Source organism: Ovis aries, chromosome 21 (genome assembly GCF_016772045.2).
Source record: "Ovis aries strain OAR_USU_Benz2616 breed Rambouillet chromosome 21, ARS-UI_Ramb_v3.0, whole genome shotgun sequence".
NCBI classification, from domain to species: domain Eukaryota; kingdom Metazoa; phylum Chordata; class Mammalia; order Artiodactyla; family Bovidae; genus Ovis; species Ovis aries.
In genome coordinates, this window is record NC_056074.1 from 39,406,692 (window position 1) to 39,541,830 (window position 135,139).

At 55.9% G+C, this 135,139-nt stretch overlaps 7 protein-coding genes and 1 long non-coding RNA gene across 46 annotated transcripts in view; 1 reads left to right on the plus strand and 7 right to left on the minus strand.

Annotated features, from left to right (window-relative positions):
• Positions 1–13,352: 13,352 nt before the first annotated feature.
• On the minus strand, positions 13,353–28,120 carry RASGRP2 (RAS guanyl releasing protein 2). Of its 7 annotated transcripts, none has more exons than XM_042238091.2 (18): positions 27,993–28,120; positions 27,691–27,731; positions 26,021–26,162; positions 25,281–25,383; positions 24,673–24,735; positions 24,215–24,346; positions 23,298–23,448; positions 22,948–23,121; positions 22,670–22,786; positions 20,931–21,212; positions 19,893–19,970; positions 19,571–19,693; positions 19,122–19,237; positions 15,683–15,824; positions 15,379–15,415; positions 14,690–14,866; positions 13,740–13,804; positions 13,353–13,573 (listed from the first exon to the last, which is right to left on the minus strand). In XM_042238091.2, the coding sequence occupies exons 3-17, from the start codon at positions 26,091–26,093 to the stop codon at positions 13,746–13,748; spliced, it is 1,827 nt and encodes a 608-aa protein (XP_042094025.1). In that variant the 5' UTR covers positions 26,094–26,162; positions 27,691–27,731; positions 27,993–28,120; the 3' UTR covers positions 13,353–13,573; positions 13,740–13,745. The 7 variants fall into 7 exon arrangements, with proteins under 7 accessions (XP_042094025.1, XP_042094024.1, XP_042094021.1 ...); XM_042238090.2 differs by adding an exon at positions 26,334–26,477 and having other exon boundaries at positions 27,259–28,086; XM_042238087.2 differs by adding an exon at positions 26,334–26,477 and having other exon boundaries at positions 25,281–25,387; positions 26,847–28,086.
• Positions 28,121–29,607: 1,487 nt separating this feature from the next.
• On the minus strand, positions 29,608–41,474 carry PYGM (glycogen phosphorylase, muscle associated). The gene is made up of 20 exons (NM_001009192.2): positions 41,163–41,474; positions 39,997–40,098; positions 39,831–39,909; positions 39,643–39,746; positions 39,133–39,264; positions 37,555–37,666; positions 37,387–37,469; positions 36,827–36,970; positions 36,418–36,510; positions 36,025–36,171; positions 35,727–35,890; positions 35,305–35,419; positions 34,668–34,769; positions 34,179–34,326; positions 33,840–33,898; positions 33,572–33,713; positions 32,922–33,129; positions 30,418–30,552; positions 30,141–30,207; positions 29,608–30,027 (listed from the first exon to the last, which is right to left on the minus strand). The coding sequence occupies exons 1-20, from the start codon at positions 41,403–41,405 to the stop codon at positions 29,878–29,880; spliced, it is 2,529 nt and encodes an 842-aa protein (NP_001009192.1). The 5' UTR covers positions 41,406–41,474; the 3' UTR covers positions 29,608–29,877.
• Positions 41,475–46,750: 5,276 nt separating this feature from the next.
• On the minus strand, positions 46,751–60,606 carry SF1 (splicing factor 1). Of its 10 annotated transcripts, none has more exons than XM_027959736.2 (14): positions 60,196–60,606; positions 58,367–58,495; positions 55,648–55,723; positions 52,472–52,624; positions 52,183–52,272; positions 51,458–51,641; positions 51,254–51,369; positions 51,047–51,154; positions 50,181–50,361; positions 49,651–49,924; positions 49,303–49,362; positions 49,008–49,187; positions 48,091–48,295; positions 46,751–47,658 (listed from the first exon to the last, which is right to left on the minus strand). In XM_027959736.2, exons 1-14 carry the CDS (start codon positions 60,224–60,226, stop codon positions 47,529–47,531), a joined length of 1,917 nt encoding a protein of 638 aa, XP_027815537.1. In that variant the 5' UTR covers positions 60,227–60,606; the 3' UTR covers positions 46,751–47,528. The 10 variants fall into 10 exon arrangements, with proteins under 10 accessions (XP_027815537.1, XP_042093635.1, XP_042093636.1 ...); XM_042237701.1 differs by having other exon boundaries at positions 59,818–60,606; XM_042237702.1 differs by having other exon boundaries at positions 46,751–48,295; positions 49,651–49,903.
• LOC105604110 (uncharacterized) lies at positions 60,544–64,721 on the plus strand. The gene is made up of 2 exons (XR_001023537.5): positions 60,544–62,591; positions 64,408–64,721. It is a non-coding gene; the product is annotated as an uncharacterized LOC105604110 (long non-coding RNA).
• A 1,655-nt stretch (positions 64,722–66,376) lies between these two features.
• On the minus strand, positions 66,377–84,867 carry MAP4K2 (mitogen-activated protein kinase kinase kinase kinase 2). 10 transcript variants are annotated; one of them, XM_027959733.2, is made up of 33 exons: positions 84,738–84,867; positions 84,535–84,592; positions 84,208–84,298; positions 84,057–84,121; positions 83,693–83,748; positions 83,319–83,366; positions 83,190–83,232; positions 82,730–82,802; positions 82,518–82,649; positions 82,381–82,443; positions 81,953–82,034; positions 81,753–81,860; positions 81,234–81,312; positions 80,893–80,951; positions 80,084–80,127; positions 79,964–80,002; positions 79,839–79,872; positions 79,630–79,735; positions 79,462–79,550; positions 79,345–79,386; positions 79,161–79,245; positions 78,988–79,067; positions 78,848–78,908; positions 78,647–78,764; positions 74,616–74,674; positions 74,410–74,513; positions 74,144–74,321; positions 73,383–73,451; positions 73,204–73,290; positions 72,891–72,961; positions 72,569–72,624; positions 67,029–67,124; positions 66,377–66,562 (listed from the first exon to the last, which is right to left on the minus strand). In XM_027959733.2, exons 1-32 carry the CDS (start codon positions 84,831–84,833, stop codon positions 67,055–67,057), a joined length of 2,445 nt encoding a protein of 814 aa, XP_027815534.1. In that variant the 5' UTR covers positions 84,834–84,867; the 3' UTR covers positions 66,377–66,562; positions 67,029–67,054. The 10 variants fall into 10 exon arrangements, with proteins under 10 accessions (XP_027815534.1, XP_027815533.1, XP_042093630.1 ...); XM_027959732.2 differs by having other exon boundaries at positions 66,377–66,609; XM_042237696.1 differs by having other exon boundaries at positions 67,024–67,124.
• A 948-nt stretch (positions 84,868–85,815) lies between these two features.
• Positions 85,816–91,522, minus strand: MEN1 (menin 1). Of its 4 annotated transcripts, none has more exons than XM_015103170.4 (10): positions 91,473–91,522; positions 90,615–91,075; positions 89,478–89,686; positions 89,151–89,279; positions 88,830–88,870; positions 88,669–88,756; positions 87,858–87,994; positions 87,308–87,443; positions 86,692–86,856; positions 85,816–86,491 (listed from the first exon to the last, which is right to left on the minus strand). In XM_015103170.4, coding segments are annotated over exons 1-10 (1,848 nt in total). In that variant the 5' UTR covers positions 91,475–91,522; the 3' UTR covers positions 85,816–86,011. The 4 variants fall into 4 exon arrangements, with proteins under 4 accessions (XP_014958656.2, XP_027815277.1, XP_042093637.1 ...); XM_027959476.3 differs by having other exon boundaries at positions 91,461–91,522; XM_042237703.2 differs by having other exon boundaries at positions 91,371–91,522.
• A 10,605-nt stretch (positions 91,523–102,127) lies between these two features.
• CDC42BPG (CDC42 binding protein kinase gamma) lies at positions 102,128–120,703 on the minus strand. Of its 12 annotated transcripts, XM_042238266.2 has the most exons (38): positions 120,359–120,703; positions 117,761–117,852; positions 117,588–117,671; positions 117,154–117,249; positions 116,577–116,725; positions 115,986–116,079; positions 115,560–115,760; positions 115,190–115,435; positions 114,753–114,832; positions 113,835–113,932; positions 113,667–113,747; positions 113,272–113,363; positions 112,992–113,171; positions 112,476–112,571; positions 112,208–112,332; positions 112,057–112,129; positions 111,746–111,852; positions 111,545–111,659; positions 111,185–111,333; positions 111,016–111,104; positions 110,653–110,705; positions 110,485–110,565; positions 110,322–110,381; positions 109,947–110,052; positions 109,555–109,688; positions 109,326–109,465; positions 109,144–109,225; positions 108,809–108,862; positions 108,339–108,555; positions 107,403–107,465; positions 106,683–107,282; positions 105,558–105,655; positions 105,242–105,326; positions 105,016–105,136; positions 104,772–104,892; positions 104,522–104,645; positions 104,315–104,400; positions 102,128–103,364 (listed from the first exon to the last, which is right to left on the minus strand). In XM_042238266.2, exons 1-38 carry the CDS (start codon positions 120,516–120,518, stop codon positions 103,308–103,310), a joined length of 4,689 nt encoding a protein of 1,562 aa, XP_042094200.1. In that variant the 5' UTR covers positions 120,519–120,703; the 3' UTR covers positions 102,128–103,307. The 12 variants fall into 12 exon arrangements, with proteins under 12 accessions (XP_042094200.1, XP_042094197.1, XP_027815300.1 ...); XM_042238263.2 differs by having other exon boundaries at positions 104,315–104,645; positions 112,485–112,571; XM_027959499.3 differs by lacking the exon at positions 108,809–108,862 and having other exon boundaries at positions 112,479–112,571.
• A 6,164-nt stretch (positions 120,704–126,867) lies between these two features.
• Positions 126,868–135,139, minus strand: part of EHD1 (EH domain containing 1) — a 32,824-nt gene continuing 24,552 nt past the window's right edge. The window contains exons 4-6 of the mRNA XM_012102104.5: positions 131,815–132,227; positions 129,253–129,417; positions 126,868–128,817 (exon numbers count right to left, since the gene is read on the minus strand). Coding sequence (XP_011957494.2) covers positions 128,293–128,817; positions 129,253–129,417; positions 131,815–132,227 — 1,103 coding nt within the window. The 3' untranslated portion in view covers positions 126,868–128,292. The remainder of the gene's footprint in view (positions 128,818–129,252; positions 129,418–131,814; positions 132,228–135,139) is intronic.

Genomic DNA, 135,139 nt, shown 5'->3' on the forward strand with positions numbered 1-135,139 from the left:
TCCCCTTTCACACTAGCGAGAGACCAACTGTTTCCCTTTAGAACTGGAGGAGCCACCTTGACCTGAAGAGGGTCTCGCCACCAGCATGGGAACACTCGGGACCCAGCACTTGGGGGTGGGGTGGGGGGAGAAGGAACGGAGATAACACCCTCTAGGGGCATCATCAAGGGTTTAAGATGCAGACAGGTAGGGAGGTAACACCTTAGAGTCCAGGAGGAGCCCCTTCCAGATGCCCTCACCCTCGCCTCTTATCAGGACCAGGGCCAGCTCCTGTGGATGAGGCCTAGAGACTCCTCCAGCTGCTGACCACAGCCCCTTCCTCTTTGAGCTACCCAACCTCTGTGTATGGTCCCACCACCTGCCATGGGCTCTCTCTCATCAGTTCCTGATGCTGGATAATGAAGTTGCTAAATAATTCATTGGGATTAATTAAATGCCAATTCGTCGATGGTATCCCTGGGTAACCTGGCTGGGAAGGAGGCAAGGGACAGAAGCCAGCCAGGACCCAGACTTCCAGGCCCCAAGCCCTCTCCTTCCATACAAGGACTCAGGCACCTGATTCTGTGTCTACAATTCCCCCAAAACCACAATCACCCCCTTTCTGGGCCCCAACACCCTGCTCGCCAGCCCTGGTCCTTCCTGAACCTAAATGTCTGTCACCCTCAAGCTCCAGCTCCCAGGCTTCAGCCTGGGACATAGGCTGATACTTGGGCCTTCATTTCACCCCTGGGTTCCAGGCTCCTACCCATCCAGGGCTGGGGGAGCCACCAGGAGGCAGACAGCCTCATTTGCATAAAATTGCCTTTCTGAAATGATTACCCTTGTAACTGGCTGTCAGAGAGCAATTTATACCCCACAACGGGGAGGGGAATTTGCATCTCGTTAAACTCCGAGTCGTAATTATTTATATCCAACAACCCTCCTGAATATTGCATTGATTTTATTTTGGGGAGGGAGGAAGGGAAAGAGGTGGGGTGAAGCCTGAGAAAGAAACAGAGAAGGGCCAGAGTTTAGGAAGAGGCAGGGAAAGATTGAAGGGGAGGGGGGAGAGGAAGCAAAGAAATCACATGAAAGAGAAGAATAATGGATGAGAGAGAAGGCCTGATGGGGAGAAAAAAAGAGTGAGAAGAGAAAATTAAATTCCAAATTCCGACAGCATTTATCAATGCCCTGGATGCTGAGCAGTTTTACAAATGTCATTTTACTTAATCAGTCTGGGAGGTCCCATTATTCCCATTAACCACTGGGGAATCCCACATATTAAAGTCTGGGGACTTGCCCAAGGTCGCACAGCAAGTCAGTGGGGAACTGGGACTTAGATCCATGTGTCTCTGACTCCAGCATGACAAAGGGCAGGGCAGCCACAGGTGTAGTTCAGAGAGGTGTGAGCCAAAAGAAGAGAAGAAGGATCCTTGGAGAGAGAGAAGGTTGGATGGATGTGCTTCCTCCCTCCATGGGAGGAAGCTAGGAGTATGAAGGGAGAGAGAAAGCTAAGGCCCCCCTAAAAAGCCAGGTGAAGGGTGAGCAGAGAGTTGGGGGACAGGATGGTTGGGATGATATGTATGCAGAAAGAAGATGAGGCAGAGATGGCCTCAAGTGGCTGGCAGTAGAGTTTGAGGAGCCACCTCCAAGAGACCCTCAAATCCAGCTCTCAGATCCTTCCATCTGGCTCCTTCTGACTCCCTCCTCCCCAACCCTACAGACTCCAAGAGGGTCTCAAGAGTCCTGCCCCAGCCCACCTCCAAGGGCTGCCCCTTCCCAGGCAAGAAGGGAGGCAGTCCAGGCAGGCAACACCCTCTCTCTCCAAACACTGTCGCTAGTTATATATAGCTTTGCCACTGCCTCTCCTCATTGGGTAATAGAGATAATTAACATGCGCGGGCTAATTAGCCAATCAAATTAAATGCAGCACCTGCTCCCAGCCTGATTGACGCCCTTACCCCCCCCCCAACACACACACACACATACACCCTCACCCCAGCCCAGGGCAGGGGAAAGGGACCCTCAGGCTTGGGGAAGGGAAAGACCAAACCCCCTTTTCTTCAGAAGGAGCAGCCAGAGACCCCTCAGCAGAGGCGCAGCTCCAAACTCCAGAGAGTGGCATCCTCACGCCCTCCCCAACCTCCCCCACCCAGGGTCTCAGTCCGGCCTGGCCTCTCTCCCAGCCCCCACCCCCACTTCCGGACACTATTTTGGGGAAGGAATTAATTAGCTATCGATTTCTGCTGGCAGAAGGAATAGGATTTCGTGCTGCTGTCCAATCTGCCTCGGCTGCGGGGATAAGGGAGGGGATTCGTTCCCCGGCCCCGCCCCCCAACCCAGTGCCTGTCTGCTCACATCCCCCACGCTCTGCAGAGCGGCAGAGGGGTCCCTGCTGACAGAGGCTAAGGACAGGGTCTCCCTATTTCAGGAAGTTAGCGGAGGACAGGAAGTGAAGGATGGCGGAGGAGGCCTCCAGAGGCTGGAAGGCAGCCGCCTGGGTCCTAAAAATCAGAGGAATGTTACCTGTTTGGGGGATGGAAGCGGCAGTGGCCGGAGAAGGCAATGGCAACCCACTCCAGTACTCTTGCCCGGAAAATCCCATGGGCAGAGGAGCCTGGTAGGCTGCAGTCCATGGGGTCGATAAAGAGTCGGACACGACTGAGTGACTTCACTTTCACTTTTCACTTTCTTGCATTGGAGAAGGAAATGGCAGCCCACTCCAGTGTTCTTGCCTGGAGAATCCCAGGGACGGGGGAGCCCGGTGGGCTGCCGCCTGTGGGGTCACACAGTCGGACACGACTGAAGCGACTTAGCAGCAGCAGCAGCAGCAGCAGCAGCAGGGGTGGTGGCAAAGTGGGTAAGAGTCCAGGGGATGACTCTAAAGGTCTTTGTGTGCCCAGATGTGGAGGGAGAGTGTGGCAATGGAGCGGGTGCTGTGGGCAGGCAGGTGCCTGGCAGCAGCTGTGGGGGCAGATCCCGGGCTTCTGCGGTGCCCCAGGGAGGAGCTGGGGCAGGGGCTGGGCCTGCGGCCCCTCAAGGCTCATTACTCATTCTTCCCACAGCCCGCAGCTCTGCAGCACCGGCCAGCCTGGCTCAGTGCCGGGGCACAGGGGCTGCAGGGCTGGCCGGGAGGAAGCCCCCACCCTCCCTGTGTCCTCTCTCCAGAGAACACTGGGGCAGCTTCAGGCTTGCAAGGCAAAGATAACCCCAAGAGAAGCGTGAGCTAAGCGGACACCTGAGTCCTTCCACCCCACCCCACCCTAGAGTACCTGATGCTCTTCACCACCCCTGTCCCCTCCCTTCAGCCTCCTCCAGTCCAGGACCAAGCTTCTGCCTCCAACCCACCCTTCCTCCCTGACACAGGGGCTTCCTGCTAACCTAGGATACCCCGTCCTTCTTCAACTCCTGGCATGCAGCTCTCCTCCCTATGGGCCAGGGCCAGGGCCTTGCGCACCTACATCAAGTAAACAATCCCTGGAGTTGAGCCCAGCCCCTCCCCCACACTCATACCTTGCAGTGGAAGCCCCGCCCCCGCCCCGGCACCCTCAGTGTCCAGGCTCTGCTCCCCAAGATCGATGCTTCTCCAGTGCCCACTGCCAGAGCGGAGACACTGGCCGGAGCAGCCTTGGGATATCCTGCCTGCTGAGTGACATCAGTGTATCGTACACCACTAGCCACTGCTGGCCCAGGGCCACTGCTCCTCCAGGGAACAGACCTCTCCCCTGCCATCTGGGATTCTGCCCCCCAGTCAGCTCCCTAGCACCCCCTACCCACGGATGGACTCTGCAACCTTGAGTCAGTGGTGATGGGAGCTAGACAGGGTGGGGGTGGGTTGACTCAGCGACTCTCAGGACCTCAGCCCACTCTCAGCCCCACAGAATCCTGTCCCACGGATTCTTTCTGGGCCCTGACAGCCTCCTCCTCATCTTCCCATGACCAGACCAGTGCCAGCATAGCATCTGGGCTGTGACTCTGAGGCTTTCCACTGTGCATCAAGTGCCAGGCTGGACCACCATAGCATTGTCTTATATATCCTCCCGTGCTAGGAGGTAGTTTGTTTACCCCAGGCTTATAAACAGGGACCCTGAGCTTCAAATGATGGATTCATTTCCCCAAGCTCAAGAGCAGATGAGGGGGTCAGCTGGCTCCAACACCTGTGGCCTTTCTTCTACCCTGCACCGGCCACAGGCCACAGGGCGGTGTCAGGCTCAGAGAGCTCACCCTTCTCTGACCTGACCTTCGCTGGGGCCCTGCCCTCTTCAGACAACCCAGACTCTGAGTCTGCCCCAGGGGGGGCCAAAAGACACAGACCGCAGAGCTCGTAGAGTTCATCCTTCAAGTCCCAGAGAGAAGCAACCATAGCCCGAGGGCCATGAAGAAGAGCAAGACTAAAATCAAGGTTGCTGGACTTCCATTCTAGACGCTTCCCATGTACCCATATTCCACTCCTGGGCTTTCCAGTCTGACCAAAGTCCTCCACCCCCACACCACCAGCACCAACTGAATGAACGGATGTGAATTTCAGGGTTAGATTGTACCCACTCCAGCAGAGCCCCTGTCTAGAGATCTTCTCCCGGCATCCACTCAGCCCCTTCTCTGATGTCTACACCACCCCCCCCCACACACACACACACAACACACACACACACACACCTCCAGCCATGGGAATGCCAGCCTCTCTCTGGCTCTCCTCTCCTCAAGCCAGCTCTCTCTCGCGCCAGCTGGGAGTGTGACAGCAGGGGCCTCCCCCAGGCATCAGGGAGGAAGAGCTGGGTTTGCACACATTCTGGTGGCCCCAGAAGGCAGCCTGTGGACAGGTGGGAGAGTGTGTGTTATGGGGAGGGAATTTTTGGCTCAAGCGAAAGAGAAACTTGCCGGCAATCTAGAGCAGCCAACAGTGGAGTAGGCTGCCTCCGGTCAGGGGGAGGGGTGAGTTCCCCATCTGTGGAGGTGTGTGAGCTGAGGAAGGGTGACTAAGGCTCAGAGATGTTCAGCAGGGGGCTCCTGAATCACAGGGGAGGGGGCATCAGACAGCTCGAGCTCTGAGGGCCCTTTCAGTGGCAGAAGGTGTATTTTGAAGGGTCCTCTCTCCTCCCTAAAACCTCAGGCAGGATCAGTAAGCAAAGAATAAGTCCTACCCCCTCTTCCTGCTCCCTCCTTCCAGCTCTGATGACCTAGAAGTGACAAGGGAAGACCTCCGGCAAGTCCATGTTCAGACACATCTTGGCAGGGGGCAAAAGCAAAACCGAGAAAGTGCAGGGATCAGAGGCGCTGACTCAGGAGCCTGGGTTCATGCCGGCTCTACTCCCTTCCAGCTGTGCAACCTCGGACAAGTTGCTTAGCTTCTCGGGGCCTCAGTTGCCTTATGTGTAAAATAGAGATTTTAGTAGTGTTTTCAAAAGTGAATTGATATATGTAAAGCACTTGAAACAGTGCCTAGTAGAGACTAACGTGGAGAAGTATGTGTTGTATTAATAATCACTTTAAAACCCCATCTCAGCATTTTACAGTGTGCAAAACTCCATGTGTTTCTTGTTTCCTTCGAGTCTCACCGTAGCGGGATGAGAGAAGTAAGCAAGGCAGACCTTATAACTGTCCCCCTTTTGCAAATGGGGAAACTGACACTCAGAGAAGAGAAGGGCCTCTGAGTGGCCATCTCTATGGGACAGGATTCTGCGGGCGAAGAGAGGGTGGAGATCCTGAGAGCAGTTGAGTCACCCCCACCCCCACCTCCCAGCTCCCATCCCCACTGGCTCAAGGCTGCAGTCCACCTGTGGGTAGTGAGTGCTGGGGCGCTGACCAAAGGCAGACTCCACAAGGTCACACAGCTTGTCAGGGCAGAGCTGGGACTAGGATTTTGCCCCCTGGGCCCTTCCCCACACTTCCGGGCACTTCTTCCTACCTAGGAAGGTGGGAAAGAGATGAATGGGTCTGGAGATTAGCAGAGGTCCCAGAGCAGCACGGCTGGGAGTGGGTGGGTGTGTGTGAGGGTCCCCCTGAGCAGGTGTTCATGTACACGGAGAGAAGCCTACAAGGGCCTGGGCACCAGAGTGGCAGCTCACGATGTGCATGACGAGGCAGTTGCCAGGTGTGTGGGTCTGAGGAGATGGGTGGGCTGGGCACTGAGGTGCAAATGAATGACTCGATGCACTGGGGGCCAGAACGAGGGAGTTCGAGGTAGGCAGTGAAAGGCGTGAGCTCACCCCCATGCCCACCCCATGCTGTGCACAGCTGAGGGATGATGCCCCGGGTGGGTACATCCCAGCAATTCAGAGGGGACAGATGGCTTCCAGGGGTGGCCTTGTGAGTAAGCAGGAGGTGCCTGGGAACGTTCCTAACAGTGCCCATGACAGGCGTATGTGCGCACGTGGAAGGTCGTGATGAACATGGAAGTAGCTGCCATTTACTGGGGGCAGGACAAACACATCAGACAAAGTTCACAGAGTGCTTAACACAGAGCCAGGCTCATGGCAGGGACAGTGTGCCTACTCCAAAACCTGGGCGATACCACGGGTTCAATTCCAGGCCACCACAATAAAGCGAATATTGCAATAAAGGAAGTCACACAAATTTTCTGTTTCCCAGTCACACTGTTCGGTAGCCTATGATCCTGTAGTCCCATGTGTGACAGCATCGTGTCTAAAAAAGCAATGTACATACCTTCATTTTAAAATACTTTATTGCTAAAATACACTAACCATCATCTGACAATGAAGGGTTGGCACAAACCTTCACTTTGTAAAAAACAGAATTATCTGTGAAGTGCAATAAAACAAAGAATGCCTGTGAATACAGCCATTGTTATTATTATTGTCATCATGATCATCCGGCCTACTCCTTGAAAGAACCCCATGAGGTAGGTGGGGACCCCCCATTTTACAGATGAGGAAACTGAGGCTCACAGAGGGGCAGAGCTGAGTCCAGGCAGCCTCTCTCTGACTCTACCCCACCGTGGCGGCAACAGAGAGGGCTCTGGAAGGAGCGAGGATGGACTAGGTGCTGTGCACGCGCCAGACTGCTGAATGAGCCTCTGAGGGCTGCAGCCCTGCAGGTGTGGACAGGCCCAGGCCAGGGGCCGCCCGGGCGGAGGAGCGGCCGGGCAGGTGGAGCGGGCTCTGTCAGGTGCGGTGTCCCTGTGGGGGCTGAGAACGAATGGACAGTTTGGCACTATGCTGGGGTAGGGCCCCCACGCGTGAGGATTAGTGCTAGGGGCGGGGAGCCCAGAAATGGGAAGGTTCTGAGGAAGACAGGTGTGGCTGAGCACCGGGTCAGACCTAAAGGGGCTGTGGTCATGCGCATGAAAGCCTGGGGCAAAGTGCTTAGGACACAGAAGAGAACGGTGCTTAATGATGGGGTGGGGGGGGGGCGGGCTCTGTGAGGAGAGGGTGTGTCTCAGGGAGTGAGGGTCTGTTGGAAGAGTACAGGTGCGCCTGTACGAATCTGAGGTGGTGCCTGGTTGGACAGAGCGGGGGCTGTGTGCATCTGAGGGAGAGAGCTGACAGCGGGGCACTGAGGCTCTGGGGGCACGTGGGGGCCCTGAGGGTGTCACAGCAGAGCAGGGCACCCGGGGGAGGTCTCTGAGGCAGGCAGCGAGGTGGCTGCTGCTCTGGGCGGGGAGTGTAGGCGGTGTGCTGCTGGGAGGTGTATTGTATACGCAGGTGTATGTGCCTGTGTAGGTGTGTGTCTGGGTGGGTGTCACCGAGCATACGTATCCGTGTCAAGCTGTCTGTGTCACTGGCAAGGGCAGGCAGGAGAGGGTAGCTGGATAGAGACTGGAGGCCTGGAGGGGACAGAGATCCCCGCCATCCCCTCTCGAACCCAGCCCCCTCCTCTCAGGAACTCAGAATGTGGACTCAGCCCAGGTTGAGAAGCCAGCAGAGGCCTGGGCTCCTGGAGAGAAATCCCCAGCCATGCTGTGACCACCCGCCTGGCCTCTGCCTGCCGGTCAGTCCTGCCCACCCCTGTGGATCTGAGGCCACGATGGATCTGAGAACACCTCCTCTAGCAGGAATGAAGGAACCTCCCCAGCCAGACCCTTCTCCCCCAGCCCCTAGAAAGATCCAGCCCAGCCTCAGATTCCAGCATTCCTGGAGGCAGGAGGAGCTAGGGACCTGAGTGGCCAAAGCCCCACGAAACAGACAGCCTTACGGTGAACAGATCAGCCGACCTCCCTCCTCTCTTTCCTCCTCTCTCCTCCTTCTCTCTTCCTACTTCTCTGGCAGAAGATAGACAGTGCAAGGCCCAGGAGTCTACCCTGCCCCAAAAGGAACACCTAGACACTGGCAACGTGGACAAGAGGGAGGGGCAGAAATGAATGACCCCACCCCCCAGCACAGAAAAAGCCAGAAGTGTTTGGAAGCCTCGAGGCAGTCAAGAGGACTGACTGGAGACCTGAGACCCACACCCTAAGACGGATTTCATCACTCCCAGTCTGGACAGCTTCCCCCTTCACCTCCAGGCACCAAGGAAGAGTCCCCTCCCAGCCCTTGCTGGTTCAACGAGGCACTGAATTCCTTCACCTAGGACTCAGGTGGGGCTGGAGGGTAGAGACGACAACAGCCCCCCAAAGCCAGTTTTGCCTCCAAGGGCCCATCAAGGCTTCAAGGGCTCACACCCCAGCCCAAAGAACCCAGAGCAGAGAGATGGCTCCTTGACTGGGGAGGAGGCTGGGAGGAGAGGAATGGTCCCCTCCTCTTTGGGGGTGGGGAGCAAGCCCAGGGCCCTGCAGCTTCCTCTCCCTGCAGCACTCTCTGCCCATAACCCTGTCGCCGCCCCCAGCGCCTTCCCACCCTGGCACAGCCCCCTCCTACTGCTTTCCCAGGCTCCCCCTCTCATCATCCCCAACCTTCCCCCGCAAGCTTCCGCTTCTATCCCTCAGGCCCCCCATCTTTCCCGGCTCTCCACCAGCACATACCCATCTCTGCCTGGAGCACCTTGGCCCCTTCCCCTCTGGTCCCTCCCAATAACCTCCTCTCCCCTTGGCTCCCATCCCCCAGGAAAGCCTGGTCCTCCGTGGTGCCCCCGAGTATGGAGCTCTTGGCCTGGCCCTGTGCTCCCTGTCTTTCCACTTCTCTCCTTTCCCCTCCCCAGCCCCCTCTCCACCCCCCAAGCCCAGTTCCTCGCTGATGTCTCTCCTGCAGACCCTTCAGAGCACAACAGCTCCCCATTCCCTCTGGAGAAGCACTGCTTCCAGCCCTTGGGGCTAGCAGAGGCTGGGGACCCCCGCTTCAGAGCCTCCCTCACAAGCCCTCCGGATGCACCTCCTTCTCGCCTCATTCCTTCTTCAGTGACCATCCCTCCCACCCCGCTCCATTCACCCCAGCTCGGGGCCAGTGCCCCTTCCACAGGGAGCATCCTATCCCCAACCCCCCCGCCCCCAGCCGCTTAGCCGCCTCGCTGTCACCCAGCCAGCCCTCTCAGCGCGGCAGCGCCCCCGCCCCCCAATCCATCCTTCCTGCCTCCCCCGCCCCTCCAATCGTTCCCCTCCCCCGATCGGCTCCCGCCCCCCGCCCGTCTCCGCCGCAGCCCCCCCTCACCCCGTACCTGGTTCTGGGGGCGCCAGGAGGAGGGTGGGGATCAGAACCCCGGGGCCGCCCCGTCTCCGGCGGTTGGCAGAACCAGGGCCAGCAGCGTCGGCCGCCTCGCGCCTCTCTCGCTCCCCGCCACGTCCCCGCCCGCCTGCTGGTCCACCCGCCCAGCCGCGGTGCCGCTCAGAGGAGGATGCTCCGCGAGTCAGGGCGGCTGCTCCCGCCGCCGCATCCCTGCAACACCGACTGACGGCAGCATCAGCACCAGTGCCCGCCCCCCGGGCGCGCGCATTGGATCACGCCGCGCTAACGGACGAGCGGCGCAGCCAATGCGAAGGCGCAGAGGCCGCCGATGCCCGCCGCTGCTCCACAGGCCCACCTCCTTCCCCGGCGAGGAACCCAGGCGTTCCAGTCTCAGGGTATCCGAGTTCTTTCCCGCTTCTCGAGGTCCTTAGCCCTGGCGCCTGGGCCCCGAAACCGAGCAGACATCCGAAACCAGCCCCAATGACTTTTCCGGAAACCCAGTCGCCCTAGCCTCTTGCCCTGGGGTCCCGCACCCCCCGGCCGGCTGGACCGCGTGGCAGCTCCCGGGGCTGGGGCGAGTCGAAGGGGAAGCCGTGGGCCCAGACTTCGGGCACCGAGGGAGCAGGACCTGCGCGGGGCCCGGGCCGCAGCGCCCTCTGCTGGCCACGCCTAATGTCGGGCCCGGGTTGCCCGGAGCCTAAGGAAACGAGACCCCGCCCGCGCCTGTAAGGTGCCTTTCCCAGCCCTTGCCTGGCTTCTGCCTCTTACTGCCCAAGGGCTCCCTGGCTGCCCCTAGAAGTGAGGAGGGAAGGTTTTTCCTGGGAAAAGGACAGAGGCGCGGTGGGGGAGGGAAAGGCAGAGATGGGGGCGGGGTAGATCTAGGGGCTTAGAGTTTCACAGCCCTGCCTCATGGGAATCCCAGAGTTTGAAGCCTGATTCCCAGTCCTGCCTAGAGCTCTGGACTAGCAGCAGGTTGAGGGGCAGGGCTGTGGATGCACACAGCCTGGAGCACTGAAGGGAAGCTGGCAGGAGCTCCCTTCAACCAGAACTCTGAACCAGAAGTTTCAGAGTGAATGTGGTGCTGGAGTGAAGGTTTTCCCCGTGAGGGCGTCAGCATCACTGCACGGCTATGAATGTGGAAGAAGGGGCCCCTCACTCATTCAGCCAGCCCAAGGTGGGCCCTGGCACCAACCTGTGTACCACAAAGTCGGACGCTGGGTTTCTGAATGAGGCGGAGTGTGTGTGTGAGCGTGTGTGTGTGTGTGAGTGTGTGTGTGTGAGTGTGTGTGTGTGAGTGTGTGTGTGTGTGAGTGTGTGTGTGTGTGTGTGTGTGTGTGTGTGACCATTCTGCCCGCTCACTCCATGACCCTGATTTCTGTTGCAGGGTCTGTGATCTGCACAGCCAGTGGTAGGTGGCACTTCCTTAGCCAGAGGCTACACGCAAGAACACTCACATTCGACCACTATTGCAAGCACGAGCACTCGGAGGCATGCTCATGGCCATCCACACCTATCCATGTGTGTATAGGCATTCCCAAAGGAACACACAGGGACACCTACAGAAATGCCTCCCCCACCATGGTACAACACCCACAGGAAACACATGCTTGCTCAAGAACATACACAAACTTGTGCACACAGGGGCCTGGGGCAAGTGCATGCCTAGGGGAACAGGTGTACACAGAGGACCTTCCCGCGAGGTCGTCCTGGCGCCTGAGGCACTTTGCACAGAGTGGTCAATTACTGAGTAGATGTATGGGGACCCACAGCCCCTCAAGAGAGCTCTCTCCCCAGCCTGTGAGGGGATGAGAGGGGGGACCCAGGCCATAGGACCCTAGGGCTTGGAAAGAGAGATCCCTGAGCCAGGTTCCAGACTTGGAGGGCCTCCACTGACCTTGGACAGACCCTCAGGATGGCCTCCACCAAGCCCACTAGCTGAGCCAGAGAATGGGAACTGCTGAGTCAGGGCCAGTGGACGTGAAATTGCCTCTCTGTCCCCAGAACCTACTGCCCTGCCCATCCCCTCACTGCCGCTTTCCCTGCAGCCTACACACATACACACACACACACACACCACATATAACACACACAGACTCCAGGGCATAGATGGGCAAACAGGTGCAGTGACTCACAAAGACTCTCAAACCCTTATGGATGAGTGTGTGAAGGGGTGGGGGGAGATGTAAGAGTGAGCACTTACACACTCTGTGTGGTCACACACACCCCCCTCGGTTCCCTGGGCCACCCTTCCCCACCAAGGGCAGGAAAGGTCACCTGGCAGCTGCTGTGCCTCCCTGCCCCTCCCCCAGTTACAATGATGTCTCTCCCCACCCAGGTCCGAGGTTCAGACTGCTAGATGTAGTTGGGGCCCACCGCATCCAGACACCTCTGCCCAGTAGGCACCCACCCAATGTGGCCCTTCTCCCACGCACAGTCCAATGAGGACACACGGTGGAGGGGAATGCCGCAAACACAGCGTGCGTGCCTGTGCACACACATGCACACACACACACAACGGGAAGCTCGTCCACCGAGTTCACACGGACAACCACAAAAAGGCAGTTGCGTGTCACACTCTCCCAGCCGGAGCCGACCTGGGCACCCCTATGCGTACACACACACTGGCAGAGGACGGCTGGGGTTGGGGGGCCGCAGGGAGGGGCGCCGACCAGGCTGCAGGATGGAGGCAGCGCGGGAGGCTGCGCAGGGAGCGAGCTGCTCTTCACAGCACAATCGCCAGTCTGTTGTTATAGCAACTCAGCCCCCAAATCGTGAAACGGATATTACAGCCTCGAGAGGGGGAAGGGCGGGAGGGGGCTGAGGACAGAAGGAGGGGCAGTGTGGGGTGGGGGGGAGTACCCAACAGGTGGCCAAGCTGCAGCTGAGAACAGGGTGGTAGGAGGAGGTACCCCAGGTGAGGAACAGGCCAGGGGTGTGGGGTCTCAAAGGCAAAGATGGGCTTGGGATCAAGGAACTTTGAGGGAGGGGACTGAGGCCACTGGCAGGTCCTCGGATACTGCCTGTGGTAGCTAGGTGCCTCCACCCCCAGGACACCCTGCAGTTGCTGTAGGACAAGCCTCAGCTCGGTGGGGGGGGGGGCCGGGGGAGGTAGCCCCCATTCTCAGATGGCTGTCTAGAGTCTCCTGACCCCAGGGGCAGCCTGACCCAGCTTCAGGACCTTTGGGAGACCCCCCCAGCCCCACCTTCTCACCCAGACCAGCCTTCAAAGTGGCCTTAGCCTTCCTCAGGCAGCGGTGACACCCCCCAGACCTCCATCATGCTGCAGACTTGGGAGGGAAGAGCTGGGTTAGGAGAGGCAGCCAGAGGCTGAGAGCAGGATCAATATGCATGGGAAGTCACTGTCCTTCCGGCTGGCAGCACCAGGCCAGGAGGGTGCAAGCCCAAGGAGTGCAGCCCCAGCTGCCCCTTCCCTCACAGCCCGCACTCGGGGTGGCCCTGTCCCTCTCATGATTCTCTGTAGTGAGCTCCCCACTGCTGGAAGTATTCAAGCAATGCCACCTGTTTCAGCTTCAGACTGAAGGCTGTGGTTCTACATGACCACCAGGCTCAGCAATTCTACTTTCAAGTCTTAGTCCCCCAAGATTCCGGACTCGAGATTCTAGACCCTCCCCAAACTCCCTGCTCTGAGGTTTCCTGGTCCTAAGGGTCTATCCCCCAGAATTCTAGTCTCCCCAAGATTCCAGCACATGAGATTCCCGATCTCCCAAGATTCTCTGACTACAGCGTTTTAGACTCCACAGTTCTAGTCCCTGTGATTTACAGACCCCTACCCCCCACGAGGATTCTAGGCGCTGATGGTCCAGGTTAATTACACGGGCCTTTTTATTCCATCTGGAAAGTACAAATATTCACAAGAGTCTGTACAATCTTAGGGACACCAGTCCTGGCCCTGCCCTCAGCCACATGCTACCCTCATGCCCCTCCCCCCAGCCCCAGCCTGCTGCCTCAGCACCCCAGGCTCCCTGCTCTGGTCCAAGTCTTTTCTCCAAGGCAGGCATGAGTGCTTCATCCAGTCACAGCTGGGAAGAGAAAAGCAGAGGTTGTAAGGAAGAGCCCCCTCGCCCCCCAAAAATGTTTGAGTCCGCCTAGCCTGGGTCATTTGGTCAGAGCACCCTCCCCCTCTTCCCCCGCACATTGCCCCAGCCCTGAGTGGGGAGGTTCTGGGCAGGCTACAGGGGGGCTTACCGTCAATTACAAGTGGATGTCAAACACGCCGTCCTCCACCGTCTGAACCTCCTCCTCTCGGATCTCTGCAGGGAGGGGGGTTACAGGACCAACTCCTGGGCCCCTGTGCCCTGAGCAGCCCTTCCCCCCTCATCGAAGGCACCCTGCCCCATCCCAGAAGCAGAACCATCCACTGGAAATCAATTCACTGAATGACTAAACAACCCCAATTTTTGAAGCTCTTTTTCTAAGTTTTCAGTTTGCCACAGCTTTTTCACAGCCACAGATTTATCGGTGCAGGTGGCTTAACATCAATTTTGTGTGTGTCTCACATTTTAGACCCCAGCACTGCTGGAAGGCTTGAAGCAAATGGTTTTATCTTTTCTATTTTGGGGAACTTATGCCGTGTGCCTGCCTCTATTTTTGAAGACTCATGCCAATTTTAACGGTTGTGGTCAACTACCTTACACCCCAGTTTAACATGGTTTGTTCAGAGTGTTCTCAGCAAAATAATCATTTGAGGAACTGTCATTCAGAAAACTGACCTATAACCACCAATGACTCCAAGAGAGCTGCTGGGAGATTTGGGGGCAATGGACTTTTCTCAGAATAGCCTCCAAAATAGCCAAAAAGGGAAATACAGGCAAATGGCTTAAAAAATTCCTTCTCCAAGCCCATTGTCAATCCCCCTAACAAAATAGAGTGCAAATGGAATCTTAAAGTCTCTTTCCCTTTTACTCTGTTTTTATTTATGAGTCTCTGCCCTCATCAGCCTCAAAGTATTGAGGGCTCCCTGGTTACCTCCTGGCACCCTTATCTGTCCAGCCCTCCTCTATCACCTCCCTCAAATAAGACAATTACAAACTCTGGAATGGTTTCTACCCTAGAAAAGTTTCCATACTTTGCCACCATGGGCCTGCCTCCCTCTCTCCCTCCCTCCACAGGCCAGTACAGAAAGGGACCCCTCTTACCTGGAGGCCGGGAGCCTCGTCTGCCAGGGCGGGGCAGGGAGAAGCTGAAGGCGCGATGGTGGGTGTGTGTGGGTGAGGGAGAGGGTGCAGACCCCTCCAGACTCATACTTTGGGCCCGGCGCCGGCACTCAACTGACAGACGATCCTTGCACTGCTTGTGGCAGTTCACACCACAGGCTGGGGAGGCAGATGGGCAGCCCAGCCAGATCCACTGGTCAGACCACCCCTCATCCCATTCTGCAGGCCTGCACTTCTCCCCGGGTCCCTTTGCTCCTAAGCAGCTGCCCCACCAAAACAAGAGCTTTCTTCATCCTCCTTGCCAGTCTGTGCCCTCTCCAAAGCTCCCGATTTCTGGGCAGCTGCCTCACCAAAATAAAAACCCTGGGGGTTTTTTTGTTTTTTTTTTTTGTTTGTTTGTTTGTTTTTTGGCCACTCTGCAAAGGACGTGAGATCCTACTTCCCTGATTAGAGATGGAACCTGTGTCCCCTGCAGTGGAAGCAGAATCTTAACCCCTGGACCACCAGGGAAGTCCCAATCAAACCAAGTTGAAGGCTACCCCCTTCACATCAATCAGCATGCCTCTCTGGCTCTAAGGTACTTTACTCCTTGACAATTGCCCCACCAAAATAAGACTCTCCATCCAGATAGTAACTCTTTCCCCCAAAGCAGCCCAGCAACTCCATCTCACCTCGGCATTTGAGACCCTGCTTGTAGATGCCCAGGATCTGAAATAGAGGAGGGGGATGTGGTAGGGGGGAGCAGTTTAGAGGGCATGACTCTTCTTCCTTTCTATGGACAGGAACTGGAATTGACCCCTTCTGGACCCTTAGGCCCCTCAGGGTTTGGTTCAGACCAGCAAGAGGAGAAGCAGGAGGAATTAAGGTTCGCCTGGACTTAGGAGGCTTCGGCAGGGGGGCGGGGCCAGGAGGGAGGGCGGGGCGGGGATGGGACCCGGCTGGTGCTGTTGCCGGGTGGCTTGGGCGGGGGCTCACCAGGGCCTTGCAGTGGCGGCAGGCGACCGGGCGCAAGGAGTTGCTCTCGTGGAAGTTGTGTACGAAGCCCATGCGGCCGCCCAGCATAGAGCTGGAGCGCAGGAAGTAGGAGACCATCTCCTCCTTGCTGATGCAGCCGTCCCTGTCCGGGGAAGTCGAGGGCCTCAGCTCCGGGGCGGGGGCGGGGGAGGTGCTCAGTGGGACCACCCACCACCAGCTTAACCCAGCCTACTGGGAAAAGCCCTACCAAATTAAAGGTCATCGTGGGACTCCTGACTTTATACCTTCCGTGCGGGAAAGAGAAAGAGAGCCAGACTTGAAGTCCGGCAGACATAGCAGCAGCTTCTAACTAGTTGTGTGGTCTTGGGCTAGTCACTTGCCCTGGGTTTCCTCCCTGGAAAAATGGGGGTCATAATTCCTGCCTACCCACTTCACAGAGCTGGTGTGTAAACTAAAATTGCTCTGCACTTTCCCGTGGGCTTATCAGCTTCTGTTTCCCAAAGTGAGCCCTATGGAACACCGGTTGGGATTCCTGAGAGTCAGGAACTCTCTGATGAGTTTGGGGAACAGGTAAAATTGGAAAAAGCTGCACCTGTCTCACTCCTGCGAATCCTCCAGACAGGTAATCTGGGGCTTCCCACAGAGCCCTCTTTTCATCTATTCAGGTATTTTAGGGAAAGAGTGAGCACTGTGTTCTGGAGATAGAACTCAGTTCTAATTTGGGCTCTATTTATCTGTGTGACTTCTTCCCTGTGCCTCGATTTCCTCTTCAATAAATGGGGACGATGATAGTTCCTGCATCTCAGAGGGGTTTGGGTAAGAGTTGAATGAGATAGGCACACGAAGCATTGACAACAGTGTCTGTAAAGGCTAATAGGTGCCAGGCCACTGGGAGCTATTTCCGTCAGAGGTGACCTTTATCAGAACCTCCTGCCTATTAGTATTTGGGTGGTCCGGGTGGTCCTTCAAATCAGTGGCACATTGGGACAACTGACCATCTCAAAAATATAAACTTAGGCTCCTATCTCATACTGTGCATGAAGACTAAATTCCCGCTAAACTGAAGACAATGTAAGAAAATAAAATTCTCAAAGTATCTGAACAGGTCTAAGAGAAGTATTTTGTCCTCTGGAGGGGATAATAGCCCTTCTACACGTAACACAAATCCGAGAAGCCATAAAGGAAAAGACTGACATATTGAGCACACATTTTTTAAAAATTTTATATGGAAAAGGACAACATGAACGACAGACTGCGAAAAAATATTTTGCAAACATATTCAACACCAAGGGTTAATATCCATTAACAGAGAAATCAATGAGAAAGACTCACAAACCCAGTGGAATAATGGACAAAGACCATGAACAGGCAATTAACAGAAGAAACAGAAGTGGCCAGTAAACATAGGAAGGTATCCTACCCCCACTAATATTAAAGAAATGCAAATATAACCAAGACACCGTTTGCCAATTAGACTGACAAAATTATAAAGCTTATTATAGCATCCACTGTTGGCAAGGAAGTTGAGAAATGGGCTCTTGTTCACTGCTGATGGGGGTGCAAGCTGGCACAACCTTGCCTGAGGTCACTTTGGCAGTCTCTCTCCTAATTTAGAATGTGCATATCTTTTGATCCAATTATCCCACTTCTAGGAATTTCTCCTACAGAAATAGTGGCCCGAGTGCATCAGTACAATGTTCACAGCAGCACAGCGGATATTAATAGCGAAAAACTGGGAACAGTCTACATGTCCATCAGCAGGAGAATGGGGAGGCAGATGATGGCCCCACCACCCAGTGTAACACTCTGCAGCTGTTCTAAAGAATGAGGTAGTTCTGCCTGAATCGGCCTGGAAAGATGTCCATGATGAGGGTTTAAGTGGAAAACAAAAGTAAAAAAGAAAAAACACAAAGCGTGTGATTCTTTCAAGACAGTGATTTAAAAACGAAAACAAACAAACAAAAAAACCCCTGAGAACGCTACTGCCACAAAAACCTAGAAGCTAGTTTAACTATATGCAAAACTGTTTTAAATGCACAGGTGAGTTTGCAAGAAATGGAAACTCCCAAGTTCCAGAAACAGCGATCTTCAAGTTGAGGCAGTGAGATGGGCCCTGATGGTACAGCTGCCCCAGGAGCCAGGTGCTGGGTTTGGATACCTGCCTGGGATCTGCAGGAGGAGGAGTTAGGGCTGAGATGCCTGCGTGAAGCTGGCGCCTTGAACATCTCCAAGGGCTGTGCTGTGCTTAGTCGCTCAGTCATGTCTGACTCTTTGTGACCCCATGGACTGTAGCCCACCAGGCTCCTCTATCCATGGGGCTTCTCCAGGCAAGAATACTGGAGTAGGTTGCCATGCCCTCCTCCAGGGGAATCTTCCCAACCCAGGGATAGAACCCAGGTCTCCCGCATTGCAAGCAGATTCTGAGTCACCAGGGAAGCCCCTGCAAGGGCTGCACCCACCCTAAAAAGTGTGGCCTGCAAAAAAAAAAAAGCCACCCCACCCAGGGAGGTGGTAGGGAACTGTTTTCAACTGAGAAAACTGTCTTCAACTATTGTTCTCAACTCTGGGAAGAGAAACGAAGTAACTATAATGCATGCTACTGGTAGAACCAGACTTATACCATAATCCCTCTTGCCTATGAAACAGACACAAACAAATTCTCTTATCAATTTGCACCATGCATGGGAAACATTGGGAAGGTACAGGCATTGCCACACCAGTAATTTTGCTAACATAGTTACTACTGACAACCTCTTAAGTGGGAAAGGAGGAAGGGAATTTTCGCTTCTTACCTTACACATTTCATTCACTATATATCTATTTTACTACTTGGATTTTTTTTTTAACCATGGATTTTTATAATACGAAAAAAGGCACAGCTTTTTGAAATCTGGATAACATTAAAAAGTCAACTTGGGATGCACTATAAATTTTGATTGGAATTTTGTTTGCTCGCCAAAACAGGGGTGCGAACACGGTTTCAGGGGGACACGTATAACCTACTTCAGGGAACCAGCTGTTTGTCCAAATTGTTGGCATGTGAATTGGTGATAAGCAAGTGGGTGCTGCAAGTTACAGGCCTTTCTTATCTATTCATTAAGACATGCTACCCAGGAGTTCAGCTTGCCCATACTTTTTCTCGGCTGTGAGCCCCACAAATAAAGTGATGTTTATGTAGCAAGAGTCCCCAGGAGGCCACAGTCTTTGCAAGATTCAGGTGGAGATGCCCCCTACCCTCCGGCTCATCGGTCTGAATAAGCGAAGCAACCCTGAGCCTCTGCAGCTGGCAGCCTCCCAGAAAAAAAGAGCCCCTCCCCACATGGGTGGCTTCCCCTGCCAATATCATCTGGTTCAATGGCCTCATCCTTCTCAGGAGGAAGCTAAAACCCAAGGGGAAATGAACCTGCCTTCCCTCTGCCCCTGCCCCCAGGCCTCTCACTGGTTCTGGTCGAGGTCCCCAAAGGCGCTGAGATAAGGAAAATTCCCACGGATGATCTGGAACTCCTCCTGTGAGATGTGGCCGTCCCCATCGACGTCAAAGTTCCGGAACACAGACTGAAGTACACAGAGGGACATGTGGGGGGGCAGGGAGGGTTAAAGGGGCCTTGGCCCCATCCTGCTCACACTCCCAGTCTGAGTTAGGAAGCCTGGGCATCTAAGAGGTGGGCAGCTGTCTCTCTTCCCCACCACCTCCCTTCTCCATACCCCCATCCCAAGCCCATCCATCAGCTGCACCCCGTGCCTTCTGTTAACCGAGCATTGGCCCCTGAGCCCGGCACTGGTGGTGGCTCCCAGGGCAGTGCCCTGGTCAAAGCAGCCTTGACTGACCACTACGGACCTGTCCCCCGTGTCCCACAGGCTCCAGAGCTGGTGGTGCTGGAGTCTCACCTCCACCATCTTCTCAATGTGCTCCACCATGATCGCCTGATCCAGCTTGGGTTTGGCAGCCGAGGTCCACTCCTCTAGCACTGGGGGCCGGGGAGGCGGCGTGCAGGTAGTTGGGCTGGTTGGCTGTGGAAATGGTCAAAGCTGAGCAAGGGCCAGAGGTGAGGGAGCCCAGGGCCCAGTGGAGGAGGGAGGGGGCAAGCTCTGGGCACAAGGAAGCCTGCCCAACAAGCAGGATGGGTGAGGTGGCCTCTAAGCATGGGAGGGCCGAAGGGAGGGAGGAAGAGGATGGGCTAAGTGGGTATGCAGTGGCTCTCGCCCTCACCGAGGACTTGGAGCGCGGTTCCCGCTGCAGGGACAGCTGATAGAGCTCATCCTCTGTCTGATATTGATCCAAAGACACCTGGGGGAAAAAAAAGACTAATTCAAAGACACCTGGGACACACCAGTCTGATCACACCCACTGGCCTGTGCTGCTCCCAGGAGCCCAACGCCCAGAACCCAGACCTCCAGGTCTATCTGAGGGTCACAGCCCAGCCCCGAGCCTGGCCCAGAAGCAAGACTGAGGACCAAGGCCAGCTTAGAACACACCCCAGCAACCACACGCCAGCCCAGCACACAGCCCAGAACCCAGAGCTTGGCCCCAGACCTTGAAGACAACACACTGCTAAGATCTCAGCCAGGAATTCAGGTCACAACCCAGCTGAGAGCTCTGAAATCCCCCCTCCCAACACAGCACCCAACCCAGCAACCAGATTCCAGCTTAGATTTCAATTCCTCAGTCCAGCCCAGAGCCCAGAAACAGGTTCAGACTTCACACCAAACTGTCAAACCTGAGCTCTGGCCCAGTGATTAGAACCTAGTCCAGATGTGGACTAGAACCCAACTCCTACCCCAGAGCTCAAGTCCAAGACCAAGCCTAGAACTTCAGAGCTCAGGGCCTTGTTTAAGAGCCAGCCCTGGGGAATTCCCTGGTGGTCCAGTGGTTAAGACTTCACATTTTCTCTGCTGAGAGTGCGGGTTCAATCCCTGGGCAGGGAACTAAGATCCCACAAGATGTGTGAGGCAGCCGAAAAGTAAAAGCAAAATAAAAGCCACCCCTCTACCCGGAACCCAGAGTTTAATCCCAAAAGTTGACCGTAACCCACTGCTAGGAACTCAACCCAGAGCTCAGGCCCAGCCTCAAGCCCTCACGCCCAGCTTCAAGCCCTCACGCCAGCCTCAGGGGTCCACAACCCCAACCAGAGCTTGGAACTCCCCTCCAAGGTCACCCCAACCAGGGGGACCAGGCTGGCTCTCGGCTCTGCGACCAGAAGTGAGAACCCAAGGCCAAGCCCGCGGGACCAGGGGCCCGGCCCCTCACCGTCAGCAGGCTCAGCAGGTCAGGGTTGGCCTGCACCGGGGGCCGGAGGCTGGTCACCATGGCCAGCTCCTCCAGGATGCTGAAGAGCTGCTTCATCTTGGCCCCGTTGAGTCGGGTCCGGGCGGGGTCCAGCCAATCCGGCAGCGCCAGCTGCAGGGCCACCAGGTCCTTGAGGTGAACACCCAGGATGGGGAAGCGGAAACCCACGCAGGCCGCCAGCCGGCGCCGGTAGTTGCCATAGTTGCCAGTGGCCGCCACTAGTTCCGTCAGACCTTCCCAGAGCTGGGGGGCAAAGGGCAGAGAGTCACATACACACACACACACCACATCCACATAGCATGTCACAGGCTCAACTCTCCTTTCCCTGCCCAGCCCTGGAGACGTGGGAGAGCCTGAGCAGTCAGAGCCAGGGATGGGCAAAAGGCCAAAAGCCTCCCTCCTGTCCCCCAAGGCTGACTCCCTCAGCCCCTGGCAGTCAGAGTTCATAGGTCATGAGTCCAAAGGGGCACCCACTACCAAATAACACACCTCTCCAGCAGTCACAGGCACAGACTATCAACATTTAATAGAGGAAACTGAGGCTCGCGGAGGCAGAGTAGCGCAGGACAAAGATTTCCAAGAACGTACTTAGCGGAGTCATTCCTAACAGCCCAAACTGGAAAGACCTCAAGTGTTCAACAGTGGAGGAGATACACAAATCGAGTGGACAAAAATATTATACGGCAATGGAGACGAATGAACAACTGCTGCGCAAAGCAGAACGTATGAAAGAAGGAGGAAATAACATACACAACACGATTTCATTTATAAGAAGCTCAAAAACAGACAACAAAATACCCACATGGTTTTGAGAAGCATACACAGGTGGTAAAGCCTTCAAGAAAAGTAAAGTTGGGGAGTCCCCAGTGGCCCAGTGGTTATGACTTTGCCCTTCCACTGCAGGGAGCACGGGGTGGGGAACTAAGATCCCACAGGCTCTGCTGTGTCGCCAAAATAAATAAGTAAATATTCTTTAAAAGAAAAGGAGGTCATCATCCTTAGGAAGGTCATGGCGTTGGTTACCTCTGATGAGGAGGGAGTTATGCTCTAAGGGCTGGGAGCTTCAGGGGCTGGCAATGTTCTACTTCTTGACCTATCTTCTTTCTAGTTTTTTTTAAACTGTGAAGGCTTCCCTGATAGCTTAGTTGGTAAAGAAAATGCCTACAGTGCAGGAGACCCTGGTTCGGGAAGATCCCCTAGAGAAGGGATAAGTTACCCACTTCAGTATTCTTGGTCTTCCCTTGCGGCTCAGCTTTGATCCCTGAGTCAGGAAGATCCCCTGGAGAGGGATCTGTACACTTGTTTTATAGACTTGTCTGTATGTATGGCACCAGATATGTTTTTTTTTACAATACAATAGGAACTTCCCAGTGGTCCAGTGATTAAGACTCTGGGCTTCCACTTCAGGGGGCACAGGATCAATCCGTGGTCAGGGAGGTAAGATCCCACATGCTGCACAGCATGGCCAGTAAAATAAAGTAAGCAGGAGAAGAGAAAAGCATGAGCTTTGAAGTTCAGCACATCCGTGAGCCTCCTCTCTCTGCCAGCTTTCATTGTACAGCCTGGGAAAGGGCCAAACCCCCAGCCTCAGTTTCCTCATTTATCAGATGAAGAGGGAGTGACCAGTGCCCCGCTGGGCTGGGAGTTCTCACGAGGCCAGCCCTGGGAAGGCTATGCCCTGACCCCAGGGTCTCAGGCACCTTGATGGTCTCCGGGCTCACGTGGCTGTGGGTCTCCTTGAGGCGGGAGATGGAGCTGTGGCTCAGGCCCCCGACCACTGCCATCAGCGTGTTGAAATTCTGCAGCTGCAGGAGTTCCTGGGGGATAAATGGGGAGAAAGGAGACAGTGAGTCATTGAGTGGGCCCAGAATTTGGCCCAGCTTTTCTGGAGAAGATCTGGCAGTGGGTTAGGGGAAAGGAGGGACTCGGCCCTACAGGGGCGACTGGGGGAGTTGGGGGGCGGGGGAGGGGTGGGCACCTCTGCCACGTGGACGAAGTGTGTGATGACCACCGCCCGCTGAGGGGCTGTGGGTTTGCTGAGAACCATCAGCTGCACCCACTGCGAGACACTGTTGAAGAGGGAGATGAATCGCTCCAGGACGGGGTTGTCCACCGTGCAGCCATGAGTCACGAAACTGTGATAGTCCTGGAACTGGGGGCGCAGGGCCTTCAGCACCCAGTGGCGCCCCAACTCACCAATGGCTGCTCCTCCCCCTCCAGCTGCCCTTTGGTAGTTACCCTGTAGGCCTAGATCCCGCCCTGCAACCCCATCCCTCCTGGCACCCCCTTCCCCAGCCCACATCCGACTCCTGACTGAAAGCCCCGCACCAGAATCTTGCAGAAGGAGCGATATTCCAAGTAGGTGAGATGTGCCGCCAGCTCCAAGGGCTCCAGGTGGTCAAACAGCAGGGACATCTTGCGCTTCTTCTGTTCCACGGGGTTCCGCTGGGTCACCTGCCGCTTCCACTTGTAGGTGGGGCTGGGGGGTGGGACAGGGGCAGTGAGTCCTTTGCCGGAGATGCCCCAGCCCTCGTTGCCCCACACTCATGCCACTCAAGTTCACTGCAAGACACTGGGCAGGACACCGATGTCTCCCGTACTAGCAAAAAACTCCTGCCATCTTCCCCCCCCCACGTCATGCCCTCCACACAGATTTATGGAAGACCTAACTCTGCGCCAAGCACTGTGCCAGGCACTGGGGTTGTAGAGGTAAGCAAGACACAGTTCCTGCCCGTGAGGAACTCACATTCTACGGGGAGACAGACACAGAGGAATAGGACACAGCTGGGCGTGAGTGCAGAGGTCTTTGCGCCAGGGGTCTGCCCAAAGCGCCACCAAGAACAGAGGCGGCAACAACAAATTCGGCCCTGGAAGAGCCCACAGACACGCCACACTTGTCTTGATAACATGGAGGTGGCCAGGGAACATGAACAAAGTGCCACAGTGGGCATGGATGCAGGGGCTGTGGAAGGGTGAGGGGGCTCTGGGGGCTGCAGGAGGAGGCACTTGGTGGGGGCGGGGCGCTATGGAAGATGCAGCGGGAATGCTAAACAGGCCTGAGACTCTGAAAGGCCTTAACCCCCAGCCGAGGCATTCTGAAGAAGACAGGGGGAGCCACAGGAAGTTTCCCAGCAAGAGCAACATGACCCTCACACCCCTGCATTCAACGAACCGTTTATTAAGAGCAAATGGTGCGGGATGCTAAGCGCCCCTCCCAGCCCCGCGAGCACCCCCACCCCACGCACACGTTCTCGATGTCGATGAGGCTGCTGTGCCGCCGATTCCCTTCTTGGTCTAGCAGAGCCTTCAGCTCCTTGATCTGCTCAGCAAGCTCAGGATTCAAGTCAAACTCCGCTGGGAATGCTGAGATCCAGTACCTGGTGGAGGTTCAGAGTCACCCGGGGCAGCCCTTCCCCCACCTCCCCTAGGATGGCCGTTCCCCCAAAGAGGGGGAGAGGGCCTCAGACTGTGATCCCCCTCACCCAACTCTTTCCTTCCCCACCCTCATTGGGCAGATCAGAAAATGGGGACCGGACAGAGTCAGGAAGGGGCAAGCCTGCGGCAGCACACCCACCATGGACAGAGCCTGGTTCAAACCCACATGACCAGCTCCCAGAACATGCTATTTCTACTCTTTCAGGCCAGTCAGAATCCTAAGGGAGGGGAGCAGAGGAGGGGCCAGAGCCCCAAGAGGAAGACTCACCTGACCAAGTGGCATGTTTTCACCTGCAGCGAGCTGGAGTTGTCCTTCCGGGATTGTTGGTAGGTGAAGGAGAGTTAAGGAAAACAAGGATGGAGGCTTACTCTAGAAAAGGAGGCAGGGGATGGGACCTGAGCCCCACAGGGAGGCAGAGGGCGGGGCCTGGTTCCAGCAGAAATCTGAGGGATGGTGTCTGGCGTGGGGCAGGGCCTAAGCTCTGGAAAGGGGCCCAAGGCAGAGGTGAGCTGTGAGCCTTGGGAGGGCAGCTGGGTAGAATGGGGGTCAGGCTGGGAGCAGGACCTGGGTTCTGGAAGAGAAGCAAGAGGCGGGACCTGGGCTGGGAGTAGGGACCGGTCTTAGGCTGTGGGGAAGAGACAGCAAGGCTAAGGTTAGGGAGAGGGGGCGGGGCCTTAGTTCTAAGGGGAGGGAAGGGGCGGGGCTTTGGGCCCAGCAGAAGCCTGGGCCCAGCAGAAGCCTGGGCCCAACCTGAATCCTATGACCTGGGGGCAGCCCACGTCTAGTAGCAAGGCCCATCCTCTGCCCGGGCTGGGCAGCGGGGCTCGCTTACAGACTCGGACTGCAGGGCCCTTGGAGAAGTCGGCGAAGGATATATGTGGAGCAGTTTGGCCGCCAGCTGAGAGGAAGGGATGTACCAGGGGTGCATCATAAGGAACATGCGCACCAGCTGCGGGTCCCGCACCTTCCCGGAGTCATCTAACTCCGAGGGGCCAAAGAGAAGCGGGTTGACACTTCGTCTCGAGGCTGTGGTCTCTACAGGTCCCTACCCTGCAGCCTGCTGGATGTGGCTCCCGGCCGCCTCCTGATTTCCCAGGGCTCCGAAACCAGGAGGCGGATTATAAAGAAAAAGTGGGGTGGAAGGGGGGATAAAGGCAGGTTCCGAGGAACCGGGGGATAGGAGCAGTCTGAGCCGGGCCTGAGTCCGGAGGGGAGCCAGCTGGGGCGGAAGGAGCCTGGGTTCCTCGGGGTCAAGAATCCAGAGGTCATTTCCTGAGTGCTTAGGGAAGGGGCACCCCTTCACCACCCCACCACATCAGCCGGAAACAGCTCCCAGGCCGAGATAGCGAGTTCCTCCGGATCCCCCGGGGAGACAGATAATTCTCCTTAAGTGTTAGAGTCCGGGGACCCCGCCATCCCTCCCTTCAAAGCCGGCATACTAGGGAAGGATAACATTTTCTCTTTCTGCAGCATGTGGACCTCTCCGCCCTGCGATGAAGGGGAGATTTTCGCTAAAGAGACTGCAGGATGCAGGCTGGGTGGGTCCATGGCCGAGATCTGCCCAGGGAGGCAGGGGTCCCGGCTCAGGCTGGGTGTGTCCTCCCGTGCCACTCACCAAAGGCTTCGATGCAACCACGGAGCAGCTCCTCCACCGTGCAGCCCTTGTCCAGGTCCAGGGTGCCCGCCATGGCCGCCGGCGCGGGTAGGCTCTGCCGATCTGCGCTCCGGGAGCCTCCCACAGGGCTCGGACCGGACCCCTGTCCCGAGAGAGGCAGAGCCGGAGTCTGCGGAGGCGCGGGCCGGCGGAGCGGCCCCGAGGGTAGAAACGGGGCGGGGCGGGCACGCCCCCTGCTGGGCAGGGGCGGAGTCGTTCCCCCCGCGGCCACGCCCCGGGGTTAAACGGTCTGGCCCGGGATGGTGCAACCCACCAGTTGGGAAATGAACTGGCCAAGAAGCTTCCGGCCCACCCTGAGAGCCGCGGGAGGGCCGAGGGACTCCCAGGGGATGGTCGGTGTCCCAGTCGCCCTCTCTGTAGGCCCTCTCTTCTCCTCACGTCCTCTCCCCAGAGGCACCTGCAGCACCCCGCAGCTCAGTTCTGCGCCCCCTCCCGCTTCCCTCCCTCCACAGCCTCCCTTCCCCCGCAGGGTTATTTTGGGAACCCAGAGCCTGAGGGGACCTCAGAGGAATTTCTCCCTGGGATGAGAAGGGGGGAGGAACCCAGGCGTCCTGCCCGCGTCGCCCCCTCCCGGGCTCCCGGGAAGAGGAGGCGGGGCTGCGGCAGCCCCCAGGGGCCTGCCCTCGGGGAGGCGGGCTGGGCTGGAGAGGAACATTCCTGGGAGCGAGGGGTGGGGGTGGGGGAAGAGGGGCGGAGGGGGGAGCCCCTGCGGCCCGGAGGCATCAGCGGGAAGCCTGGGCCTGGGAACCGCGCGCTCCCGAGCCACCTCCTCCGTGAAGGCCCCAAGGGTCCTGGCTCAGCCGTTCCGCAGGCCCTCTTCATCCCCAGCCTCTGACGCAGGCCCCCCGTACTGCACAGTCGAACTGGGGGCACACACAGGCAGTCCACACTCGGGCAGAGTGGGGTGCCCAGAAGGGGGCGCTAGCGCCATGGAGGGTGGAGTGCCCCTGTTGGACTCTACCAGCAACTCCAGTCACGGGCGGGGATTTACGCACCCAGGCGCAGACACACTCACTCCACACCCCAGGCCAGGGACCCACATCGGGGTGCAAGAATATGCCTGAGGTTCCCCCAAACAGCCGGGCCTCAGGCAATCACTTCCCATCCTCTCTCTCACTCACCCAGTGGCACCCCACACCCCCGCACACCTGAACGAAGGAACCCGCGGGCACACATACCCGTAGTCCGCTACCCCAGAAAGCAAACCCGTTGAAGGGGCTGGCTTCCGGCCTTGCTGCTCACTAGACCAGACCAGCCTGGAGTTCCGAGGCCACTGACATCCGCACACGTGTGCGCACACGCAAGACTGCACCTACACGCATGTACACTCCCACACATGCACACGCCCGGTGGGTGCGCTCACACGCCCACTCCAACCCCCGCCCCCTTCATCTGCGATCCAGGGCCGGCCCTGCGGCCCCAACGACCTGACAGCCCTCGCCCCGGGACACTGGCAAAGCCTTGCCCCACACAAGGCCCCCGCCCATAGAATACTCCCCCGAGCAGGGGGTGAGGAGCGGCGGGGCTTCTCTATGGAGTTCTCCGGTAGACTTTTCCTAGGAGCCACCCAGAGGCATCCCGCCGGTTCGGCCGCTTCCTCCCTATGTGACCTTGAGAGTTACTCGGCCTCTCGGAGCCTCGGTTTTCTCATCTGTCAAATGGGGGGTTCGCCGAGGACGGTCCCGCTGAGACGTGGCTAGGAAGACCCGGGTGCGCCGCGGACGCCGCCCCCTCCCGCGGTTGTCCAGGGGGCTTTGGATCTCTCGGTTAGGTCCCTCCCATCCCCGACCCGGGCTACAGACTCCCCACCGACCAACACACCCGCCGCCCCCAGCCCTTCTGCGCCGCCCTCGGGGGCCCCTAGGGGCCGGGCCTCCTCTGCCCAGCGCCCCGCCCGCGCCCGCTCACTCACACTTGGGACCCCGCGGCAAGGAGCCCGCACCCGGCCCGGCAGGCGCCACCTCCGTGCGCTCCCGCCCGCCGACCTCGCTGCGGCTGCGGCTCCCGCCCGCTCTCCGCGCCGCGGCCGGGCTCCCCACCGCCCCGCCCCCGCGCCGCGGCCGCCCCCTCCCCTCTCCTCCCCGCCCCAGCGCCGGGCTCCGCACCGCCGGCTGCGCCTCCCCCATCGGGGGCTCCCTCTCGCCCCGCACGCGGCGGCCCCTGCGGCAGCTTAACCCCTCCCCTGCCGCGCCGCCCGGGAGGCCAGGGCCGCGGGCGGGGTGGGGGTGGGGGGCTGCGCCACGAGCCGTGCCAAGGGTGGGAGAGCGGAGGTCAGGCGGCGCGGGACGCGGAGGGGGGAACTAAACCAAGGGTCCTCTCTCCCCACCCCAGACACCCCCTGCCCCCCGCCCTGCCTGGTGTCGGGCAGAGGAAGCCGGGAGGGGCAGGAAGCGGACTGCGGTGGGGAAGGGGCGCCCCGCCCAGACCCCGGCCCGGGTTCCTGTTTTCGAGACAAACCGTTCCCACGGGGCTCACCCGGCCCGGGGCCGGGCGTCTTCCTGCGGGCAGCGGGGGACCTGGCAGAGACGGGGGCGTGGGCGCAGCGGGTCGTTGTGATAGCCTGGGGGAGGGGCTAGGACAAGGTGGGAGCATTTAAGAGTGAGGGGTTTGTGAGGAAGAATGAAAACGCGGCGATGGGGAGAAGGGGCCTCGGGTTCTGAGGATGTTGGGGGGAGCTCCCGTTCACACAGGAGGGACTGGGGCTCCGGAAGCCTGGCTCCGCATGGGGCCAGATGAAAAGGGGCGGCTGCAAGAGACGGTGGGTTCTTGCAGCTAGAAAACTGGAGCCTGGAGGCCTGGCTCCAGAGAAGCACATGGGAGGGGTAGCCGCAGGCGGTTGGGGTCCCCACAAGCCGGGCCGAAGGGAACCGGTAACCATTTCCGGCAGTTCAGGTTCAAACACACTCGCTGTGAAACCACGGGCCCCAAACAAATCTCTGAGACTTGCCCCTCCCTGCTACCGGGCTGGGGAGGCGGGACCTCCCCCACAACTCAATCTTGGTAATATGGGACCTAGAAGCAGGCCCTTTCGGGACCCCAAGTGAGGAGGGGCAACGTCGGCGCAGCCTAATCGGCCCCCGCCGGAACACTCCCCTTGCTTTGGACCTAGCGTAGCCACCTGCTTAGAGACCCTTAAACGCCGCAGTGGGGCGGGGCTAAGGCGGAGTCAAGAAGGCGCCAACCACGCGGGGACTCCTCCCCCTCTTGAGCCCCGCCCCCGACAGCGTGGATCTTGCTTGCAGGAGGCCTCAGCTTAAGGCCCTGCTCCGGTCCCGGGTGGGCCCCACCCGGGCGGACGCCACGCCCCCGGCCAGCCTCGCGGGCCGCTGACCTAGTATGGACACAGCACTGGGAGGAGAGGCGTGCAGGGTGACGCCTGGAAGCGGGCAGGAGAGTCCCGGGCCCCACCCCCACAGGCCGCCCCCCTTTTGAGGGGATGCACCTGCCGCGGCTGGGGCTAAGGCACGGTGATTGCGCAGCTGCTGTGCTGCCCAGAGCTAAAAATATTTCCCAGCAGAGAGGGGAGTAAGGAGGCTCCCCAGGAGAATCAATTTATTGGGGAGTGGGTGTGGTTGGTCAAACCCATAGACAGGAGGGGCTGGGGAGCCCGAGGACAGCGTGGGAGCAGTGTCCTTCGTCACGCTGAACACTGGGAGCTCGAGGATGATGGGAAATGGGGGTTCCAAGGAGAGGGCTAGAGATCTAACTCCAGTACCCCACCCTCTGGACGAAGAGCTGGAGCTGGCCCAAGGGACTGCAAACAGACTCAGGGGCAGGTTTGGGTCTAGTCTAGAGGCTCAGATCTTCTCATCCGGGGCCGGCATGCGCTGGCGGGTCGGCTCCACGCCCCAGATCTCCCTGGCGTACTGGGCAATGGTGCGGTCACTGGAGAACTTGCCAGAGGTAGCTATGTTCCGGATCACCATCCGCGTCCACTCTCTCGGGTTCTAGAGGCCACAAGGAAGCTCTGGGTTTGCTCTGAGGGTGGGATCCCCACCTTCCACCTCATCCCAACCAGGGCCACCAAAGCCCTGCCAACCCCTGGCCCAGGACCTCTCACCTTGTACAGGGCACTGACTCTCTCCTGGCATTTAACGTACTCTTCATAATCTGCAAAGACTTTAAACCTGGAGGGGAATGGAGAAGTGGGAAAGTCTCCTGGGGTCAAGGGCCAAGCCCATCCTGTCCTATTGGATTCCTGAGGACCTAGACAGTGATACTGCTTCCAAAGGAATGTGGTTGCAACTGCCCTGAAGCCCTGTCCAGCCTCTCCACAGCTCCTGAGCCCTGTTCAGCCCTGCAACCCCACGTACGCGGGCCCTGGCCCGCCAGCTCACCGGTCATGGTGCATGAGCATGTTGACAATGTCCTTGAATAGGTCAGGCTGTTTGGGAGAGAAGAAGCCACTGCTCAGCTGGTCAATGATGTGCCGAAGCTCAGGAATCCGGTCATAATACTCCTGGGCGTTGTACCTGTGGGGGAAGAGCCATAGTTAGCACCCTGGAAAGGGGTTCCTGGCTCCTCCTCCAGCAAATATCCAGGAAGTTCCAAGCCCCAGGGTGAAAACTCAGGTCCAGCCTGCTACTGTCCTCCCTATAGCTGCCGACTCGCTCTGGAAGTCCTTCCGCTCTTCTACCCACACGCCACCACTGTCTCCCAGCAGGTCTGTTTCCTCCATAAATAGCTTTTCTTCCCCACCATCCTAAGTCCATCCCTGGCCTCACTTTCAGGCTCCAGGAGGAGCCAACAGGTACATCCTGAGGAACATCCTTAAACTCAAACTGTCCAGCCATGTTCATCACTGTCCTGGCACCAACTTTCCTCCCCTAGGGTAGGAACTACTTCCTACCCAACAACTTCCTGGGGTAGCACAATCACTCCCCGAGCCACCCAGGTTCAAATCTATCCAGACCAGTTTTGTCTCCTTCCTTCCCCTCTTCCAACCAGAAGCCATGGCCTCCTCCTCAACAGTGTCCCTAACCCCCATCCCTAGCACTGGCCTGCTATAGGGGACTCCTCCTGCCATCTGGTGCCAGCCCCCACACTGGTTCCCCAACTGGACATTCCTCCCTCCAGTCGAGCCTCATCCTGCAGCCAAAGGTGTCTGTTTGGAGTCTAGTTCTGAACATGCTGGACTTCACTCAAAACATTTCACATTTCCCTCCTATCCAAAAGACCCAGTCTGAACTTTCTAGTCAAGCCCCACAGGAGAAATTCCTCTCAATATTTAGTACCTGCTCTTGTAAGCTGAGTGTAAACTGGTACCAACTTTCTGGGAAACGATTTGACAATGTGTATCAGGGGCTTTAAGAATGCATACTTTTCTGACTCAGAAATATCCCCTTCTAATAATTATCTTGGGCTTCCCCAGTGACTCAGCAGTTAAGAATCCGTGTGCAATGAGAGAGACACAGGAGACAAGGGTTTGATCCTTGAGTTGGGAAGATCCCCTGGAGAAGGGCATGGCAACTCACTCCAGTATTCTTGCCTAGAGAATCCCATGGAAAGAGGAACCTGGCAGGCTATAGTCTATAAGGTCACAAAGAATCGGATGTGACTGAATTGCCTTAGCATATAGCAAGCACAATAATTATATTTAGGAAATTATTAGAGATGTGGACATCAGTGTAAAAGATTGGTCATCAAAGGGACATTTATACTAATAAACGAGGAAAATCAACCTTCACATCCAACTACATGGAATTAGTTAAATAAGTATGGCATTTCCATAGGATGGAATGCTATACAAACATTTAAAATATTTGAAAGACTATTTAGTGACTTAGAAAATGCTTCTCCAATGTTAAGATAACAGGATTCAATATTGTACATATATTATTTCCAACTTTTAAAAACTACACAGGGACTTCCCTCATGGTTCACTGGTTGACTCCATGCTCCCAATGCCGGGGGCACTGGTTCTACCCCTGGTCAGGGAATTAAGATCCCACATGCAGCACAGTGCAGCCAAAAAATTCATTAAAATTTTAAAAAACTACATATATATATATATATACACACATATAAATATGTGAAGAAAAAGAGAACTGTGACTTTAAATCTGGGGGATGAGATTATAAAAGACAGTTTTCTTCTCTGTAGCTTTGTATTTTTCCAATTAATGAGCATGGACTGCTTCTATGCTAAGAAAAGAATCATATTTTAAAATAAAATGTCAAAAATGTAATGCCAGGAAGATTGTCTCTGAAGATCTGCATTTCTGACCACAAACCCAGGTTTAACTACCATACTCATGTTTCCCTTTTTGCTATGACTGCCAGGGAGCTGAGAATTTCATTTTACTCCCAATTCCAGAAATGATATTATTTCTGTGGGTTGATATTATTTCCTCTTCCTTTTCCTTCAGCTCTGTGTTACTTCTGTCTCTTCTCATTTCATTGATCTTATTTGTTACGCTACCTCAAAAGTTTTCAGACTTCTGATGGGCCGTTAACTAGGACTTTGTGCAGGGACTTCCCTGGTGGTCCAGAGGTTAAGAATCCACCCTGCAATGGCGGGGACGTGGGTTTGATCCCTGGTTGGGCAATAAAGATCCCACAAGCCTCAGAGCAACACAACTAGAGAGTCTAGAGAGTTCGTGCGCTGCAACAGAAGATCCCACATGACATGATGCAACCAAGATCCCACATGCTTCAACTAAGACCCAAGGTAGCCAAATAAGTTTTTAAAAAAGACCTTGCAAGAAAAGAGAAAAAAAAAAAAAAAAAAGACCTTGCACATCCCAGACCAGCCTTTCCAGTGGTGCCTCTTGCTCCCAGCTCTACCCTCCAGCAGTCCCACCTTGGTGCCTCCTGCCCATGGACTAACTCTGCAGCCTTACCCTTTCTGGTCAAGCCTTTCTACATCCTCCACCCTCATGCCGAAGATGAAGAAGTTCTCCTCTCCAGCCTCTTCTGCCATCTCCACGTTGGCCCCGTCCATGGTGCCAATGGTCAGAGCCCCGTTGAGCATGAATTTCATGTTGCCAGTGCCTGAGGCTTCAGTGCCCGCAGTAGAGATCTGCTCAGAGAGGTCAGCAGCCGGGATCACTGCAGGGTGGCAGCAGGGGACACGCTCAGCTCCAGGAAGAGCCCCCATGTCAGCTGGAGGCTCTGAAGTTCGTCTGGTCCCAGGCCTGGCCAGATTCAGAGTCCCTTCCCTCCAGCCCTCCAGTCTTCACCAACTATTTCCTTCTCACTGACCCCTCCCCACCTCTTGTTGATTCTTGAACATCTGGGATCTAACCTGGACTCCTCCTACCCCCCAGCTCCACTGTGTGATTTGAAGGGCACTACTGAGGTCCCTCTCCTCTGTAATTTCATCCCATCTTGCATGACATTCCACCACTAAGGGAACATCCTCATGATTTGAGGATTGTCCTCTCCAGATTCTTCTTTAAAGTACCAGTACCCCAGGAAGAGGAGATTAATATCTCTTCCAGGGACTGAACTCATCAGAGCTTCCCTAGGATCCCCACTGGTGGCACCCTACCTTTCTCGGCCAGCGAGACTCGGTAGTTCTCCAGGAAGATCACGCGGAGGCGGTCTCCCACCACCGGGTCGTGGTTGACCACATCCCCAATGGCTGTGATGAGTCTGATGATCATCTTGGCCATATGGTACCCAGGGGCAGCCTGTGGGGGCACACTTTGGGGTCAGCTCCACAGCCTGGCCTCCTTCCCCCATCCTGCAACCCAACCAAGCTAACCTCAACCTGAATATCAAAGGACCACAGCCATGATCTGGGCTCGGCCTCTCACCTTCCCTCCAATCATCACAGTCCGAGGCACAAAAAACTTATTGGGTTCCTTCTTGATACCTATGGAGAAACAGAGGGATCCAGTGAGTGGGCCAGGTTTTCCCTCTGGGCTGTAGCACCAGGACTGGGCTGGGCAATAATAGGCCTGACTTGGGCTGGTGACCTCATATCTGTCATGTCCCCCCTCTCTGAGCCTTGGTTTGCCCATCTGTGAAATGGGGACAATTCCATGTCCCAAGAGTTTCCCTGAGTCCAAAAGAGATGTTGATGGAGAAGTATGCAGTATGCTGGGAGGTACACAGAGACAGGAACAGGAGCCAGAGGGAAGCCTGCCACTCACGGTTGTACAGCGTGATGACATGGAGGCAGTTGAGGAGCTGGCGTTTATATTCATGAATCCGCTTCACCTGGATATCGAAGAGCGAGTTGGGGTTGATGTGGACTTTGTATTCCTTCTCTAGGTACGCAGAGAACTTTAACTTGTTTTCCTGAAGGCAGAAGAGGGGGAAGAGCTCACCAGTAGGCCTCAGCCTCAGGAAATCCTACAGTCTCATTTCCTTCCCAGGAAGGTGAGGATAGAAGGCCCCCTTGCCACCTTCATCCACTCCTGCATCAAGGCAGACATTGCTAAGCAACATCAGCACCCTTTCAGTGAGGTCAGATGATGCCTTCCTACCACGGACTGATTCCAGGCAACTTCTACCAATGGCCTGAGGTTGCAGGAGAGATGAGCACGGGCCATTCCTGACCCGGACAGTCGGCCCTTCCAGCACTCTCCACTCCGGCCCCAGCACAGGTGTCTGTCCCAGGTTGCAGCGCCGCTCCTCACCTGCTTCACTTTGGCCACATCCCGGATAAAGGATTCGTCATCCACATAGGACAGCAGTTTGCGCAGCTGATCCAGGTCTGCGATGTATTCCTCTCCGATGCGCTGGAGGGAGATGGCGCTCGGTTAGGCCCATGGCCCTCCCCTGTCCTCCTTCATAAAGGGGTCCTTTTCCAGGTCAAAAAGGCGCAGTCCACTGCAGACAGTGCCTCTTCTGCAGCCTCCCAGCTAGGGGGCAGGGCATGTACGCACATCTTTCCTCCCTTCCTGACCTTGAGCTTGGATGGCTGATGCCCATCTGACCCCCACAGACCCTCGTGCTGGCCTTTTTCTCTGACAGGCAGTGACTTCAAGGGCCTGTGATCTCTGCTCCTTTCTGGTCTTACTTAAGATGTGACCTGCTGATAACCCTCCATTAGGCTGTGAACTTCCTCAGGTTGGCCTTCACAGCCAGGGTCTCCATTAGCTCACATAAAAAGATGGTTCCCCTCCTCCAGACACATGCAAGGCTTGGGAACGCAGTGCAGAATGGATTTCAGCCCTCAGCTGGGCACCCTACAGTGAACCACATATGCAACCACACCCAGCTGCGCCTTGCAGTGACTGTGCTGACCGCTACTGGCCATACATGACTTCTCACCTCAGCAATGACCTCTGCCAGCCCAGGGTTACACATAACCAACCAGCGCCGAGGGGTGATCCCATTGGTCTTATTCTGGAACTTATGAGGCTCCAGCTCGTAGAAGTCCTTGAAGCTACAGGATAGGGTCGGAAGATCATCAATCACCCCTGTGGAATGAGGGTCTTCTCCGTGGGGCCCCTACCCTAATTTCTTGATGAAAGGCTCCTGGAGGTGAAGGCCGCGGTGGGGGGGGCGGGGAGGGGGTGCTGTGTGTAAGAGGGGACATCCCAGAACGGGACTGGACTGGATAGCACACCTGTGACCCTTGTAAGAGCGGTGCTACCTGTGGAAGGAGCCAGCAGAGGGCGGCTCTGAGTGCCCAGTACCAGGCAGTGGGTGGGGCCCAGCGGGAGGGGCGGAGTCTGGGGAGCGGGTCTCACATGGTCTTCTTGAGGATCTCCGAGTGGATGCGAGCCACGCCATTGACAGCATGAGATCCGGCGATGCACAGGTGTGCCATGTTGATGCGCTTCACCGCGCCCTCCTCCACCAGCGACATGCGCCGCAGTCGGTCTACATCGCCTGGGAACGCGGCTGCCACCCGCTGTGCCGGGAGAGACCAGAGCTAGGCCGAGGACCCAGAACACCGGTCCCCAGCCCCTTCCCCCAGATCTTCGCCCATAGCCTTCCCCAGGCCCTCCACGCCCCCACCCTCCACCCCAGGCCTTCTCCACTCACGTTAAGGAAGCGCTGGTTGATCTCATAGATGATCTGGAGGTGCCGCGGCAGCAGGGTCTCTATGAGGTGCACAGGCCAGCGCTCCAGGGCCTCGGGCAGCACCGTGTGGTTGGTGTAGGCACAAGTCTTCACAGTCACTTCCCATGCCTGACAGGTGGGGTGGGGAGGCAGGATCCCCGGGGCTTAAGCCGGATGGCTCTCCACACACACTGCGCAGCCAAGAGCCCCAGCCCTGCCACTGCCAGGCCAGGTTCTAGGACACCCACCTCTGGGTCTCACACCGCTGTCTGTTCAGTGGGGGCTCCACCCACATCTATCCCCTCCCCAGACTGGGAAGGGAACCCTGAGATGGAGAGGGTGAGGCAGGAGTGGGGGATGGGCCCCGAAGCCCACCTTTTCCCACTCCAGTCGCTCCTGGTCCACCAGAATCCTCATCAGCTCAGGGATGGCCAAGGAGGGGTGGGTGTCATTGAGCTGGATGGCCACCTGGGGGAGGGGGGGTGGAGGACAGTTAGAATCAACCTGGCCCCAAGGCTATGGTCACTGTCTGTTGCCCCTTGAGAGTACCCCCTGCCCAGGGCCCCTTGTGGTTCGAGGTGGAGGCCCTCAAGGGGGTAGTTGTGGAGCAGGAGGAAGAGGAGAGCGGATTATACTGAGGATCCTCAAGCAGATAACCCTCACACCCACCCCCAGCCTCCACTTCCTCATCTATTAAATGGGGGTTGCAAGCTCAGGCTGGAGGTGAGAGGGAAGGCACCACTCACCAGATGTGTAGAGACCGACCCTCCCTGGGGCCTGGTACCTTATCTGGGAAGGCATCGAAGTTGGTGCGCACAGGGTCGAGGCAGCCAAACTTGGAGGACTTGAAGCGGCGGATGATGTCCTGGAGCGTGGCAGCCACTACGAAGTACTCCTGCTTCAGCCGCAGTTCCTTCCCCTCAAAGAACTGGGGACAGTGCGAGATGGGGCGGGGTCAATGTGGTGGGCGTGGTCTAACACTTCTGTGGGCCTGGCCAGGAGAGACTCCCACCCATCCCGAGATCCTAAGCCCTGAACTGCTTCACCTCAGGGACCCGAGAGTCTTTCTCCCACCGAGAAGCAGCAATGCAGCTGGGTCAGGAGGGAGGGCTACAAGGACCAAGAGTATTGTGGGTGTCTCCAGGGAAGAGCTCCTCCAAAGAGCCACTCCCCACCCCCGGATCCAAGCATCCTCACACTTAAAGAACTGGGGGGAAGCCACAGGACACTCAGGGGCCAGCAAAATGCCCTGGGTGTGACTAGGGCACCAGCAGGTGTCACTCCCCCTCTTGCCCTCTCCCATGCACTCCTGGCTTCCTGTCCCCAGCCCAGAGGGTAACATACGTTGTCGTTGGGGTATAGGACCCGTGAGATGTTCTCAGCTAGGTTGCGGTCCAGCACAGCCTGGATGTAGCCACCGACATTGACTAAGGAACAAAAGTGGGAACGGGGTCAGGCTTGGGTCGAGGGGCTCCGCAGTGGGAGGGGGCTGCTGACTCCGGCTGAACTCACAGTCCTTGAGGTTGAAGTCATTGGGGGCTTTTGCAGACCACAGTCGCATGGTATTCACGACGTTGTTGCGGTAGCCCGGCACGGGTGTGTCATAAGGCATGGCCAACACCACCTGTGGGACACCCCGCCTGTTGTTAAGAGGTGGGCATCTGCTGTGTCTAAGAGGCCCTGAGAGCCGGAACTCTGTGCTTTGTCCCTGCACTCCGCCAGCCAACCCCCAACCCCGGGTTCCAGTCCCAACTCTGGACCACAAGCAACCCCACCAACCTCTCTGGGCCTTGGCCATAAAGAGAGGACATCCCGGTGCCTCCTCACACCCCCGCCGGCCCTCCTTGCTGGGCTGTTGTGAGGATTCCAGGAGGAGGCAGGGATGAGCTCAGAGGCCAAGGTGGGCCTCTGTTGGTGGCCACTCTGCCATGGTGGGGATGTGCTGGCCACCTGGCCTGAGCACAATCTAGAGGACATTCTGGACTCCTGGAAGGACTGGGGGGACCACGAGTCCTGGCTGAGGGGGTCATAGAGGTCAAGTCCATCCAAAGGTTAACCACAGGGCTAATTAGTGGTGACTAATGCTGGCCCCACCTCCCACAATTAGCAAACATCAATGTGCATGCACGCTGAATGCTAAGCTGCTAATCCGTGTCCAACTTTTTGCGACCTTATGGACTGTAGCCCGCTAGGCTCCTCTGTCCATGGGATTCTCCAGGCAAGAATACTGGAGTGGGTTGCCATGCCCTCCTCCAGGGGATCTTCCCAATGCAGGGACTGAACCCGTTCTCCTGCATTGCAAGCAGTCTTTACTGCTAAGCCACCAAAGCCCACAAACATCAATAATTGCTGCAAATAACTGCCAGCTACCACAGAGAAAGGGGTGCACCCACACCTCCCTCCCCAGCATTAAGTAGCCCCTGACTGGAGCAGAGCAAATGCTGCAGCTCAGACAGGGAAGGGACTGGCCCAAGAGCATACAGCTAGGAGGGCAAGCCAGAGCCCTGCCAGACCTTAGCGTGGATGACAGTGGAACAAACTCTGGGTTCTGAAAGCCTCGAGGTTGCTGTGCAGCTATCTGGAGGCAGGTGAGCTGCAGCCACAGCAAAAGGGCTGGTGGTGGAGCTGGGGTTTGGACACCCGGTTTAGTGGCAGGCTCCCACCAACCTGCTCTATGACCTTGAACATGTCAGTTGCCCATCCTAGGCTTTAGTTTTCTCTCCTATCCCCCTTTTTGGGCTGTTGGTTTATTTCCCATCAAGCCCCCAGCTCAAATATGCAGGGGAGCCGAGACTCTGATTATTTTGGGCGGCGAGGAGCAGTGGTAGAGCAGGGCAGTGTCTCTCCTCCTCCCAGCTCCTCACGTGGTCTGGCTCCCCTGTGACCCTGTCTCCAGCCTCTCTGGGTTCCACCTGTGTGACCTCAAGTAAGTCACTTAACTCCTCTGAGCTCAGTGGCCTCCGATATAAAACTGCACTCTGTCCAGTAGCTTCCAGGCTCTTTCTTTGCTTCTCCCTGTTTCCTCCAGAACCTCCAGTCCTCCCCTCCACCTCACTAGATCTTCCCCCTGCTCCCTGGCTTCCCCCTCACCTGTGTGTCTACCCACTTGGCCCCCTGGCTGGTGTGTTCCACTCGGCCATAGAAGTGCACCGGCAGGGTGAACTCAGGGCGGGCCTTCTCCCAGGGGTTGCCGTAGCGAAGCCAGTCATCAGCCTCCTCCATCTGAGCCGCAGGTGGGTCACGGGAGAAAGGAAGGCAGAGTCAGAGCTAGGCTCACACCACAGCAGGTGGTGGGTGTAGCAGGAGCCCGCAGCCCTGGTGTGCCCTATAGAGGGAGGGCGTGAATGACCGGCTCTGCGGTAGGTGGGCCCCCAGTCTGGTGGAAGATCCAAGGGGGCTCGGTGTGTGCATAAGAGTCTGAGACATTCCACAGCCGTGGACCTCTTGTCCCAGGAGCTGACAGCTGGCTTGGGGCCAGGGGGAAGGGGCAAAGATGCTCTCCACCCAGGCTGCTGGGGCTGCTTCTGGATCTATGTGCAGATGAATGAACAAATAGCCATCTTCATCATAACCACAAGGTCAGGGCCCAAGGTTACTCACCTGCCAACCCCCAGAGATCTTCTGGTTAAAAATCCCAAACTCATAGCGGATCCCATAGCCATAGGCAGCCAGGCCCAGTGTTGCCATTGAGTCCAGAAAGCAGGCTAGGGGTGTGCAAGGAGGTGGATATCAGAGACCCAACATAAAGGAACACTTCTGCCCAGTGCCCTGGCGCCCCGCTCACTTACCCGCCAGCCGGCCCAGGCCCCCGTTGCCCAGCCCTGCGTCCTCCTCGATTTCCTCCAGCTCCTCCATGTCCAGACCCAGCTAGAGGTGGGAGGGTATAGCAGAAGTCAGGGCCAAGGGCCAGCAGGTCAGCCCTCCAGTCCTGAAGGCGTGCCCACCCCTACGCACCTGATAGGTGGCCTCGTCACAGGCATTCTCCAGCGCCAGGTTCACCATGGTGTTCTGCAGCGTCCGGCCGATGTAGAATTCCAGAGACAGGTAGTAGATCCTCTGTCCGGAGAAATAGACGGGGAGGGGGAGGGGAGGGAGGGTCAAGGCCGCCCCCTGACATTCAGCCAGGCCCGGCTGGGCCTGCACCTCTCATACCTCCTGCCCCACTCCTAGGCCCCAGCGGGTTCCAGCCCTGCCTCCAGTTTTCCTGCCTTCTCAGGCTTTGGGACCCAGCAGGTAAGATACTGGTCCCAGCATTTCTTCTGACTTTGGACAATTCACTTTTCTTCTCTGAGCCTCAGTTTCTTCATCTGAAAAATGGGGCCATATCCACCTCAGGGGGTTGAGGTGCTTAGGAGAGCTGGGAACCCCTTCCTTCGCGCGCAGTCCTGCCAAGAGCCCATCAGGAAGTCAGGACACAGGGAAGCACCACCAAGAGCTCCCGAAAAGGGGAGGCCAGGCCCAGAGAGAGAAGTCATTGGCTCAAGGTCACACAATGACTCAGGGCTAGAGTCAGCCATCTCCCTCCCTTGCAGTGCCCAGCTCCCCTTGGCCCTCAAGCCTCAGTCCCAAGAAGGGGGTTGGAGAGAGAGACTGCTGTATCCAGGATGCTGACGGTGTGGTGCCCAGTCTCCTGGTTTCCTGGGTTCCCGCCCCTCCCCTCCCCCACCCCTGCCCAGCAGTGTCAGGTTGCTGACCTTTACCAGTGACCCCAGCAGATACTTGATATCGCCACCCCAGATGCGCCTCACCCGGCACACCGGCACACCACACACGCGTTCAGTAGAACATCCTTCCACTTAGGATCCAACCCAGGCCGCGGGGTCTTCCTGCCCACCCCCCAGCAGCCTCTCCATTCTCTGACTGAGCGCTGAGCCTTTGCAACCAGCCTACCGGACCCGAGGCCCCTGACTTGCCCCCGACTCCAGGTTTCTCCCCCTGGGTGGTTCCAGCACCCATTGCACCTGGCACCCCTTTCATCCAACCTCAGGAACCCGGAGGCACCCTTTCTTTTGCTGCAGAAAGTCCTGACCCCAGAAAGGGCCTGTCATTCGCTCAAGATCTCCCAGGCCCCAGGCAGGGCCCCCCAGCCCACTGCCCACCCGGGGTGCCCCAAGCGGCACCTTGGGGTCCTTCTCATAGTAGTGCTGCTGCGTGCGGATCCAGCGGCCCACGAGGTGGTCGCGCACCGTGTAGGCCAGTGCGAAGTAGTAGTCTCGTGGGGTGGCCACATTGCGGTCTTTCACAAGGGTGAAGTGTAGGTGCCGGTTGAAATTCTTCTTCAGCTCGGTCACATTCTCCACACCGGCCAGGCCACGCACGCTGATCTGCTTTCTCTTCTCCTGGTCTGTCAGGGGCCGGGACATGGCTGAGGGAGGGTGGGCCGGACTGACTGTGCAGACGGGCGGCCTGAGTGGTGCCTCCAGCCAGGGAGTGGAGATCCCCAGCCGGCTGGTGCTTTAAAGCCTGGCTCCAGGCAGCTTGCCCCACCCCTTCCCTCGATGGGAGGGTCTTGGCCCGGCTCCTCAGGGAGCTATTTTGGGGTGAGTGGAGGAGAGGAGGGATAGGGCAGGGCCAGGGCCGGCCTGGCTCCTTCGCAGCCCTGCACTGACCCACTTCCTCCAGGCCTCGTGCACGGGCACTGGGGCCTGCCTTGTGCAGGGTCGGAGTCAGGAAGCAGCAGGCAGAGTGCTGGCTTGAGAGGCCTGAGATTTGATTGGAGCGGCTGGGCTGTGACTTTGGCTGAGGCTGCCCTGAATTCGGATTATGGATGAAGGATGGGGCCTGACTGTGGGCCCTCAATCAGGGCTCCTTGGAGAGGCCAAGGAGGCTGTCGAGGAGGACAGGTGTCAGGAGGCCCAGCCTCCAGCAGAGCAGCTTGGCTTCGGTTCTCGACTTTCACACAACAGGCTGCACACCACGGGCAGGATGCTCTCTGGTCAAGCTGCTATGGTGGCCCTGCCCTTTGGTGGGGAGGACATATGCTGTGGCTGAAGGTCACCTGCGCAGAGCATCAGGGTGCCCAGAACAGAAAAGGTGAAGCTAGCGGAGGACCCTGGGCATCTGAAAAAAGGGGGACCGGGATTCTCAGTTCCAGGAGAGGTCGCCTGAGGCAGGGCCACTGCCCCCACCCCATCCCCCACCAAAGTCCAGCCACTCTGAGCTCCCCCTGTTGCTGTCTCTCAAGGAGTTCTGAACTGACCTTTCAAGAGGGATGGTCAGATTACAGGCCAGCTTTGGCTAGGGGCCACCAGCCTGGAGCAGGGGCCCCTGGGAACTGTAGTCCTGTGGCCCACAGGGGTAGGAGAACTGAAGCAGTCCATACACACACATACACACAGACACACACAGAGACACAGGCACAAGACACACACACACACACACACAATGGTATCAAGTCTCCCCATGCCGCAGGTGAGTGAAGGCCTTCTCCCATTCATTTCTCCCGCCTAGGGCCACGCAGTTCCTAAAGTTCCTTTAGGATGGACTGGTTTGATCTCCTTGCAGTCCAAGGGACTCTCAAGAATCTTCTCCAACACCACAGTTCAAAAGCAACAATTCTTCGGCGCTCAGCTTTCTTTATGGTCCAGCTCTCACATCCATACACTACCACTGGAAAAACCATAGCTTTGACTAGATGAACCTTTGTTGCCAAAGTAATATCTCCGCTTTTTAATATGCTGTTTAGGTTGGTCATACGGAGAAGGCAACTCACTCCAGGACTCTTGCCTGGAAAATCCCATGGACGGAGGAGCCTGGTGGGCTGTCGTCTATGGGGTCGCACAGAGTTGGACACGACTGAAGTGACTTAGCAGCAGCAGCAGCAGGTTGGTCACAGATCCTGCTTTGTTCCTGTTTTTTGGCTGTGCCAAGTCTTAGTTACGGCATGTTGGGATCTAGTTCTCTGGCCAGGGGTGGAACCTGGGCCCCTGCCCTGGGAGTGCAGAATTTTAGCCACTGACCACCAGGGAAGCCCCCTGCTTTGTTCTTTGAGCAAAAGGAGCCAAGGGCCTTGTGCTATTTCAAAGGAGGCTGGGCCTCCTAGAGTGGTGGGCCCGGGGAAGAGGAGCCTGGGTGTTCTGGTCTGAGGGCCAAGGAACCACATCAGAGGCCTGGCCAGCTGCAGGATGCTACAGTCTGTTTCAAGGACGGCCCAGCCGTTTCTGAGAACTTTCTGAGCCACAACAGATCCAACCCTGGAAATACCAGCTTAGTGTGGAGGCCAAACTCCTAGTCTTCCGAAAGCCAAGCCCTGCTCTGCCTCTGTTCCCAGACAGCATCTGGGCTGGTCTTCCTTAGTGTATGCTTCCAAAAAAAAAAAAAAGACCAGGAAGAGGATTCCAAGACACACCTACACCAAGGTCGTGTGAACATAGAAAACTTTCTCTTTTGCATTTTAAAAGTATCCTACACCTTGCATTTCAAAAGAATGCCTGGTGGGTGGCTCGGTGGTTCCCATCCTCAGCCTTTCCTCCTGGGCTGTCCCTCAGGGGAGGCTCACCTCCCCACCTCCCGACCCATACCAAGCGCTGAGCTCGGCCAGCATCTCGGGCGCCTGGCCTGCCTTCCTTGTGGAGTGCCGAAGAGAGCTCAGAGGCATTTTGGCACCAGTTGCCCGTGTTGGCACCTCATGCCCCAACTGTGGCCGCATGCTTTGGCCACACAAACCTTCTTTGCACTGACCCTTAATTTTCCTGCTGCTAAGGACCTGCTCCCAACAGAGCACATTGCTATCTTATTCTGCTCCCCAAGTCAACTCAATCCACACCCCTCCCCCTGCTCATCAACTGGGTGAGCACCCTGCCCCTGTACTCAAGGAACTGGCTGAACTGGGACATGTTTCTGGTGGGAAACAAATGTGATACTTTGAGTTGGTTTCTCCAGCTACCTTTCTCCTGGGCTCTTTTGGCCTTTGTTGTGTCTATGGCACCCACTGGAACTTGCCAGTCTTTTCCAGGGTAATGCCACCCCAGGAGACCCTTCTTTATTTCACATCCCCCAGCCCAGCATGATGGAAACTTGAAAACTGAAACTGACCTACTGGTTTCCCCAAGTCCTTCCCCCGTTTCACTCCCCATTGGTGGTGTGTGTATAGGTTTATGTATCAGTTTAGTTGCTCAGTCGTATCTGACTCTTTGCCACCCCACGGACTGCAGCACACCAGGCTTCCATCACCAACTCTTGGAGCTTGCTCAACTCGTGTCCATCGAGTCAGTGAGGCCATTCAACCATCTCATCCTCTGTCGTCCCCTTCTCCTCCTGCCTTCAATCTTTCCCAGCATCGGGGTCTTTTCCAATGAGTCGAGTTTCTTCAAATCAGGTGGCCAGAGTATTGGAGCTCCCAGCTTTAGCATCAATCCTTCCAATGACTATTAGGACTGATTTCCTTTAGGATTGACTGGTTTGATCTCCTTGCAGTCAGTCTGAGGGACTTTGAAGAGTCTTCTCCAACACGGCAGTTCAAAAGCATCAATTCTTTGGTACTCAGCTTTTTTTATGGTCCAACTCTCACATCCGTACATATTATATATATATACGTAATTCTGCTCATTTATTCAGGCTGTGCTTGGCCTTCGTTGCTGTGCAGGCTTTTCTCTAGTTGCAGCAAGCAGGAGCTACCCTCTACCTGATGTGTGCAGGCTTCTCATTGAGGTGGCTTCTTTTGTTGTGGAGCATGGGCTCTAGGGGGCTTGGGCTTCAGTAGCTGGGCTCCCAGGCTCGAGAGTGCTGGCTCAGTAGTTGTGGCACACAGGCTTAGTTGCGGGATCTTTCCAGATCAGGGATGAAACCTATGTCTCCTGCATTGGCAGGCATTCAGCACCGAGCCCCCAGGGAAGCCTTAATACTTCATTTACTTATTTGGCCTGTGCTGGGTCTTAGTTGCTGCACACAAGAGCTTTTGTTGCAGTATGTCAGATCTTATTTCCCTGACCCCTTCATTGGGCACACAGTCTTAAGCCACTGGACCAGCGAAGTTCCCTTTAAAGAACCCTGAAACACAATTTCCCAGCCCGAACTCTGAACTAACTCTATGTTGTTTATGTCCAGTGGTTTCTAAACAGATACATCAACTAACTCAAGAGGTTGTTTATGTCCGACTAGATTTCCAACCAGAAATCCTGTCTCCTTCCTGGGACCAATCTTGGGTTTCTCCAGAGCACTTGGCAGGGTCTCAGTAACAGAGCCCTAACAGTGACCTTTCCCAACGGACATTCCTTCCACCAACCTGGCTCTGAGGGGGCAGGGAAGACACTGCTGCAGCAGCAGAACCAGAACAGGGTCAAGCAGAGGGCTCTGCCCTCCCCCAGGGGCCCAAGGCGGCTGGGAAAGCCCTCTTCACCCCTCTGGTTCCATCACAAAGGCAGGTGCTTGCTGCTTTGGAGAAAGGGCCAAGACCATGCCCCAGCCAGCCACTTTGTTACTCACCAAAACCTAAACAAAAGCTCACTGCTGGGAGCAGAGCGGGAGCGAGCTCAGGAATGGAGCTGGCCCCAGGGGAGAGAGACAGAAGAGATAGCTGGGCTATGGTTAAGTCATTTACTGATTTTATTTCTAAAAGCCACATAGCGCCACTTTGCCTCTTCCAGAGCTTCAAAGAGCTAATTAACCGCCCAATGAGCCCACCAGGGAAACCGAGCTTGTGGGGGAAGCAACGAGGTGAAGCCAAGGTCAAAGAGGGTTGCCAGGCCCCAGGCCCTGCCCCCGTTCTGTCAGCTAAGGACAAAGAGGAAAGATCTCCCCTGTCTTTCAGTCAAGGGACCTTTAGGGCTTGCTTGGGGAGATCTAGTGAATAGGTCCAGCTTCTCAGGCTCCATTAACCCCTGCAGGCCTACAGCAAAGCAGCCCAACCAAGCTGGACAGGGCTCAGACACCAAGGGCCTGCTCCATCTCCAAGCTGCAGAAGAACCCAGTCCAGTGTTGTCCCCACTGGCCTGGTGCTGTGGGCTGCAAAGCTTGCTGACCCTCAGCCTGCCCAAAGGGAAGGTGGTGGGAAGTGTGGGGTCCCATGCAGGTCCAAGAACTGCCGTAAATCAGCAGAAGCTGCTGATCAAGGGCCTCACTCACTACCCCGGAAGTCCCAAACTGGGTTTTCCTGGTGCCACAACGGGCCTGTCCATTAGCCCAGACAGAGAACAAAACAGCCTGAGACCCTCTATGAAGTGCTTACAAAGCATAAAGTGGGGCCCCTTCTCCTGCCCCCACCTCTCCCCAAAGCCTGCCATGGTGGCAGGCTGCGAGTCACCAGCAGAGAGAGAAAAGGCCACTTGGCGGTTTTAATTTTAGCAGCTTGGAGCCTGACAGGCAGGATTAGTTGGCTTGACCTTTCGTGCTGAGGCCTCCCCAGGCCCAGGGCCTCAGTCAGGTGGCAGCTTCCAGGCACGAATCACAACTGGAGCTCATCGAATGTGGGGGTCCGAGCCCCAGGGGAAGGCCTTCAAAAGGACAAAGACCAGGAAGGGGGAACCTGGTCTTCAGCCATTAATCAGTAAACTAGCAGAAGCTGGGGCCACCCACACACCAGCTTCCCCAGCAGACCTGCACAGGGAGGGAGAATGGGAACCAAGGGTTGGGGCGGCGGACTTCCTTAAATGAAGGTTCCAGAGGCTCCCCTGGGAAAGGGACAGTGGGGCCAGATGCTGAACACAGCTTCGGTACCTGGTGGTGGCACCGACAGTGGCAGAAGTGTGAGAGAAAAGAAAAACAACAGACCCAGAAAACCACACTGCTCTTTTATTCAATGGAACACCCCCCTTTAACGCAGTGTTGAATCATACACCAAAAAGCCCAGAGAAATGTCTGCTGATAAACCAGTGAAGAGAACGCGCATCATACATTATTGTCAACATAATCACTCCATGAAGAGGGGAGGAAAGGAAGGAAGCAGAACGAAGAAAGCAAGGGGCTCAAACCCCTCAACACTGCAGAACATTCAGACGTTTGGGATTAAAATAAATTTTAAAAGGTAGCCTTCCAGGAAGGAGAGGAACAAATGGAATCTGAGGCAGCTCAGGAAGCGCTGAAAGGGCTCTGCAGGCTGCAGACAAGCCCCAGGCAGCTTACGTGGCTCCACCTCCCGCGGGCAGGAGTGCCAGGATGGCTATGGACCCTGAACCTGGAGACTGACCCGCTACCCCACGAGGGTGGCAGAGACAAAACCCCACACTTAAAATTAAGGGGAAAAAAAGTATCTCAGCTTGAAAAAAATATGGCAGTTTGAAAATCTTGTAACCAAAGAAGACACCCACCCCACCCCGCCACACTGATGGCCCAAATTCTTTGCCTAAAAACCACTTGCTCCTCTCTCCTTAAAGAAGAACCAGGAATGAGAAAAGGGAAAGGAATCTAATTGCAGCAGAAGACCGGGGAGAGCATCTCCTTGGACGGAGTCTGAAGAAAGGCAGAGAGAAGGACTAACAAGAAAAAAGAAAAATTAATAAAAATTTCACAATATGGAGCCAGCGTGTTCCGATTCCGTCCATAAAAATAACTCAGGCTGCTTTGCCGAACCATCCTGTCCACCAGGGGCGCTGCTGAGGCTGTCTGCCTGGAAGGGTCACCAATGGGCGCGGAAAGTCCTCACTCTCATGGCTCGGGCCATCGCCGCCGCGGGGAGGGATCCTGGCGGCCCAGTGTGGGGAGAGGCAAAGGGATTTGGGTGAGGAGAGAAAGAAGACAAAGAAGACACTCGATGCTACGGGGCGCCAGGAGAGCCCAAGCTGGCGCCCCATTACCACCTGCCCGTTCCCAAGCGAGTCCTCAGTCGCTTGGCCCAGCCCGGTGCGTGCGCACACACACACGCGTGCACACACCCACATGCGTGCGTCCCAATGTCTGGCTCCATACGGTGAGGTTCGGCGTGTGTTTAAACGAGACCAATTCTCTCTATATATAATATATATTTTCTTAAAAAACCAAGTCTAGTTCTGTGGTGGAGGCGGTGGGGGAGCTGGAGGCATCCCAAAGGGTGGCATGCCCGCCACCCCCATGCCCATCATGGTGACAAAGTTAGAAGGGTCCATGGGAGGCGGAGGAGGAGGGGGCGGGGCATACATCATGCCGGCGGAACCAGGCGGCGGAGGCGGCGGAGGGGGAGGGGCCCCGGGCGGCAGAGGCGGCTGGACCCCTGGGGGCAGGGGCACCATAGTGGGGTTGCCTTGCATCTGAGGGGCTCCTGGAGAAGCTGCGGCAGCCGCCTGCTGCTGTTGCCATGGCGGGATGGACCCTGTGCCAGCGCTCGTGGTGGTAGTCGTCGTATCTGGGGTGGTAAAGAAGCCCAAGGTCACACGCGCGGGGGCACACCGCGGCTCTCTGCGGCTGCTGCCTTGGGATGGGGGGGCAAGGGATGCCTGCTCCTTGCTTGGCATGCGGTACGGTGGTGGGGGGCGGGCGGGCGGGGTGGTCCTGGCGATGGGGGTGGAGGGGTGGGCAGGACTACCCTGGGGTCAGCCTCAAGGTCTCTAGGCTTAGCGGAGTAAGCCCTTTTGTCACCAATGCCCCTGGAAGGGCTGAGGGGAAGGTACCAGACACAAGAACCGGCTCTGACATCCCTCCGCCCATCCGCCGCCACCACCGAACGGCACATTCAACCTCAAGGCCACAGCTACTCCCCGGTTCCATCCCTGCAGTCTCTCAGGCCCCAGTCACATCCCTCTCCAGAGCATGCATGCACCCTCCCCAACCCTGGGCCTAAGGCGCAGGCGTGGGCCAGCCAGCGGCTCCCAGCCTACGATGGCGGGCTCCCCTCCAGCCCCCACAAACCTCTCTCCAGACACAGCCTCGCCAGACATCAGCTCTCCTCCCCCAGACCCCCAGGGGCCACAAGGCCCTTTCTGTTTACCCCACAGCAGAGACCAGAGTCTCATCCCAAGGTGTCTGCCTGCCTGTCTGAGCTGGGAGGGTCTCTCATTCCTCTCAGCCCCACCCTCCCAATACCACCCACCCCCACCAGCCCAAAATACTCCACTCACTTTGCTGCCATGGCAAGGGGGTACTGGAAGCCATACTGCTGCTGGGCGGAGGGGGTGGCGGAGGCTGCTGCTGCTGCTGCTGCCATGGGGGAAGAGGACCAGAGGGAGGGGGCGGAGGCTGCCCACTGGGAGGCGGCGGCGGCGGCGGCATCATGCCCATAGGTGGCGGCGGCATCATACCTGCGGAGAGGCAGAGTGAGGCCTCAGGAGAGGAGACGGGTTCGCCACAGGGGTCCCACTGCCTCCCCAGCCTAGGCAGACAGCACCCCTCAGGAAGCACCAACCAGGCTGTTACCTTTTCCTTGATGCAGGCGATAGACCCCAGAGCCCACAGGCGTACTTCCCAGGTACTGATCTTGATGGAAGGAAAGAGCAGGGACTTAGCAGGACATTGGAACTGACCGGGGAAGATACACCCCCACCAGCACAAGAGCAGTTCTGAATGCTACCTCTACGAGGCAGGCCTGTGTATACCCCACATAGAAATCCCTTCCTGAACCAGAAGGGAGATTCTCCTGACCTGGAGACCAAGCCTCAGCGAGAGACTCAGCACCGACACTCAACCCCTCTGAGACCTGCTCCCCGCCATGTAAAGCCCTGCTTACCCCAAAGCCCCAAGGTTTCTGGTCTGACACTTACTTACCCATTGGAGGAGGGCCATGGTGCCCAGGTGGGTGGGGGCCCTGGTTCATCGGTGGTGGTGGGGGCTGCATCCAGGGGGGCGGGGGTCCATTAGGGTTGTGCTGCATGGGATGTCCACCATGCCCGCCTGTGAGGCTGGGCAGCGGGTGTGGGAAGCTGTGGGGACCACCTCCGGGCCCACCAGGGCCACCTCCGTGCATGCCATGGTAGGGTCGACTCTCCGACGGGCCGGAATTCATCCAGGGTGGGCGGCTCTGGGTAGTGGACATGAGAGACTACGTGAGAGCATTCCCGCCAGTGTCCCTGCCTGCTCCCTTTGGCGGCAACACTGTTCTTTCGGCTATGCCACAGGACCAGGACGCAAGGCCAAGACCTCCCCAAACTGAGAGGTCCCCGAACATTCCTGACGGCCCGAAAGAACAATGTTGCCGGCCATGTCCACTGTCCTACCCCAAGTGCCTGGCCACATACTCCCATCTCTCAGGAAGAGAAGAGGGGGCCAGGCTGTGAGAACCACCCCCTGAAACTCACCGGTGGAGGTGGGTTGTTGGCGGGAGCAGCAGGCCGAGGTGCACTGGCCAGTGGTGTGGTGGCAGGCCCAGAGGTGGAGCCCACAGATGCGGGCACAGGTGCCTCCCCCAGTTCAGCCATGAGGGACAAGTATTCTTTATCCATCCGTGCTTTATCCTGAGCTGACTGGGGGTCACCAGGCCTAAAGGTGAGGTAGGCACACAAAGAGAAAAGGGGTGGGGAAGACTCATTAATATGGAAACCTTTACTTTGAAGAATTTACACAAAGTTCAGAGGAATTCAGTCACCCTTTCTAACACCCCTTCCTTGAAACAGTCCCATCAGCTCTTCAGCTCTGTGCCCAGCTCTGCATCTGGGAAAAGCACATGGACCTCTGCCACAGCAGAGACCCTTGGGCAAGAACAGAGGAAAAAGGAAGCCAGGAAAACTCCAGATTTTCCCAAAACTAGTTCCATCAATTTCCACATTGCAGGTATGAGGAAAGGAAAATCTATGCAAGACCAGAGCAGCTGCCAACACTTTCTTAACAAGGCTTTTTATATTTATCACTTGAAGTAGAAAAACATTGCTATCAAATGCTAAATTGCAACTGGTCAAAACTACAAGCTGTCTTATAATACCAACCATAAGCAACAAACAGCAGTTAGCAATGAGCCACAGTGAAAACACCTATACCTAGAAGGGAAGTTTTCAGGTTCCCTGGGCTCAAGATAATAAAGATAATAAAGTAGGGATGTTTGCCATCAACTGTTTTCCTGGGCTTTGCATCACACTGTTAACAGACCAAACTCACTGAAAGGAAGCTCTTGGGTCTGCAGGTTAACACGAACTGTTCTATACACCAGAAGCTACCAGGAAACCCTCACCTTTGGAACTTGCAATCGGAAGCAATGTGGCCAGCCCCTCCACACTTGGTACACACTGTGGTATTGGTAATGCTGCGGGTCTCAGAGCTCTGCCAGGGTCTTAAGATCCTGTTAAGAGAAAAAGGTCACCTCAAGGGCTGTGGCCAAGCACCCTTCTTCTGTAGGTTCTGGTTTTTGTGCATGTCCCTCTAAACCAATTATACATACCTGTTATCATCTTCCCGAAGGGTCCCATTCAAGCGAGCCAACTCTCGAAGTTGCATCTTCCGTAGGTCATTCTGGTCCTCAGGAGTCTCGATACCCTGCTTCAGAATGTTTCTTATCTGGTAGAGACGCAACGGGCACAGTTATGCAAGTCCTGGGACTGCCACCTAGGTTTCTGGTTGGAGGCTTCCTTCCTGACTCCCTCACCTGTTCTACTGCTTTCTTCACATTCTCCATGGTATTGGCAGTGACCAGGGCGTGAAGTGGCTCATCTTCTCCCGGCAGCATCTGGCCATCTTTGCGCCCAACTTTTCCTTCTTTCACAGAACCTTTCCCCCGGATCATGATCTTGGCATTACACTCCTTCTCTATGTTCTTCAAGGTGTTCCCTCTGTAAGAGGCAGAAAAGATGGCTTTACTACCCAACATGGAAATTGAGAGTGGCTCACTGGGCAGTGATAGGAAACCGTGAGTGTACAGAATGGGATTTTCCCACCAACAGCTCCACGATCTTTAAGTTAAGGTCACAGACAGCAATCCTCAAGATCTGACTTCTCTGCCGTGAAATGGAAAATTTTCTCACCGAAAGGCACTCACCCAGCCAAAGTGAACATCCTACCAAAAGCAGGAAGATGGTACCAAGAAAGGCACAAGACAGACACATCTCCTAGGTCTTTGCATGCTTGCTCAGTTACTAAGTCTCATCTGACTCTTGTGACCCCCATGTAGCCCACCAGGCTCCTCTGTCCATGGGATTTTCCGAGCAAGAACACTGGAGTGCATTGCCATTTCCTCCTTCAGGGGATCTTCCCAACCCAGGGATCGAACCATGTCTGTTGCATTAGCAGGCAGATTCTTTAACACCAAGCCACCCAGGGAGCTCCTCCCAGGTCCTTGGGAATTCTGTATTCCATAGAACAGCAGGTACTCACCTTGGCCCAATCAGCAGCCCCACAAAATTGATTTCTGGATACTCATCTTGTGGGATCATGACTTTATCACTCACACGTGTTGCTGGAGGTCTAAGAAAGAAAAGACTCATAGACTCTGCACACTTCTGACGTGACACAGATAATCAATAGCTCTTCTAGAACCTTCTGTACCACATGTTGTTATGGGTGACAGAGGTAAGGAGTGAGAGGTTAGTATCCACAATGCTCTAGTACACCACACCTAATCGGTTGGGGTCTTTATCCCGGACCACCCAGTCCCCTGGCTTACTTGTAATCTGCAGGAGGCTTGAAATCAGGGTTGAGGGCAACCATTTCCGTGATGAGATTATGCCGTTCCTCCTCAAGTTTCTTGCGGGTGCGGAACTCGCGAGTGTTAAGCCTCTTCCCCTCACTATTGTAGATGGGCTCAGGGGAAGGGGACCTGTGGGAAACAGACCACCGTCACCCCTCTGCCTTCACTTTCCTCTCATTCCCACACGGGCTAAAATAAGTCTTCCCCAGCCCCTCTGCCTCTCAAGACCCTAACACAACACTCTTCGGAGGAACCGACCATAACGTGTGCTATTCAAAATCGTGTGGAATAGGGAGGTGGAAACTTGCTTAGCATCGGGGGACTGGGGTGTGTGTGAGAAAGGAAAAAAGTGGTTTTGTTCTCAAAGTGATGAGAGGAAAAAAAGTCTGTCCTTCTAAGGGAAAATCTCTAGACTGTAAATGGCAAGGACTGTATCATCCTCTGGAGTCGTCTTGCCAAATATGAATTTTCTTTTGTTTGGGAAAAAAAAAACATATTACAACTTTATGAACCACGGAAACCCCAAGTTTAGGTAAAACGTTAAATGACTCTTGCAGAGCTCATGCCATAACAGGAAGAGAGGCTGTACCCCTACCACATAGTTAAGTATGAGCTCTTTAACCCAATACAGCTGGGACTCAAGGCTACTGCAGCTACTTGGCCCCCACAATGGAGAGAGATGGTTCAAGGCTTCGTCTCTGCTTTTCCTTCAATGGCCTGGCTGGCTGTGTCCAAGGCCCAGGAGTCAACCTGTTTTCTGGCTGTTCGAGGTTAGGGAGTCTGGGTAGAGAAAACCGTTAAATTGCTAAAGCAGCTTCTCTGAGAGGCTGCAAATGCAGATTTGGTCAAGTATTTGTCTAGGGTCTGAACCTGCAAACAGCAAGGGGAAAACCTATGATTCTCCACCAGAGTTTACAAGTCCAGAAAGCAGATTTTCTCTCTCTTTTTTTTAAAGGAGTAAAATGCTGTTGCTACAAGTAAAAAATAGCAATGATAAAATGATCAGTTTACCACAGCTGGATTTTGCGGTAATAAAAAAAAAGAGAAGTTACACCCCTAGAATTCTGAGTTAAGATTACAAAAAGGACCATAGCTTGATATTCTGAATGAAAATTTAGTAGCAGCTGCAAGAAGGGAAGAGACCATGTGGATCAGGTTATTTTAAAAACATCCTGAAAGTAGTCAAGATTCCTATACCCTTTGTTTAGTTGAGAGAACCTTGCCTAGTTGGAGAGCAAGGACTGAACTCGGCTGCTCCCACTGTCTTCAGCCTAAAGGGAACCATGTCATACCACGTTACACACACGATGGAATAAAAGGTCAGGTTTGTTCATGGCTAATGACGGCTAAATGACACCTCCGTTTCTAGCATCTGTATAAACTGTTAGCACAATCCAGTAATAGTGAACAAAGACAAACATACCCCAGCTCATTAGACTACCATCTTATACATTTAAATCTACAGAAGATTTTAAAACATTTTTAACTGTGCAACATCAAAATGGCATTAAGTGGCTTCATACTGAGAATACACCTTCTTAAGAAATAACCTTAAGTGAGAAACTCATGCATTTCCCTCAAACCTGGGCTCTTTCAAAGCAAAACCATCAGGCATTAATTAGGGCCTCTTTCAAACTGAATTCAAGTGAGGAAAAAAAAAAACTCTCCTCTGATTTTATTTCTAACATGCTTGACATTTCTAATTCCCACCTCATTCATAGCTGTCTAGAATTAAGCACTTCTGGCTAATCACCAAAAGAAGCTTTACCAGTACCAAATTGGTCATTTAAAGGCCCCACAACAGTGCAACCTCTTTCCAAATTGTGGAAATGAAAGGCAAAAACCAATATTCTAGAGGTCAGACTGGCCCAACTTCTTCACTTTGAGTAAGAATAGTATTAGAGGTCATCTAATTTCTAATCCAAATTCTCCAGGAAACAAAGGTTGGTTAAAAATTCAACTTTTTGAGGAACTGCCTGGTAACCTGTGGACATATTATTAAAGGAAAAAGGGCCAAAAAGGCACTAAACAGTTGTGGTCTATAATCTATAAAGCAAATCTTAAAAAAAAAAAAAGTCAAAATATAAAACATAACAACCCTCCAACCAAAATTTACAGGTGAAAAAATAAAAATTTAATTAACTCAAATGAAAAGTATCAATATATATTACTTTGCTTCCTGACACAGGACACCAGAAAGGTGCTTATTTAAGTGAGTGGCTTCAAAAACCATTACATCATCTTCCTTATTTAACAAGTTATTAAAATGGGTAGCAAGCCAAAAACACTACTTTTTAAAGCAAAGTGTCTTCAACTATGCTGCATGCACTAAGAGAAACTTCACTGAGGAGGCACATTGCCTTTCTAGTAAATGGACCAGATTTTAGCTGTTCAAATATTGGCCTGCCAATAAAATTCTTGTTAAAAAAGTTCATTTCCCTCAAACTTTATAGACTTTTTACTTTTTTAGAGGTGAGAAATTACAAACTGAAATGACATGACCACAGCTGTTTGAGGACCACACTCCCTTAAAAAAAAAAAAAAAAAAAGTAATAGGTTGGTTGCTTGCCTTCCCAAAACAGGTGAAAATATTCTGGCCCCTCCCAACACCCCAGGCAATGGCCAAGGCTGACAATTAACTGGCAGCAATGAAGGAAGTTGGTTAGAATCTTGTCTATTTCAAAACCATGAGCAGGAGACTGCAGCATAAGCTGACCAGACTGAGTTTCTGGCCTGCTCAAATTCAGTAATGCTCAAAAATATTCTTATTCCCTACATTGTGTAGTACCTGTGAAGAACACGCTACACCTGGGCTTTCAGCCACAGGAAGGACTGAAATTGCTGGTTAATGGGCCGCCTCACTGTCCCTACTAGTGGGTAAATCGGGTTAAAATCTACATGTTTTTCAATTGAAAACCAGTTGTCCGTTTTCCTGTAACTTTTGATTCTGCTAGTAATTAAACTTCATTCCAATCTGCTAACTGATGACTGACCGTATATACTGCTAATTTACACTCTAGTTCCCAGAATGGTCACAGTACCAGTCTTCTTACTAGGATTTTATTGAACTGACACAACATGTTGCCACCAGTAAAACGTATTGAGAAAAAGGTAAAAGCGTTACTGTCAGCTGGTTAAAACTGTTTCCCAACCTGTCCTCAGGGTTAGGGGGGATGCCCAGGTCTCCTGTGCGCAGTTTACGAGTCAGGTCTTCTATCTGCAGTTGCACTGGAAGAAACCAGGTTAGGAAAGAAAAAAAAGGATGGAAAAAAGACAATGTTACCAAAAAACATCTCAAATCTCAACAACAAGCATGAAGAACTCGGAGACTTTGAAAGGGACGACTGATCAGTGAACACATTGAGGCAAAAACTCCCAACCATCTACTGGCAGGAGTCCACTTACATCTCTAAGTATCTTTCACTTCAAAATGGTTATCACTTAAGGAAGCAAACAGTTTGTTGGAAGAGGGGTTAGCAGTATAGACTGTTCACTAAGGCTAACATGAAAACAATTATTAGGAGGCGTTTTGCCTCTTCCTCTCACCAAGGCCTGCTATGCAACTGGCACCCAGAACTGAACCATGTATGTTACACGAATACCCTGTTCCCACCAAATTACATTCTTGAGTGTAAGACTCTTAGATTTTATTTTTCCTTCATCAAAACTTAAACATAACCCAAAATGAGATTCAATTAACATGGGACAAGGAAAAACACCAGTTAAGCAAAGATCATTTTCACTGTTACCAGGATTAAAATTCCTTAAATGAAACATTTAATAACCAATTCAACAGTCTCATATATAAGTTTGTGCATATTCTTTCTGTAAAACCAGATCCGTACTAGTAAGGATCTCCCAATACCTGTTGTTTTCATTCAAATTTTATGACAATCAGTATACCTTAATACACCAGTTAACAAGGCAGAAAGTTTAGACTCGCTCCTTACATGGGGAATAAAAGTAGGGGTGCAGAGAATGAAAAGTGTGGGTCAAGGAGTTATGTGGGGCCCTCAGACCTTGACAAATGACCAAATGAGGCTGTATATGAAAAAGAGAGATGAGGGTTTCACAAAAGTTCAGTGACTCCAGGGAAGTGTTACCCAGCTGATTTTCTGAAGATAATGGGAAATGTGAAGCCAGATTCTTCACATGCTGAATGACCACCTGTTTCTTACCTTTGTAGCATCTGAGTGTCCTAAGCAGGTATCTCTAACAAGGGCAAGTCTTAATGGGTTGGGTTCAAGTTGAGTTGACTCCAAGAATTAACACATGTCTAGCCCCAGACACCCTTCTAATTTTAAATACACCCCACAGGGCTATATCCCACATCCACTCCAACTCAGAAGAAATGAAAATGTACATTAATATCAGAAGAGTATATTGGGGACATCCTGTGTAAGAGAGATAAAAGAGCACGAAGACATATGTGGGCCCCCAAGTTGTTTTATGCGAGAAAAGTTCTGACTTGGCAGTCAGGTGTTAGGCTCAACTGCTCAACGAGAAAGTCACCTTCATGGAGGTAGGCAGTACTCATAACTGGACAGCAGGGATGTGGGCTCTGATCTGAGGAGACCACCAGCATCTGAATCTAAAGGTTGCCATCTTCCTTGGAGAAGAGACCTACACTAGCTCAGGCTTTGGTTATACGTTTAAACGCTCTTAGGACCCAGAGCAGTAACTTCCTCCAAAGGAAGAGAGCTGGAAATGTAAAGAATGAAGCTGTTTTTCTCATTTTCTACATCTGCTTGTGTTCTTGGGCTATCACTCCACTAGGGACATTTTCATAAGGTTATCAAGACCCAGACTAGTCAAATACAAGACATAAAAGGATGGGTGGAAATAGACTCAACAGTAGGGAAAGAAGAATTATTAGTATTGTAAAAAGGAGATAAGACAATTTCAACAACTCAAAATTCTCAGCAGTCTAGAAAAGAGATGAAGACCCTCAAGAACAATAATGGCCTAGAGGACCTCATGGGTCTAGGAGGCTTCTGCCCTAATTTACTCGAATGTTTATTTGGTTAGTAGGAAATGTGTATCAAGTAAACTTTTTTGAGACAGCTGTACAGGTACACAAATAAATGTAAAACTTGCATTAAAAACCTTTTATTTTTTTTAAAAAAGGTAATTTTGAAGTCAGTTTCATTTCTACTGTGGACATTCATAATTCTCAAAATTCCCCAACAGTTAAGATCTTTTATCCTAACCACCTCATTATTCCAGATCCAAGCAGTACCCCTTTCCCTGCAGAGTTCCTTAGGAGTAAACACAAGAGCCCTCATTTTAAGACAGCTCTCCAAAGACCAAACCAGAAAAGATGCTGAAGGAAAGGTTAAATTCAACAAAATGGTAAAAGGGGGTAAACACACTTTCAGAACCACTTTTTGATTAAACTGAGTTTTTTCCCCTTTCACAAAGTACCTATAAAAAAATAAAAGACCACATTTTAGGGAAAGGAGGAATATGAAATTATGGTGAAAGGCCAGGCTGTGAAAAAGGTACTTGGTTTACAATACCTGCAGTGTTCTCCACTGGGGCCAAGTCCAGAGAGGCATGTAACACTCACCTCATCAATTGGTAATGAACAGCAGCTGAAAAGGGTGGGGTGGGGTGCTGGGCTGGGAACTATTCTCATTCCTAAGCAGGCCCCTCTACCCTTCTGGCACTCATGGAGAACACTGCTGTTACCAACAGACCAAAACAAGGAGCTACAAATGCAGGACTCACAGAGCAAAAACTTATGGATTACATCAAAGTCATCTGACCATAGCTCCTCTCAAAGAGAAAACTGTAAAGTCCCAAACTTTCAACAAATAAAATGTTCAGTAACGATCTGAAAATGCATTTGAGTGCAGAACGTGTATTTACCTATATAAGCTCTTTCTTGTTCCCGAGTAAGTCCAGGGGGGATGACTGTAGGCATTCCTGGAATCACCGTCTTCTGTTCCATTGTGTCTTGATTCCAGCGGCTCCTCTTCCGCTTCTTACTGGGGAAGTCTAAAAGAGATAAGGTTCGTCAGATGCAAAGATAAACCAGCAGAGTAACTACCAACAAGCAGTTTAGGATACTTATTATACTACACACAACCTCAGCAGACCGTGAAACTGAGAACTTGACCTAAAAAGAAACAGCAAAGAATGGAAGACAAACCTGGGAAGTCAAAAGACATGGCCACTAGAAGGGGACCTGGGTCTGAAAAGTTAACATGGCACATTTATGATTTTTGTCCACAGAAATGTTGTGAAATATGTAAACAAGAAATCTCAGTGCATAAAGTTTCAAGTAGTGAAATAAAAAAGTATTGAGATAATAGTATACCACATGGTGTCCATAAACCTCTTAACAGCCCCAGGACATAAGAGCAGACTGAATATTCAAGGGTATAAAGCAATATTGTTAACTTCTGGCTCCTCCCACCTCCCCACCAGTCACCTGAGACAAAACGCAACTAAACTTATGGTTATCAACTGAAAAACCTGGATTTTTCAGCAAAATCACTTTTCTCCTCAGAGGTTTGGCTAAGGTCAGCATTTTCCTGGCCAGGTGGACACTTAGGGTCTAAAAAATGTATCAAGTTCAACAAAGAACAAGCTATACAACAAGAGCCAAATCTTTCTTCCCCAGTACACAAGCAGAAACTTCCTGGCGTTTGATACACAAAGGCGCCTTCTCAGGAGCAAGACCCAGCGGAAAAGCCTCAAGAGGAGGCGTGTCATACTTCCTAGGTAGATACAGTGAGATATGGAAACGAACGGAACATCCTTCTCCAAAAAGGGCCACAAAAAAATCGGACCCAAACACCCCCTGAAGACTTTCATCCATTCTGGTTCTGAAGTGAAAGCCCTGTCTTATTAAAGAAGTTTTAAGGAGCTTCTCTTGGTACTTTCTTCCTTTAGGACTCCACTACAACCAGGAAGAGGACGCTCCACGTCATCAGTCGACCCTTTCCGCCCTCCGGACTTGCACATGAGGCACCCCAACCACCCACTCGATCCCCTATCCACACCCGCTCCTGAACACCAGGGGCAGAGAGCAACAAGGGGTCCCCCCAATCCCGGCTTTTAGGACAGCCACAAAGCCCGGCCGCCAAACTGCGCCTGCGCGCAACAAACTTCCTCCCGCCGGGCCCCCACCCCTGAGGCGCGTGCGCACTCGAGGCCCGAGAACCAGGCCGCGCGCCCCGTGGCTCCGCCGCCCGGGCCTCCCCGTGCGCGCGCGCGCCCCTGCCGCGTGCAGCCGCCGTCGCCGCCGCCGCGCGGCCCTCAGCCGGCCGGGCCCATCCGCGCAGCGCCTCGCGCGCTCTCTCGGCCCGACTCACCTCCTCCGCCGCCGGTCGGGCCCGGCTGCTGGTCCTGACGCGGCGGCTGGGGTGGCGGTGGCTGTGGTGGCGACACGCGCTGGTAGAGCGGCGGCGGAGGGGGCGGCTGCGGCGGCGAGTACGAGGAGCCCGAGGAGGGGGGCGGTGGCGGCGGCGGCTGCTGGGGAGGCGGGGGGGGCGGCGGCGGCGGCGGCGGCGGCGGCGGTAGCGCCGCAAAGGGGAAGGCCGCGGTCAGGGCCCCCACCGAGCCCACGGGCGGGGGCGGCAGCGGCCCGGACACCAGCAGCCCCGCCCCAGGCCCGGGGGCAGTCGGTGGTCCCGGCTCGAAGCCCCCTTTGGGGCCAGGGAGGGGAGGGAGGCCTGGGGGGCCCAGCTTACCCAGCGGCGTAGCGTTCGCTCCGGTCGCCATGGCGCCCCCAGGGACCGGCACCGGCGGCTCCTTTTCGGCGGCGGCTTCTTCTTCGCGAATCTTCTGGGGGGAGGGGACCCGACTGCGCTGCCGCGGAGCGCGCGGAACCCGTTCTCTCACGCGGCGGGGCGGCGGCGGCGGCGCGAGACGCACAAAGAGGGAGGAGAGAGAGCGCCGCGGGGGCGGATCGGGGGCGACGGGGCCGGGGCCTGGATTGGGCCGAGCGGAGGCAAAGGGTCGGAATCGGCGGCCTCCGATTGGTGGAGCCTTAGCTTTTCTCGATGCGCGCTGGGATTGGCCGGACCGTTAGGCCAGGCGAGGAAATGGCGGCCGAGCCTGAAGAGCTGGGAGGTGTCGCAGCGCGCACTTCATTTGTTACTGCGCGAACGGAGCTCGGAGTCCAGAAAGGAGGGATAGGGTGGGGCAAACTCTGTGACGTATGGGGCCAAGAGCTCTCCCATTGGCTGGGTTGGTGTAGTCAATCAATCTCCATTGCGTTGTAATGTCCTGGGATTGGCTGTCGCTGGTTCTTTTTTTTTTTTTTTTTCCTTTGCTCCTTTTCCCCGGGGAGTAATTTCGCTGGGTTTAAGCTAGAGGTCGCGGCGGGAAAGCCTTGGCGGAACAAGAATTGGGGTCGGGGAGGAGCGGGACAGGAGCGGGCATGCATAGATGGGGCAAAACCGTGTCTCTGTCCCTGGCTTCAGCGTTGACCCTCGGGTCCGGCGCGGAAGCCCTTGGTGACGTCAATCCTCGAGTCCCATGGTAACCCGGAACCGAGGGGTGGGGGAGGGGCTGGCGCGGACCGGTAAACCGGATCCGTCGACAACACAGGTAAACGAGGACTTCCTGTTTTTGAAAAAAATAAAAAGTGGGAGGAAGAAGGATTAAAAACGGTACCGAGCCCATGGAGGTACACATATCTTAAGTGGAAGGCAATATGAAGTTATCAAAAATACCGTGCGTTTTCATTAGAATCCCAGCGAAGTTAAGATTGATTAGATCATCTTTTAAGTCAAATAAAATAACTGAAAATAGTGGGGAAATTTGTAAACTAGGTTGAGGAGCTTGCCTTTCCGAATAATACAATAGAAAAGACACACTAATGAAACAATGTGGTATTGTTGTAGGAAAGACAGTACAATAGGATAGAGTCTAACCAAAAAAATGGCATTTCAATTCAGTAAGGAAAAGATTTAGCTAGTAAATGGTATAAAGTGAAGTGAAGTCGCTCAGTCGTGTCCGGCTCTTTGCGACCCCGTGGACTGTAGCCCACCAAGCTCCTCTGTCCGTGGGATTCTCCAGGCAAGAGTACTGGAGTGGGTTGCCATTTCCTTCTCCAGGGGATCTTCCCGACCCAGAGATCGAACCCAGGTCTCCCGCATTGCAGGCAGAGCTTTAACCCCTGAGCCCTATAGAGTCCTAAATTTAAACAATAGAACAGACACAGTACAATTTAGGAGATTGTCGGAGTCATCTAGGGGTAGAGACTTTATGAAGACAGGAAACAACAAAAGTTAGTTACCAAAGGAAACTATGATAAAAGTCAACAGTAATACATTAGGCAAGTATACTTGCCATACATATGATAAAGAGCTAATATCTGTAATATGGAAATAAGTCTTAAAAAAATAAAAGAGAAAAACAACAGAAAATGAGCAAAGACTGAATAGACAAGCCTGAGAAGAGCAGATCCAAATAGCCAAAAATATGAAAAGTACCAATCTCCTAAGAATGAATGCAAATTAAAAGTGATATGAGACGTCTTCAACAATCAGGAAAAAAAAAAGCTAAGTTACTACTTTGAATGCTTTTTTGAAAAGCATTCTATTATCTATTAAAATTATACCTCTCAAAACTTCCTTGGTAGTCCAGTGGGTAAGACTTTGCACTCCCAATGCATGGGGGCACTGGTTGGGGAACTAAAATCCTGCATGGTGTGGCTTAAAAAAATTTGTACCTCTTTCAGGGAAAAATAAAAAACATGTTCAATGTGGTGATCCCACTCCTGGGAATCTGCCCCTAAGCAAGGCATGTGACTACTTAATGTAATGTGTTCAAAGTCTTCTATTGCATTTTCTGCGGTCTTGTTTGTAACTGCAGAAACCTGGAAACAGAAAACTACCATCAATATGTGATTGGTTAAATGAAGTAGATTACCCATAACCTGGATTAGTAGGCAGCCTTGACAAGGAGGGACTTCCCTGCTGTATTGTTATTGAATAAGAAAAGACGCAGAGAAATAGCTATTACATGATCTTGTTTTTGTAAAACAGAGTCCATACGTGTGTTATGCGTGTGATTATATGAGTATGGAGAAAGCCACGGAGGATACACAAGTCACTGAAGACGCTGAAGAGGGAAATAGGTACTTGGAAGTTATCCAATACATTTTAAGAACCAGCATGTTTTTAAAATATTTTTTGTATTTTTAAAAAATGTATGATGTGATCCCATTTCAGTTCAGTTTAGTCACTTAGTCGTGTCTGACTGTTTGTGACCCCAAGCAGCACACCAGGCTTCCCTGGCCATCCCCAACGCCCAGAGCTTCCTCAAGCTCATGTCCAAGCCGGCGATGCCATCCAACTATCTCATCCTCTGTTGTCCCCTTCTCCTCCTGCCTTCAATCTTTCCCTGCATCATGGTCTTTTCTAATGGGTCAGTTTTTCACATCAGGTGACCAAAGTATTGGAGCTTCAGCTTCAGCATCAGTTCTTCAATGAATATTCAGGACTGATTTCCTTTAGGATTGACAAGTTTGATCTTGCAGTCCAAGGGACTCTAAAGAGTCTTCTCCAACACCACAGTTCAAAAACATTTACATAACATTATACAACTGTATAAAGAAACGCATTGAGGGAGTTCCCTATGGCCCAGTGGTTAGGACTTGGCGGTTCCACTGCCAGGGGCCCAAGCTTGATCACTGGTCAGGGAACTAAAATCTCACAAGCCATGCTGCGAGACAAAAAAAATGCATTGACAGAACAATCACCAAATTTCCACTGTTAGTGGGATCTCAGGTAATTTTTACTTTTTCTCCTATTTCTATATGTGATGTTTAACTTTTTATACTAAGCAAATGTAACTAATAAAAATGAAGTTAATATTGTGGGCATAAAAGGAAAAATAGAAATGTTTAAATCATCTGAAAATAAGGAAACATTATCAGTAAGTACAACAAATTCTAGGGAGGAGGGGAGAAAAGAATCATTCGATGTTTGAGCAACTACTAGATGTAAAACAGCTTGACAGATATGACCCTGAATGAAATTCAGCCCCTGCTTCCAGAAAATCATGGTCTAGCAAAACAGAGAGACTAACACACAAATAAAAATGTACTATTACTGTTACAAATGCTGTTACCGTACTAGTAATGGTAAAGGCTGCAGCTGTGACTCTCATGGGGTAGTGACTGTCGCTGCTTTCTAGTCATTTCCTTTAGGATTTTTGTGAGAGTTTTTAAAAAAAATTACCAAGTTAAAATATTTTGGTTGTCCTTTTACTAATTTACATTTTTTTAGATTCTTCAGAATATGGTCTTAAAATCTCTAATCTTTAATTAAAAAACACAGTTTCGTTTGTGGTCAAGTATATGATCAATTTTTATAAGTGTTCTAAGGACAGATGAATAGTTAAAAGAGTTTGGACATTGGCTACTCCCTGATATGTTCTGACTTCTTTCCCTTGTAGTTTCATCTTCACAACCACCTTCAGAGATGGGTATTATCTGTTACTTATAGATGAGAAAACCCAGGCACAGTGAGGTTAAGTAACTACCCCAGCATCACATAACTTACCAGTGTAGTCTGTCGGTCCAAGACTCCTATTTGGCAGAACAGGATTAGAATGTTGGCCATGCCGCTTTCTGGCTGAGGACCATGGAACAGACTTCCCAGTTTTGAGGCAAGTTGGAGTCCTACAGACCCAGGCCAGCCACCCGCCAGCTGGCAACTAGGGAAGTCATTTAATGTCTATGCATCTCAGCTTCTTCGTCTGAGCATATGGACATTAATGCTACTGTACAGGGCACTGCACTGATTGAATGAGATCGGAGGACGTGGTTGGTTTTAATGGACTATCTCTTGAGCTGTGGGGTCAAGAATTATACACAGATGCCTCCTGATTTTAAACCAGGGTGCAGTGTAATGAAAACAGCAACACATCTATCTGGTCTTTGTCCCCAGATCCTGGTAAAGAGCTTCAGAAACCCTTGGGATTTCCTGAGTGCTGGGAGTGTCTTTCATTATTCATAATGAGGCCCTTTGGACCGGTTGCTGGATTTATGCTAACAAGGAGACTCACTGCCAGCTCTGAGGTCCCTGAGTGAGCTTCAGGATGGTGGCTGGTCACCAGAAAAATCAACCAATTTTCAGCCCTACTCTCCACCTCTGTGTCAGCGGGGAGAGGCTGGAGATTGCACTCAATCACGTGACCAGTGATTTATTCAATCGCACCTATGTAATAAAGCCTCAATAAAAACTAAACGAAGTTTGGAGAACTTCCAGGTTGGTGAACATACCAATGTAACAGGACAGTGATGCACCCTGACTGCACGCATCAGGGTGAGGCTCCTGACCTCAGGACTTGTCCAGACCTTGCTGCCCAATGCATCTCTATCTAGCTCTTCATTTAAATGTAGCCTTTAAAATAATGCAGCAGTCATATATACTGCACTTTCCGGAGTTCTTTGTCATTCTAGCAACTTACTGAACCTGAAGTGGGCTGTGGGAACTACCAAATTTGTAGCGAAGGTCAGAGGTATGGGTAGCCTGGAGGCGCAGGTCTTGTGGTTGAACCCCTTAGCCTGTGGGATCTTCACCCACTCAGGGTAGTTCATGTCTAAACTGAACTATGGAACAGCCAGTTGTGTAAGAGAACTGGTGTCAGAATGTAAAGAGTAAGTTTTAGGACTTCTGTGGTGGCCCAGGGCATTTCCACTGCAGGGGCACGGATTTGACTCCTAGTCAGGGGTCTAAGATCCTGCATATGAAGCAGTGCGGCCAAAAAGAAGTTTTGACACCCTACGAATCCCTGGCGTTTTCCATCGTTTCATTCGAATTTGATAGTTCAGAAACTCCAAGCCCCTGGCAAGATTGAGAGGTAGTATTGTGGAGCTAGTTGAGCCTGGAGGGAGCAAATCCACAGATGTTTCTGACCCGCCCTTCCCCCACCATGTCCAGCCTTTGGAGAGCCTCACACATGATTTCATAGCCCAGATTAGGACTGTCTACCAGCGAGTGAGCACACCCGATGCACCAAGTACTTTTCATAATTTTTTCCTGGAAAACCATGTACATTTACATCTTCCTATTAAAGGTATGAATTTGAACAAGGGGTTGATAGGTATTGGAATTTGTGAGTTGGGTACAAATTAGAAATAATAGCAAGATAGCTATGTACAAATCACATATCTGGTAAAGGACTTTTATCCATACTCTCAAAACTCAGCAATAAGAAAACAGACAACTTGTGTGGTGTTAACTATCATTTCACAATATATGTGTATCAAATCATCACACGGTATCCTTTAACCTTTCAATATGTTTTATGTCATTTGTATCTCAAAGCTGGAATTTTAACTCTATTTAAAAAAACATTATTTGTGGCTGTGCTGGGTCTTCGTTGCCGTGAGCCGGCTTTCGCTAGTTACGGCGGGTGGGGACTACACTTTGATGCAGCGCTTGGACTTACTGCAGTGGCGTCTCTTGTGGGCAGGAGCTTCAGTGGTCACGGCACACAGGCTCATTAGTTGTGGTATAAGGGCTTAGCTGCTCCGCACCATGTGGAATCTTCCTGGACCAGGGATGGAACCTGCGTTCCCTTCATTGGCAGGTGGACTCTTATCCACTGAGCCACCAGAGAAGTCCAACAACCCTATTTTTAAAAGAAGATTTGAATAGACACTTTACCAAAGAATATACCAGCAGGCTTCCTAGGTGACACGAGTAGTAAAGAATCCTCCTGCCAACGTAGGAGACAGAGGAGATGCATGTTCCATCCCCAGGTCGGGACGATCCCCTGGAGAAGGAGATGGCAACCTGCTCCACGCTTCTTCCCTGGAGAACCCCATGGAAAGAGGAGCCTGGCAGGCTACAGTCCAGGGGGCCGCAAAGAGTGGGACACCGTTGAGTGACTGAACACACTACTCACGTGTACACTGGCAGACCTCGCTTTATTGCACATCGTACTTTGCAGATTGTGTTTACAAATTGAAGGTTTGTAGCAGCCCCGTGTCAGGCAAGTCCATCGGTGCCATTTTTCTAAAAGCATTTGCCTCCTTTTTATCTCTCTGTTACACGTTGAGGGCTTCTCCGGTGGCTCGGCTGGTAAAGAGTCCACCTGCAATGCGGGAGACCTGGATTCAAGCCTGGGGTAGGGAAGATCCCCTGAAGAAGGGAACGTCACATGTTGGTAGTTCTCACAATATTTCAAACCTTCAGCCAGCAAAAAGATATCATTTGCTGAAGGTTCAGATGATGGTTAGCATTTTTAGCAATAAAATATTTTTAAATTAAGGTATGTACATTTATTAAACACATAATGCTGTCGCACACTTAATAGACTTGGTCTAATATAAACATAATTGTCGTATGTTCTTTAAAACCAAAAAATCCACAGGACTCCCTTTATTGCAGTGACATGGGACTGAACCCATACTCTCTCTGAGATGTGTCTGTATATGGTAAAGAAACATAGGAAAAGATGCTCAACATCATCGGTCATGAGGGAAATACAAGTTAAAACCACTGTGAGACACTACCACACACCTATTTGAGTGGCTAAAATTAAACAAGACGGACAATACCAAGTGTTAAGGAAGGCTTGGAGGAACTAGAACTCTCCTGCACAGCTGGTTAGAATGCAGATGGTCCAACAGCTTTGCAAAACAGCTTGGCATTTTCTTAAAAAGTGAAACAAGATTTTAAAAAAAAAATCAGAATTGAACACAAAACATTTTTTAAGTGAAACAATACATACCACATGACCCAGCCCTTCCACTCAAAAGCATTTAACCAAGGGAAATGGAAGTTTATATCCACACAGACATGTATGTGAATGTTCATAGCAACTTTATTTGCAATAAATGGTCCAAAGCTGGAAACAGCCCAAATGTGTATCAACAGGCAATTAGCTAAACAAACTGTGGAACATCCATCCAATGGAATACTACTTGGCAATAAAAGGAATGACCATTAATATATGAAACAACATGGTTAAATCTCAAAATAATGATGCTTAGTGAAAGAAGTCAAATAAAAAGAGTACATACCATATGTTTCTATTTACATAAATTCTGAACTATGCAAATTCATGCCTAGTGACAAAACATTGGTTACTTGGGGCTGGGGAGGCAGGGAGGAACAGGAGGGCCTGATTACAGAGGAAGCTTTTGGGGCAATGGAAACATTTATCTTGATTGCAATAATGGCTTCACAGGTATATGTGTGTGAGAGTCATCAAACAGTACATTTTTAATATATGCGGTTCATTGCCAATTATACCTCAATAAAGCTGCTTGAAAAGAAGCAACAGAAGAAGGCAGCTAGAGAGAGAGCGGGACCTGCCCAGAGTTTGTCACAGAACCCTGGTTTCATTATCCATTTGATTTCATCGTCTAGGAGAGGACTATCTTGACTTCTTGGTTTTGTTTTCTAAGCCATCACTGAGTTTTTTGAGTGCTTGCCTTAAAATACTTAAACTTATGTTTTCTAAATTTTCTTCTGGATTTCTGACCTGGCATGTGCTGTGCTTGGTCGCTCAGTCGTGTCCGACTCTTTGCGACCCCACACACTGCAGCCCACCGGGCTCCTCTGTCCATGGGGATTTTCCGGGCAAGAATACTGGAGTGGGTTGTCATGCCCTCCTCCAGGAGATCTTCCCCACCCAGGGATCGAACCCAGGTCTCCTGCATTGCAGGCAGATTCTTTACTATCTGAGCCACCAGGGAAGCCCAAGAATAGTGGAGTGGGTAGCCAATCCCTTCTGCAGGGGGTCTTCCTGACCTAGGAATTGAACTGGAGTGTCCTGCATTGCGAGTGCATTCCTTACCAGCTGAGCTACCAGGGAAGTCTGTGACATGGCATGGGGGATCTTAATTCCCTGACCAGGGGTGGAACTCAGGCCCCCTGCAGTGGAAACATGGGCCCACTGGGCCACGGGGAAGTCCCTTACATAGATTTGATACAGACAAAAAGTATGTGGGCCCTCACGTGCATTAGGAACTGAGCTATAAAGTGAACATCCATGAACCCCCTCAACCAGCCTGAGAACCAAGATGTTACTTTCGTAAATTCCTGAGGTCCTTCCTTACCCCAGCCCCACTCCCCTCACAGGGACCATCGCTTGAATTTTGTGCTTTTCTTCCCCTGACCTCCTAGGCGTTTGATCGCGTGTGTGTGCTCAGTTGCTCCGGTCATGTCCAGCTCTTTTGTGACCTTATGGACTGTAGCCCGCCAGGCTCCTCTGTCCATGAGGTTCTCCGGGAAATAATATTGGAGTGGGTTGCCATGCCCTCTTCCAGGGAATCTTCCCAACCAAGGGATCAAACTCACATCTGCATTTCAGGTGGATTCTTTAACAGATGGTTTAGTTTTGCTTATTTTTGCCATCATGCTGTGTCATTTTATGTAATTTGCTGCTTTCCCTTGATAGTACATCTCTATAATTCATCTGTCTTGTTGGATTATGTGTATTACAATACTTCCAATTCTCCCTACACCCTGCAGGTCGATATAGGATATGGTCTACCTGGGGAAAATACAGCCCAGCAAGCTCACCCAGTCCAGGGACCCAACTCCAGGGCCTCCTTGTCAGAATATCACGTTCATTCCTTCACTCAAAAAGCCTTCTGTGTACCAAGCAGTGACCAGGCACTGGACATGCCACTGTGAGCACAGAGAATACCCCACTGTCCTGAAGCACCGATCTGGTTATCTCTCATCCTGACCCTCACTTGACTCGGGGTATGGGCCAGCTACCCAAACATCCTGGGGTGACTTGCCTCTTCCACTTACCCACAGGATGGCTTAGAGAGGCTGATCTGACCCATCCCAGAGGCTTCTGCCCAGGGAGGGCAATGTTGCAAGGACAAAGCCAGCTCTGACCCAGCAAGGCCACTTCCAGGAATTTATCCTATGGGGCACTTGAGTATGTACAAAGTGGCCCTGGCTTAGGAGTATTTATTGCTGCATAATTTGTAATATCACACTAGCAGAAACAACTGAAATTTCCATCAGTAGCATCTAACTATGGTTAATTCACATTAGTTATGAGAAACCCATACAATAGAACATCATTAGCTATAAAAGAACAAAGGTGGAGGCATTGATCATGGAAAGTTCTCCAGGACAGATTTTTTTTTTTCTTGGTCATACTGCACAGCTTGAGGGATCTTAGTTCCCCAACCAGGGATCAAACCTGGGCCCTGAGCAGTGAAAGCACAGAGTTTTAACCACTGGACTGCCAGGGAATTCTCTCCAGCTCTCCAGGATGGATTTTAAAGGGCAAGAGTAGAACATTGTGTGGAATATATCACTGTTTAAGAAAGGGGAAAGACTAATGCATGCTGAACTGCTTAAACACGCATGAGTACTTCCAGAGAGTTCATAAGGAACTGGGACCTGGATAGGAGACTTGTCATTGTTATCTAGTTTGTTTTTTTTTTTTTTAATTGTGGGACTTCCCTGCTGGTCCAGTGGTTAAGACTCAGTGGTCCCTGGTCTGGGGCAGGGGTAGCGGGGGGTAAGTTCCACAGGCCACGTGGTATGCTGCTGCTGCTAAGTCGCGTCAGTCGTGTCCAACTCTGTGCGAACCCAGAAACGGCAGCCCAACAGGCTCCTCTGTCCCTGGGATTCTCCAGGCAAGAATACTGGAGTGGGTTGCCATTTCCTTCTCCAATGAATGAAAGTGAAAAGTGAAAGTGAAGTCGCTCAGTCATGTCTGACTCTTAGTGACCCCATGGACTGTAAGCCTACCAAGTCTCTTCCATCCATGCGATTCTCCAGGCAAGAATACTGGAGTGGGTTGCCATTTTTTATGCTCCCCCTCCCCTCCAAAAAAATCTATGTACTATGGCCAAGGGTTATCTATTAAAAAACACACAGATAAAATAACAATTTTGGTCTTTCAGTGCATATTCCCTGGCTTCTTGACCCTTCTTTGGCTGGTAGCCAGCCTTTGCTGGCAGCAAATATCTTATCAAAGGTCCCTGCTTTTCCCTGGCCCCCTGCTTTTGACACTTGACAGTCTGACCACCCCCCAACTGCTGTAGTGTGCTGGGGGACTGGGCTGCCACAAGGTGGCACTGTCTGCTGCCTGCTGCTTTGTGGGCGGAAAGTCCTCCAGGGTACCTGGGAGTCAAGGGTCAGGGTCTATGTCCACTGAGCAGAAGCTCACCTCCCCAACCCTGGCACTCCTCAATCCTGCACCTCTGCCAAAAAATCTGGAAAAATGGAAGTTAGGAATCATATTCCTGTCACCCCCTCCACCTGGCCCATTAAATGCCCCCCAAGTGGGTGCAGACAAACCTTCAGAACCTGGAAGGTGCCTCTTACCTTCCTCTGGGTCTTAGGGAGAACACTCCTGATCTGAGCCCCCATTTCAGTTGAGAAACCCTCTCTTGTCCCTAAGAGAGCAGTCAAAGCTCTGCAGGAGGGTGGACAAGGGGACAATGTGACGAACACAAAATGGCTCAGGGTCCCCTGCCAGGAGCACTAGGGACTGGGCTGCCATCTACCCACCCACTCAGCACTTCATTCATTTATCAAATATTTGCCAACGGCCCACAGGTGCAGAGTTCTCATCTAGCATTTGAACATCAGAAGGGAGGCGACCGGGCCCAACTGACCTCGGACCTTTGCTCAGGCTCCTCCCCCAGCCCCAGGCCTCCCGGCCCTCTGCAGCCTTGGTCCTGCCTCACCTACCCAAAGACTCTGCTCAAGGGCAGCCTGGTCAGTGCCTGGGACCACTTGGGGCTCCCTGGCCTGGGGGTATGGCACTGTCTAAGAGGGACACATGGGAGAATGACCACGGAAAGCCCAAAGCTAGCAACAGGAGGATGGATGTACCCTCGAGATGCAGGCTCCAGCAAGGAGGACAGCTGCCCTCACTGGGGGCTGGCCCACATCTGGGTAGGGAATCCCTCTGGGAGCCCAGGAACTCTTGTTCAATGGACACAGGCTAATCTTCCCAGAGTCTAGCTTGATGAGCACGCCCGTGTTTAGTAATCCCAGCCTGACAGAGCAGACAGTAGGTGGGAGGCAGCCCCAGGCCTGGGTGCGGGATGCAGGTCGTGACAGGCTGTCTCCACAGGCTGCAGCCTCCCTGGGGCTGGGTAGAGCAGCCTTGGGCTGGCCCCTTCTGGCCCCTTCCACAGGGTACCTGGTGGGCTCCCATCTGGGACAGGGGTCCTCCGGATGAATCCGTTGTTCAGCGCCTCCCCCCGCCCCATCAGCGTAAATCCTTGGCCACAAAGGAAACCTCACACTGCAAGGCAGGGGACTCATCCTGAGCAGGGGAGCCCAGGAAAACACGGAGACCCTGAGATCTCAAGGGGGCCGAGGCCTCCCCTTTACCTCTGCCTGGCTCCCCGTGAGAGAGTCACCAGAAAACTGGTGGCCCCCCTTCCACGTTTCATCCACAGCCCCTGGTGCCAAGAAAGATGCGCTGGAGGGAGACGTGGCGGGAGATGAGGCAGTGGGCTCACCATCCCCTGACCCAGTGGAATAAAATCAAACCAGCTTTAATGCCAATATAGTCTCTCTTTTAAATACCATGTTCCCCAGGATGGAGCGCAGGGGCAGGCTCTTGGCAGGATGAGCGTAAAGGAAAAGTGGAACAAAATGGAATGGATAGCCCCAGGCTGCCCCCAAACTGCCCAGGGCCCTGCCACAGCGCTCTGGGGACCAGCTGCCCACTTGGGAGGGGGATATGACAGCAGCTTCTTCTGGTCCAGTTATTGCAGAGGTGCGGGCTTGCGGGCCCCTCCCTTCCCAGAGCCCCCAGACTCTTCTCAGGATTTCTGCCCTTTCAGACCAGCAGAACCAGGGCCTGAGCTCCTCTGATCTTGGAGGGGCCCCCCTGCCTGAAAGAACTGCCGCATGGGGCGGGCGGAGGTGCCCCTGGCCAAGCCAGCTAGGTGACTTGCTCAGTAACTGCTCTGGTGGCCTGTGAGAATGTAGAGGTTGCTGTGAGCCCCGGGCTTGTCGGTGGGAATGCTCTCAAGGATGATGTCTCTGGAGGGGAGGGAGAATGGAGGTGAGCAAGGTGGGAAGGCGCATGGCACCACCATCTGTGGGGGTGGGGGCGGGGGGGTGACTGATGGGGAGGCCGGGCACCGTGTCCTACCTGTGGGCGCCGAGCACTCGGAAGATCCTCGTCTCATCTGTGATCTCCTGGGTTACCTGGGAAGAAAAGGGGCACTGAGGCCACCCCAGCGCACCTTCTCCTAGAAGGTGGGGACCACCGGGTGGGGAGGCCCACAGGTGTAGAGTTCTCATCTAGCACTTGAACATCAGAAGGGAGGCAACCAGGCCAAACTGACCTTGGACCTTTGCTCAGGCTCCTCCCCCAGCCCCCGGCCTCCCGGCCCTCTGCAGCCTTGGTCCTGCCTCACCTACCCAAAGACTCTGCTCAAGGGCAGCCTGGTCAGTGCCTGGGACCCCCTCACCTCATTGGTGTCCAGGCTGCGGCCCTGCATCCCATGGCTCCAGAAGGCCAGCACGCTGTCCTGCAGGCACACTGGGAAGGGCCGGGCCACCATCAGCCCCGTGCCTGCCCAAGGCCAATGGTTCCCCCAGCGACGCCCCGGGCCCAGGTGTGGGTTGCAGACCAGACTGCAGGTGGCCAGGATGGCTCTCAAGAGGGGCTGGGGGACCTGCCTCCTTGTTCTGCTGCCAGCCCCGAGCCCCAGGGCCACATCATGCCCTCCAGGCTGGCATCTTTTGCACCCACCCCCACCCCCCACCGTCCGGTTCACTCACCCACAGTCTCAATGGGGAAGTCAAAGGTCAGCACAGGCGCCAGCGTGGCCGTGGGCTCACCCAGCAGGTTGACGATCCTCACACAGCCTGCATAGGGGCGGGGTGGGGGGTGCTGATGGGTGGGGGGGCTCCCTCACCACCCCCTCCAACACCCCGGGCCTGACCCCAGGAACACTCACGGTCAAAGCAGACCAGGACGGTGTCCCTGTCCACCTGGATCACCTGCTGGGCCGAGCCCGGGAACCCCTCTGCAGTTAGGGAAGGGAGACAAGGCCTGGCTGAGCCACCAGCCCCGCTCTGGCTCCGAGAGGAAGACACGGGGCGGGGGGCGGGTCGTTAGGCAGTCTTCACCACAAGAGCATCCTGGGGGGTGTCATGATGCCGGATCTCACTGCACAGCTGGGGCACTGAGGCTTGGCGCCAAAGTGACCCATCCGCAGGCTCACAGGGAGCCGGGCTGAACCCCAGGGAGCCGCGGGAGAGCAGGGACCCGGGAGTCAGGGGAGCCAGGCTTCAAGACTCAGTCACTATGTGACCACTATGTGGGGGCCGTTGTGAGAATCAAGAGTGAAATCCCATGAGACCCCTGGCTGGGAGTTTGGGCACCGTACGGTCCGGGCGCCTCCCCTTCCTTCACCCACCGCCACTCCCTTTACTCCCTGAGCTGCCCCAGCACCCAGGATCCTGCTTCCTTGCTCAGAATGAAGGCCTCTGGCTCCTGCCTTCCCTGCAGCCCCCACGGGGTTGGTCAGGTTGTCTTAGCTGCCGAGCCCTTTGGTCTAGTGACATCTTCTATGGGGAGACCCAGCTAAAAGGAGACTGGGAGCCTCAGGATCCCCAAGGTCTCCGTGGAGCTGTAAACCGTGGGGCACTCTCTGTGTATACATACCACACGCACACACACACACTTATTCACGCAGAGCCTGGCCCTCCAGCTTACCGGGTGGGATGAGGATGTCAGGCGTCAGGCCAGCCTCCAGCGGTAGGACGTGAAACAGGACACGGCAGCCGGGCCCCTCAGGGCCCTCGGCCCCCACACACACCTGCGGGAGCTCCTTCCCGTCCAGTACCAGCGGCTCCAGCATCCCTGCTGGGCTGGGCAAGGGGCTGGAGAAGTTCTGGGGGCAGCAGCGGCGCTCAGGTCTTCATTTCCTCCCCCAGACCCCCTGCCACCCGCCCAGGGGGGTCCCCCCACTGGCCCCGCACCTTCAGCAGCAGGAACTTCTGCAACGGCTCGTACCACTGCAGCAGGAGCAGGCTGGCGGGGAGCGCGGCCAGCAGGAAGGTGCTGCCCGTGTGGGGGTTCCGCACTGAGGGACAGGAGGTGGTGAGCCCCGGGCTGTGCCCGCCTGCGCCCAGCTAGCCCCACCCCGCTCCGCCCCCACCTCGTCCCACCCGCCCCCAGCTCTTACCCACACGACACTGCAGGCAGCCTTTGGTGTCAGGAATCTTGTTGGACAGGGCAAAGCGCCTGGGGGGACAGCAACCAGGGCAGGTGTCCCAGGCGCCATCCTGGGCAAGGCCCGCCCCCCACAGAGCCCTAAGGATGGGTTCTAACACCTTCCCTGCCTCACAGGTGGCAGACTGAGGCTCTGGAAGGCCAAGTCACTTGCTCGAGTAACAGAAGGGGATGTGATGCTGGGCCCGTGGCTCCAGCACCCAAATTGACAGCCTGGAGCCTGTACATCCAGACCCGGGGTTTGGCTCACAGAATTCTCTCTAACCGTGACTGGGGGGCAAGGCACTTGATCTCTCGGTGCCTCAGCTGACTCCTCTGCAAATGGGGGGTGCAACCGTGATACCCACCTTGCAGGGTCACAGTGAGGTTTGTATGAGTTAACTCAGCAGAGGGCTTGCAACAGAGCCCGCGTAACAGGTGCCCTCACAGAAGGCTAGCTTTTCTCTTCCCCTATTAATACTTTCCCACCTATTTTCAGTCACTGAAAATCTTTTTAAGGAAAGGAAGGATGCAAATGCTGTTGTTGTTTAGTTGCTAAGTCGTGTCCAACTCTTTTGCGACCCCATGGACTGTAGCTGGTCAGGCTTTTCTGTCCATGGAATTTCCCAGGCAAGATTAATGGAGTGGGTTGCCACTTCCTCCTCCAAGGGATCTTGCCAACCCAGGGATCGAACCTGCATCTCCTGCATTGGCAGGCAGGTTCTTTACCACTAAGCCACCAAGGAAGCCCAAAATGAAGAAATGAGGGTGTGGGAGGGCTGGGAGCTGATTCAGGCTCCAGCTTCTCCTTCAGCCAGAGCCCTCAGGGCCAGTTCCCACCCCACGTGCCAAATGTCACAGGTGGGCAAGCTGGCCAGGGGAGACGAAGACTCTCAAGAAAGGGCAATCGTCGGGCCCTCTTCTGTTTCCACTGGCTATTACACGGGGTAGCCGGTGGGTGGCTTCCTCTGGTGCTGAGGGAGAAGTAGGGTCCTTGCTCTGGTTACTTGCTGTCCCCCAAACCCTCAGGGGAAGCTCCGAGCCCATTTCTTGCTCTGAGGGACAAGGCAGCATGCCAGTAGCCCGGCCACCTCTCCCTGTGACCCAGGGCCCATCTGCACCCTCTGCTGGGACGTGGGCCCTGCCGAGGAAGCCAGCACCTCTCTCCCTGCCTTCGCTCCACCCTCCCCTGTTCCTTCCACTCTCTTCCCAGTTGGCCTTCAGATGGGACAGAGACAGACTTTTTTGTTTTTTTCTCCAACAATTTGAGATCTCTACCGTGACTTCGCAAACACACACCCAAAGCTGCCTGTGACATGGGGCTGTATTGAACCTGTTTCCTGCAGGTCCCAGGCCAAAGCAGAGGTTGGCCTGAGACTGAGGTCAGGAAGCTCCAAGGCCACTGGATTCCCAGTGTGGTCCTCGAGCGAGCCTGCTGCACAAAGGACCTGGGCCCCTCATCTCCCCGGTGGGTGTAGCCACGGGCCATCCTCCCGCACCCACCCCACTGGCTTCCACCACCCACCTGGTCATGGCAATGTCTAAGCCCACAGCCCACCTACCCGCTCAAATCTCAGGGCCACCCCCCACTCCCCAACAAGAGCTAAGGCCTGTCTTGTACATTTCAAACTCCACGTGACACCATTGAATTCTGCCCCACCCGCAGCTGATGACAGCTTCATCCTTCCGTTGCCAAGGCCAAAACCCTGGAGTCATCCTTGACTCCTCTCTTTCTCTTCCATCCACCAACTGTCAGGAAATCCTGTTGGTCTGGCTTTCAAAATAAAACTGGAATCTGACTGCCTCTGTCCTCCTTCACCGCTACCCTGTCCCAAGGCGCCATCACGTCGCACCAGCCTCCTGAGAGGCCTCTGCTTCCGCCTGTATCTCCTCCAGCCTCCTCCCAGCGCAGCAGCCAGACTGACCTGTGAGAACCTCAGTCAGGGCACACTCAGTCAGGGGTAAAGGCCGCTCTGTGGCGACAGGGCCCCCAGAGGTCAGCCCCTTCTCACTGCCCCCATGTGGACCCCCTGACTCCTTGCTGTTCCTCACACAAGCAGGCCTGGCCTCTGGGCTCCAGCCCCCACCCCCCAGCCCCCAGATATTCTCAGGACTCACTCCATCACCCCCTCAAGTCTTTGCTCACACAGCACCCTCTCAGGGACGTCCTTCCTGACCAGCCTTAGAACACCGTCTCCTGACCCTCCTCCAGGTCACCACTGGGCTGCCTCCTTCCTCATGCCCATTGTTGTCTGTCCCTCTTGACAGAGAGTCTGAGGAGTACAAGGGTCTCTAGTTCCCAGAAGGGTCTCACGCCCAGAAGGCTGCCTGGCACATACCAGGAGCTGTACAGCTGAACGAGGGCCCCTACCACCTGTGGGCGGAGCCTGGCAGGCTACAGCCCATAGGGTCACACAGAGTCGGACACGACTGAAGAGACTTGGCACGCACACACCACCTCATATACACACCTCAAGTCTGCTCACGGGGGTCTCCCAGTCCCTCCCTTCCCCTCATGTGCACTCTCCTTGGCCCCCAGATCCCGTCAATCCTACTTCCTAAATATTGCTCGGGTCCCTCATCTCAGGTCACTACACTGGCCTCCTCTCCAGGCCTGTTGCTCCATTCATCCTTCCCGCTGTCACCACAGCCGTCGGCAGGCGCTCCCATGTCCATCTGCCCAGACAAGCCCCTCTCTCCTCCCCAGCTCCAGGAGAGGGCGCATGACCCAGGCCTGGCCTCTGGCTCCTCATCCCGTGGCCACAGTGACCAGCCCAGAAGTGGGCACGGCCCTTAGCTAGGCCCGTGAGAATTGGCCCCAGCCTGTGGTGGGAATTACTTGGAAACAGAGGTTCCAGTTCCACGGGTTTATTAGCTAGTGGATCACTGGGTGGACCTGCAGGTAGCTGTCACTGGACAGGAAAGCCTGCTTGAGGATGTAGGTGACAAGAGGAAAACAGAGCCAGGAGATGCAGGAAGACGCCTTAAGGTGCTGCCAGAGCCTGGATCCAGCTGGGCCTGCAGCTGACCCTACTCCTGTTAGTGCTAAATGTTAGTGCTTGGCCGCGCAGTCCTGTCTGACTCTGTGACCCCATGGACTGCAGCCCACCAGGCTCCTGTGTCCATGGGATTCTCCAGGCAAGAATACTGGAGTGGGTTGCATTTCCTTCTCCAGGGGATCTTCCCAACTCAGGGATCGAAACTGGGTCTCCTGAATTGCAGATGGTTTCTTTACTATGTGAGCCACCAGGGAAGCATCAGACTCCACTCCTACCCGAGGCATTAAATTCCCTTTTGTGCTAAAGCCAGTGAGTGAAATCATCCCCAGTAGGAAGAGTCCTGACTGACATACAGAGGGATCCTACTAAGATGCCCCTGGTGCCACTGCCAGTCAGCAAAGCCCAGATCCCGGCCTGGCATCAAAGGCACGGCTCTACCACCTATGCGGCTTCCCCTTGGGCTGCTCCCCCTCCCCTACTCAGGCCAAACACCTTCTACCTCCCCAGATCGCCTAGGAAAATTCACACATATTCCTCCCTCGCTGGAAGGCTGATCTCTAATGCATCTGCCTGGAAGACCCCCATGTGCTGTCAACTCCCACAAACTCACCTAGCCTCTCTGAGGCCTCCCCACCCCTCCCAGCTCTGGCTCACCCCAGAGCTGAGTGTTAAGGACTCATGGGACTAGTCCCTAAGCCCAACCTAAGAACTGGTGTTTCCCAGTGCTCAGGAGACATGTGCCCCACAGCCTACCCACCACAGTGCCAAGGGCTCGCCTGACATATTCACATCTACTGTCTCCTTCCCTCCCGACAGGCCTGGGGGCAGCGGGAGGGAAAGCTACCAGCGGGGCTGACCAACGAGGAAACTGGGCCTCAGAGAGAGGCCAAGTGACGTGACTGAGACCCCATCAGTGTCAGGACCGGGAAAGGCCATGTCCCAGGCCTGGCTCTGTCCCTCCATCTCCCCCAGGTGCTCCCATCCCCGCAGGGCCAGGGTTGCTGACCTGGGGATGATGCGCTGGGTGAGGCGGTTGGTGGGGATGGAGAGGGGGACCTGCTGCTGTAGCCGCCGCTGCTCAAACAGGCCTGGGAGGTCGTGGGCCCAGATGTGCGTGGATTTCCCTGTGGAGGGAGGTGGGAGGGGGTGGGGATCAGAGTTGGTGGGCAGGGTGCTGGCCCTGCCCCCTGCCTGTCCCAGCTGGTACCTGAGAGGGACAGTAGCACGTTGTTCACGCAGTAGAGCCAGGCGCAGCGGTGCGAAATCAGCTGGAGGCCACAGAGCGACAGGTGGACAGCGTCAGCCCCCGGCCCCTGGGCCCCCGGCCCCCCTGCCAGCCGGCCTCACCTTCTCCAGTGTATCCTCATGCAGTTCGTGTAGGTTGAGGGTATAGATACCTTCCTCGGCTCCCACCACCAGGAACTGGTCTGCAGGTTGGGGCATGGGGTCAGAGGTCAGCTACATCCTCTGACCCAAGCCAGGGATTCCCAGTCTCCTTCCTCCTCCCTAGCCCTGCCTACCCCGGGTGACAGGGTGAATCCAGGTGATAGCAGCATGGATCCGCAGGGGGCAGCCATTGAAGACCTTGGAGAAGCAGGCGCCCATCTGGAGAGGAAGCAGGAGGCTGATGAGGAAGTTAAGGGGCAGCGGGGGGCGGTGGGACAGCAGGCGGACAGGAGGCGGAGCTATGAAACAAACACTTACGTGCACCTTGGGAGTCGGGGGGAGCCCGTGGCAGGATGACCTCTGGGAGGGAGGAGACGAGTCAGGGTCTTACCCACAGACTCCCATCTCCCCCACTCCCCTTCAGCACCCCCTCACCTCAGGATCTTCCCGGTGCTTCATGGTGGCCCAGGCGGTGGGGAGCAGGGGAGGGCTTGTGGGGCCTGGGTGCGGCAGGGGTGGGGTTCCTGCAGGCACAGAGCGGCCGTGAATTCCAGTCCCAGACCACCCCCGGGCTGGCCTCCTGCTCCCCCACAGCTGGCTCACCTGGGAGGCTGGGGTGAAGGTCCTCTGCTGGAGGCTCAGTGGGAGATGACCCCAAGAACGGGGCCCTCTTGATGGTTCCTATGGTGTCATCTGGAGAGTCCAGCTCCTGGCAGGAGGGTCAGGGGACCCAGCCCAGCTGTTAGCAAGTGACCCTGTAACCTACTCCCAGCCAGCAGCACCCCCACCCCCAGCTCCCCTCCACTCTGAACCTGGAGTTCCAAGGCCGGCCGGATGGTCAGGCTCCTGTTGGGGACAGATTGGAGGGAGACGAGGTGTGACGTGTGATGGGGTCATGAGCCCGGTCCCCACCCCTCTCCGGGCTCCGGGCCCTCACCTTTCCTCCAGGGCCTCCTGGACTGACTGCAGCAGGCTCCTGGGCAGGGATGGGGAGGGGTCAGAGGTCAGCCTGCCCTCCTGCTCCTGCCCCCCTGCAGCTTCCTTCCCCCTCACTCACCCGCTCAGCTCCTCCTTCCCCAGCAGCGTCCACTCCTCTTCCCACTGTGGGGAAACCAAGTCAGAAAGGCCGGGAGGGAGGCAGAGAGACAGACAGGCAACGTGAGAGGGCGCTGGAGAGATGGGGGAAGAGAGAGAGAAGGCAGACAGACAGACAGACAGATGGAAAGTGAGATGGTAACAGGCAAGAGAATTGGGAGAGAGACAACGAGACAAAGAAACTGTGTAAGAGGGACAAACGCAAAGAGCGAGAGAGAAGGAGAGAGTGAGAGAGACAGGCATGGAGAGCCTGAGATTGTGGGGGCGAAGAGTGGTGCTGATGACGAGACAGCGAGAGAGCAGAGACGGTGAGTCAGACAACCCAGCAGTCACAGCGACTGAGGCAGAGAGGAACGTGCCAAAGGGGGTGGCGGGGGGGGGGGGGGGCCTCCAACGCGTGACAGGCCCATGTGTGTTTTTTGGCCATGCTGCATGGAGCACCTGGGATCTTAGTTCCCCGACCAGGGATGGAACCTGCGCCCCCTGCAGCAGAAGCGTGGAGGCCTAATCACTGGACCGCCAGGCAAGTCCCAGGCCCACACCTTAGAAAGGCACGATCGCTCTCTGCCACCCTCCACCAACTGTCCAAAACGATCTGCCCCAGGAAGGAGCCCCAGCCCTCCCAGTCCCTGTGAGGGTCTGTTAGAACGGCTCTCCCAGGCCCAAGGGCCAGGCTGCTGCAGCTGTCAAGGCTCCTGGGTTTGAGATGCTTAGCCGCCTGCAGAGCTCCTAGCCCTGCCCCGAGGACCACCCTCATAGCCAGCCCCTCACCGGCTCATTCAGTGGGTCTGTTTCCTTCCTGCGTGGGGCGCCGAATTTCACCTGGTGAACTGGGGGCCCAGATCCAGGTGTTAGGGGGCCAGAGACTCAGGACTGATCCCTAAAATCATACCAACTCCACACACAGCCCTCCACCAACTCCACACAGATAGCCCTCTCCCAACTCTATACATTCAACCCCCCCAGGCAAATACAAAGCCCCCCAAGTCCACACTCAGCCCTCCATCACCAAATTCACATACATAGCCCCCCAATCCACACAGCCCCCCACCAAATCCATACACACAGCCCCCAAATCCACCCACAGCTCCCCCTCCCAAAAACAGACTCACACTGGATCTCTGAGGGGGTCCTCTCGGCTGGGCCATGCTGCCCCCGGGAATGAATGGTGTCCGGAAATATGTCATAAGTCTACAAGGGAACACACACAGTGGGCACACGCCCACACTCACCTCATACTAGGCATTCCTTGAGGTGCTTTATACACACTGACGTGTTTGTATTCACAATAACACTCTGAGATTACCATGAGATTAAACGCACCTTCCTTTCACAGGTGAGAAAACCAGCAGAGAGAACTTGCCAAAGATCACAGAGAGAACAGAGGGTGGCTTAAGTTAAGCACCTTCAGTTAAGGTAGCCCTTAACTTCACAGGGCCAAGGGCAAGCCCCTGTTGGAGTGGGCGACAGGGAGGCAGACTGGCTGAGGGAAGATTCCTAACGGGTGGGCTCAACCAGACCGAAGCTCCCTGTGATGCAAACACAGGAGCTGAAGGGACGTGACTGTATCACCTGTGTACTCCTCACCCCCAGACCAGGCCAAGACCCAGTCCCCAGGGGCTCTCACTTACCTCCAGGTCACAGTCTTCTGGAGAGGGGGTTCCCAGGTGGGGATCATTGGCCTTGTCCAACAGCTGTGTGAGGAGAGCCCGAGGCAGCTGCTGGGTTGTGAAGGGGTGCTGGAGGATGGAGGGGGGGCGCAGCTTGGTTCCTGGCTTCCAGTCCCTGCTTCTGAGCATCAGGCCCCCTGCTCCACCCTCCTGCCTCCCACCTGCAGAAGCTTCTCTGCTGTCGGTCTCTTCTTGGGATTCTTGGTCAAGGCAAGCTTGAGGAAGTGATGGAAATTCTGGGTCCTAGTGGGTACAAGAGCCCCCCCACCCCAATCCAGGCCCAGGTTAGCCCTCAGGCAGAGCATCCTGCCCCCACTCCAGAGGATTCTGCTGAGCCTGCCCAGGAAGGGGCCAGTTTGAGGCCGCGGGCAGCTGGCCTGAGCAACACTGCTGTTGCGACACGGCAGCGCCTCCATTATCAGCCACCCGCCTTTCTTCCTTGTCCACACGGGTCCCCGGAGCAGAGACAGGGCCCAGGCCCCACTCCTGCACATGGTCTGTGGAGGCTCAGGAAGGGTAGACCCTCAAGGCTGCACCCGGGGAGCCGGCAGACTGAAAGCGGGCGCCCAGCAGGCGATGTGGCCCTTACCAGCGAGTCTTGTCTCTCAGCTTTGGCGGCTGGAAGCTGCTCTTGGACATGAGCATCAAGGCCCTGTGGAGACCACAAGTCAGAGGTCAAGGGTTACAGGGTTCTTGGGCCAGGCCAGGGGCAAGTGTTCTGCTGACCTCATGGGATGCAGGTGGAAGAGAGGCGGCTGCAGCTCCCCCAGCTCGATGGCGGTGATGCCCAGGGCCCAGACGTCACACAACTCATTGTAGCCACCTTTGCGCTCCACAGCGGCCACCTCTGGGGCCATCCTGCAGGCAAGGTCACACATGAGATGGCCAGGGGCCTCCGCTCACGACCCCGACCCCCTCGGCCAGAGGCGCAGCCTCACCAGTATGGAGTCCCAATGAAAGACCTCCTCTTGGCCACAGACGCTGTCAGCTCGCCTGACACCCCGAAGTCAGCTGCAGGGAGAAAAGCTGCTCTCACCCCACCTCAGGCTGCCACTCCCCACCCACAGCCGGGGCACAGGCTCAGGATGCACCTGGTGGGGCTCAGACAGCAGGTGGCCCAGGCTCAGCTACAGCAGCCACAGGCACAAGGCAAGGCCAGGTTCCCTCCTGGGAGGGGTCGACCACCTTCTAGCCCTGACCCAGTGCCCGGTCCCGGGTTAGACTCCATACAGACCCAACCACATCCAACTTTCCAGCAGGAAGGGAGAACGGTGCCACGTTCTAAATGGGGAAACCAAGGCTCAAGTGGTAAAACGACTTGCTCGAGGACAAGCAGGCTCCCAGACTCCAGGAGCTCCCACAGAACCCTCGCCCTGACGGTGTCCCCAGCGTACTGACCCAGCTTGACATCTCCCTGGAGGGTGAGGAGAAGGTTGGCTCCCTGTGGGAACGGAGGAGAGAGAATCCTGTCTGGTGCCACCGAGAGTTCCCTCCTCCCTCCCATGATGCCCTTGGCCAGACCCCTACCTTGATGTCTCTGTGGATCTTCCCCTGAGAATGCAAGTGGTGGAGCCCCTGCGGACAAAGAGGAGCCCCTGAGAGCAGCTACCCCCTGTATCTCCCCTCTCCTGAACCCCCTCAGGCCTGGGGCCCCCCACCCAAGCAGCTTCCTCCACCCCTCTCCCCAAACAGGAAGTGACTGAGCCAAAAGGGAAATGGGCTGCTTCCGGCAATAGGGCTGGGGCCCCTTCCCCGCCAGGACCCACAGCCCCTCAGGCAGCTCAGCCTGAGGGACTCCACCCACCCCACCCCACCCCACCCCAACACACACAGGGGCCTGCTGGGCTGCCTGCCCTGCTCCTGGGGATGAGGGGTGTGAGCAGTCCTACGGGCCCAGCTACCTTCAGTGCCTCTCGACAGACATAGGCAATCTGCCGCTCCTCCAGGGGCCCGGTGGCTGCAATGGAAGGGGTAAGGGCTGGCTTGGGGGGCTAGGGGGGATATGCTGACCCACCCAGGCTCCACCCTGTGTAGGGGAAGCAGCAGGCACTGCTGGCGAAAGGGGAGTTGGCCACATCCCTTCCTGACATAGGGTAGGATATACAGCCCAGAGAAAGACAGCATTTTTCTCAAGGTCACACAGCCAGTGAAGAAGTGGAGAGGGGCCCAAGTGCAGGGCCTCAGCGCTCTCCTCCTGCCCTGTGTTGGGGTAGGGGGATGGGAAGAAGGCTGTGGCCCTCTGGGGCCTGGAGTCCTAGCCCTCACCGTGGTAAATCTCCTGCAGGGACCCCCCTCCGCAGAACTCCATGCAGATCCACAACCGGTCATTCCTGGGGTGACACAGAGCTGGGGTGGGCACATGGCAGTGCCACATGGGGGCTGCCTGGGGGCGGGCAAGGGGATAAAGCAGCCTCACCTGAGGTAGCTGCCAATGTAGGCCACCACATTGGGGTGGCGGCACTCGCGCAGGATGGTGATTTCCTGCTGAAGGGAGCTGATGTCGTCCCCTGGGAAATACAGGGCATCATGAAGGGCGCCGCTTTAACTCAGTGCCCCATCTGCAAAATGGGCACAGAGTGCCTCCTCTCTTCAGGCCAGACAGGTGCCAGCCGACAGTACCTCCTGGGGCCTGCCTCTCAGCGGGGGGCCTCGGAAACGGCAACTCTCCGCCCCTCACACCGCGCCCGCCTGCGCCGCGCTCTGCCCTCCCTCCAGCGCTGAGGCCCTGGCTCCCGGCCCTCACCTGGGTCTAGCTTGACTATTTTGACCGCGGCCAGTTCGGACGTGACCGTGTCGCGGGCCTGCAGGGGCGGAGGGGGTGAGGAGGGATGAGGAGGGGGTGAGGAGGGATGAGGAGGAGGCGGGGCCGGGGGCCAGCTCCCGCAGCAAGACGCAGAGCGCGCACCCAGCTCTCAGCTCTCCCGCCCGGCCCGCCGCCCGGCGCACCTTGTAGACGTCGCCATAGGTCCCGGCCCCCACGCGCTGCAGCAGCTCGAAGCGGTCCCGCGGATCCTGCAGCGACACGTTCTGCAGCAGCGCCATGGCCCGGCGCCGGGCAGGCGCGAGCTGCGGAGCCGGCGCGGGGCGGCGCGGGGCGGGGCGGGGTGGGACGGGCGGGGCGGGGTAGTACCGCCGGGGCGGGAGCCGGTGGCTCCGAGGCCGCGGGGGCGGGACCGGGCCCCAGGGCGGGGCCAGGCCGGGGATGCCCCGCCGCCCGGCCGGGAGGAGGCGCCCGCGGGACTGACCCTCGGCAGCAAGGGGAAGCCCCAATCCCGGGAGGAGCGGGCGGCGCCGAGGCTCTTCCTTCAGCCACTGGTTCCTCGAGCTCTACAAATGGGGAGCCTGAAGCCCAAAGGGCCAGAAGGCAGAAGAGGGAACGCTCCACCCCAAATTCCCAGATGAGACACGGACAAGTATTTTTTTTTTTTTTTTTACAAAATGTATTCATCTTCCTTGGAACTGAAAAATAAATCTATGTACAAAACAGGAAGAGATCAGGCTCCCCTCACCCACTCGCAAACAAAACCCCTGTAAGAGTTCCTCTAGGGTCCCCCGAGACAGGCTGGACCTCGGGGAGGTTCCCAGAGGGTCGGAAGAAAGGTCTGCTCTGATCTAGGGCCAGTTTGGGCAGGGAGGGGGCAGGGCTCAGGATTCACACAGGCCGGGGGCAGTTTCACGTCCCCGACCCATGCGACAAGAAAGCTAGCATTTCCAAATTCTGGAAGCGTTTCTTAGGTTCTTTGTGGTAGGAGGCTTGCAAGGAATGGAATTCTGAAGTGTGGAAACGTTCTCCTAGGAGCTGGGCGGGGTCCTTGGTTCCCGGGCGGTAGGTGGGACCTGTGCTTCTAGGGTTTAGAGTGAAAGAGCCCCATGGGCTGGAAGCAACCCTGAGCCAACACCGATCAGGACGAAGGTTGGAGCCTGGATTCTGAGGTGAAGGCTGTTTCCCGTGGTTGGACCTTTAAAGACTGGTGGTGATGGGCTCAGAGGGAAGGTTTCAGATGGCTGGCTGGGACTCTTGGGGATGGGCTCTATATTCCAATGACTAGGCAGAGCCTGCGATTCAGGGCACTGGGCAGAGTTTGTACTCTGGGAACCTGCAGCCTGGCATTCTGGGTAGGGATGGGGCCCGCAGGCGGAACCTGGGCTCAAGAGGCTGGGGTGGAGCCTCGTCGGGTTGAGGGCGGGCTCTCGGTAGGCGGATAAGGAGTCCCAGTATTTCAGAGACCCTTGCGCTGCCGCTTGAGGAAGGAAAGCGTGTAGTCACTGGGTGTAGACACCTTCTGCTTCTTCATCTGCACTTGTGACTGCGCCGTGAGCTGCAGCTTGATGGCGCTCGAATTGATCTTGGTGGCCACAAGCAGCTCCTTCATGCCTTTCATCTTCTCACTCTGGAACGTCAGCACCGGACCCTCGGGTGGCGGTGATGCAGCGGGTGCCGGCACTGGAGCGCTGCCGCCTTCAGCGCCGCGGGCAGTCCCGGGGACTGTGCCTGGGGGCTTCCGAGGGGGTCCTGGCGCCGCACCCTGGCCCGCGCCTGGGCCCTTGTCCAGCGCCGGCTTTTTAGGCGGCGGCGGCTCCTCGGGCTTGGATTCCCGCCGTGGGCCCCGCCGCCGGCCTTCTCGGGCTTCCTCACCCCACGGCTCTTCAGCCTCGGCTGCCTCCGCCTCTCGGCTCACTATGCGTACCTTCTGCCGCACCTGGGCCGGATGGGGAGGACAAGTGAAGACCAAGGTTGCAGGCCAGTGGCTGGCACCCCACACCCCGGCCATCTTGGGGCCTTGGTCTCACTCGCACCCAAAGGGGATAGGCAGATGCCCTGCAGGGCTACAAAGGTCTGACTCCTCCTGGCTGCTGTCACCGCCTGCCCTCCCAGCCACCATGCACAGCTGCCTCTCACCTGTCCCTCAAAACGGCCTAGGGACTGCACAAGGAAGGTGGCCCAGCCCACGTGCAGCACGGGGGTGGGGCTGCCCTCTTCCCATTTGCAGATGCCATCGTAGAATCGCAGCAGATGGGCGAAGCACTCTGGGTCCTGGAGGGCAGAACCCTGGCTCTGCGTGCCCTGAGAAAGGGGGAAAAGAGGGCACAGTTAGTTCAGACCCCATTACTCACCCGTCACCAGGCGGCACAGGCCAGACCTCTCGTTTGGACAGAGAGCCCTGGCCCTGGTGGAGGTGAGTAGCAGTGGAGAGAATTCTTAGAAACTCCCTCCTTTTATAAATCTAGTCCTTAGCCTGGACTTGGGGGGAGTGGGGAACCACCCTTTATCTCCATTTCACCCCCTCAACTGAATGAGTGACCCTGACAAAGAGAAGGGCTTCCATCGCATTTACCTCAGCTCCTCAAACCCAGACCCAGGCCCTCGGCTACTGCGTAAGAGAACACAGCTGTCTGCCCGTCCTGCACCAAACTTTCCTGTGCCACCCCTAGTGCCATGCAGCAGTTCCACGTCCTGGGACTGGGAGCCCTGCTCAGGTGGGAAGGTGTGCACAGGCTGGAGCCCAGCCTTTCACCTGGGTCTGCTCCCCGGGTCGCTCCTCGCCAGCCTCCAGCAGGCTGGCGGCCTCCTTCAGCAGGTTGGGGATGACGTCATTGGCTACTTCAAAGAACTCCTTGTAGATCTCCTCGTCTTCACGGCAGTAGTTGTAGCTGTGAGGGCAGCAGGGCACTGTGGGGTCTCAGCCATGGCGGGTACCCCCAGGGACCTGGCAGGGGAGGGAGCCCTGGTTTCTTTTCCGGGATCATCCGGGGACCGAGCGAATGGTTGGGGTCCTCACTCCGAGATGATGGTGCTGTGTCAGCCCAGAGCAAGAGTGAGGAGGGGGGCTGGAGATACAGAGCTGGATGGCAGTGGTCAGAAATCAGGAAAGGGGAGGGTAGGAAAGGCCTGAGGCCCTCATGAGGGGTCCCTACCTCTCAGGCGATGATGGTCCTGGCTGCCTAGTGACTGAAAGGAGAGGGGATAGAACTTGGGACCCAGGCCTCCCTCCTGGATGAGAGGGGTTGTAAATTGGGTGGAAGGGGAAGAAAAGCCGGGCTGGGGTCACGTGGGAGGATCCTCACTCCTGGATGACAGTGGCTGTGTCGGCCCAGGCCTGCAGAGCTTCGCGCACATTGCGGTTGCGACAGTGGTAGCCAGCCAGGTACATGTAGGGGTAGATGTGCTCATCCCGGTAGTAGGTCTTAGCTGAGGCAATGCCCTGAGAATGGAGCAGAGGGGTCTCAAGGAGGCAGCCCCAGATGGCACAATGTTCCACTGGATCACAACTGGAAGGGGCATCAGGAAGATTCCAGAGTCTCCTCCCATGAGACCTTACTACCCTGGTCATTGTCTTCTCTACCAGCTGCCCCTCCCCTGGTCTGCGGGTCTGCTCGCTCAGGCCTGGGCCAGACTGCTGCAGGCACCCTGCAGACCAAGGCCTAGGAAGGGGAGGGGCTTATCCTCCAAGCTCAGGGTCTGTGCCTTTCCTGAACTTTCCCTCACAAACACCAAGGCCTTCCAAATCCAGTCTAATGTCCCTCCCAGCCCAGGAGCCCCCAGCCCCACCAAGTTAATACTCCCACCTCAGTGCTCTCACCACGTTTGACTTCTGTTATACTCCCAGAAGGACAATGACAGGTAGTAGAAAAAGTAGGGCTGAGGGGACAACGCTAGGACCTACCACTCCCAGGCAGAGAACCCAGAACACCTCTCAGACATCCCTGACTACACTGAATATGCATGCGGTAAATACAAAAAGGGACCGGATGGGTGATACCCCACAACACACACAAAGTTCTCTCCTCACTTGACCCCCCAGCTCCCAAGCAGAAGGGGACCCCAGCCACCACTGGGCCGCCCTTCCCTACCCTTCTATACCTAAGATGTCCCCACCTTGTGGTAGAGGGTGAGTGGGTCCGGCCGGCCCGGGGTGGGCTCCAGCTCCTCCAGATCCGCCAGGTTCCCCAGCGCCATCGGGTACCTGGGAAAGGCTCGTAAGTCCAGGCTGCCCCTAGCCTGCCCTGGGGCCCAGCCTGACCACTGCCCCTACTGACCTTTCCAGATGTCCCAGGTCATAGAGCAGCCACAGCAGCTTCTAGGGGCCAAAGGAGAAAAGTTCGAGCTGGTGAGAGGGAAGTGCTACCAGGCAGCGGAAGCAGTCCAGCACCAGTAGGAGACTCCCCACCAGGTGGGAAAAGCCAGAATTTAGGAACTAGCCCCTGACTGGAGTCAAAGCACTTTCATGTCTCAATTTCCCCCTTCCCAAGAGCCCCAGGAAAGTCCAGGCCAGCAATGATTCACCCTGTCACAGAAGAGGGAAGCTGAAGCTCAGCAAGGGGAAGCACCCTGGCCCAGGGGCCCACAGGTACCCTCACCTGCTGCAGCTGCAGGAGCTCCAGGGAGTCGGTGTGCAGGTCAATGGAAGGGTTGATGGCGCATACCATAAATGCCACCTCCATCTTGCGGTCACAGCGCATGTACGATCCTTTCAGGTACAGCCAGCTCTTGGGAGAGGACAAGACCAGATGTCTTATGATGGCCCACCAGTGCCTGCTGTAGGGACTGACATCAGGAACAGGGCCCTCCCCTTCCGGACATATGGAGGTGGTGACAGGAAGAGGGGAGCATGACCCAAGAAAGCAGAGCTCCTTGGGTGGCCTGGGCTAGGAGAATATGGGGGGGTGGGTTGGGGCGTGCAGTACCCGCTCAGCCACACCCGCGTTGACTGTCTGGCCTCTGCGATCCTCGTTGCCCTTGCCATGCCAAGTGACTTCAGCTGTCTGTTCTCCATTGGGCCCAAACACTACCCAGGCGTGGTCCTCAGACAAGGCCAGGTGGACATCCCGGAGACCCAGAGCCTGGCAGGCCCCCACCACGGCAAAGGCCACACCAGAGCTGTCCAGTTTGGTGCCTATGGAAGGAAAAGTAATGAAAGAGGGTCCTCTGAGCTCTGGCCTGGGGGAAGGGACCGGACAGTGTTGGCCATGCTCCCTCCCACCCTCACCTCCACACCTTTACCCTCTGACACTCCTGCCCTGCTTCCCTCTATCCCTTTCCTCCTAAATGTTCAGGGCCTCTCCCTCCCCCCTTACATTCCCCATCCTCAACAGGAGGCCCTGAATCTTTCATAGTTCCCCAGCTTTTGACCCTGCCTTTTCTATTTCTCTGCAACTATATTATATAGTTCTGCTAACTTAAGCATTTCCTCATTTTACTGAAGTAGGTTATAACCAGGACACTGGCCAACACTTTTTTTACACACCCACTGATGGACACTCCTAATTTATCTCTGTCCTCTTTACTTGATAAGCTCAGAACCAGCCTCAGATTCCTTCTCAATATGGCACTCCAGGACCTGAATGCCAGTTAACTGGCCTTAGAACAAAGAGGAAAGCTCTTTGCAAGTCCTGAGCCTCCAGCTTCTTAAGGTGAAGCCCTAGTCTGTTCACCTTCAGATTATGTTCATAGATACTCCATGGATTGTCCCAATTCCGTGAAACAGATTTTGGCTCCTCACCCCCTAAATCTTCTGCTGCCCTCTGTGCCCCAGGCTGGGCTGCAGTAGCTGAGGTGCTGAGGGGGCAGAAGGTGGGCTAATGGATTTGGAGTCAAGTGACTGAGGTCCAGTCCCAGCCCTGTCACTCTGTGTCACTTTGGTAGATCGCTTTCTCTCCCGGGGCTTCAGTTTCTCTAGCTGCAATGGGGGACATAACACTTGGCCCACCTCACAAGGCTTACAGGTCTCAAACGGGCTCTGTAAACCTCAGTGTTGGGAAGAGGTGGGCCAAGATTCTCACGTGAGACAGCCACCTGTCTCTTGCGACCTGTCGGGCTCCAACCTGTGATGAAGCTGAAGAGGGACTGGATGTGGGCCCGATCCTTGAAGTAGGAGCGGCTGAGGCTATTCCAGATGACATCGGAGACCTTCTTGACCAGCTCACGGCTGGAGACGCCCCCCTCTCGCGGGTAGAGAGACAGGTCAACGGCGCCACGGATCTGGGCAGTGAAGCGGGCATAGAGGGCAGCGATGATGGACAGGTCGGCCACCGGGAAGTAGGTGAGGCCGCCAGGAGGGTCGGGCGCAGGACTGGGCTGAAAAGTGAGCTCAGGCACGTTGGTGGGGATGACGCGGTTGACAGCTAGGAAATGCTCCACGAAGCCCAGTACCAAGGATAGGAGCACCAGGTCCGGCTCCTCTCGGCCCAGCTCGGCAGCGAACAGGCGCACCACATCGTCGATGGAACGCAGCGGGAACAGCGTTTTCTGGGCAGCCTTCAGCCCCATGGCGGCGGCCCTCGGCCTGTGGGCGACCGGAGGGGAGGGATGGTCGTGTGGGCACGGCCCACAAGTCCCCTCCCAAGCTCGGCTAGCGTTCCACACCCCCCTACACACTCACAGACACCAACCCTTGCTTCCCCGCCCCTTCACGCTCCGTTCATCTGTTCCCCCTCTTTCATCGAAGAGACCCCTCAGCCGAGGCTGTAGGGCCTTCTTGTCCCCCACAACACCAGGAGCCCCGGCCCCAATGGAGGTGAGCTCCTAAGACCCCGCTGAGCACTTCCAATGGCCGCCCCGCCCCCTCTCTGCGCTCATACCCCCGGGGCCCTAGAGTCCGCCGGAAGGCGCCCCTAGGCCAGTCCCCCCAAATCCCAAGGAGAGTCCTGGCCTAGGTCCCCCGCGCCCACCTCCGCGCTTACATCCCACACAAGGCACCGCGGCGCCCGCCGCCTGAAGCCTGCTGGGAAATGGAGTTCCGCCCCCCTCGGGCCGCACTGCCTGCCGGGAAGAGGAGTCCAAGGCCCCCTGTTGTCCCTGCCAAGTCTTGAAATGGTGGCCGGGCGGGCCAGTCCGTGATGGCTTATGGGAGTGGTAGTCCCGCTGCTCTGGGCGCCCCAGAGGGCGGAGAAGAGCGGAGGCAGCCCCGCCTTTCTGAGGTCCTCAGGGATTGGTCATTCCATTTCACGCAGACCCAGGTTGCCGAGGGACCGCAGTGCCTTCTGGGAGATGTAGTCCAGGTAGTCAGCCGGCAGTGTCTGCGTTTCTGTAGGTTGTTGCTTGTTGGCAAGGTGTGATGACAAGGGTACTTTTTAACACTGCTGGAGTACTGTAAACGTGTTCAGCCGTTTTAGTTGGTTATTTATCAGTATCGATTAACGCATAAAAGTGCTTACTATAAGTCTAGCTTTCGGTCTACAGGGAATATCTGACACGTGTGTAAAGAAGACCATCTAAAGAACTATTGTATTTATGTGTAATACAGCAAAAGAAGAGTAAAGTAACTCTCTGCATCCTAAAGTGGATCTTCAGGGGGAGAGGCTGCAGAACAATATGTATGATGGGGTAGTACTTATATTACCATTTAAAAACTTCAAAATAATACTAAATAATTTCTACAGAATCAGTCACTCTCTTAGGAAACAGATTTTTGCTGCCTATAATGGGCCAAGCTCTCAGGCACTGGCTATGTAGCAGTGAGTAAAACAGATCAAATTCCTACCCTACTTCACTTCTGTACATTATCCCCCACAAAACTGTAAATCTAGCCTAATCATGAGAGAAGTTTGCGCAAACACAAACTGAGGGACTTTCAGACTGGCCATACCTGACAGCTCTCCTCAAAAGTGTTCAAGTCATGAAAGACAAGGAAAGAGTGAGAAACCGTTGCACGTTAGAAGATACTAAGGAGACAGGGTCAGACTTTATTTTCTTGGGCTCCAGAATCACTGCAGATGGTGATTGCAGCCATGAAATTTAAAGACGCTTACTCCTTGGAAGGAAAGCTATGACCAACCTAGATAGCATATTGAAAAGCAGAGACATTACTTTGACAACAAAGGTCCGTCTAGTCAAGGCTATGGTTTTTCCAGTAGCCATGTATGGATGTGAGAGTTGGACTGTGAAGAAAGCTGAGCACCGAAGAATTGATGCTTTTGAACTGTCCTGTTGGAGAAGACTCTTGAGAGTCCCTTGGACTGCAAGGAGATCCAACCAGTCCATTCTGAAGGAGATCAGTCCTGGGTGTTCTTTGGAAAGTGAAAGTGAAGTCGCTCAGTTGTGTCCGACTCTTTGCGACCTCATGGACTGTAGCCCACCAGGCTCCTCCCTCTGTGGGATTCTCCGGGCAAGAGTACTGGAGTGGGTTGCCATTTGACTGATGCTAAAGCTGAAACTCCAATACTTTGGCCACCTCATGTGAAGAGTTGACTCATTGGAAAACTCTGATGCTGGGAGGGATTGTGGGCAGGAGGAGAAGGGGACGACAGAGGATGAGATGCCTGGATGGCATCACCAACTCGATGGACATGAGTTTGAGTGAACTCTGGGAGTTGGTGATGGACAGGGAGGCCTGGCATGCTGCAATTCATGGGGTTGTAAAGAGTCGGACACAACTGAGAGACTGAACTGAACTCAAGGAGACAGGACCAACGTGGTGTTCTAGATTGAATCCCAGACCAGAAGAAAAAGGATTTAGTGGAAAAACTGGTGAAGAGGGTGGCTGATTGGCCCAGCTTGCCCAACTCTGAGGGGACTTCAGGGGAGTGGGACTTTCAGTTTTAAAACTAAACCAGTCAAGTCTCAGGCACCTGTGAGCACTACTTATGAAATTCAAAAATAGCCATAGCTTTGTATATTTTTCATCCCTACATTTTGATAAATGTACCATGTTGTGTAAGATGTTAACATTTAAGGAAGTTGAGTGAGGCATATATGAAAATTAGATCATCAAGGACTGAGTTCTGGGGTACCCTGTCATAGAGGTTGGGAAACCAGGAGGAACAAGCAAAGGATTTGGAGAGGAATCAGCCAGAGAGATGGGAGAAAAGCCACATGGGCATTTGGTTTAGAAGACCAAGGCAGAGGAATGATCCACAGGGTTGGTGCTGCCCACAGGTCAGCAAGCTGAGCACCAAGAACTGATTGCATGTAGCTCTGTGAGAACCCCTGGCAACAACCTTAGGAGTAGTTTGGGAACAAAAGCCCAGGGTTCTTGGGCTCAAGAAAAATGAGAGGAAGAAATTGGAGACAGTGATAATATACAACTCTTTTAGGGAGCTTTGCAGAAGAGAAGAAAAAACCAAGCTGGCAACTGGAAGTAGAAGAGGGTCAAAGGAGGTCCTGGTGTTGTGGCTGTTTTTTGGGTTTTTTTGGTAGGTAAGAAGTGGATTTATTCAGATACAGACAGAAACATGCTCCACAGACAGAGTTTGGACCATCACAGAGGGTGAGTGCAGCCCTGGAATTTGATGTGGTTAGTTTTTATAGGCTGGGTCTTGATGTCTCATTGCAGAAAGAATTCAGACAAAGTGATAGGTGACGAGTGGATTTATTCAGATACAGAGAATCACTCCACAGACAGAGTGTGGGCCATCTCAGTGGGCGAGTGCAACATGGCTGTTGTTTAATAGGAGAGAAGGCAGGACTGATGACCTTGAACAAGTAGAGAAAATGGGCAATCCCAATTTGCAAGCCTGTAGAAAAAAAATTTTTTAACTAAAAACCCCCCACAATTTGCAGGCTTGTCCTTTGCTAGTAGCATGAACAGTTCCAGTCACAGCAGAGACATGGTAGAGTACATGGGTACTTTCATTTTCTCAGTGAAATAGGAAGCCCAGCTGGTCTTCCTCCCAAACGCCACCTTCTCAATGAGGCTGACCCAGACCTAACCAGCCTACTTAAAATCATACTGTCCAACCGAAATGCTTCTTCTAACCCCTCCCCTCCATTCTGCTTTCTAAAATGTTTTCTTCTAAAGCACTAACAGCTTCAAGAACAGGGTTTCTCAACCAGGGCACTATTGACATTTGTATCGTATACATGCTCAGTCACTCAGTTGTGTCTGACTCTTTTGAGATCCCATGGACTGAAGCCCACCAGGCTCCTCTGTCCATGGGATTTTTCAGGCAAGAATATTGGAGCAGGTTGTCATTTCCTACTCCAGGGGAGCTTCCCAACCCAGGGATCGAACCCATGTCTCCTTCGTCTCCTTAGCTGACAGGCGGATTCTTTACCACTAGCGTCACTGTAGTTGGGGACTGATTTGTGCCGTGTAGGATGCTTAGCAGCCTCCCTGGATTCTCCCCCTTTTAGATGTCCCTCCCCCTGTTGTGACAGTAGAAATGTCTCCAAACATTGCCATATATCTCTGAGGGGCAAACTGCTCCCTGTTGAGAACCACTTCTCCAGCATCTCATAAGTGCTGAGTCGCTTCAGTCATGTCTGACTCTTTGCAGCCCCATGGACTGCAGCACACCAGGCTTCCCTGTCCTTCACAATCTCCCGGAGTTTGTGCAAACTCATGTCCATTGGCTCAGTGATGCCATCCAAGCATCTCATCCTGTGTTGCCCCCTGCTCCTCCTGTCCTCAGTCTCTCCCAGGATCAGGGTCTTTTCAATGAGTCGGGTCTTCTCGTCAGATGGCCAAAGTATTGGAGCTTCAACTTTTCAGCATCAGTCCTTCCAATGAATTGATTCAGGAAATTGATTTCCTTTAGGTTTGACTGGTTTGATCTCCTTGCAGTCCAAGGGACTCTCAAGAATCTTCTCCAGAACCACAGTTTGAAGGCATCAATTCTTTGGCACTCAGCCTTCTTTATAGTCCAACTCTCACATCTGTACATGACTACTAGAAAAACCATAGCTTGACTTATTTATTATTTGTCTCAAACCACCAACATGTAAGCTCCATAGTGACAGATAACATGTCTGTTTTATTCATGGATATGTTCCATGTTCCTAGAATAGTGTCCTGTACATAACTGATGTTCAACAATTATTTGCTGAATAAATGAACAAATAACATTCATTCATAAAAGTGATTATAAACATTGGCCCAGAATTTAAGCTGTTTGAGGCGGGGGACAGAAGTACAGAGGACACAAGAGGAATGAGGGACAGCAAAAGTGTGGCAAAATCAATGGATTATTGAATTTCCCTGGTGATCCAGTGGTTAAGAATCCACCTGCCAGGGCTTTCCTGGTGGCTCAGTGGTAAAGAATCTGCCTGCCAACGCAGGAGACACAGGTTTGATCCCTGGGTTGGGAAGATGCCCTAGAGGAGGAAATGGCAACCCACTCCAGCATTCTTGCCTGAGAAATTCCATAGACAGAGGAGCCTTGGTGGGCTAGAGTCCATGGGGTCACAGAGTCGGAAGTGACTGAGCATACACATGAGCAGGGCAGGAGGATGGGTTTGATCCCTGGTCTGGAAAGATCCCACATGCTGTAGAGCAACTAAGCCCATTCACAGCTACTGAGCCGGCGCTCCAGAGGCTGGAACCGCCACTACTGAGCTCTTGCACCACAGCTACTGAAGCCCATGCTCAACAACAAGAGAAGACACCGTGATGAGAAGCCTGCTCACCACAGTTAGAGAGCAGCCCCCACCCGTCCCAATTGGATAAAGTCCATGAGGCAATGAAGACCCAGCACGGACAAAAATAAATAAGTGGATTGTAGGTTCCAGTGGGGTTAAAACTTTCTCGTTGTTGGGGTACTAGAGAGAGCTGAAAAGATAAGGGTGTTAGTTAGAGAGTGGGATGCTTGGCGTTGAAATTATGGGGAGAAGGTTGCTGTCATTATTGGCAGTGAAAATATTTAGGGAAATTCCCTGGTGGTCCAGTGGTTAGAACTCCACCCTCTCACTGCTGAGGACCCAGGTTCAATCCCTGGTTGGGGAACTAAATCCCACAAGTCATGCAATGAGGGCCAAAAAAAAAAAAATTAACAGTAGTGCTTCCTGTACAAACCTAACAGGAGATGTATATATAAATTTTAAATTTCTAGCAGCCACATTAAAAAAGTAAAAGATACAAGTGAGATTAATTTTAATCACATATAGCAAAATTTATTTCAACTCATAGTCAATATAAAATTATTAAGGACAATTTGTGTTTTTCCACACTAAGTCCTGTTCACACAACACAAGACTTAGTTCTGTACACAACAAAGGTCCATATGGTCAGAGCTATGGCTTTTCCAGTACTCATATGGATGTGAGAGTTAGACCATAAAGAAGGCTGAGCCCCAAAGGACTGATGCTTTCAAATTGTGGTGCTTGAGAAGACTCTTGAGAGTCCCCTGGACAGCAAGGAGATCAAACCAGTTGATTCTAAAGGAAACCCAACCCTGACTATTCATTGGAAAGACTGATGCTGGAGCTGAAGCTACAATACTTCGGCCACCTGTTCCGAAGTGTCAACTCATTGGAAAAGACCCATCAGGGTCTTTTCTGCTGGGACAGACTGAGGGCAGGAGGAGAAGGGGGTGACAGAGGATGAGATGGCTCGATGGCATCACCGACTCAGTGGACATGTGTTTGAGCAAACTCTGGGAGATAAGTGAAGGACAGGAAAGCCTGGCACTGTGGAGTCCTTGGGGTTGCAAAGAGTCAGACACGACTTAGCAACTGTACAACAACAGCAATTGAAGGACAATTGCTTTACAATATTGTATTGGTTTCTGCCATTCATCAATATGACTCAGCAACTGAACAACAAAGCCTTTGAAATCTGGTATGCATTTTATACACACAACATATCTCACCAGTCACATTTCAAATGTTGTGGCCACATGTGACCAGTGGCTCCCATATAATACAGTGTGGCTCTCCAGTATGGCTGTGAGAGTGAGTGACTAGAAGGTAAGATCATGGGACAAGATGAGCTCAAGGAACAGAGAGGCCTGGCAGCTGGGTCATCCACGTGTATATCAAAGTCTCTAAGATTTAAAATAGTAGTAAGCGAAGTGAATTCAAAGTGCTCAGTCATGTCCAACTATTTGCGACCCCATAGACTATATGGTCCATGGGACTCTCAGCCAGAATACTGGAGTGGGTAGCTGTTCCCTTCTCCAGGGGATCTTCCCAACCCAGGGATTGAACCCAGGTCTCCCACATTGCAGGGGGATTTTTTACCAGCTGAGCCACCAGGGAAGTAGGATAGAGGGAATTCCCTGGCGGTCCAGTGGTTAGGACTCGTGCTTTCACTACCAAAGCCTGGGTTTGATCCCTGGTCAAGGAACTGAGGTCCTACAAGCTGCACAGGATGGCCAGCCAAAATAAATAAATGTAATAAAACAGGAGTTGGATAGAGAGAGTGGCAACAAGCCAGGAGCTAGAGTTATTAAGAAATGAGCCATGCATGGGTTGGGAGACATTGAGACAAAGTGAGTGGTAAAAGCCGATAACTTGAGTTCAAACCTAAGTGTTTGAAAGGAAGAGGGAGTAGGATGCCCACCAGTGGCCTCAGGAAGGACACCTACCCCATCTCCAGGCAAGGCAGGAGGGTTGTGGAAACTCTGCAGGACACAAGGCAGTGAGCATGACCCCAAAGGGCAAAGTTTCCACCAGAGCAGGAGGGCTAAGGACCATTTGCAAAAGGGGGCGAGGGCACAGGGGATTTTGCTGCAGTTGGACCATCCGCTCTAGAGCACATGGTGAACAGCTTTCGGGAGCTGAGGGTGGAGACGGGGTCAGAACAAGGGAAGTCCAGAGCCATGGAGAACCTAGAGGCCTCAGCCCCTGCAGTGGAACCGAGCAACAGGGACAGGAGTAGGCCCAGGTCTGATGGTCTTGAGGCAGGGGTCCGGTGGTGGGCCAGCTGCAAGCATGGAGGTCAGGGCTTCCTGCCGAGGACAGGGAGGGTCCTGAAGATCCAACTTGATTCCTGCTGATGGAGAGAAGGAAGCTAGGGGAGGGTGGTCCCTCTGGATGCCCGCCAATGACATGGTACACACTGACATAAATTAACATCATGAGGGGAGGGCAGGGAGCCAAATGGGAGTTCAGCCTCTAATTTACCAGAAGAACAAATGCGTATTGTTGCAATCAAAATTAATTTAAAATAGCATCTGCTATGTCTTGACAAAAGTATTAAATCTGAATTTAATGAGGAAACAATCAGACAAATGCAAATTGCAAGTTATTCTACCAAAAAAAACTGGCCTGGATGGTTAAAAGATGTTAACATCATAAAAAGATGACTTACAAAGGAAGGAGGAGAAAGTTGTCTTAGGTCAAAGGAGATTCAAGAGACACAAGGACTGAACGCGACATGTGATCTAGAATTGGATACTCAACTGTTTTTTAATGCTATAAAGAATATTTTTGACATGATTATACCACAAGCTGGTTGACTTAAACAGAAATGTATCGCTTCACAGATGTGGAGGCTAGAAGTCCAAGATTAAAATAACTGCAGGAGACATAGAGAACAGAATTATGGGCACAGGAGTGGGGTTGGGGGAAAGAGAGGGTGGGACGGATGGAGAGCGTAGCGTGGAAACATACACACTGGCATATGTAAAATAGAGAGCCAGTGGGAATTTGCTGTGTATGACTAGGGGAACTCAAACCAGGGCTATGTGACAACCTAGAGGCGCGGGATGGGGTGGGAGGGGGGAGGTTTAAGAGGGAGGGGACATAAGTATACCTATGGCTGATTCATGTTGATGTATGGCAGAAACCAACATAATATTGTAAAGCAATTATCCTTCAATTAAAAATAAATAAATTAAAAAAAAATGTCTGCAGGATTTGTTACTCCTGAGAGCTGTGAGAAAATCTATTCCAGGCCTCTCTCTTAGCTGCTAGTGGTTTATTGGCCAATCTATGGCATTCCTCAGAGAAGGCAATGGCACCCCACTCCAGTACTCTCGCCTGGAAAATCCCATGGACGGAGAAGCCTGGAAGGCTACAGTCCATGGTGTCGTTGAGGGTCAGACACGACTGAGCGACTTCACTTTTACTTTTCACTTTCATGCATTGGAGAAGGACATGGCAACCCACTCCAGTGTTCTTGCCTGGAGAATCCCAGGGACGGGGGAGCCTGGTGGGCTTCCGTCTATGGGGTCGCACAGAGTCGGACACGACTGAAGTGACTTAGCAGCAGCAGCAGCATGGCATTCCTTGGATTATAGAAGCATCACCCGAATCTCTGCCTGCATTTTCACTTGGTGAGCTCCCTCTGTATGCATCCACATGTGCCCCTTTTTTAAAGGACACCAGTCATTTGGATTAGGGCCCACCCTAATGACCTTGTTTTAACTACTTATGTCTGCAATGCCTCTAGTTCCGAATAAGGTCACACTCTGAAGTGTTTGGGAACAGGACTTCATTTTTAGGGGTCATAATTCAACCCATAACAGGTTAATACAGAGTATCAATATTAAATCTTGTGAGAGTGACTTCTAAACGTGTCGTCGCTCAGTTGCGTCCGACTCTCTGTGACCCCATGGACTGTAGCCTACGAGGGTCCTCCGTCCATGGGATTTTCCAGGCAAGAGTATTGGAGTGGGTTGCCATTTCCTTCTCCAGGGGATCTTCCTGACTCAGGGATCGAACCCTGGTCTCCTGCATTGCAGGCAGACGCTTTACCCTCTAAGCCACCAGGGAAGCCCTGAGAGTGACTTCTGGTGGTTCCTTATTCTTTTTTTTTTTTTTCCCCCTCTTTTTTGGCCTCACCATGAAGCTTGCAGGATCTTAGTTCCCTGACCAGGGATTGAACTGGGGCCCTCAGCAGTGATAGCATGGAGTCCTAACCACTGGACTACCAAAGCACGGCCAGAAAGACAAAAAAAAGATTTGCCCTGGGAACTTCCTGGAGGTCTAATGGTTAGGACTCTACGCTTCCGCTGCCAAGAACATGGGTTCAAGACATGGATCGGCAGGGAATTCCCTCGGTGGTGGTTCCTTTTTCTTAACAGATGTCTGCAAAGCATTTAGCAAAGTTCAGGTTGTGTGTAACTTACCTTCAGACGGTAGCGAAATACGTCATCAGCACATGAGAAATTCAAAAGCAGCAGAATGTGAATAATGGTGAATCCAGGAGAAGAGGGTGGGGAGTTTGTAATCTTTCAACCTTTTCTGAAATTTGTCAACATAAGACTTTGGGAGAAAAAACATTTTTTTAATGTGAAACTGTGAAAACCTGTTGGCTAAATTATCGAAGGGTGCTAGGGAAATGGCCATTTCTCCAATTTGGTGAGGATGGCTGGAGGCTGTAGCTTGCAAGAGGCCTTAGTGTCCCTGCTCTAGGCTCTGTCTTCAGGTTTTGGCATCTCCATAGGCAGAGCAAACAGTTCCTGAGTGAAGTGAAGGCATTTTATACTGATTATCTCACCAAAGTCTTACAAGAAGAACCTCTCATGATGGGTTTTATGATCCCCACTTACAGAATGAGAAACTGATGCTTAGAGAGGTCAGGTAACTTGCCCATGACTACAGCTGTTGTGGTTCAGTGGCTCAGTTGCTCTTTGTGACCCCATGGACTGCAGCGTGCCAGGCTTCCCTGTCCTATCTCCCTGAGTTTACTCAAACTCATGTCCATTGAGTCGATGATGCTATTTAACCATCTCATCCTCTGTACTAGACTGGAATCAAGACTACACTCCCAACCAGGCCTTGGAATTTCATGGGCCTCCAATCTCTAGCAAGACCTAGGCCCTTTTTTGGTTACTTTTCCTAGCTTTAGGGCCATCTACAAGCCTTAGGGCACAGCCATCAGCTGCAGACCTGCCCTGATCCTGGCACACAGGCCTTACCCTCCTGCCTCACCCAGCCCCGCCTCCAGGCCAGGGTCCTGCCCAGTCATGGACACCCCAGCTCAGAACAAGGAGACCCCTCCCCAGCAGCCTCACCTGGGTGGAACAGCAGGCTATGCCCTCCAGATCCACTTTCTATCCCTTGCCCCCCACCTCCCGGTGCTGTACCCTAAAGGCTGCCCTCTAGATCTGCAGAAACTGAGGTCTAGGAGCCTCTGGTTGCTGCTTGGGTTTGGACAAGAGGAAGCAGGAGATGGAAGGGAGGGAGGGAGTAGAGTGAGGTATGGGAATTAATTTCCTGGACTGCCTTCCTGCTTGGCCACGGCCGAGCGCATCCACTGAGAGCCGTAACTCCCGCTGGTAACACCTGCCTTTCCCTGCCCAGCTGACCTGGGGGTGATAACAGCTCCTCACTGTTGCCAGGGCTCAGGGCACCACTGCTCCTTGGTCGGTTCCCCTGATGCCGCCCACACTTTTGTAAACTGCCCCTTCATTTATGACTTAAAAAAAATATATATCTATTTGGCTGCTCTGGGTCTTAGTTAAGGGATGCAGGATCTTTAACTACAGCATGTGGGATCTAGTTCCCTGACCAGGGATCGAACCCAGGCCCCCTGCATTGGAAGTTCACAGTCTTAGCGACAAGGCCAGGGAAGGGACAGGGCAAACTCTCATTTCCCCGCCGTGTGAACAGCATCTGATTTGTGAAGACACAGAAAGACAACCTGGTCTTTAACTGTCCCTGATCCCCTCCCTCCTCCCTGATCCCTCTGTTTTCTGAACCCCAGGAAGACAGATCCAGGCGGGGAGGCCAGCAGCTTACAAAGCTGTTTTTATTGGTTTCTTACTGCCTCACAGAGCGTCAGGGTTGATCCCTCCCGGGCATATGGCATTTGAGAAGATAAATACTTATTTTGCCCCCTTCTCAACCGTAGGGGGAAGTTTAATAAAAATAGTAATATAATAAAATAATAATGACTGTGATCAATAATAAAATGCTCCTATGATCCCCTAATACACAGGTGGTTGAAGCTTTGAGAAAAAGGACCCGTCCCCTTTCTGGGAAGGGCCAGAGTGTGCCTGGATACCCATAGGGTGCCCACCTCTCACCAAGTAGCCCTTATAAATAACCCCCATCCCATCCCTGGCTGGGAGTTTGCTTCTTCCTGGACGGATTAGATGACTGACGGATGCTGGCTGGCTCTCGGGGCCCCTCCCTCTTCTGGGCCCCACCGGCTCCCTGCAGAGAGAAGGGGCCTGGGCCTGTGCTCTCCCAGCTCCCACTCCCTCCAGCCCTCTCCTCTGGCCTCTCTCTTCTCCATTGCTCCTCCTTTATCCTTCTCTCCTTCACCTTCTCCTCTGGCTGGCTCTCACCTCCTTCTGATCACTATCCTCTCCTCTTGCACTTCCTTTCCTCCTCTGTGCCTCTCTCACCACCTTCACCAACATCCTCTCTCACCACCTTCACCGACATCCTCTCTCCTTCTCTACCTCAGCCTCTCAATTAGAGACTGTCTTTCCTATCCTGCCCCTGAGTAGAGACTGGGATATGCCCCTACTTGGCCTTGCTGGGCTTTAGTCCACTGCCAAGACCCCAGCTTGCTCCCAGGCGTCCAGCTTTTCTCTGTCCTGCATCCGGACCCTCATAGGCCTCCTGGGGCTTGGCCCTGGAGATGAGAGCTTTGGCACAATCACCCCTGGACGATGGGGCAGAGGGGCCCCCAGAACAGGAGGGGGCCATCCTATTCCTCGTGGATAGCACAGGTTGGGGTTGTGAGCAGAGGGAAGGGCAGGATGAGGGCTAGGAGTCAGACCCCCACCCCTATCCTGCCTGCAGGGGCCTGGAAACCCAGGCCATGGCTGCCCAGCCCAGACCCTCCCTGAGTCCAATTTCCACATGTCCCGGACCAGCCGGAGTTTGGCATTCCTCAAGCTCTTTGCTCCCTCATGTCTCTCTGGGTCCTGGGATTGGGAGTTGGGCCCTGCCAGAGGACATCAAGGGGAGCTCTCAGATTCAGGGGCTGGGGGGAGGCTCCGGGGTCGTTCTGAGACCTGGAGGGGGAAAGAAACGGAAGTCAGGGTTGACAGAGGAAGGCAGGACTCCTCTCTCACCACGTCAGCACCTCTCAGAGGCTTTCTCAGGACCCATCCATTCATTTGCTCATTCTACATTCAATCAACAAATAGGCTTTATTCCAGGCAGAAGATAAACTTGACCCTCGCGCTCAAGGACCTCAGAGGAAAACTAGAGCACAGCAGGGTCGACAAGGACAGGGTGGAGGGAGGAAGGTGCCAGAGGTGGTGCCAGCCCCAGGGAGGCAGTGACCACCTGACCAGGCAGCCAGGTGGTCTTTGGAGAAGGTGATGTTGGTGCAGAGACTTGAGCATGGCCTGGGTCTTAATCAGGTGGAGGATGGGGATGGGAAAGGGCATCCCAAGAGGAGCAGGGCCATGGCAGGGGCAAGGGCGTGGAGGTGTGCGAGAACACAGCGGGTCCCAGGGCTTTGAGTGGCCTGCTGTGGCTGCAGTGGGGGTGGCAGATGGAGACGGGGCTGGAGGGTGAGGGGATGCTTCCCAAATCCTTAGATCTTCTGGGTCCCCAGCCAGCGCGGACTGCTCCCTCCTCTGACCTCTTGCCCACAGGCTGGGCCTGTGCTCAGAATTCCAAGAACTCCCCTTCTGTGGCCCTCTCCCTTTGTGCCAGGCACCATGCTCAGGTATCTTCACCTCACACAGGTCTCACAACGATAACCTCATTTTACAGGTGAGACAAGCTCGGGGAGGCTGGGCATGTCACCTGGGGCCACACTGCTGAGACAGTCAGAGCCGAGACAGTCAGGCCTCGGCTGACCTGCTTCCAGGCAGGTGAGACCCACTAAGGGGTTAGACAGAGGGAGTCACCATCTCTTAGCATCCAAGGCAGGTGTAGGCTCAGATCGTTCTCTGGCCTCAGGTCCCAGCAAGAGACAGAAGGGCCTGACTCTGAGCGGGGGGAGGCTCACCTGTATCAGGGAGACGGCAGGGCTCAGAGATCCCTGGGGGCAGGACACAGACTCGCTGGACAGAGATGTCCAAGGCTTCCTCTTCACTGCTCCAGGAGCAGAATGAGCGAGGGGACGAAAATCCAGGGTCAGATTTGAAGCGTCCAAATGGGGTGGAAACATGGGGGAGGGACGCAGAGGCAGTGGAGGCGGTGAGGCTGTCCTTACTGGGGTCTGCGTCTTTAGCGAGGCCATCACTGCCCATGGAGGCTGGGCGCCGCGAGGCCTCGGAGAAGCTGTGGGGCCGCTGCGGGCCAGAGCCACGGGCACCTCGTCCCTTCTCTTCCACAGCCTGTTAGGGGACAGCACGAAGGGCTGGGACCAGGTCACACGAACTGCACGTGGCCTGGACGTGCGTAGGTCTGGGGACCCAGGTCAGGAGAGGCTGGTGATCGGCTCCAGAGGACTCATAACTCACCAGAGGGGGCAGGTCCCTGGCGCCAGGTCTCCCGTCTGTAGGGCCCACGTGCACCAGGTGGTTGAAGTTGGTGGGCGTTGAGATGAGCTTGGAGCGCACGAAAGGGTCCTTCAGCATCTCCCTACGCGGGCAGGGGAAGGGAGGTGGGTGGCAAAGGTAACGCCTCTCCAGGAAGGCGAGGCTTGGGTTCGCCCCGCCCCCAAAGTGGGAGGCCCCGCCCACCCACCGCACGGCGCACGCGCACCTGCGCTGCTGCTGCAGCTGCTCCTCTGACACGCGGAAGAAGAAGCGGCGCTTGCTCTTGGTGCGGAAGAGCTGGCGCCGGCTGTTGTCCGTGAGGTTGGGGATGTCGAACTCGTCCTTCTCTGCCAGAGAAGCAGAGAGCTGGGCGGTGCTCCCAAGGCCCCTTGGCCCCAGTCAGCTGGTGCTCAGGGTCACAACCCCTTCCTCCCACCCCCACACTCCCTCACCTGCCCGCGGGTTCCTGAGGTAGGTCAGCCGGACCTTCTCGGTACCGAAGAGGAACAGGGAGCCCTCTGGGTTCAGGGGTCGCACCTGAGGCAGCAGGCACAGGGGTCACACCATGTTGTCCAACCGCACCCCAGTCCAGCCCCAGGGGCCTGGGCAGGCCTCACGGTTTAAATTTTAATTAATTTATTCCACTGCATTGGATCTTAGTTGCAGTATGTGGAATCTAATTCCCTGACTAGGGACTGAACCCAGGCCTCTTGCATTGGGAGCGCAGAGTCTTAGCTACTGGACGATCAGGGAAGTCCCCACACTCACCTTCTTGAGTGGCACGGTCTGGACCCATTCTGCCCTCCTCACATCAAACACATCGATGGCATTCTCGCTGAACACTGTCAGGTAGGGGGCTGCATAACCTGTATAACCAGGGTGGGACTCTGTGCTGTGCAGCCCCAGGCAAGTCAGGCACCTCGATGGGCTGTATCCTAGGGCACACCCTGTACACCGTCCCAGCACTGTCACTTCCACACCCCACCAAAGGCCCTCCTGGAGACTCTCTGGGTTGCCCCACCCAAGCTCCACAGCAAGTAAGAGATAACGAACAGGGAGCTCTCTAAGCCATGTCAGGCCTGCTTGTAACCATGTTGCGTATTTTTCCTCCTTTAATTCTCAAACAACTCTAGGCAGGTAATGTTATCGTCCCTAACGAAACCCCAGAGCTAAATCTCACTTTGTGGTGAGTGAGAGCTGGGAACTGGCCCCAGGCAGTCTGGATCCAACGCCTACACACCGAGTGTCTGTGCTACACCCAACCCACAGGCCCCACCCCAGAAGGGCGACTGTGAAAGGAGCATTGTCCCTCTCTTCCAGCCTGTAGCCCAACACATCAGCTACCTGTGGACGTTTGAGGCTCCCCTGATGCCCTGTTCACTCATTCATTCCTCCAAACATTATAGCCCCTAGGGGGTGCTTGCCTGGGCTACGTGCTGGATGCGATGAAGCACTGCAGACCCCCTATGTACCAAACCAGTCATTGTAATAAGGTGCTGAGAGTCAGGGCAGAGATCTGAATGGAGGTAGGGGAGCAAAAAGGAGCAAAGGACCAACGGTGGCGGGGGAGGAGTGTAAAAGCAATAACGATATTGACAACAATCATGGGGGTCATTTATGGAGGGCCCACTAGATGTAGACCCTGGGGCTGGACTTGCAAACTGAAGAGGCAGCCAGTTATAAAAAGGACAGTAGTTCAGGCAGGGGAAGAGCTTGAATGAAAGCAAGGTCCTGTGCAAGAGGAAGATGAAGGAAGATCCCATACAAGCCACCAAGGGTGTGTCAGGCAGGAGGGCACATACTGGCCTCCAAATCCAACCTCAGGGATTTGGGCAGGACCCTGTCTTCCTCTGATACCAGGCCCTACCCAGCCTGGCCCTCCACAGGCCTCACCCCAGCCCGTGGGTGCTGCTGGCCACAGCAGCTCTTGCATGCGAGACTTGCGGCCGCCGCTGTCCACGTAGACCCCAGCAGTAGTGAAGAGCAGCAGGAACTCACTGAGGCTGAGCTCCACAGCGCCCAGGGCCTCGCCCAGGCCCCCGCGGGATGGGGGGAGCTCCTCAGGCACAAGACCGGCCCCCAGCACTAAAGGCGCTGCCTCGTTAAGCAGCGGGTAGAGGGTGAAGGTGCCAGCCGCGCCCACGCACAGCCGATCGCCCAGCAGCCCCAGGCTCTGCACGGGTGCTGGTGCCTGAAGCTCACGGATGCGGCGCTGCCAGGGCCCCGGGCCTGGGCCCAGCTGGTAGCAGAGCACCTGGCGCTTGACCGCAACGCAGAGCACGGGGGTGCGGGCCTGCAGGATGCGCCCGGCTGCCAGGGCCTGGCAGCCTCGAGACTCGGGGATCTTGGCGCTGGCTGCCTCCACGTTCTCCAGCTCTGCCAGGGCAAAGAGGCGCACGCTGGGGCCTCGGCCACACAGCGCGACCAGAAGGCCCGCAGCGGGGCTCACGGCCAGCCGCTGCACCCGCCGGCACTCGCCCACCTGGAAGATGTCTGCGGGGTTGGCGAGGGAGGGTGTCACCAGCAGGTGGGTGAGGGGTGCCCGGGGCCCAGCCTCCTCTGTCCCTGGGGGTTGACCCCACCCATGCCCACCCTGGCCCGGCCGGCGGGTACCGTTACTGTGCAGATGGATCACAAACAGCCCTTCCTCGGTGCCCAGAGCAAGGCGTTCCTGGTCTGGTGGAGGGAGGGAGGGGATCAGGGGTCAGGGGTCAGAAGGCCCATCCAGAGGCGGGAGATTGGGCAGTCTGCCTGCCCCTGCCAAGGACTCAGAGAGGACAATCCCACCATCCCTGGACCCTTCTGTCCCTGAGTCCAGACTGGCTCTAATGGGGAAGGGCCATGGGGGCCAGGAGTCAGGATGAGAGGCCTCTCCCACCCTGAGCTGTGGGATCTGGGGCTAAGTCACGTCATCTCTCGCAGCCTCGGTAAAATGGGGCTGATAATGTACCTTTCTCACAGAGCTGCTGTGAGGCTGCAAAGAGATGAAGCATCAGAAGGTGAGCGTTAAGCTCACAGCCACCTCTCCTCAATAAATGCCCTTGTCCCCTGGCTCCAAGCTGACATAGGGGACTTGGAGGACGCAAGCCCTGTCTCCCGTGGCTCTGTCCTGAGTGATGGCAGGGAGAAGCCCCAGCCCAGCTGCTGGGGGAGGTCAGGGAGCCTCCTCTCCTGTTCCCCAGCAGTCCGGTGCAAAGGCCCTGCTGTGCACCAGGCTCCTGGGTGAGCGCAGCAGCCCCACAGTGGACAGTGTGAGGCTCCCCCGTCACCAGGCGGCTGCTAACAGCCTGGAGGGGAACCTCCTTTATTGCAAGAGCCTTGGCTCTTTACGCTCACTCGCAATTCTTAAGCAGAAAAGAGGGTGCAGAGAAATGGAGTGGCAGAAGCTAGGCACCCCACCCCAGCCCAGGTCCCTCACAGCCATGCCCAGAGGAGTGGCGAGGAGGACACGTGTGCAAGAGGGTCCACAGCCCTGGGCTGCAGGGACCCGGCAGTGACAGCAGCCCGAGTGACCGCGGCAGGCCGGCACCCCCTCCGCGTGAGGCTCACCAACGATGGCGGCGCAGAGCGCGTGGGACAGCAGCGGCAGCCCGTTGTCGTAGGCCTCCTTGAGGGTGTACACAGGCCGGGGCCGGGGCTGCGCGTCCAGCAGCAGCCGCTGTAGCTCGCCTAGCACCTGCAGCCAGCGCTCCCGCTCACCCTCGCTCTCCGCCAGCAGCAGCACGGTGCATGTGGCAGGTGGCACGGTCAGCTGGGAGGCCGTCACCTGCAGGGGGAGGGTGGACCCAGGCTGGAGGGCAGAGCGCCGGCAGCCAGCTCTCCTTCCTCCCGTCCCTCTGTCCATCGCTGAGGCCCTGGAGCACCAGGTGGGCCTGCCCAGTGCAGTATCAGGCGCTGTCTGGCAGCAGGTGATAAGCCAAGGGTCAGACAAGCACGAGGACAACTCCAGAGCCCTGGGATCAGTGCCACCGAGAGGGCAGGACAGGGCCTCGCGGGAACACAGGGTGGGGCCCGCTCACCCAGGCTGAGCGTGAGAGACGAACTCCCAGCGGAAGAGACGTTTCTGCTGGAGCCTGGGGGATGAGTGGAGTAACCAGGAGTGTTCAAGGTCAAGGAGGGGCAGGGAGCCGGCAGGGCCCTAAACAAGGCCAGGCGCAGCCAGCTTCATGTATGGAAAACTGCAGTGCCGGGTGAAGTGTAGCCACACAGACAGGAATGGAGGCTACTGTAGCCATCCACGTGGAGGCAGGGGGCGCAGGATGAAGGGGGCAGCCACGGTGATGGAGAAGAGCAGCTGGAGTGGGTCCAGCACAGAGGCAGACAGAGGTCTGGCCCATCCCATCCCTGAACTTACCCTAAAGATGCGAGGCAGGTCCTTGGATTGGGCGTGGATAACATCAGGGGCCAGGACAGGGGTGGCTGAGAACTGGGGGTCCCTGGGAGGTTCACGGAGCAGGTCAGAGGTCTGCCGGCCCCAGCCGCCCCCTCGACCCACTCGCCCCCCACCCCTGCTCCAAACCATGGCCTGGCACCCACCTCAGATCCAGAGCCTGCAGGAGGGCCCCGCTGGCCGGGCTGAGCTTCGGGTCTGGGGCATCAAAGAGCAGCAGGCGTGAGTCGCTGAGGGCGGCGAACACTCGCTGCCAGCCCCGCCGGACACCCGAGGGCCGTGGCACCTGGGGGAAGGCAGGCAGGCACAGAGGTCCCACCGGGCCCCGGCCGCCTGCCCGCCCGCCCGCTCTCCCCTCCCCCAGCGCCGGCTCACCGACAGGAAGCCCTCGTAGGCGGTGCCCGTGCCCGTTTCGGGGTGCACTCCCAGGGCCGTGTGGAGGAGGGCAGGGGGCACAGGGCAGGGGGGGGCCTGTGGGGCACAAGTCGGGTGACAGAAGTAGCCGCAAACTGTGGGGAAAGCAGGAGCCGTGAGGGGGGGGGGGCGCGCTGGGGACCGGGGACTCCGGGCAGCCCCAGCCCAGCGCCCTGCAGGCTGTCACGGCCCGGAACCATCGCCAGCTCCCCATGAAGGGAGAAAAGATAAAGAAAACTGAGCAGTGGGAAATGTCGACAGGGGTGGGGGGCGCCTGATGCGGCAGGACGGGGGCCGCTTCCCTCCCCCCACCCGGGGGCTGAGGCTGGCGCAGGGGGTGCCGAGGGTCTCACCGTCACAGCCCAGGCCCTGGCGGCCCAGGCCCAGCATCAGCGAGGTGCAGCGGAGACACTTAGTGGGGGATGGGAAGCTCCGGGGACGCAGCGTGTGTGAGCCAGGCTGGCAAGGGGGACAGGCCCATTACCCATGCCTGACCCTCACCCAAGGCCCCCGAGCCCCCCACCTCCCCCAGGCCACCAAATGAGCCAGGTGGCAGTGTGAACTCAGCGCTCCGAGGGGATCTGGCCATACTCAAAGCTCAGTGCCACCGTCATCATTCCCATTGCGGTCTGCCGGCACGGGGTGGGGGGTGGGGGGATCCCCAAGCAGGACCTCAAAAACCCAGCAAAACGGCTTGGTGCCCCTGCCCCGCCCCGCCGGGCACTGACCTTTGCAGGGGGACTTTCTGTAGGGGGTGTGGGGGCAGCAGGCATCCTGGGGAACACAGCCTGCAGGGGAGCCAAGCACAGGGAGAGGGTGGGGTCCAGCGCCCCCCACCCCGGCCCAGCCCCCCCCCCCCCACCCCGCCGTGGGTCTCCTGCCTGTGCTCACCCCCAGCCGCAGGCTGCGGCGGCCCTCCGGCCTCAGCTCCGGCGCCTCTCCAGAGGTGCCCGCATCTTTGGCGGAATCCTTCTGGGGAACGGCACAGGGGCAGAATCAAGGCCGCTGCCTGTGTCCTTCCTGGGGGGCCTCCCTTGGCAGCCCCACACCCGTTCTTACCTCTGAGCTCCGGAAGGACAGGAAGGGAATCAGGGAGTTTGAAGGCTTGGTGTCTGCAAACAGAGGGCGTGTGTCATGGGGGCCATGGGGCCCCTGTGCCGTTAACACTTGTTCCTTAGAAACCGGAGGCCAGGGCGGGGGGCCTCAGTTTCCACCCCAGTCAATGAGGGAGAGACTGCAGGCGGGGAAGGAGCAGGTGATGGCATACAGCAGGGGCTCAGTAAGCACTAGCTAACAGATAGTGGGTTAGACAGCAGAGTCTGCAAAAGAGTCTTGTCTCCACAGCCCGGCCGGGCTGACCCCCTGGTGAGTGAGAGAGGAGGTCTTGCTCCGAGACAGACAGGGGTGCGCACGGCTACTCACCCAGCGGCCCACGCACCCGCAGCTCCTCCCGCAGCGACGCCACCTCCTGCTGCAAGGCCTGGTGCCGCTTCTCGGCCTCCTGCAGACGGCTGGGGAGAACCGCGTGGGTGCTCGCCACAGGCCTCTGCCCGCATTTTGGGCCCCTCGCCGCGCTGGCCCCTGCCCTCACCTCTCAGCCCGCAGCTGGGCCTCCTGTGCCTGAGTCAGCTGCTCCTGCAGGCCCTGCTTGGCCCGGATCTCGGCCTCCAGCGCTGACTGCAGCTCCAGCCTGGCTGAAGCCTCCATCTTCTGCAGCCTCCGTGCCTTCCACTGGTGGTCCTGGTGGCATCAATGTGCAATGCCCCCAGGGCCGGGTTTCCGCCGAGGCTACCCGCCTCCCACCACGCCACCTGGCCAGGCTCAAAGCCCTGCCTCTGCTGCGGGCCCTGACGGGAGCTTAGACAAGTCCCTGATCTTCCGTGAGCTCAGTGTCCCTACCTGTGGAGCGTGGCTCCCGGCACCCCTCCCTCCAGGTGTCCCCAGGGCTCACCAGCGGCCGGGAAGGGAGAGTCTGGGTGCCCACGTTCCGCAAGGACTCCAGCTCCTCGGCCATCTTGGTGGCCAGGGCCTGCAGGTAGCCTCTTGACACCTTCTCATCATTCACCCTGATCGGGAAGGGAGCTCAGGGTCAGAGGCTACGCCCTCAGTGCTGCCCGGGCCCAGCCCCTGCCCCCAGGCCCTGGGCACCCACCAGCTGAGGATGTCGGCGATCTGGGCCTCCCAGTTGCTTTCCGTCTCCCGCCGCTCACCTTCCAGCCTTTGCTTGCTCTGCTGTTCCCGCTCCAGCTCTTCTATGAGCTGGGAGGGAAGGAGATTCAAGAGACACAGATGAGCCATGTGGGAAACAGGGATCAGCCCCCACTCCTGAGCCTGCCCATGTCCAGCCTGGCTCACCCATCCCATCTGGCCCACATCCCTGGCAGCTGTGCCCACCCGCCCAGCCGGCTCCCCGCCTGTCCCGCTGCCTGCGGGTCTCTCTGACCCTCCATCTGCACCGCTCACCCGCTCCTGCTCCTGGCTCAGCCGCCGGTTCTCCTCCTGCAGCTGGCACAGCACCTCCTCCTTGCCGCTTGGCCTGCCGGGGAGAAGGAGGACTTGGTGAGCCCCCAGCTTGGGTCCCCGCCCTGTCCCCTGCCCCAGCTGCCCAGCTCACCCCTGGCCGCGGGCCTGCTCCAGCTGTGCACGCAGCGCAGCCACCTCCTGCTTCAGCTGTGTCTCGTGGGGCCCGCCACCCTCAGGTGACCCTGTGCCGTTGGTCTCAGAGGCGGTGTGGAAGGTCTAGAGATATAGAGGGTGTGGAGAGGGGTCAGGGCAGGGGTTCAAGACACCATGACCTATTCTACCCCTGGGGCCTGGCCCTGATAGACCCTGAATGGGGTCAGGCTAAGAGAAATGCCACTGGGCAGAGGGTAAGGCCTCACCACCTTGACCTGGGGAGACGCCTTCTCCGGGCTTCGTTCCCGCTGTCTCTGGAGCTGAGTCACCTCTCGCTTCAGGGCGGCCACCTGAGCTTGCAGCTGGGATGGGGTGCAGAGTCAGCCAATGCTGACCCTGTCCACCCCAGCTCTTTTTTTGTGTGTGTGTGTGGCCGCTCCCCACTGCATGTGGGATCTTAGTTCCCTGACCAGGGATTGAACCTGTGCCCTCTGCAATGGAAGCGTGGTCATAGGCACTGGACTACCAGGGGAGCCCTTGTCCACCCTAACTCTTGACCTTGCTCCAGATTCTCGGGCTTTGCTGGCCACAGCAGAAGTGGAAGTGACGGACCCCTGCCCACCCCACCTGCTCCCTTGCTCAGGCCTTGGCCAGCCAAAGTGGGCATGCGAGGCATTTGATATTCCCAGCACCTCAAACCAAGCTCCCCAGGCTTCCCCCTGCCACATCAGGTGTCATGAGGGCAGGGCGCTGCTGCTGTCCCCACCCACCCCATCACTCACCCTGCTCTGGGCATCGTAGGATTCCTCCAGCTGGGAGTTCAGGGCTTGGGTCTGGTTGGCCATGACTGCCTCTCTCTCCTGGGCCTCTTGCAGCTTCTGGAGCAGCTCCTCCTGCCGCCCCTTGGCCTCGCGAAGCTCCCGCGCCTGTGCCTGCTGCCCCACCCGAGCCTCAGCCAGCTCCTGGGGTCCGGGTGGGCGAGGGGAAGGCCAGCCAGAAGTTAGGGCGTGGTCCTCCTTAGCACCCAGCCCTGGGCCACTCACCCATCTCACCACACCCCACCTGGAGGAGCTGGTCTCTCTCCTGCCGCAGGTCACTGTCCTGGCCTGGGCTGCCAGCCGGACACCCGTCTGCCTTGCTGTCCCCCAGCGTCTCTGCCAGGAATTGTCACTGAGACCTGCATGTACAGCCTCAGCCAGGAGCTCTACCTGCAGTGTCTCAGGGAACCCTCACCCCAGCTTGGTTCGGGGCGGGGGGTGGGGGCAGGGGGTGAATCTCCTTGGCCCATTTTCTACACGCAGACTCAGAAAATTTAAGATATTTCCTTAAGATCACACAGCACGTACAGACCCAGGGACAAGACTGGAACCCAGGTTGGACTCAGGTGTGCTGGGAAACCAGCTCAGCCCCCAAGGTGAGGGGAGAGGGGAAGAGACGAGGTGCTGGGGGCAGGGTACCTGACAGCCTGTCCTGTAGAGTCTGCACTTCCTTCCGCAGCTGCTCTAGCTCCCGATGGTCCGAGGGGGTCTGCAGAGCCTCTGCAGTGTGGGGACACCCATAATGCTTAGGAGCTTGTCCTGCGGCAGGGCAAACCCACCCTGCCCTGGCCCTGATGGCACCCATACCTTGGAGCTTCCGGCTCAGCTCCAGCTTCTCCTGCTCCAGACAGCGGAGCTTCCGCTCCAGCGGCGCCAACTGCTCAGAGCTGCTCTCAGGGCTGGGACTGGGGAAAGCACAGCACACAAGTTGGCAGAGAACCATACCCCAGCCTCCTCCATCTTTCTGCATCCAACATTCATTCATCTAAGAAACGCCCACTGCGCACCAGCTCTGTACCCAAGTCTGGGCTCTGGGCTGGGAAGAGAGACAGATGAGACCACACCTTGCCCTTAGGAGGCCCCAGGCAGATACCATGGGTGGCGGCCAGGACAATGGTTCCAGAGTCCCCTGGGCGCTGGTTCCACAGCCCTGGCCCTTATTGTTTGTGTGACCTTGAACAATAACCTAACGTATCAAGGTCTCAGTTTCCCCACAGGAAAAGGGAGGTGACGCTAGGGGCTCTTGCAAGGGCTGTCAAGAGAACTCAGCGGTATGGGCCCAGGACATAGGGAGTACTTCATGAATAAAGGTCAGAGGCATCTGTTGATACTTGACAGTTCCCACCGCCCCAGGGCCTCGCTGCAGTCTCAGGCCAGACTTACAAGTGGAACTGGGCTGAGAGCATCTACCCATTTTACAGAGGTACAAAGTGAGGCTCAGGGAGCAGCACTAGATCTCTGGCTCTGAGTCCACTACACACCCAGCCTGCCATGGAGGGTCCCATGAGGAACAAATACTGGGGCAGAACCCATAGGGGTCATGGCCTCACCAGGACCTTGAGGACATGAAAGGTTGTCCTACTGGGGGCTCAGAGCACACTTCCCGAGCATCTGTCCCATGTGGAAACAGGTGGGCCATTCAGTCCCTTTCCTGGGGTCCTGATGGGCTGCACTCCCAGTGTTCTCCAGGCCAGGCAGCCCTCCAGGTGCGTGAGGACTACTCACCTGCCTGAGGTGTAGGTGAAGCCCACGAATGGCAGGTGGTGGCCTAAGAAGGTCCCGTGGGAGGGCGGCGGCAGGGTTCCCTGCAGAAAGTGGGGAAGGGGAGTCAGAGTAAGAAGTACAGCTCCAGGTGGAGGCGCGAGACCCAGGAGCCCTCAAAAGACTACAACCCCCACAAGTCTTTGAGGTTCTGGCCCCACAGGTACTGCTGGGAGTCTTATAGGATGTCTGGATGACAGGATGACACTTGTGGTCAAAGATCCTTCACTTGGCACAACCCACTTCAGTGCACGTGAACCAGCCCAGGTGAGCCGTAACTCCCATGGGCCTCCCATCCCCAGCCCAGCAAATGCTTTGGGGAACTTTGTGGGGCAGGGGAGGGTCCCGCAGCCACTGAGACTCCAGGCAGCTGTCCTGCTGCTGTCGGTCCCTCCACTCACTGGATGGTTGAGGGTGTCGTCGTCCACATCGAAGTTGGAGGTGTCCATGGGCCCACGCAACTCGGGGATGTAGGGGGCAGTGCTGGTCGCCAGCCTCTCCCAGTCCACGCCTTCAAAGAAGGGGTGGTTCCGGAAGTCATCCAGCCCTCTTCGGCCCAGACGCTCCTCCTGGCGGCACAGCAGCTGGCGGATCAGGTCTTGGGCACTGGCTGGCACGTCGGGCACGTCGGGGAACTGCAGGTGGTCCTGCGGTCCCGGAGGACGGGTGCAGGTGAATGTCCAGAATCCTACCCCCACCCAGGGCATCTCCAACCTCACAGCCTCAGGAGTCCCACGGCCCTCCCAGAATCCCAGGGCCTGGCGGCCAGACCTCGTGGTTCATGATCTTGCCGTAGGTTTCCACCAGAGATTCAGCATAGAAGGGCGTCTCCCCGAAGAGCAGCTCATAGGCACAGACCCCCAGGGACCACCAGTCGCACTGTGGGCCGTAGTGGCCCTTGCCCTCCTCCATGGCCTGCAGGATCTCGGGGGAGATGTAGTCAGGTGTCCCCACTGCCACCGATGAGTCCACCTGTGGGAGGTGACATTGATGGCGCCACAAAGACGGGCTTGCGTCTGGGCCCAGCTCCTCCACTCCCTAGGGCTGGGCTGGCCCAGCGCCCCCGCCTAGGTCCTAGGCTTAGCTCTTCCTTCCCCTGGGAGTCTACGGCCGCTCGCACCAGGCCTGGTGCCTCCTGTTCCCCTGGGAGCTCTCCCAGCCAGGTGTCCTCTGTCCCACATGGGGCGGGGTTCTTACCATGCCACTGTTGTTGAGACGTAGGCAGGAGCCAAAGTCGGCCAAGCGGATGTGCCCGTTCATGTCCAGCAGGATATTGTCTGGCTTGACATCCCTGGGGGAGGGCAGGGAGAGTGATCTGTGAGTGTGGCTATGCATTTAGGCACACACCTGGGTGTGTGAGTGCGTGCATGTGCACACACCAATGTGTGTATGCTCACACTTTGTGTTCCTGCATGTGCTAGCATGTGAAGAGGGGAAGGATGGTGGTCGGGCCTCCTGGCTCCCAAGAAGGAAGAAGGTGGTTAAGTTGGGGAGAGAGACCCTTGGAGGCAGCTGAGTGTGCCATGGTGGACACAGGAGCCAGACTCCCCCAGTGTCACCCACTGGCTGAGTCACCATGAGCCAGGTGCTTACCCGTGCTAAGCCCTGACTTCCTCATCTATAAAATGGGATGATGGTAGCTCCCATGACACAACGTTTGGGGTGGGAAGAGTCACAGGTTCTCTGCATACGAAGCACCCAGCACAGGATTTGGCACATACGTGCTCAGCTGTCCTCAGAGCTGTCAAGAAGGGCTGGCAAAGACAGCAGGGGCTTTGGGGGCCACACCTGTGGACGTAGCCCAACTGATGCAGCGAGTGAATGGCCAGCACCATCTCAGCCAGGTAGAACTGGGCCAGCTCGGGCGGGAGGCGGTCTTCAAAGCGGCTCAGCAGAGTGAGGAGGTCCCCTCCAGCATAGTAATCCATCACTAGGTACTAGACGGTGGTGGGTGGGGGGCAAGAATCAGATGGGGGGGCACCTGTCTCCTGCACACCTCACAGGGGTCCCTCAGGGCTCTGGAAAGGCAGGGCCATGTCTCCCAGCAGCTCTGGGGCAGCCAGCTCTCAGCCAAGGCTCAGGCAAGAGGGTCCAGGCCTGAGCTGGTGGGGAGTGGAAGCTTCTTGGACCCAGGAGGAGGGGTCTCTTTCTCCTTGGACCAAGGCTTCTGGCCCCCAAAGATCTTCTCCTTCGTCCCCAGGGATGGCATCACTGACTCAATGGACATGAGTCTGAGCAGACCCCGGGAGCTAGTGAAGGACAGGGAAGCCTGGCGTGCTGCAGTCCATGGGGTCGCAAAGAGTCAAACACAACTGAGTGAGTGAACCACCACCCCCCGCCCCTGCAGCTTTCTGAGCATCCTCACCAGATACTCCTCATCTTGGAAAGCATAATGCAGAGCGGTCACCCAGCGGCTGTCCCCCTTCACCAGAACATCCCGCTCCTCCCGGAAACAGGCCGTCTGTAACAGTTTGGGGAAATGGGGTAGGGAGGTTGGGATCAGAGCCCAGCAACCCCACCTTGCCAGTTCAGGGGATGGAGGAAGACTCAGTAAGGCTAGAACGGGGATCAAGGTCACCTGTGTTAGCCTGAGCCTCAGTGTTATCATAAGAAAAATAGAAGAACCCTCCTTTTACTAAGAAAGGCTTCTTGTGTGGAAGGGATGGGAGGAACCCGTGCTGCTGGGGGTGGATCCTCTGCCTGTTTGGCAGCCATGCCCGGCCACTTCCCCTGCAGGTCTCAGAGGCCTGTAGACTTCCCTCTGCAGGGACCCCAGGTTCCCCCGGACCCAACACTGACCTCGGCCCTCTTCAGCATCTCCCACTTGTGCAGCATTTTCATGGCAAAAATCTGCCCACTGTCCCTCTGCCTCACCACAGCGACCTGAGGCCACAGAGAGTACTGGGGTCACGCCGGTCTGGGGGCAAACACCTTTTTCCTCCCCCCCACCAACCCCAGGGCCATCTGCTCACCTCCCCGAAGGCCCCTCGGCCGATCACCTTCAAGATCTCAAAGTCGTCTCTCTGCAGCCGCAGCTCTTTCACCTTTGCTACGAAGGGACTGACTGAGGGACAGAGAGTGGGGCTCAGAGAGCCTGTATGGAGGGCCCCGGCTCCCTCTCACTTGCCCTCCCATGAGGCCAGGGCAGGGATGACCTCCCCAGCGATGGCCTCTGGCCAGGGGGTTGACAAGAGCTGCAGCCCATTCAGCCACGATCAGGAAGCATGGAAGGTGGGGTGCTGGCTCTGCTGACCCCCTGGCCCCTGGATCTCCCTGAATCCATGGTTCCCAGGTGGCATCTGTCCCAGGGGCTGATGGGATTTGTAGTCCTCCCCTGCCTGGGGGCTGACCCTGGCCGGCCAGGTCACCCTGGAATGATGGGGATACCATTCCCACCCCCAGCCTGCAGTCCTTGGCCCCTGAGCAGGACCAGGCCAGAGCCTGTCTTGGGAAACTGGACTGGCAACATTCCTTGTCCCCAGAGAGGCTTCTATGCCACCGAGGAGCTGTGGGTCCCTCGTAGGCACAGAGGTACCTGGGTGGAGTGAGGCCTGGGGCTGCCCTAGAGGGCAGGTAGGGCACGGTTCTGTGGGGCTGTGGGAGGGCAGGCTCTGTGCTCCCCGAGTGGGGCCTCCTTGGTCCGGAGGCACAGAGAGGTCTGCCCGGGTTCACACAAGGCTCAACTACAGGGCCAAGACACCTTTTCTGGTGCCCGATGCTGGCACCCGAGGGCGTGAGCACTCGGGATCTCCTCCAGGCCTGAGAAGCCCTATGACTCTGAGCCCTGCCTCCCTCTCTGGACACAGCCTGTACCTGGCCAAGCACCTCCTCCTCACCGCCCCAGACACTCCCAGAAAGGACATCTCCAGCCACTCCCTGGCCCTTCGCAGGCCTGGAGGAGCCCCATGCCTGGGAGCGAGAAATTGGGGCCTGGAGACTTAGGGAGGTGAGGGGGAACAGCTGGGGTCAAGGGCGCTACAGTCTGGGCTCCCTGCCTCAGTTTCCCCCTGCCAGCAGGTACACGCCCTGCCAGCTGGGCAGGTCTGTGGGTGGGACAGAGAGCTGCTCCACAGGTTTATCAGGCAGAACCCCCGCAGCAGGGGTGGTGTGGAAACCTCATTACAGAAATAAATTGTCCTTTTCCTGGGTCTGTGTATAGCTGGGGAGGAGCAGCTGCAGGACTCCAAGGGGGAACCCGAGGTGTGGGCAGCTACCCATCGACCAGATGGGAGCTGAAGCCTGGGGCCCAGAGGCAGGAGGACCCAAGCCCCCAAGCCAGGCTGCCCAGTCCCCTCGCCATGCTGCAGGGATGGGGGCTCTGGGAGGGAGCAGGGACAAGTTGAGGCAGGAGCAGAGTGAGTCACCGCCCTGCGTTACCTCAGGAGATGTCAACAGACAGGCCCCCACACCGGGGTCCCGGCGGAGGTGCCAGAGGCAGGCAGGGAGGAGCACGTGGGCATCACGGGGGTGATGACAACACGGACAGGCACACACACACACACACACACACACACACACACACAGTCCCAGGGAGAGAGGAGGGCAGCAGGGCCCAGGGCCCTCTGACCGCCCTCCGCCTAGAGGATGGCCTGGGGCAGGTCTCACAGGCCCCCAACCGTGCCAGGCTGGGCCTCACGCCTGCCTAGAGCGCAGGCATACCAGGAATGCTAGTCGCCCACTGGGCAAACACTCACCTCACCCCACCCTCCAAGCCAATGGCCTTCCCCCATGGCCCCACCAGGTGTAACTAGAGAGCCCTGGGGGCTGGCATTGGCTTCAGGGTCATCCGGGGCCAGCCACTCCTGGTGACTCAGGTAAGTCAACCCCAGGAAGCGTGCAGACCCACCTCCAGCCTGGCCCCCTTCCCCAGCCTGGGGCACAGCCCTCAGGAGGCCTGGTCAGCCGCTTGCCCACAAAGGGTGCCTGTGCCCAGTCTCGGGTGGTCCTGTGTGTGGGTAAGTGTAAGTGTGTGTATGTTTGTGTGTGTGTGGTGGGAGTGGGGGATGCTACAGAGCTGTGAGTGGATATAGACAAGTGTGTATCAGAGCCAGCGTGGGTGGGGTGGTCAGCAGGGCTCCCTGGGTCCCTCCAGGAGCTGAACGTGTGTCTCAGTGCGTCCGTGGAAGGTGGGAGCCAGAGAAAACGTACGTGTCAGTGAGTCCTGTGCACAGGGGTCTCCATGTGAGAGTGTGTTCTCACCGGTCCTGAGGTGACTGTGTGAGCGTGTGTTGCGTACATGTGTCTGGAGTCTCTACCTGGCACCAAGTTTCTGTGTGTCTGTGTGTGACGTGTGTGGGGCCCACGTGCCAGGTTCCGGGAGTGAATCTGTGGGTGAATCTGAATGACGGTGAAACAGGCAGGTGAAGGAGAGGGCCGAGGGTGGGGGTCCTGCAGCACGCATCAGGGCCAATGCAGGTCATCTGGGATGGGGTGGGGGAGCCTGAGGGAGTGCGGCTCCTCACAGGAGGGTCTGCGAGCAGGGAGCACGAAGACAGAGGCTCCCTGCGGGGTGTCCCTCTGTCCACCCCCCCCCCCCCCCCGCCCCCCACGGTCCCGCCCGGGCCACTCACCCCAGCTCAGGAACTGCGCCACATTGCGCTCCCGCCGCAGGGGGGCGCTGCTGAGCTCGTGGTGCAGCCCCAGCAGCAGATCCAGGAGGCCGTCGAGCCCCGGGCCGCCACCGGCCTCGCCCCGCGCCAGCCGCTCCAGCGCGCGCAGCCGCCGCTCCATGGCTGCGGCCGGAGCCCCGGGCCCGGGCTAGAGTCGGGCCGCTCGCATGCCCGCCCGTCGGTCCGTCCGTCGATCAGTCCGCGGGTGGGTCCGCGAGTCCTCCCCCCACCCTCCCGCCCTCCCCGCTGTCACCGTCCTCCGCTGCCGCCCGCGCGCCCTCACCTGGACGCCGCTCCCCACCCTCCGCCCCGCCCCCCGACGGACGGGCAGGTGTGCCCCGGCCAATGGGAGACGGGACTGGAGGTGAAGGTGGGAGGGCGGAGGCGCGCGGGGGCGGGGCCAGCTCCCGGCCAGGAAGTGGGGGGGCGGGCCCCGAAGAGTAACTCCTGGGCGGGGCGGAGCAAGGAGAGGGGTAGGGGCGGAGGGGGGCGTCCCATCGCATCCCAGACGGGAACCGGGTCCTCTCGCGGCCCCAGCCCCCGCCCCCGCCGGCGAGGGCCGGCGCCTGTCCTAGGTGGGGGATGCCCAGGGCACTGCAGCTCCCCTCGCCCCCTGGGGCAGGGGCAGCCTCTCCGGAGAGCCTGCCCTCTCAGCGAGGGGAGAGGGGCTGGGGACGCCTGCGGCCCCGAAGCCGGATGGGAGTTGTAGTCCGCTCCCTCCCTGGGATGCCGGCCTCTTGGCATACCCCCCACCCCCCTGGCTAGTTTCTGATTTCATTTTGTTTGCATCGTTACGGCCGACCGGGGAGACGGGTAGGTGAAGCAAGGATGCTTCCACCCATTTGGCAGATGACGCACAGGCTTGGGAAGGACGAAGGTGAATTGAGGAACTGAGGGGTGAGGAAGCCCCAAAGCTAGATCCTGGAGTGGGGCTGGCCTGGTAATGTCACCACAGGCTTTTTAAGCTTGGGCGGCCCGCCTGGAAAGTGAGGACGAGGGCCAAGGAGAGGTCGAGGCTGGGCCGGAGGAGGTGGGAGAGGGGAGGGTCAGACTGTCCAGGGATATTTCTGACTTCTGCCCAGCTGTCTCCAGCTGGGCTGGGCTAGACGCCATGGGGACATGGGGCTGTCCAAGAGGAGGGATCAAGGGGTGGGGCATTTTAATGGCTTCAGACAACAAATTCTTCCTTTAAAAGATCTTTTTGGAGATTTGCCTGCCTCCTCGGTTTGTCCGTGTTGAGCGGGGAGCTGCTCTGTGAAGGTCTGCGGAGCTGGACTGAACATCCCCGGTAGCACACAGGGGGCTTTCTCCGCAGTCTCCCATTTGCACTGCTCGGAGACCTGCCCTGGGGCAGGGCCAAGGTCTGTGCAATGGTCTGTCTCTCCCAAGTCAGTCAGGTGGGGGAAGGGTAGCCAGGATTCAAACCCAAATCTGAGGATGCTGTCATTGCCTCTGTGTCTCCTGGGACGGGGCAGGGGACAAAGATCAGAGGCCGTGTTGAGCACTCCTGGCTCTCACCTAAGGCAGGCCTCTGCTGCTGCTGCTGCTATCTCACTTCAGTCGTGTCTGACTCTGTGCGACCCCATAGATGGCACCCCACTAGGCTCCTCTGTCCCTGGGATTCTCCAGGCAAGAATGCTGGAGTGGGTTGCCATTTTCTTCTCCAATGCATGAAAGCGAAAAGTGAAAGTGAAGTCGCTCAGTCGTGCGGGACTCTTAACGACCCCATGGACTGCAGCCTATCAGGCTCCTCCGTCCATGGGATTTTCCAGGCAAGGGTACTGGAGTGGGTTGCCATTGCTAGGCTTCCTTAAAGGCCAGGGCCGGGGAAGGGCTCCCAGGAGGGATTCTCACCCTCTGTAGCCACAGGGGGGAGCCAGAGACCAGAGGAGGGCCTGGTGCTCAGGACAGGACCAAGTTCCATTTCCTGGGGAGTAAGACATGATGCTGGGAAAGATTGAAGGTGGGAGGAGAAGGGGACAATGGCATCACCAACCCGATGGACATGAGTCTGAGTAAGCTCCGGGAGTTGGTGGACAGGGAAGCCTGGCGTGCTGCAGCCCATGGGGTCTCAGAGTCGGACACAACTGAGCGACTGAACTGAACTGAAGACACAGACAGGGGGAGGGTCCTAGGTGGAAGATGGGCCATTCCTCCTCTGACCCCTTTTGGACACCTTGATCCCCGCACCTCCACTGTGGCCCCCAGGGGTCAGCACTCAAGGGCCAGCGTGAGGTGAGGCCTCTGGGTCTAGCTCACTCCGGCTCAAACAAGTCCATCCCCCAGCACTTCAGATTCCATCCCCACAGTACAGCAGAGGGCAAAACTGAGCCCCAGACAGCAAAACCTGAGTTCTGCTGGGGTCTTCATGGGACCTGGCACTGGGGACTCCCCGCCCATCAGATACATGATTCTATTTGGTCCTGTATTCGCTTTTTTGTTACATCCTTGTTTCAAGCTTCAGTTTCCTTGTCCATGAAAGGGGATCGGGTCTGAATCTGTCCATTCCTTTGCAGTTGTAAGGCCAGAATGCCCCTCAGGACTCATTCTGTGTCTGAACCCCTCTTCTGGCCTCGACAAACAGCCGGTCCTCCCTTGCTGTCAGAAACAGCTCTGGTACGTGGGCCCACTTTGCCCAGCAGATCTGTTCTTTGACCTTGTGTGTGGCAAGGACCCTGGACCAGCAGGTGGGTGCTCCACGGAGGAGGGAGTCTGAGCAGGAGAGCTCTGCCATCTCCGACACTCTGGTCACTGCCTCCTGCAGGGCCAACTGTTCCCCACATAACCTCTCTCCCCTCTGAGTGCCCTTGGCATTGGAGTGCTGGCATTAGCTCTCACTCAGCCCTGGGGGCAGCAGCCCTTGCATTCCTATGGTGCTTCTTAGCAGTTCAAAGTGAATGTGGATGTTATCTTCAGTAGGGCCCTGCCAGAAGCAGGGAGTTAACAATGCCCTCCCCCTCATTAACAGATTGCTACCTTGAGGCTGGGGAGGTGAGTGGTGGCTGGCGCTCCTTACCTGGATTCCAGGCCTAGGCCAGTGCCTGGCAGCAGAAGGGCAGTGTGTGGCACTCAGACTCTGGGGACACGGGACAGGAAAGTCCAGCCTGCGCTGGACTTGATGCGTGTAGGCTTCTGAGAAGGGTCTTAGATGGTTAGAAAAGGAAACTGTCAGTTTAATGACCTGGGCCTGGCAGAAGGGACAGTTCGGATAAGGGAGGGCCCCAAGAGGACGAAGAAAGAGCCCAGTGCAAACAAGTGGCAGGGAACCCTGGTTTTCTGACGCCCACAGAGCATAGCCCAGACACAAGGGGAGGGGCCCAGACACAAGGCAGGCTTCCGGCTCACATCCGCACCCACTTTTTCGGCCTCCCGACCCTGATCTGTGGCACCCTTTTCCCCAAGGCCAAGGTCCAGCTTGGTGACTGAGATGAGCCTCTCCCAGCCCTACCCCTTGAAGCACCTCTCAGCAGATGCCCTGCAGGTAACTAGAATGGCAAGCTACCCCTGCCCTTGGCCGCGCCGGAAGTGCAGCGCCCTCTCCTGGCCCAGGAGCCAGAGAACAAGAAGGGCAGCCTTGGGATCCTGTCGCCCTGCCTACTGTTGAGTGATTTCCGTGTCTGTGCGCTACAGAGAACGGCTCCAGCTCAGGTGTGGACGGCCAATGGTACTGGGAGCGCCCTCCAGTGGCGGCTGGGGCTTGTCTCTCTAGGACAAACGTGTTTGGAGGGTTGGGAGCTCATGTAGAGTTCTCACAGCTGCTCAGAACTCTGAATTTTACTTAAATGTGTGTATTCCTGATGGTCCAGTGGTTAGGACTCCGGGCTTTCACTGCCGATGGCACAAGTTCAATCCCTGGTCAGGGAACTAAGATCCCACAAGCCTCCACGCACCACCCCGCCCCCAACGCCCCCCTCGGAAAAAAAAGTGTGTTTGCTAGGGTGCCTTGGAGGGAGGGGCTGATGCAGACAGTGTGGTCGAGGGTCCCCAGTCCACAAGCAAGTCCTTGGCAGGCTCACAGGCCCACTCCCCCGCCCACCCCAGCGCAGCAGGGGTGTATCCTTTGAAACGTCCACGCTCCAAATGGGTGGACATATGGTGATTTCATCATCCTGGCTTTTCTTCCAAAAACCTTCTCTGTGCTGCTCCTACACGCCACAGGGGCTCCCACGCCCCTCAGCCACAGCGGCTGCAGCCCCATGTGGCTTTCTAATTATCAATCCTTCTGGGCGCACAGGAAGCCAGGCCCAAGTCCCCTCGGCCACCACCGGCTCTGGCCTTTAGACGCCACCGAGTCTGGGAGCTGCTTCAGGGAAGGGTGGGTCCTGCCTGCTTTGTTCTGGGAATTGGGTGGGGTGTTGGGCTCCTTGCACCCTCACTCCCACCCTCATCAGCCTCCCCAAGGTGCTCAGCAAAGGCAGCCACTCAAGTTAGGTATCCATGGGCCCTGCCTCTGGGAAGCAGGGGTCACTGTCTGCCTTCAGCGCCTGAAGAAACAGACTTGGGAGAGGACAGATGAGCCCCAGCAAGTGGCAGAGCTGGGATCTGAACTCCTGCCTGTTCGAAGGACTTCCCTGATGGCTCAGAGGGTAAAGCGTCTGTCTGCAACGCAGGAGACCCAGGTTCAATCCCTGGGTCGGGAAGATCCCCTGGAGAAGGGAATGGCACCCCACTCCAGTACTATTGCCTGGAAAATCCCATGGATGGAGGAGCCTGGTAGGCTACAGTCCATGGAGTCCCAAAGAGTCGGACTGAGCGACTTCACTTTCTGTGTGCCCTAAGGTGCTGGATGGATGGGTGGGCTGCCTAATCCTCTCACAGTCTCAAGGGTAGCCTTGGGCACATCCTCAGACCAGTCCCTGTGAGGTAAGAGGCGGGCACTGGGTGGGATTCATGGTTAATCATGGTCAGTCTTTTTATTAAAGAGCAGAAAAATTGTTGATTGCTCTCACATGGAACCTCCAGGTACAAAACAGAGCTGCTGTGTGGGGCCCCGAGGAGGCAATGGGTGGACTCCCTTCCTCTCCGGCGCCCTGGGATCCGAGGTATCATGTGGGCAGTCTGCCCCCAAAGTTTCTGACTCCAGGAGTGCTAGGAGGCAGCTGTAACCCTAACCTGACCCCAGTCCAGCCTCTGAAGAGGTAGCCTTTTACCCAGGAGGGAGCCAGGGAGGAGGCAAAGTCCACACCCATTGGCCTTCCTGAACCCCATCATGGCCAGGAGAGGACTCCCCCACAACCCGTAAAACCCAAACCAAGGCGTGAATTCGGGGGCTGCCCTCGGCCCCTGGTCAAGCCTCAGATAGGCACTCCCATGCTGAGACACGCAAGGTTGGAAGCCCCCAGGAAGCCGGAGGTGAAGGGGTGGAGCAGGCTGGACAGCAAGTCTCACACTCAAGGAACAAGAGAACCTGTCAGTCCTGATTTTTGTGCTCTGGTAGCTTGGATGAGCATCTCCGCCTCTCACGTGACTAGAAACCAAGGGGCTGCCCCAAAGCTTTCAGAATCCCAGGCCTGAGTGATGTTTAATCTTCAAGCTGGGTTTCCCAAGCCTGCGTCCACCGCTGCAGGCTTTGGGGGATGCAGTGACCTGTCAGCGTTGCTTTTCCTCTTGAAGAGTTATTTTCTATCAGAAACTCGGTGGTATGCGTGCTCTTGGAGCTGGGCAGACCCGCCACACTTGCTCTTCAACCTCCCCTGAGTCTCAGGTTCTTGGCTGTCAAATGCAGAGCATGTTGACCTTCCAGGTCAGGAGGTTCAGGGTCAACCCTCTGAGCAGAGCACTCAGCCTGGCCCTCAAAACCCACAGGCACCTGCTCACATCCTGCCTCTTGCCACAAATGTGCCTGGAGCGGATTCCACCTCAATTGCACCTCAAATCTGCACTTCCTCAGCGTCGGCTCCAATTTGTCACCCTCCCCTCTGCGGGTACAAACAGTCCCCCATCTGTGACGCTGGCTGGTTCCCCCCTTTGTAGTTGTGTTGCTGGTGTTATCTGCTAGGTCTGCCCTCAAAGTACTGCCTTCCCTGTCTCTAAATCACCCTGGGGCCAGCACAGAGCCCAGTGCTCCGTGTCTGCTTGCCCCCTCAAGGTGCCCGTGGGCGCCCACCTGTCTGTCCATGGCTAGGGCGGAGCCCAGGTTGGAGGTGATGTGGTGAAGATCATGGTCAGGGCGGGGGCGTAGGCACCTGCTCCCCCAACCCCTGGGGGTGGGGGAAGCCTAGTCTCCAGTCATCAGAGGCTCTCCCAACCTCTTCACCCCATCCTTCCCCCAAATAAACGATTCCTGCTCAGCCCCCACTGAGCACAAGGAAAGGGGACTGTTGGCCCCATTTGCAGGCCTAACCCTGCTGGGCTTGCCAGTCAGTCTCTGCTGGTATCTTGGCCCCCACCCCCTGGCTGTTCTGCCAGCATCCCGGCAGGCACTGTGGGGGCAAGCCCTGGGAAGAGACATCTCAGAGCCAGAAGCCAGCTTCAGCACAATTTAACATTTTTTAATGCAAGAAAAAAAGTCGTGTCTTCAGTTGCTTTTTCTCTCCACGGGCAAGCGTGGTTAAGCCACTGAAACTTCAACAGTGAATTCCCGACGAGGCATCCACCTCCATCCTCCTGATACTGTGTGGGGTGGGGGCCAAGGCCCGCTACAAGTAACGAGGCCAGTTCCTGGGGACGCGGACCCAGTGGGGGCCTAGAGAGGAGCACTGGGAGGGTGGGCCGGGTCAGAGGTCGGAGTGAAGGAGTCCCTGAGACCCCCGAGGGTGTGCCAGTGGGAAGCCGGCTGCCCTCGCCTCAGGGGCCCTGCGATCACAGCCCTGGAGGCCATCCGCTGGTATCCACTGGCCGTGGTGGGCTCGGGTTTCTGGCTACTCAGCCTAGGGGGCGCCATTCTCAGGGCGTCCAAGTGGAGCCCCCCTCAGGAGGAAGGCAGGTGGGAGAGGGTAGGGGCTGGACTGTCCCTGGTCTCTGTCTGGACACCAGATCGGACCCAGGCTGGAGCACCGAGCCCCACTAGGTTCCTGAGGACCCGCCGCCCACCAAAGTGGGGCAGGGAGGTGTGCCAGAATGTTCCAGGGAAGTGAGAGGGTGAAGCAGGGAACGCCTCCCCTGGGGTCTCCAGTGGGGTGTGCTCCACACGCGCCCCACCTCCCACGGCTCCTGTGTGGGGTGTGGGGAAGGAGACAAAACTCACAGCTTCTGAACAAGTGGCTGGGAAGTTACTGGAAAACTCAGTCAAATATGAAAGGGGTTACTTTATAGAAGAAAAGCTAGCTTACGTATTTCTCTGGAAGACATTCTCCACCCCATTCCCCCTGAGCCCCTGGACGCCCCACAAAAAGGGCAGCCGAGCCTGGCTTCTGTGATGCCATGTCAGGGGGACGCGGGAGCAAGAGCAGGGCCTGCAGCCAGGGCACCTCGGGAAGGGAAGGAGGGAGGCACAGAACCACCCGAATCCGTGAGCAGCGGCAGAGGCCGGGCTGGGCAGGGAGGGGGCCACTGGCCTGAGGAGCGACTCAGCCTGAAAGAACGGCGACCCTGCATCCCTGTCTGCAGAGGCCGCAGCTGCAGGAGGGGCAAGCCAGGCCGACTCCCCGCCTCGGGAGGTGAGGATGGGAGGACAGAGGCCCTCCGTGCACGGGGCTGCCAGATGGAGGAGGAGGCAAGAAAGAACGCTGCCTCTAATGTTATATATTAAAAATATCCATAGTTCTTATGCACAAAATTCCATCATTCACATGTGAGTGTCACCCCTGCCTCCCCAGGAGCAGCCTTAAGAGAAAGATGGTGCTTTTCCTTTGCGAGCTGAGGAAGCAGCGCTCAGCATTTATGGTCTGGGAACTGTGGGCCCCCCCAGTCTCCGCCTTGCTGGGCACTGGGTGCTGGAGTCCGGCGGCAGGGCGTCACTCGTGCCTCCGCTTGGAGGGCGGGACCAGGTGTGGCGGCAGGTCGGCAGGCAGCTCGTGGCCCTCCAGCTTGACTTTGATGAGGTGGTTGGCCAGGGCGAACTCCTCGTCGTCCAGGAGCCCGTCCCGGTCCACGTCAGCCAGCTTCCAGATCTTCCCCAGCACCGTGTTGGGGAGCTTGGACTTTACCATCTCCTTCTTGGCATTGGCACCCGTGATCTTGCCGTTGACAGGCGACAGCGTGTAGAAGATCTCGTCGTAGGTGGGCTTGTCCTTGCCCACCACCCACTCGACATCGTCGATGCCCTCACCGGCCCCCTCACCATAGCCGTGCCCGAAGGGCCCATTCATGGTGCCGTCGAAGGCACCGCCCTTCACGACCTGGGCGGGCATCAGGGACTCCTCCTGGCGCACCATCACCATTAGCCGGGCGATGTCGTTGGCTAGCATGTCGTCCACTGTGTCCAGCAGCTTGGGCTTCAGGGCCTGGAATCTGCTGAAGTCCTGGGTCTGCAGGAGCTCCTGTCGGGGCAGGGGAGGGCAGACAGGCCTGGGTCAGCCCTCCTGGGCTCTGGTGCTGCACGTGCAGCAAAGCGCTCCCAAGGAAAGAGAGCTGGCTCCACCTCACAGCCCCAACCACTTCAGTCTTGGAGGTAAAAGCAGTCCCCTCCTAGCAGGACTGAGGCAAGAATTAACTGGGAGGAGGCTGGGGTGCCTGGCACGGCCCCGCCCTCTCCCTACCCCTCTGGGTGAGTCACCACATTCCCCCGCAAGGTGTCACGGCCCGGGTCCACCTCTCCCCGGGTCAGCTTCCGATTGGGTGGGGTGCTGCTTCCACTTTGGGAGGCCCCACCCCGTGGAGCCGGGGTTCCCTCCAGAATCACTGCCCCGGTGCCCCGAGCCGTCCGCATTCGGATCCCCACCAGCCTGCTCCCAGGGCAGAGGGGGCGGCTGTACCTGCATCTTGCGGAGGTTGGGGAAGTCGCCGGGGGAGATCTGATGCTCCCGCTCAATCTTCTGGTAGATCTCGCCCAGGTTGTTCACCAGCTCTTTCTTCTTGCTCTCCTTCCCGAAGACATTGGGCATCTCCTTCTTGAGGGAGCTGATGATGTACGCGTGGACCTGTGAAGACAGGGAGGGGGCAGAGTGAGGTGCTTCCTGGACACCTTCTCAGGACGTGGCCTGATCAAGTTATGCCCGGCATGATCATCAGGACTGCCTTGGGGATGACTAAGGATCAGAAAACTCCCACAAGGATATTCCAAGATGTTTCAGGTTTTATTCTAAACTCAGTACCGTAGTTAGGTATATCTAACACATCCTGCCAATCAGGGTGGTACACCCTTCCCTTCTCCACAGCGGGCGGGAACGCTGGCAGCCTGTGGAGAGCACAGCCCTCCAATCCCATGGCCTTGCCAAGCAGTGTCCAGCTAGGAGGGCTGCAACAAGCCAGCCTCACGCCCTCTTCTCCCAGACCTGCCAACTCCACCCCGAAAAACCCCTCCACCAGCCTGACCCTGTCTTCCCTGCAGGGTTGAAACCTGGCTGAGAACTGCCTGAGGGCAGCAGGTTGGTCACAGTCACAGCTTTGCTCGTTACAGGCTGGCAGAGACTGAGCGACTCAGTCCAGGAAAAGTAAACGGTCTCACAACAGCAGGTGCAGGACGAGACTGGAGAGGCTGGGGCTTTCCAGGCAGGGTGACTCAACATGCCCGAGGGCCACGCCATTACACACCATCTCTGCAGATGAATGGGCAGAGGCCCAAAGTCTGCCCCTCGTTCTGTCCTGAGGCTGAGCAAGAACCCTGCCACGAGTAGGGCTGGATGGCAGGCTGGGGCGGAGTGGGGGAAGTGGGGGGTGACGTGGTCCTTTCCTGCAATCAAGCAGAAGTTGGACCAGAAACAGGAGGCCAGCAACCCCCTCCATTCACCGCTCTCTTCTTCAGCTCAGGACACCACTTGTCCCTTGAGGCCAGGAGCCACTTATGTGGATGTTCTAATGGGTTCCTTTCTCAGAACCAGCTCACCATCAGGAAGGTTCCAGAAGTGAGACAGCTAGAGAACTGAGCAGCCCCGAGTCCTGCAGGGTGGGGTTCTCCTAGCCCAGCCCCGAGTCCTCCAGGGCAGGGTTCTCCCTCTTTACTGAGCATACAGTAGGTCACAGGAGACCGTGTCCAAATGCAGATTCTGGTTCAGTAGGGCAGAGGTGGGGCCTAGAAACCTATGCTTCTAGCAAGCTCCAGTCTACTGGTCCTGGGGCACTCTGGGTAACCAGGGTGGAGTCACACCAAGGGGTGAACGATGATGGGTCACTGCCCATTATTTGGGACAGGGAGTACTCAGAGCTACCTGAATTCAGGCCTCAAGACAGTGGGTGCCCTGAGTCACTGTGTTTGGCCCACAACAGAGCCCCAAAGCCTCTGGGCTACACACAGGCAATCGGCTCCACGGGGGAAGGAGCACTGCCTGGGGGTCTGCCCAGCTCTCCCAGGACAGGGCCTGTTCCTGGAGATGCTCACGACGTGCATTTTTAAAAATCATATGTCCTAAGGGGACATGCCATTGATCCCGTGGTAAAGAGTCCGCCTGCCAAAGCAGGAGACTCAAGAGACATGGTTCCATCCCTGGGGTGGGAAGATCCCCTGGAGAAGGAAACGGCAACCTACTCTAGTCTTCTTGCCTAGGAAATCCACGGACAGAGGAGCATAGGGGGCAACAGTCCATGGGGTCGCTAAGAGCTGGACACGACTGAGTGTGTGAGCACAGACACACAGGGAACATGCTTTGCTCCTCGAGGTCTGAAGGGCCCAATGGCAGCATTAACCCTCCCTTCCCAGACCCCGGAGGCTTGTGCAGTGCTCAGCGAGGCACTGAGGCTCCAAACTCGAGCAATTCAGATGCTGTGCGCAGATGCCAGCAGGCCCTGAGGTTCCGTGGAGGGCAGGGATGGTTTGCAAGGCCTCCCTGGGCCTGCAGGCCTACACCCCAGTTCTCCATGAACTACCTCCTGTTCCAGCTGAAGCATCACTTCCCGCCCAGGTCTCCCTGAGTCTGGTCCACCCTCCTCAGGACAGCTCCCCAGCCACCTGCTTCCGTAGCAACCAAGACGATACAAATAAACTGTGTTCTCTTTTCGTCCTCTGCTCTCCAGTGTGGTGGACAAATGCTGGAGGCTGGGAACCGGGCAGTTCCCACTGCCTCCCCAGCACCCGGCACGTGCTGCAGGCACTCAGTGCTGGGCAGGCCTGGGGGGTCAGCCGATGAGGCCTCGAGCGGCTCCCCAGGCCGCCCCTCAGTAGAGTGGCATCTTCTTGTTTTGATGTTTATGTGTTAAAAAGAATCTCAGTGAGGAAGAGATCGCACCCATGGGTGCACAAGAGGACAGATTCAGACGAGACATGGCATGGTGCGGCCAGTGAGTGCAGGGCTGGGTCTGGGGCATCCAGTCCCAGGGGCCCGAGCGGCCGCCCCAGAGCGCCCTGGCCCGCGGCCGCCCCCCTGCCAACCCTCCGGGTCTACCTTGGCCAGCCGCGCCCGCTTGATTAGGTCATTGAGCTTCCTGAGGGCGGCGTTTCGGGGCAGAGACTGGATGTCTTTGAAGAGGTCCTGCTCCTCGGCCTCGAAGAGCTTGCGGTTGTCGGGGATGAGGAGCGGGTGGGACCAGAAGGAGCCGATGTACACCCGGACCACCTCGGGGGTGTTGATGATCTTCCCCAGGGACCACATGAGGGCCCCGTAGACCCGCATCAGCTGCTGCGTCTCAATCTGGTCGGCCTTGTTCAGCACCACGCGGATCTTGTCCTCGTGGTTCTTGAGGGCCTTGATGACCTCCGAGAACTCGTCAGAGATGTCCAGCTTGTGGGCGTCGAAGAGCAGGATGATACGGTCCACCCGCTCGGCAAACCACTCGAGGACAGCCGCGAAGTCATACCCTGCCGGAAAAGAAAGGGTGGGTCAGGGACCCTGGGGGTCTGATGGCTCTCATCTCTGACTTGGCCTGGCATTTCTCACCCTAAGTTTCTAGAAGGGACTCCTGTGGACAGCACAGCACCCTGAGGGCAGTGGATCAGTCAGGCACCCCCTACTTCCGTACCCACCACCGTAAGCCCTCCCCCATGTAGCTTCTGGCACTAAGAGGTGCTTTACAAACAAATAATGGAAAGTGAAAGTTACTCAGTCATGTCCCCATGGGCTATACAGTCCATGGAATTCTCAGGCCAGAACACTGGAGTGGGCAGCTTTTCCCTTCTCCAGGGGATCTTCCCAACCCAAGGATCAAACCCAGGTCTCTCGCACTGCAGGCGGATTCTTTACTGGCTGAGTCACAAGGCAAGCCCATAATAATGGAATAGGAAAAAAAAAAAAATGGAATAGAAAAAAATAAAGCCCGAACAATGGGAAGAAACTCATGAAGTCCAAGTCCTAAAGTGGGTACAACTATGGCAAAGCCAGGAGGGGACCGAGCAGCACGGGGCGGTGAGAACAGACCGGGGTGCTCCCAGCCGGGCGCGCCGCACGGCAGCCACAGTCAACAGCAGGGAGACCCGCGGCTGCCGCTGGCCCAGGGCTCCGTGCCGGGCTCCGTGTGCTGCAGGAGTGTCATTCATTCTCGACAACAGGGCCTGGCAAGCTACAGCTCAGGGGCCGGATGTGGCCCTCCACCTGTTTCATAAAGTTTTATTGGAACAGCCTGCTCGCCTGTACTGTCTCTGGCTGTTTCTGTGCTACGATAGCAGTTTGGCTGTGGCAGAGACCACGAGGCCTGGAAAGCCAATAATTTTGAACACTCTGACCCTAAGAGAAAATATTTGCTGACCTTTGCTCTATAAACCTACGAAGTGCTGCAAACCACTTCCCCCTCTAAAATGAATCGGCTGGACTGAGCCCCAGTTCCCAACTCTATTCTGTGCTGTTTCCCACCAACAATTAAGGCTGTTGGTCTGCGGCTGCACTGCTGACAGAACCGTCTGGTTTCAGCTCAATTCCCGGTCCCCCAGCTTCAGACGGAATTTCCCAGCCTCTCTACTGCAGAAATGAACAAGCCACGAGAAGGTGCACCAGCCCTTTTTCCTCGTCTCCCTCCCCGAGGCCTGGAATGCAGGTGTGAGGACAGGAGCTGGAATACAGCGCTGTCGTATTTCACACAAACTATCAGATGCCGCATCGAAGCCAATGGATCTGTGAGTCTCTCCAACAGTGGTTTAATCATAACACATTTTGACAATTACGCCACCTCAAAATGCTTCTACCTGTACCGTTCCCAGAAGAAGTAAAAATTTCGCTTATCTTTTAGGCATACTAAGGAGTGGTAGGAAGACCATGGAAACAAGGGCTCCAGAGTCTTTGGGAAGCCTGGGTCCCAGCGTTTGAGCCGCCACTCTCTGCGTGACTCCGGGCAAGGCCCCTTGGTTCCTTGCCTGCTGGCCAGAGGCTACCCCAAATGCCGGCCAGCCCTCCTAGGAACCACTATGTCCTTCCCAGAGTACAGCCACGCCCCTGAGAAGGTGCCGGAGAAAGCACCCCTGTACAGAAGGGCCTAGGACACTGCCCGGAAACAGGCCAAAAACCAGCCCCCTCTCCACTGCAGAGCTGCACCCACACTCCCCAACCCCGACCAGGCTGAGATTTAAACAGGCCTTCTCTAGACAGCAGGAAGCAGAAGAGGAGCAGGCAGAGGGTGAGAGCAAAGGAAAGGACCAAGTGTCAACAAAAGGCCCAGAGTGACTCAGGGTGCCACAGAGAGGGCATCCTCCCTGCTTTCTTGTAAGGCGTGGGCTGAGCCCTCCTGCCAAGCCTCCCAGGCTGAACGTGAGTCCAGTCTCGTGGGCTGCCTCCCCTCCAGCCAGAACACTCCCCAGGGGCGGGGGATGCTTTAAGATAAACCGGGCCGTGTGGGGCGTGCCAGCTGTGAAGCTGTGCCTGGTTAGACAAACATTCCGGCTGCCCGGCCCCCAGTTCAAACGGGCTCCAGGGCTGTCTGCCCGCCCAAAGCAGCAGCCACGCAGGCCTATGCATCTGGACATGCAGAGACAATGCAGGCCCTTAGTAAGGAAGCCCTGGAGTCCACTCCCGGCTCAGGCCATGGACTCTGTGACCCCAAGTTCTTAACTTCTGAGTTCCACTTCTTTTCATCTGTACCAGTCAAGTTACAATTCCTTCTCCTAAGCTCAGACCACATGGGCTCCTAGCACTGGCCCCGGCACCGAATGCGGGTCGGACAGGCTCAGGCCGCGGAGAGGCCCCCCGGAACGAGCTTCTGAGTCACTGGGGTGCATCACTGATCAGGAACCAAGGGCGACAAACCATCAGCCTGGCTCGAAGGCCAGAGGCCAGCGCTGATCCCTGTGGGAAGACACCGAAACTTCAGGGAAACCCCAAATGCACAGCTTCCGGCAACTTTGCTTGCAGCCTGGCCAGGGCAACCCGTTCCCGCCACAGGACAGCATGGGGAACCAGGATGCTCTGATGGGAGGCTCCACCCGCCCGCCCCCTCCAGTTTTGGAACAGGGTGGGAGTGAGGTGGAGTCGAGGGCAGCAAAGCCCCTGTGAACGTGAACTTAAGCCTGGGCAGTGGAGACATCAGGCTTCCAGGGGCCGTGCAGATGAAGGAACAGCCAGGCTACCAGACTCCCTGCACTCAAACGGTGTAGGAAGGCAGGGGGCAAGGGCCGGGTCGCTCCCCCGCCCGCCACCGCCAGGCTGCAGGCTCCAAAGTACAAGGTCCCCAGGGCCCTGGAGGAATGGGGAGCAGGCCGGCCCCAGCCTCGAGGCCACCGCCTTTTATGGCCGGCTCTGGGAACAGCAGGCCAGTGCTGAGAAGGCGATGACTCAGGACTGAAGGGCT

What these genes read in the sequence shown, in the direction of transcription:
- CDC42BPG (XM_042238261.2), bottom strand. Translation starts at nt 120,518, where the DNA reads ATGGAGCGGCGGCTGCGCGCGCTGGAGCGGCTGGCGCGGGGCGAGGCC. An exon ending in AGATGCTGAAGAGGGCCGAG is followed by an intron (nt 117,250 to 117,587) that starts GTCAGTGTTGGG and finishes AAACTGTTACAG; the next exon opens with ACGGCCTGTTTCCGGGAGGA. An exon ending in CTCTCCCTTCCCGGCCGCTG is followed by an intron (nt 111,334 to 111,544) that starts GTGAGCCCTGGG and finishes TGATGCCACCAG; the next exon opens with GACCACCAGTGGAAGGCACG.
- MAP4K2 (XM_060404082.1), bottom strand. Translation starts at nt 84,833, where the DNA reads ATGGCGCTGCTGCAGAACGTGTCGCTGCAGGATCCGCGGGACCGCTTC. An exon ending in TTCATTGGGACTCCATACTG is followed by an intron (nt 82,650 to 82,729) that starts GTGAGGCTGCGC and finishes CCTTGCCTGCAG; the next exon opens with GATGGCCCCAGAGGTGGCCG. An exon ending in CTTCCCCATTGAGACTGTGG is followed by an intron (nt 72,962 to 73,203) that starts GTGAGTGAACCG and finishes GGCCCTTCCCAG; the next exon opens with TGTGCCTGCAGGACAGCGTG.
- MEN1 (XM_015103170.4), bottom strand. An exon ending in AGCTCCTGCAGCTGCAGCAG is followed by an intron (nt 88,871 to 89,150) that starts GTGAGGGTACCT and finishes TTTGGCCCCTAG; the next exon opens with AAGCTGCTGTGGCTGCTCTA. An exon ending in ACAGCCACTGTCATCCAGGA is followed by an intron (nt 87,444 to 87,857) that starts GTGAGGATCCTC and finishes CTGCCCTCACAG; the next exon opens with CTACAACTACTGCCGTGAAG.
- SF1 (XM_042237700.1), bottom strand. Translation starts at nt 60,226, where the DNA reads ATGGCGACCGGAGCGAACGCTACGCCGCTGGGTAAGCTGGGCCCCCCA. An exon ending in CTTCGGGAAGATGATAACAG is followed by an intron (nt 51,155 to 51,253) that starts GTATGTATAATT and finishes TTCTCTTAACAG; the next exon opens with GATCTTAAGACCCTGGCAGA. An exon ending in TCGCCTGCATCAAGGAAAAG is followed by an intron (nt 49,188 to 49,302) that starts GTAACAGCCTGG and finishes GCCTCTCCGCAG; the next exon opens with GTATGATGCCGCCGCCACCT.
- PYGM (NM_001009192.2), bottom strand. Translation starts at nt 41,405, where the DNA reads ATGTCCCGGCCCCTGACAGACCAGGAGAAGAGAAAGCAGATCAGCGTG. An exon ending in ACTATGAGAAGGACCCCAAG is followed by an intron (nt 40,099 to 41,162) that starts GTGCCGCTTGGG and finishes TTCTCCGGACAG; the next exon opens with AGGATCTACTACCTGTCTCT. An exon ending in TCCTATACCCCAACGACAAC is followed by an intron (nt 36,971 to 37,386) that starts GTATGTTACCCT and finishes CACTGTCCCCAG; the next exon opens with TTCTTTGAGGGGAAGGAACT.
- RASGRP2 (XM_042238087.2), bottom strand. Translation starts at nt 26,902, where the DNA reads ATGAAGAGGGCCTGCGGAACGGCTGAGCCAGGACCCTTGGGGCCTTCA. An exon ending in GCAGGGTCTCAAATGCCGAG is followed by an intron (nt 14,867 to 15,378) that starts GTGAGATGGAGT and finishes CTGCCTCCCCAG; the next exon opens with CCTGTGGTGTGAACTGCCAC. An exon ending in ACGAGGCTCCCGGCCTCCAG is followed by an intron (nt 13,805 to 14,689) that starts GTAAGAGGGGTC and finishes CCCTCCCTGCAG; the next exon opens with AGATCCGAGAGGAGGAGGTT.